General features: G+C 38.7%; 4 protein-coding genes across 9 annotated transcripts; 2 read left to right on the forward strand and 2 right to left on the reverse strand.

Annotated features, from left to right (window-relative positions):
• Positions 1-33,606: 33,606 nt before the first annotated feature.
• Positions 33,607-40,247, reverse strand: Cntf (ciliary neurotrophic factor). Its single transcript, XM_005331562.5, has 2 exons — positions 38,876-40,247; positions 33,607-37,673 (listed from the first exon to the last, which is right to left on the reverse strand). Exons 1-2 carry the CDS (start codon positions 38,987-38,989, stop codon positions 37,188-37,190), a joined length of 600 nt encoding a protein of 199 aa, XP_005331619.1. The 5' UTR covers positions 38,990-40,247; the 3' UTR covers positions 33,607-37,187.
• A 134-nt stretch (positions 40,248-40,381) lies between these two features.
• Zfp91 (ZFP91 zinc finger protein, atypical E3 ubiquitin ligase) lies at positions 40,382-71,310 on the reverse strand. 2 transcript variants are annotated; one of them, XM_078045978.1, is made up of 11 exons: positions 70,964-71,310; positions 64,905-64,933; positions 51,136-51,348; positions 50,874-50,910; positions 50,211-50,312; positions 49,559-49,693; positions 48,740-48,790; positions 48,257-48,335; positions 46,861-46,975; positions 44,527-44,626; positions 40,382-44,193 (listed from the first exon to the last, which is right to left on the reverse strand). In XM_078045978.1, the coding sequence occupies exons 1-11, from the start codon at positions 71,308-71,310 to the stop codon at positions 43,683-43,685; spliced, it is 1,719 nt and encodes a 572-aa protein (XP_077902104.1). In that variant the 3' UTR covers positions 40,382-43,682. The 2 variants fall into 2 exon arrangements, with proteins under 2 accessions (XP_077902104.1, XP_077902103.1); XM_078045977.1 differs by having other exon boundaries at positions 50,211-50,315.
• A 109-nt stretch (positions 71,311-71,419) lies between these two features.
• Lpxn (leupaxin) lies at positions 71,420-107,589 on the forward strand. 5 transcript variants are annotated; one of them, XM_040284299.2, is made up of 9 exons: positions 71,420-72,284; positions 79,182-79,319; positions 82,783-82,829; positions 92,096-92,195; positions 95,487-95,654; positions 96,536-96,709; positions 96,826-96,907; positions 106,321-106,469; positions 106,796-107,589. In XM_040284299.2, exons 1-9 carry the CDS (start codon positions 72,153-72,155, stop codon positions 107,063-107,065), a joined length of 1,260 nt encoding a protein of 419 aa, XP_040140233.2. In that variant the 5' UTR covers positions 71,420-72,152; the 3' UTR covers positions 107,066-107,589. The 5 variants fall into 5 exon arrangements, with proteins under 5 accessions (XP_040140233.2, XP_040140236.2, XP_005331622.2 ...); XM_005331565.5 differs by having other exon boundaries at positions 72,160-74,433; positions 79,182-79,339; XM_078045979.1 differs by having other exon boundaries at positions 72,160-74,433.
• A 17,752-nt stretch (positions 107,590-125,341) lies between these two features.
• Positions 125,342-126,275, forward strand: Or5b21 (olfactory receptor family 5 subfamily B member 21). The gene is given in 2 exon segments (XM_005331659.3): positions 125,342-125,863; positions 125,865-126,275. Coding segments are annotated over 2 exon segments (933 nt in total).
• Positions 126,276-144,179: the final 17,904 nt, after the last annotated feature.

Below are 144,179 nucleotides of genomic sequence, written 5' to 3' on the forward strand. Positions count from 1 at the left end.
GGTGCTGAGGATCAAACCCAGTGCCTCACGCATGCTAGGCAAGTGCTCTACCACTGAGCACATATATGAACATACAGTGAATCCCACCATCAGGTTCATCCACAAGACACTAACTTAAAAAAAAATAAATATAAGAGCAGAAAGCTCAGTAGAGTAGAGGGAAGGAATAGGGGAGGGAGGAGGGAAGGGAAAGGGACTGCATTAGAACAACTTATATTCTATGCTTTTATGGTTGTTTCAAAATGAATCCTAATGTTATGTATAACCAGAAGAAACCAATTAAAAATATTGTACAAAATTTTTGAAATGGGAGAAAACATTTGCAGATCACATATCTGATAATGGGCTAATATTCAGAATACATAAATAATCCCAACTACGGAACATCAAAAAAACTGAACAGCTAGATTAGAAATGGACAAAGGACTTGAATAGGTATTTCCTTAAAAAGTTATACAAACAACCAAAAGTGACATGTGAAGAAACTCAACACTAATCATGAGGGAAATGCAAGTCCAAACCTTGATGCATTACTATCTCACACTCTTTAGGATGGCTGCTGTCGGGAAAATGGAAAATAGAAGGCTTGGCGAGAATGTAGAGGAACTGGAGCACTGTGCAAGAATGTAGAATGTTGCAGTCATTCCAGAATGCGGTATGGAGGTTGCCCCCACAAAAAGTTAAAAAGAGAACTAGCATATGATCCAGCAATCCCTCTTCTAGGTATATGCCCCAAAGAATTGGAAGCAAGGTCTCACAGAGGTGTTTGTACTCCCAGGTCATGGCAACATTATTCACAGTAGCCAGACAGTGAACATGCCCATCAATGGAGAGCTGGCTACACAAACTATGTATATGAAGAGCAAAAGGGGGTGTTATTCACCCCTAAAATTGAAGGAAATTCTGACATATGCTACCATTTGAATGAGCCTTGAGGACTTCATGCTAACTGAAAGAGGCCACTCACAAAAAGTCAAATGCTGCATGATTCCACTTTTTGAGATATCTAGACTGGTCAAATTTATAGAGACGGAAAGTATACTTATTCTGCAAGATGAGGAGTGTTCTGGAGGTTGTTCGCACAACAAGATGAATGCATTTAACAATGCTGTACATTTAAAATTGGTTAAGATGATAATTTGCTGTTGTGTGTGTGTTTTACCACCATTTAAAGAGTTTTAAAATGCCAGAATACAGCAACTGGAATAAACAATACTCGGTGCAGTAGGTCTGTATGTCTACTCTCCTCCCCCCAATTAAAGCACTGCACTTCAGTTCTCAACCCCACCTGACTCTGACACTACTTCGGGGAGATGGCAGTCATCATAGCTGACATTTATAGTGGGTTTACCATGTGCTAAATATCCTTTTAAGTGTATATTCTTGTTTGATGCTTACAACAGCAAGTGCAATTGTGTTCCCCATTTTACAGATCGGGACACTGAGGCAAAGGAAGTTAAGTAAGCTACCTCTGGGCTCACAGCTGACAAGTGGCCATGCCAGGATTTCTATGTCGAGTCTGACTCCAGAGCTGACGTGGAACAATGACGCTAACTACAGAAGAGCGAGGGGCTCAGGCGCCACACATGTCTCCACTTCCTCCCCCAACCTTCTAAATCCAGTGGCTTCCTCATCCTAGACCCAAAGGAAGTCAAGTTCAACTGCAAAAATAACACAAATTCTCTTAACCTCACATCTTCCTCAACAGCTGAAATGAGTTCTTTCCTTTCATTGATCTTCCCACTCCACATCACTTTTCTCCAACTTTAATTATCCTAGACATGGAGGGTGACAGCGTACAGAGTACAAGATGTGAAGCCACACAAACCCAGATGTGACCACAATCCCATCATTTACTAACAACAAGTTCCTCGTTTCCTCTAAGCCCCAGTGTCATCGACTCTAACGTGAGAACACCAGGACCTTCCTCACCAGGCGGTTACGAAGATTAAATTGGATACCATCTTAAGTGTCTAGCAGTAGTTCATCTATAGTAGGGGTTGGTTAAATAATAATAAGTATTATTACATAAGAGATTGTTTATTCTTCAACCACTGGAAGCTTGGTGAGATGGAAATCAGAGGTAGAATTTTTCTGTGTCTCCAAATCTGATATTGGAACGTGAAGCCATCATGGAGACCAATTCCTACCAGCAGAACTGGGTTGTGTTCAAAGACAGTGATTTTCCTGTAACTCAAGCTGTTCAATGTGCTGGTGAATGTGCTGTAGATAGAATCCAATACTGGAAGCCTCCAGAGTCTACGGATTTATTTCCAGAATGTTCTCCTGCCCTTTTCCCATGTTCTGATCCTCTCCTTTGGGCTCCCATAGCATCTGGTGCCCCCTTTTCATGTAAACCGAGGACCCACTGAAGTGTGAGGTACTGGCGGACAGGTAGCCTAGTTTTAATCGTCCTCCTCTGGACAGGAAAGCAAGTAGGAATGACAGTTCTCTACCTGGAACCTGAGATATTTGTGCCAAAGCTGAATTGATAAGTTTTTCTGCTGGCCTAGATTCTCCAGTGTTCAAGTCTATCCTTCCTTTTTCTCTTTATGCAACCCATCCAGGCGATGACAGATGGCCTTGTTCATTATACTGACACCTTCCAAGCCTATTCTAAGAATCCAGGAGATTTACAAGAGGTCTTTGACAGATTCAGGATGCGGGAACCTTTGTAGATGGTTTGTGGGAAAGATGGATCCCGCGAAAGCATAACCCAAGGTAGAGGAGGGAACCCTGGGTCCAGCCTAGCTTGTGACTGACGCTGCTGTTGGAACTCTTATCTATGCACTCGGTGTCTGAGCAAGTCCTGTTCATCCTCCAAGCTTTAGCTGAGAGCTGTTTCTAAGAGAAGCTTCTTCCAGTCTTCTAGAAGCAGCTTGGGGAGCAAATGCTGTCGCAGATCCCACGTGGGCACCAGCTGAAGGCCGTCAGCAAACTTCACCTCTCAGTTTCTCTCTTGCAGGAGGATACATGAGCAGTGTGCCACACTGAAATGCAACTCTAAATGTTTTTAATGTGAATATTTTTTCTTCCCTTTGAATCATACTTTCAGGATGAGCTCCAGACCTGAAAACAACCAGGTTAAATTAGGAGAGTGTGAACAAAGTCATGGATCTTGCACAAGTAGCCAGATTGCTCTTCACAGGGACTTTGTCCAATAAATGAGTGCACTGGTTTCTTTGTTCCTTCCCTATCCTTTAGTTAGCCTTAGGCACAGAGCACCAGGTTGTGTGGTAAGCATGTGGTGCAGCTGAGGCAGGTAGAAGCTGAAGGGACACAAGGATCGCACCACTTGCAGATACGTCGGACATGCCAGACAGGAAGTGCTCTGATCAAGGAAGAGGAGACTTGTCCCATGTGCATATCATGTTGCAGCCAAACAGAGTCATTCCGTCTCCAAAACAGCTGGCAAAGCCATGTGCCTGTCTGCTGCTTAAAACTTCCTGGAGGAAGGAGCATTTCAGGGAGGCAGCTCTTATGTCTACACTGCCCTCTGCTGGTCATTGAGATGGATGCCGTGTAGCACTCCCACCCTCCAGAATAAAATCAGCTGCTCCCCACTAGGGGAGCCTTTCACCTTATGGTCACTACTTTTTTTTTTTTTTCCAAAATAGGCAGAAAGTATGATGGTGGGTAACAATTTAGTCCAAAAGCTGTACCATAAGCCAAAAAGGTTGAGTGGACTCCCCTCCACTTTTTAAACCCTGCGGTCAGACCTGCACATTTTCTCAATAGTTCTCTCTGTTTCCATTAGGTAAACCATCACTTGAGCAGCTGTCATGAGCAGAAGCTGCGATCCCCTTCCTGGGTGGTCAGGGCTACTCTCTGTAGGCAGCACATTTGATTTGCTTTAGGTAACTCTACAGCACAAATTCTTCTGGTCCTTAATGAAAAGGAATTTATGAATTTCCAGTCTCTCCTAAAAAAGGCCCATTGGCCATAAAACATTGAGTTGATGGAATGCTTTTCAGGAGGAGGCCAGGAAATAATAGGAGATTCCAGGAGGGAAGTTGAGGGTCTCTGTTTGACTTTGGTATGGAACAAAGTAGTTCCCACCTCCAACTGTGGAAGGGTAGATAGAGGGAGCTTCTTAAAGAGGTAGCTCTTGAAGGAGGCTTTGAAAATGGGTTTTTGGTAATCTGTTGCAGCATAGCAAGCCATCAAACAATTTGGTGGTCTACGGGCTGTGTGTGTAACTCAATGGTAGAGCACATGTTGAGCATGTACAAGATCCTGAGTTCAGTCTCTAGGGCCATAAAAACAAACCAGCAAATTTTGGCAGTCTAAAACAACAGTCCTTTATACCTCGCTCTTCCGTGATCTGAATGAACTCAGCTGTTGGCCATTTTTGATCCATGGCACATTGTCCAGGAGCTCAGCTGGGTCTGAATGTCCAGAATGACTTGTTTACATTGTCGTCTAGACTTACATGAGGTAAACATGAAGGCTGAGGCGAGGCAAGATGAGGGCAGAGTCGGGCTCTTCTTTTTTCCAGTCTTAGGATCTCTCGCTCTCCAGCAGAGTAACTGAATAGATCAGGTTCCCAGAAGTGTGAGCTTCCAGGTCTTCTTAGGTACAGAGATAGCTTCATGCCCGCCATTTTAAAGTAGTTAAAGTGAGTCACAGGACCAGGGCAGATTCACTGTGGGCCAGGTCTTCTCAGGAAAACAATTGGGATGGGTGGTTTGCTGGGGGATATCTTTGGAGACCAGATACAACACAAGTGACAAAAAGATGCTGAGATCTGAAAGAATGAACTGAGCAAAAAGCATGAATGAAAGCACAAAGCTGATAAAATACAAGAGAACAGCGTAGCTTATGTGGTTTGTAACAGAGCAGATGAGCAATTGACTTGAAGGTGAGACAAGCGTCAGACAGCTGGAGACCTTGAGCATGAGGCTCAGCAATTTGGATCTAATTTTATCCAATATTTAAACCTAGCTGAGCCACAGAATTTCCTAGGGACCGTTTGATGCCCTTTCCTGAACTATCACCAAGGCAAACTGTTGATGAGACAAGGAGAACCTGTCTCAGCAGACAGGTGGCAGTGTCTTGGAGGATCAGGTTAGAATTTGTGGAAATGGAAATTTGGTCTAAGGCAGTCTCTTCAGTGGAGAGAGGGAAGGTCTTGATATAAAGTGTGCAAAGGTCACAACACAACAGGCCAAGGCTGGTGGAAGAAGCAAGGTAAGGCAAGGAATTCACACAATCTTGCCATGGAGGCTTTTCATTGAAGATTTGATGGGTATTTGGGAAGCTTTTATGATGAATATCAAGCCATCTGTCAGCAAAGGTTCTCCTGGAATAGTAAAGTTTTGCTTCATTAAAAAAAATTTCTAAGATGCTTTACATTTAATTACAAAAGCCAAAATGCAGAGGGGAAAAGAGATATGGGAAGCAGCCACAGGAGAAAAACAGACAAAAGCCTGTTTCATGTTCTTAAATATTCGTTGAAACCATGGCTCAATCTCCTGTGACCCATCTCCAGGCACCACTTTGTCAGTTACAACTTTCTTGACTGTTAATCCCAACTAAGGCAGAAGCAACAGGACTTCTTCCTGTGCACTCCTGTCCTAAAGCTTTCTCCGTTTTTCCTTATCCTGCCCTTCTTTTGTATAGCAAGTGTAGGTTCCATGTAAATAATTTATATTTTCTTTCCAGAGATTTTTCTTATAAAAATGCTCTGGGTTTTTAGGTCTAGTGGGCTGATTTCCAACTGCTACCCAGCCTTGCCACTAGACATGCAGAGCTTATCCATGGACCTGGTTTGTGTTTGTGTGTGTGTGTGTGTGTGTGTGTGTGTGTGTGTGTGTGTGTGTTTACGTGCATTACTGGGGAATGAACTCAGAGGCACTGTACCACTAAGCCACATTCCCAGCCCTTTGTATTTTGAGACAGGATCTTGCTAAGTTGCCCAGGCTGCCCTTGAACTTGTAATCCTCCTGCTTCAGCCTCCTGAGTTGCTGGGATTTTGACCTTTTCTTGCTGGTATCTGTAATGGCTCACTAAACCCTTATATTTCAGAGATTCCTTAAGTCTGGAGAGTTTTGTTTCACATGGAGACAATGGAGTAATTATGTCATGTGAATGTGACACAAGTTCTGTGGGTTGTAGGTAGCTGGGTTCTCAGAACTCATTTTCTACAGCTCTGATTCAATGAAACTCAGAAATTCGATTTTTAATAGGTTTAACTGGAAATCAATACCATAAGCAAAACAAACCCTGAATTTTTTTTCCTGGGGCCATCAAGATCCCATTTGTCTTTCAGGCGGTACAGACACCTGCTGGGTGTTTACAACAATCTTCCAGGGAAGATGAGATATCAATTATGCATTTTGAGAACACAGTGATGAAGATCAGGGCTGTTTTAGTCAATTATTTTGCCAGGAGATTAATGCACTGGTTAGGTTAAGGCTCTCATAACCCAATTATTTCACCTCTGCATTTCTTGCACATGACCTTTCAGGGGCACCTCCTTCATATCCCCACCACAACAAGGGCTTTGTCTCTGTTTCTCCATCCCAGCTTTCCTCATTTTGATGGTTCTGGATCTTCTCAAAACCAAGGAACAGAGAATGTGCACGTCCATTATCAAGTGAGGCAGACCCCTGATGAATCCTTAAGGAAAAGTATCATAAAAAAGGCAGGGAGACCTCAGGCAGCAGGGGCTCCCAGGTGACTTTAGATGGAAGAGTGAGGGACCTGATAGGTTTTTAAATTCTTCCTTAATATATTTTTATTTTTAATTGACATGCAGTACTTGTAACTATTTTCGGGGTATCGTGTGACATTTCTATACCTGTACACAATGTATAATGATCAGGTGGGTAATTGGCATATCTGTCACCTCAGACATACAGCATTTCTTTGTTTTGGAAACATTCAAGATCTTCTCTACTAGCTGTTTTGAGATAATCACTTAATTGTTATAGCCATAGCTGTTTCTTTAAGTTTGTAGTTTCCTTGGTCTGGTGATACATTGGGGTAGAGTGCACACATAGGGAACATGAGTTATTTAGAAGTTAACTGAGAAATTCCTCAAGATCTCTTCTTGGATTCAAGATCCAGGGAGTTACTTTTTTTTTTTTCCTTCTTTAGCATTGAGGATTGAACTCTGGGCCTCAAACATGCTAGGTAAGCACCCTACTACTGAGTGGTATCCTCAGGACTGCCCCCTCACACACGCCCCTCTCCTTTTCTTTCTTTCTTTCTTTCTTTCTCTCTTCCTTCCTTCCTTCCTTCCTTCCTTCCTTCCTTCCTTCCTTCCTTCCTTCCTTCCTTCCTTCCATCCTTCCTTCCTTCATGTTGAGACAGGGTCTTACTGAATTACTAAGGCTGACCTCTAACTTGCAGATCCTCCTTCCTCAGTCTCCTGAGAAGCTGAGAGGGGTTGCCTTTGACACTGAACTATGAGTTTCCTAGACTAAAAGTCCCTCAAACTCCTCAGCCTGCTTGAGCTTTAATTGGTATAATCCTGAATAAATTAATTCCAGTTAAATTGTTCTTTGTTCCTTTTCTCCTCCTTACGTTCATAGGTGCCTACAAATGAAAAGCTCGAGAAGATGAAAACTTTTGTCCGAGGTCATAGACCCTCTAGAGGCAGGACTTATCCCAAACCCAGTTCTGCTGAGCTCTCCCAAACCCCACCTCTCGGCTTCTTCCTTCTTCCCCTTTTATGGGGTCCTGATTTTTAAAATATGCAGATGGTAATGCTGCAATTAGTAACATTGTCCTATCAAAATCATAATGTCTTTCTTCATAGAAATAGAAAAAGCAATCATAAAATTCATTTGGAAAAATAAGAGACCCAGAATAGCCTAAGCAGTCCTTAGCAAGAAGAGTGAAGGCATCACTGTACCAGACCTTAAACTATACTACAGAGCAATAGTCACAAAACAACATAGTATTGGCACCAAAACAGACTGGTAGATCAATGGTACAGAATAGCGGACACAGAGACTAACCCACATAAATACAGGTATCTCATACTAGACAAAGGCACCAAAAACAGACATTGGAGAAAAGATAGTCTCTTCAACAAATGGTGCTGGGAAAACTGGAAATCTATATGCAGCAAGATGAAATAAGAACCCTATCTCTCACCCTGCACAAAATTCAAATCAAGATGGATCCAAGGACCTAGGAGTTAAACCAGAGAACCTTCCTCTAATAGAGGAAAAAGTAGGCCCAAATCTTTATTGTTTCAGCTTAGGACCTGACTTCCTTAACACGACTCTTAAAGCACAAGAAAAGCAATCAAGAATCAACAAATGGGATGGATTCAAACTAAAAAGCTTCTTCTCAGCAAAGGAAACAACCAATAACATGAAGAGGGTGCCTACAAAATGGGAGAAAATCTTTACCACATGCACATGAGATAGAGCACTAATCTCCAGGATATATAAAGAACTCAAAAAACTCAACACCCAAAAAAGCCAATAACCCAATCAATGAATGGGCAAAGGAACTGAATAGACACTTCACAGAAGAAGAAATACATTTGATCAACAAATAAATGTATGAAAAAATATTCAACATTTCTAGCAATTTGAGAAAGGCAAATCAAAACTACTCTAAGATTTCATCTTACCCCAGTCAGAATGGCAATTATCAAGAATACAAACAACAATAAATTGTTAAGGTCTGTAGACAAGTCAAAATAACACCTGGTATTTTGCCAGAGAAATGTTAGAGTTCGTAAACAAGTTTGGATGGTGCCTGGCAAAATGCCAGAGGGAGTGGTTTGAGAAGTAACAAAAGCAAGCCATTAAGTGTGGAGATTCCTTATTGGTTGACTGATGTATCTAGTTTATGCTAATTAAGATAAGCTGTGCAAAATGTATAAATAGCTCTGTTGTCCTACAATAAATGGCTCCTATTCCTGCTGTATCAACGTACACAAGTTATTCGTCACTCCCCCGGCTATTTTGCTGCAGCCAGACTGCGGCAATAAATGTTGACAAACATGTGGGGAAAAAGGCACACTCGTATATTGCTGGTGGGACTGCAAATTGATGCAACCACTATGGAAAGCAGTGTGGAGATTCTTCAGAAAGCTTGGAATGAAAACACCATTTGATCCAGCTATCCCACTTCTTGATTTATACCCCCAAAGATTTAAAATCAGCATATTACAATGATGCAGCCACATCAATGTTTACAGCAACTCAATTCACAATAGCTAGGTTATGAAACCAACCTAGGTGCAGTTCAACAGATGAATGGATAAAGAAAATGTGGTACCTATACAAAATGGGATATTACTCTGCCATAAAGAAGAATGAAATTATGGCATTTTCCAGTAAATGGATGAAACTGGAGACTATAATGCTAAATGAAATGAGCCAATTCCCTAAAACCAAGGGACAAATGTTTTCTCTGATATGCAGATGCTGATCCATAATAGGGGAAGGGGCTAGGGGAGAATGGAGGAACTTTGGATTGGGCAGAAGAGACTGAGGGGAGGGAAGGGGGATGGGGTGGGAAAAATGGTGAAATGAGACAGACATTATTATCCTATGCACATGTAGATTGCACAAATCGTGTGACTTTGCATCATGTACAGCCAGAAGAAAGAGAAATCGTGTTCTATGGGTATACAATGAATTGAAATGCATTCTGCTGTCATGTATAACTAATTAGAAAAAAAAATTTAAAAAAAAGCATTGTGCTCCAAATGAAAGAGTTCCTTCCTTTGAGTATCATTTAAGATCACTTTGTATTATTATATTTTGTACATATAGAAATATGTACCAACAAATCCCACAATTATGTACAACTATGATGTACCAATTTAAAAAATACAGAAAAAAATAAAGGTTAAAATGTTTTTAAAAGACCACTTTGTATCCTTATTTAATCATTCACCTACTCCTTCCCAAGCAGGCGAGTATAAAATGAGGCCCCTACGTGCAGAGCAAATATCTAGCCAGTAACCTTAGGAAGACCCTCGGCACCCTTTGTTAGTTGTGATTGGTTGAAACTGCAACTCTTTCCCCTATCTGTCTGCCAGAATAAGTGTATTTGTGTCCCCCAGGGTGGTCAATTCAAATGAGCACAGCTCAAGAGAATAGGGCAGGGTGCAAGAGACAGGGACCTAGGTCCTTGCTACAGTCTATCTTTGTGTGATTTTGTGCACAGCATTTCCTTTCTCTGGGAATCAGTTTCTGATAAAGCACACATGGCCTGGTATCATTTGTGTCGAGCAGTGTGTGTACAAGTGTCTGGGTGCACGCCTGCACTTATAGAAATCTCTGGAAGGATGTACACCCACCTGTTCACAGAGGTTATCTCTGAGGAACATAGCTGGCTGGAGGGGATCTTTTTCACTTTATATAAACTCTTTACTCTTTTAAAAATGTTTTTATTAGTGCATTGTAGCTCTAAGGAATAGTGAGGTTCATTTTGACATAATCACACATGCATGGAATATAATTTGCTCCATTTCTGTCCCCAGTACTTACCCCCCACTTTTCCCCCACCCATCCCATTCCCCCTCCTCTACTCCACTGACTTCCCCCTTCTGTTTATTATTTTTTTTAATTGTGTATATTTATAGGTATCCACAGAGGTGGAACTCACCATGCTACACTGACACACACCCAGCATGATTTGGTCAACCCCCTTCTAATTTTCCACAGCAAGCACTTGTTGTAATTTTTAAAAGTTAGTAGCTGAAAGGTCTTGTTTGTGCCCTCATGAAAGGAAGTCATCCTTCTTCTCCAAGGTGGGTTGCTGAGGGCCACAGTGTCTGATTCTGCAGGCTGGCCTGCCTGTGTATTCCTTACGCTGCCTCAGAACAATTGGGGGATGTGAGTGCTGGGCACCAGTTGACCCGTCCTAACCTCTCGGCCTCAGCCAGTGCTGCCCAGGGCTGGTAACAAAACATCCTCACAGCTCCCCTCGCCCTCCTCCTGCCGGCATCTGATCCAAGTCAGCAAATGTTTAGCCACCATTCAGCCAAAACATGTTTATTTTCTCTTTCATCCACTGCGGAAGAAATGCCCACAATCCAGCCCTAGGTGCTGGGAAAGAGATCTAACCAAACATGATGAATTTCCAGACTCCTTTGGGTTTGTAATGCCCTGAGGTGCTTTTTCTTAGGGGCCTGGGCAGGATGTCAAAGAGCAGAGATAACCTCTGGGAACAGGTGGGTCGGGTGTACATCCTTCCATCCTGTCTCTCCATAGAAAGGAATTCGAGAAGGAGAAAAAACCTTTTTTCCACAGATAACAGCAAATAACTATCCCAAGTGACCTTAGGATAGTCCAATAAAACTATTGAATAAAGGAATTAAAATATCTACTTTTAAATAAAAATACAGATCAAAAGGAGCCTTTGGATTGAAAGAGCACCAGGCCCGGGGTTTAGACAAATCCCACTTTACTGAAAGAACACCCTGCTGTGTGCCAGGCATACCTCGGGGCATTCAGACCTGAAGAGGTTTGTATTGTTCTCACCCTGTACCCGGGAGGGAGGAGGGATTGTGGTAAAAGTCAGGAGAGTAGGAGGCTTCTTGTTAAATAATAGAGCCCAGATTCCAATCCAGGCTTCTCCCCAAATGTGGTGGGGAGTGAAGACCTCTGCTCCCACATAGGCTGCAACCAGACCTAGCCAGGAGTAACTCCATATGCCCTTTCCAAGAGCCCGTTATCTGCCAAAGCCCTGGGAGGGATAGAAAGCAAGATCCTGATAATGAAACAGCAGATAGAGATCAGGGAATGGAAACTGCCCTTGGTGATATCAAATGAACTTGGATTCAGATACTGTCTCTGTGGTGTTCAGGGACCTTGGGCACTTTGTCTTCCCTGGGTCTCGGTTCCTGAATGTATAAAACAAGAATGATGAGGGGTTAAAATGGCATCAAGCACTGAGACCAGGGTCTCGCTTAGAGCAGTTGTCAGTCTCAGGCAAAGGAAGAGCTCCCAGAGGGCTCCAGGGGGAAGGAACAGGAGGAAAATCCTTGGGCTCCGCACTGTGCACTGTAAGGTGTGTAACGTGGTGGAATGCATTCCTGGTGCCCCAGGGCTCTGGAGCATTAGCACAGCCACCCTCACTTCTTAGAGTAGCCCTGAGTCCCCTTCTGAAATACCTGCTGCAGGACCACAGGGAAATCAAGAGTGAGGGTAACCCCCAGCCCCCATGTCTCCCAGCCTAGCCCATCGGGGAGGAGAGGGGCCCAGACTTCCAGGTTTGGGACGTGGGCTTGTTCCTGGCCAGTTCATGGCCTGATCTTGAACATTACATTTGCCAATTGCAGTAGTATGACCCTGCTTACAGGCTACGGTAAGGAGCAAGTGGGAGACTGAAATATTAAGTGCTTCATAAATGTAGATGCTAGGTTGATGTCCTCCACAGACCTGAGTCCAGAGGGCCCATGGGCCATATGCCTGCCATCAGCCCTCCTTGGTACAATCCAAAGCCTGGAATCTGTCCCAGTTTCAACTCCCTGTGTGCTTCTGATAAGAGATGTCCTTGCTATTCTGTGCTCTGGAGAGCAGCCTGGGAGGGGCCTGCTCACTGAGGAGGGCGGAATCACCACCCTGTGGCTAAGCCTATCTTAGCTTCCAGGTCACAGATTTCGGCACCCCTGGCCACAGAGAAGCTAAGGGCAGATGCCAAAGCAAACCTCTCCTCTGTGGGAAGCCAACCTTATGGGTGACTGAGTTACACTCCCCAGCTGGGTGCTGAGGCGCTCAGTCACAGAAATGGGTGTGTCTTGCTACAGCCCCGTGGGTGAAGCTACGCTCACCTGTTCCTTTGTAATCTAACCCCTTGCCCTGTTTAGGATAGAATATTCCATGGAAGTGCCTTGAGTGTGTCTCCTTCTCTTACTGTGCCCTTGGGTGTGGCCTACCCAGGTGTCAGTCAACCTGCTGACAGTGGACATTATGAAGACAGACTCAGCCCCCTGAAACCTGACCCCTTGCCTCATTTGAATAGCTTCTCCTCAATAAAAGGGGTCAGCGCGTGCTCTCGCTCTCTCTTTCTGCAGACCCTTAAGGTCAGAGGAGCCGTCACAGCGACCCCAAAGAAAAAGGTATTTGTGTCTCTTGTGTGGTTATTTCGTGCAGCCCAGTTAGCCCAGTTTAACTAGAGTGACCCCTGAGCCTTTTAGTTGCGAGAACAGAAACCCGGCACTTCTCCAGCCATGTCCTTGTGCCTTGCTCATTTATAGGTCCTGCTCTCCACGGGGGGTGGCCAGATGAGGACAGGCTTCCAAGACTGAAAGCAGGTATGGAACTTGCAGGTGCTGAGGACATTGCCAGGAGGCAGCTGGAGCAACCTGCACAAAGTGAGGCTGGGCCAAAGGATGGTAGGTCCCTCCTTCCAAACCACGCACACGTGGTGTTGCAGACACACAGTGTGAATCATGGACACTGACGCAGAGCGCACTGATACTTACGCCATCACCTGGGCAGTCTCCATCCATGCGGAGTTCTTCCTCCTCAGCTTCAGTGGCAAGTTCTCTGCTGACTTCCAGAATGTTAAGGCAGACAACCTGGAGTCGTAGATGGTCACATGCAGGGTGCAGATCCACCCCAGCACATGTTCTGTGAAGTTCCATGAGAACCCTGACTTCCGGTCTGCCTTCCAGCAGCAAGTGCTGATGCTCAGTGACCACAAGACTGAGTACCTGGCAGAGATGCTTAAGCTCGGGCATGGTACACACATCCTCAGCCATGTGGAGGCAGGGCTACCGTGACACAGGAGACCGAGTGAGGTGGACAGTCAGGCCAGAGAGAAGAGCAAACTCACAGTGGCCTCCTTGGCTATGTTCTTTCAGGTAGTCGATCTTGGAAAAGAGGCTTCCTGCGGCAGGCAAAGAGCCAGTTCTTCCAGAACTACACCCAGAACACAGGAAGCTCCAAGACGCTCAGCCAGAGAACCCCTTCACAGGAGTGGCAAGAGGGCATTGGCAACAGACTGGTGGCCATTGGCAGACCAGAGCTGCTGGAGTCTGAGGCCAGGCAAAGTGGGAAGCCCTTATGACTTTACATTTAAGGTCATCCTCCAGGAGTGTGAGACCATGTTCAAGCAGACACTGAGCATCCTGCAGGCCTTGAACCTGCTCATTGACAACGCCTCGTGCCCAGAAAACTACAGAGTCAGTGCTCTGCGCAGCACACTCAGCACTGAGGGCCGGCAGTATGGCTGTCAGGGCTGGCTCTCCTTGCAGTGCGGCCAGACTGTGTGTGCCACCCAGGAGCAGTGTGGCATGGCACCCATGGGTTTTCTCCTTGAAGGGCTCTCTAGCCCCTGCAACCTGAACCTGCTCACCAGAACCTAGGATGGAACATCCCTCCTACCTGTACCTATTAATGTTCTCTGGTGACCCCCAGGTGTGTGTCAGTGGTGACCTACAACTAGATGTAGCTCAGGTATTCCCCTTTCGGGATTTCTTCAACTGTCTGGTAGCCAGACTCTTGGTGGGTTTCATGAGGGACCAGAACCCTGGACTCCTGAAGAATATTCTATGAAGAAAGTCTGATGAAACTCTACGAAGTGCCCAGTGGGGTCCAGTCAGCGTATCAGGCCTGCTTCAGTAGTGGCTGTTAGATTCTTTACTGCCTCAGGTGGGGTGCTGTTGAGCAACCATGTGGGAATGTTCCCATTTTTCCTAGCCCACCCTGGATCAACAGCATAGAACCCTCTATCCTAGTACACTCCAGTGGCCAGTGAGTGGGTCAGGGTGAGAATGCAAGGTTCTGACAACCAGCATCAGGCTAACATCAATGACCAACCTTGCTGGCCATCTCGAGCCAGGCTGGCTCAGAACTCAGCAGCAGAGTTATTACTGGGACCTGGGTGGGCACCCTCACAGGTGAGGGCTGTTGCTCTGGGGATAAGCTATGGTTTCAGGTCCTTCAAGAAGGGAAACTTCAGAGGACAGGGGAACTAGAGAGCCACTGAAACGGCCACCAAGCCCCAGGTTGATCAGAGGGCACAATGACAAGAATTGTCCAAACCTTTAAAACAACCAAATGTGACTTATACATCATTACTGTACTAATGAAAGGGTTAGCCCTCTCTGTTCTTTCTGCCATCTAGATGACAAGATACCCAACCACAGAATTGGCTCAATCCCTCCTCCAAATCAGCCATTACAAGCTCAAATCCTTTTTTAAAAAAAAATTTTTTTTGAGAGAGAGAGAATTTTTTAATATTTATTTCTTAGTTTTCGGCAGACACAACATCTTTGTTTGTATGTGGTGCTGAGGATCGAACCCAGGCCGCACGCACGCCAGGCAAGCGTGCTACTGCTTGAGCCACATCCCCAACCCAAGCTCAAATCCTTAACAGTCCCCTCGCTAACACCCTCCTGCTGAGAAGTACCAAGTGTGTCCCTACATTGGGCTGCCCTCCTTGTTAGGAAGGTACCAACTTTGTTCAGATACAGACGTATCACTGGTGGTCTTGGCATGAAAGGATGGATCAACAGAGAAGACAGAATTGTCACTGACCCTGGGACATCTGATTTAACTTGGAAATTGGAATACTTATTTTTTTTGCAATTGTTATAAAATTCAAGATATCATTGCCTTTTACCCAAATACTCAACGTTCTCTCTTATACTTGGTCTGAGTTGTTTTTCAAACAAGGCTTGATCTCTTTGTAGACTGTGAAATATATTGGGTTGTGGTCAACATCCTTTTAAAATGCTATAGGAAAAGAAAACAGTGCTTTGTATGAAATAAATGTAAGGATTGTTTTGTGAAACTTTCAGTTAAATATAAAGTTGATCATATAATATTGCTCATCTCCAATCATTATTGCTCACAAACCATGACATTTTTGTATGGTTTATATATATATATATATATATATATATATATATATATATATATATATATTTATATATGTATATAATATATGTATATTTTGTACATAGTATATATTACTATATATTATGTGCATATATATGTATATACATATATCTCACAGTGTTAAATATATTTAAAAGTATGGTCATTGATTTGTGAGCCACGTTTTTCAGTGGATGCTTCATGATACTTATGTTTGGAAATCTTGTTACTTTCCCCTAATCCTGTCTCACCTGCATCCACACAATTAGAAGATATTTGCCTTGAAAATTCTGTGTGGCTCAAGTAAGCCAGAGGACTCCTCTGACCGCAGGAAAGAATCTTGGGGCAGCAGTTCAGTTTTGTAAGGTTCCAGGAACATAGGCCTCATTACAATTTGACTCCAGAGTATGGGAACTTACTCCAAGAATAAAATAAAGGTGTAGAGTACACCCTCATCTTGGAACCACAGGGCAAGCAGAACCTAGTCCAACGGGGGCCCATTCTAGGAGCACAGGGAGGTATCCAAGATGCTGGTGGTGGAGGAAAGTGATCCCATAGGGTTGGCGGGAGCTCCCTGACCTTCTGGGTGACCCCAAGCATTGTCAATGTTTCAACTATTGTAGCAGCAAACTGAAACACATAAGAGAGGCTTCCTCAGGACACTGGTGATATCACACTAGCACCAATTCTGAATTCTGAGAGGAAAAGGCAATTGAAAGCCAAATAACTCTGGAACGTTTAGAACAATTTTATCTACTCATCTGATTGATACAAGCAGGTGTCCTCCTGACTCTTACTGGTCTTGAAGCAGGTCGCCATCACTTATAGATACTTTAATAAATTTTCACTTAACCTTAACACATCCTAAGGTGGATTAGTACAGTAATTCCTATTTTATTTAGGAATTATAGATACACGGTGTGGTACATATGCACAATAGAATATTACTCAGCATTAAAAGAGAATAAAATTATGGAATTTGCAAGTAAACGGATGGAGATGGAGAATATCGTGCTAAGCGAAGTAAGCCATTCCCCCAAAACCAAATGCCCGAATGTTGTCTCTGTTTAGTGGATGCTGATCCATCATGGGGGGAAGGCATGGGAAGAATGGAGGAACTCTGTTGGGGCAAAGGGGAGGAAGGGCAGGAGAGTGGGGGTGGGGCAGGAAAGATAGTGGAATGAGGTAGACATCATTACCCTGGGTACATGTATGACTACACATATGGTGTGACACTACATGGTGTACAAGCAGAGAAATGGAAAGTTGTGCTGTATTTGTGTACAATGAATCAAAGTGCATTCTGCTGTCATATTTACCTAATTAGAATTTTTTAAAAAAGAATAATAATGTGTCATGACCCCCTTGCCCGCAAGGAAGACGCGACTCAGGAATCTTCTTTCAGCAGTTTATTCAGGCCCTTGACATTCTTCTAATAATTCTTCTAATCCCCGGAATAATAATTGGATGCCCCTCCCAGCCTTAATAAAGCACCGCGAACCCCAATGCGAAGCTGCCACGTGGACCCTTCTCACAGGGTGCTAGAAAACGACACGCCAACTTTCTCTGATAAGGAGTTGACAATACGCCAACTCTCTCTGATAAGGAGTTGTCCTTCACAGACCACAGCGGAGCCATCGCCATCATGTAATGGCGACCACAGTCCGCAGGAACGGCTCACCACAGCTCCCCCTTTTTGTTTCACTAAGACAATACAGGCGAGAGTAGAGGTCCTATCCCACTGTGCAGAAGTGGCTGCATAGTATGGGCCAGCCCCAGGGGGCGCCTTCCCCAGATCTGACACCATATCAGCCAACACCTTTTTTCGTGGGGCGGGGCGGAGACACGTCAAACCCGCATGCAATAGGACATGCTCCCCTTGAGGTCCCTCTTCTCAATGGATCACTCAAGTGCAGTGCCTTGCCTCGCATCCTGTATCGTAACGATGGTGAGTAAGAGGGAATAGCTGAGGTTGAACTGTGGCTATGCAGAAGTACAACTACAAACAAGTTGGCAGCACCCTGAAAGAAAGGCACGGACTTTAAAGTGATAGATAAAGACCAGTGTGGAAACCCTTCTGCGTGCAATGGCAACAAGACCTGCAGAGTGCAAGGGCTTTCCAGCACTAAAAGAAAGACAAAAGAAGAACATGTCGTACCCAGTGCAATGTTAGAATAACTTGGGGTGCAACGACCATGTCAAAGGCACTAGTGTAGAGACCCATCTGCGTGCAATGGTAGCAAGACCGGCAGAGTGCAAGGGCTTTCTGACACTAAGAGAATAACGAGGAAAGACATGTCAATCCCAGTGCAATGTTATAATAACTTGGGGTGCAATGACCATGTCAAAGATTTACTGTTTAAGATGCGCAAGCCAGACTTGAGGTGAGTTGCCATTTTCTAAAGCTGCAAGAGCTTGTATGATCATAGCCTTATCTTGAGCACTACGAGCTTTAAGGCGACAGAGAAACCACAAACAGAGGAACATACCAAAACAACACAGTGCACCAAAAATGCCTACTCCCACCCACTCCTTAAAAAAGGAAAAAGCAGAAGATATCCAATTGGTGAATTGACCCAGAGTCACGGGATCGACACAGGTACTATTTAAGACAGCTATCTGGGTTAGTTGAGACTGGATCATGTCTTCCGCTTCCATGGACCAATTCCTGGCCAGATATCCACCAATGATGTGGGAAGCATTCCTGGAATCATTAAATCTGACAGAGGTTATACATAAATGTGCACGTTGGTCAATGCAGCCTAAAAGTACTAGGTCAGCCAATTTCTCTACCTGAGCTTGAAGAAAATCTATTCTTTGGTTGGCAGCTAAAATCCCTGACAAAATATGTTGATTAATCGCATTTTGCGATTTAAGTATAGTGGACGTTTGTTGAACAACTTGATTAATAGTGGCAGCAGTTTGTACTTGACTGGCCATGGCTACTCCGGCCGTAACTGCTGCAGCAGCAGATGCCGCCACGGCTGTCACTATAGCTGCTGTGATTCCAAAATCTCTGCGGACTCTAAGTAGCTCTACAATAGGAAATTTATCTGGATCCGCAGTGACTGGGATTGGGACAAAAGTTGGAATTTTCATAATCACTGCTACAGTCCAAGAACCATTCCAACACTCAGATAAGAAACAGGTAATATTAGAACAATCCAGCATCCCCGATGAGGTGTTATTAGCTAAAAGGAACAGGAACGGGGATTGGATACAGACCATTGCAGGAGGCAATGTGGCATAATGTAACAGAGAGTTGAACGAAACAGATGTAAGCCTATTACCTCGTTCACTCTCCTTAGTAGTGCCAGAAACATTAGCCAGCCAACTTTTGGCTCCTAGTAATTGAGCCAATGCAGAAATATCGGCTGAAGCCCCCTTCTCATTGGAAATGAGCCATTGAAACCAGGACCAACCTGTTCCTGTAGAGGAGTTGGCATTGTTGTTAAAGTTGTAAACATATCTCTTCAGAGGGGGGGGAAAGGAGAAACCTTTAGCAACTTGATGTTTCTCCCAAGAATGATCCTGACAAGGCGTAAATGTTGGGGGAAAACCAAAATTAGGGGTACAGTAAGGAGAGGCCTTGAAATGAGTGGCATTGCAAGTACTATTAGAAGAAGGAGGCATTGGGATTAATACCTCGGAGATAATAGCTAAAGTAGTTATGTTTAAAACAGAGCTAGTTGCGGGGGTCCCTGAGCCTGATTGCTTCCCTGAAACTACTTGGCTCAATACAGCACTGAGAATGCTCCCTGAGACTCGACTGGACCGCAATGGGTCCTCCTAGTTAGTCAAATTTTTGGTCTTAAGGCTAATACAATTAGAGTTCCCAAGGCTGAAACAAAAAACTCCTGTGAGATTAACTTGAGACTGATTAAAAATATTTTCCATGTCCCCTCTAGGAGAGGTACAAGGAGCAGACATCTCACATGAGGTAGAAAAAAGAGTGGGGAGGACACTAGAATTACTATGAACTGGCATTGGCATTGGCCATGCCCGTGCCACTGCCCACCACTGCATTGGTGCCATCTGTACCGTTGGCACCAGCATCAGAGCCAGAGCACTCATCAGAATGAAGCTCCTCATCATGGGACTGTTGTGGCACCTCCTGCTGCTGGTTAGTAGATCTCGAGACTCTTCTTGTCAGGCGTTCAGGGATCCACAGCGGCTCCGTGCGATCCTGGGGAAAAACACATACAGATCCTTGTGCCCATGTCAGCACGGGGTCAGGGCCGTTCCATTGGCCCATAAGAACATCCTTCCACTTAACATAGCCAGTCACAGAGGGCTGAGGGGACACATGTCTATCGGCCGCAGAGCGGCCATGAGTATCCAAATTCAAAAAATTAATGGTAAAAAGAGCTAAGGACAGGCGTTCTTTAGGAGTGTGGTCAACTCCTATTCCCCCTTTTTGTTTTTCTAAGGTTTCTTTTAAGGTGTGGTGGGCACGTTCAACAATGCCTTGCCCTTGAGGATTGTAAGGCAACCCATGAGCAAGGTGTACTCCCATAGTAGAACAAAAAGATGTAAACTGTCTGCCCGTATAAGCAGGTCCATTATCCGTCTCAAGGGATGCAGGTGCACCCCATGCTGCCCATGCCTCTAAGCAATGAGTAATGACATTACTTGCCTTTTCTCCCGATAAAGCAGAAGCATGAATAATTTCAGAGTATGTGTCAATAGAAACATGTACATATTTGAGGTTACCAAAGTCAGGCACGTGAGTTACGTCCATTTGCCAGACAACCAATGGCTTCAGTCCTCGTGGGTTTACACCATAAGTAGGAGGATGAAGAAATGTGACACAATGGGGACATTGTAATACTATCTGACGAGCATCCGCTCTTGAGATGGAAAAACGTCTGCGCAGTGTCATAGCATTGACATGAAAGTTGTGATGAAACAATTTAGCTTCTTCTAAGGAGGAGGCCAAGCATACCAACTGGCTTCTAGTTGCCGAGTCAGCACAGGCATTACCCTGTGATAACGGGCCAGGAAGAGAGGTGTGAGCCCGAATGTGCATTGGATAGAAAGGGGCAGTACGGCCACGGATAAGCTGTTGAAGCTGATTAAAGTAAGCAGATACAGTATGGGTGTCACTAATAGCTCCTATAGCCTCCAGAATTTTGAGCGCCTGCACCACATAGATGGAGTCTGAAATGAGATTGAAAGGAAAAGAACACTGTTTAAAAACTTCAATGACAATTTGTAGTTCTACCCATTGTGGATTTCCAGGAGCAAATTGATGCTGGACAGGGGGAGAGTCATTAATCACATAAGCTCCCATTCCAGACTTAGAGCCATCAGTAAAAATGTTAACAGCCCCCGGAATTGGAGTGGGTGAAGTCACTTTAGGGAAAATGATGGGATGTTCTTTAACAAAATGGAGTAATGGATGAGAAGGGTAATGATTATCAATATCCCCTTGAAACGAGCAACATAGAATGGCCCAGTTGTCTAGAGTAGCACACAAAACATTAATTTGAGCTTTAGAATAGGGTATGATAAGAGAAGAAGGTGCTTGTCCAAAAAATTGAATGCTCTGTTGAATCCCTCTAAGTGCTAATGCTGCAACAGCATCAGGATAGTATTCTAAAGATTTTCCTGGGGATACATGTGGGTGGATCCATAGTAAAGGCCCATCTTGCCACAGTACTCCAGTAGGCTGCCGCATAGAGGCAAGCACACATAACTGGAAAGGTTTATCACTCTGGAGCCTGCATAGAGTAGCATGTTGTATAGCTTCTTCTACTTTTATAAGGGCCGCTCTGGCCTCTTTAGTGAGGGTACGAGGGGAAGTAAGATCTGGATCACCCTTAAGAATAGAGTACAAAGGCTGGAGCACGATATTAGGAATATGTAAATAACCTCTTATCCAATTAATATCTCCCAACAGTTTTTGAAAATCATTTAGAGTTTGGAGATCTTGAGTTCTTATAGTAACTTTTTGTGGTTTTAATATGTCATATCCAATCGTCGCTCCCAAATACTGAATAGAATCCCGTTTGAACCTTTTCAGGTGCAATATGTAATCCATATTGAGCTAACAACTTCACCAGGTCTTTATAGGCCTCATTAACTGACTGTTGTAATTTGGCTGCCAATAATACATCATCCATATAATGAATAATCTTGATGGAAGGATATTTTTGTCTGAGAGGTGCGAGTGCCTTCCCTACATACATCTGACAAATCGTGGGACTGTTAGACATTCCCTGTGGTAAAACAACCCACTCAAACCTTTGATCTGGTTCCTCGTGATTACACGAGGGAAGGGTGAAGGCAAAACGCTGTGAGTCTTTAGGATGCAAAGGAATAGAAAAGAAACAGTAGCAAATCTCCCTTGTTCCAAAAGCATGTCTTTGTCCCAATGGGGGTGTCCTGCTGCATGATTTTGGGCGGCCTGCTCTGCTGCGCCCTCTAGCACAAAGGCTCTCCAGTCCAAATATTTGCCTGGGGAGACGCAAGCCCCAACGAGGCTAGCCCAATCAGAGGGAGTCATGCAGTATCTGGACAGATTCTCTACCTGAGTTAGTGTAAAAGCGGCATCAACCCCATAAGTGCGCACAGACTCCGCCAGGGTCTTTACAATTTTGAAATCCAAAAGCACATGAAATCTTCCCCTATTATCATCCTGAAAAACTGGATAAGCAAGACCCATCTCAGCATTAACAGCCCTCCATGTTTGGGCGTGGAAACTTCGTCCCGAAACACCCCCGCCATACGGAGGCGGATCGGGAGGCTGTCCGTTCTTGAGCCCTTGCTTATCTCTGTTCCCTGTACCTAAACTCCCTAGCTGCCGGGACAGCGTCTCCAGCTCCTCCTCTTCATTATCTTCTACCTCTGACCCACTTTCGCATGGGGGCGTGCGCAGCACACTGAGATCTGGATACAGTCTCCTCCCGTTCTCCACGCCCCGCACACTCCCCTCTTCCTGAGACACTTCGCTCTCTGTTGTTTCTGATTTTTCTTCATGCAATTGTTCTAAAACTTCTTGCCCTTTAACAAGCGCTTCCTGGCATCTGCCATCTGTAAGGCAACTACGGACCATCTTCCAGAGGGGTATCACCCCGCCCTCTAGCATGCCTTGCTCAGGAGCAAAATCAAGGTCTTTGCCTAATTTATCCCAGCTGGGTGTAGTGAGGCTGCCTGAAAATGCAAACCACGGTGCAGCTGTATCTACCCTCTGTAAAAATCTCTCTAAGGTACTGCGTTTCACCTTCAGTCCCTTGGAACGTAAAAGGCCATCTAGGGCCAGAAGAAGTGGACTTGAAGTCACGGCACCCATAACGCAACACAAGAAAACACAGAAAACAAAAGTGAAAGTACACAAAAACAAAACGAAAATACACAGAAAACAAAACGAAAATACAGAGTGCAATTGCTATGAGATGTAACGCCCTCTCTTTATTTACAGAGGAGCAGGTACCTTTTAACGCTCCCTCTTTATTTATAGAGGAGCCTCTGCTTTTTAACAGCGGGTCCCACCTTACCTGGGACTTACCGGCGCGCCTCCCTGACTGCTGAAAGTTCTGGTTCCTGGGTTTTTCTTTTTTTCTCCCGGGTTTCGGCACCACTTGTCACGACCCCCTTGCCCGCAAGGAAGACGCGACTCAGGAATCTTCTTTCAGCAGTTTATTCAGGCCCTTGACATTCTTCTAATAATTCTTCTAATCCCCGGAATAATAATTGGATGCCCCTCCCAGCCTTAATAAAGCACCGCGAACCCCAATGCGAAGCTGCCACGTGGACCCTTCTCACAGGGTGCTAGAAAACGACACGCCAACTTTCTCTGATAAGGAGTTGACAATACGCCAACTCTCTCTGATAAGGAGTTGTCCTTCACAGACCACAGCGGAGCCAGCGCCATCATGTAATGGCGACCACAGTCCGCAGGAACGGCTCACCACAATAATGGGGCTGGGGATGTGGCTCAAGCAGTAACACGCTCTCCTGGCATGCACGGGGCACTGAGTTCCATCCTCAACACCACATAAAATAAAATCAAGATGTTGTGTCCACTGAAAACTGGAAAATAAATATTAAAAAAAATTTTTAAAAGAATAATAATATTTAGTATTAAGTATTAAGTATTTACCTTCACAAAGATTATTTCCTTTAATTCTTTAAAAAATGACTTTTCCTGGGCACTTATTTTACCAAAGAGGAGGAAACCGAGGCTCGGAGAAGTTAAGTAGCTTTTATGGGATACTGTTGCTTAGCATGGCAGTACAACTGTTGGGCTTGGTCTGAATCATGTACATCAACTGATAATTGTACTTTAGTTTGGTCCTCTATAAAATGAAGTTAACGTGTCAAATTCCTAGACTACATGAGAACATTAAATAAGTTAATGGGTGAAAAGCCCTGTGGAACAGGGATTTTCTACATGTGAACCTCCAAATCTGTGATGCTGAGCTAATTCAAGAGTGGGACCCCAGATTTGGGCTCTAGTCTCAACACAGCAGTTTACTAGCTCTGTGACCACGAGCAAACTAGCTCACCTCTCTAAGAGTTAATCTCCTCTGTTAAGTTTATATCTGCAATGTTCTCCACAGGCCTGTGTGTTCAAGCCTTGGTCCCCAGGGTGGTGCTATTGGGTGGTGGTGAAAACTTTCACAGGTAGGTCCTAGTGAGAGGTATGTAGGTCATGGGGGGACTTTAAAGAGGATTGTGGGACCCCATCTTCCTTCTCTCTTTTGCTTCCTGGCCAGGAGGTATGCAGTTTTGTTCCACCACAAATACCCACCACAAACAATAAGGCCAACCAGTGATGGTCTGGAACCTCTAAACCTGAGCCAAAAATCAGTCTTTTCTCTTTATAAGCTGATAATCTCCAGTATTTGTTTTATTAGTGGAAAGGTGACTAATACCGTGGAGATAGTCATGAGACTGATGTGGGAAGATGGTGGCAACTCTTGAACAGGACACTGCAAGGAAACCCCTTTCGTAATGCCCGGCCTGTCATTTAGAGCTGTCATGGTCGTTCTGAGGATGGACGTGATGTGTGGAGGTGAGCAGCAGAGCTCTAGGTACCTCAAAAGACACAAAGGCGTCTAATCAAAGCTCACCGTTGAGGAGAGCAGATGAACACAAACTAGACACTGCTCATTGTGAAGACGTGATGTGGCTTCCAATAACACTCTCTGGAAAAGTGAATTCTGGGAGAGATCTTGGGAGGGATGGGAGGAGATTTCAGCTGGGCCTTGAAGAAGAACCAGGGAGGGGGGGAAAAATGGGCAACCGTTGTCATGAGGATTAAAAGAGCTGCTGTGCGCAAAGCAAGAAACTCAGTGTGAATGCTCAAGAGTGTCATTGTCAGCAGCTGAGACATGTAGCTGTCAGTGGCAGGAGCCGTCATGGTAGCAGATGAGGAGGAGGAGCAGTTGTGGCAAAGAAGAAAGGCAGTGAGATAGGAGAAAGTGGTGGGGGAGAGTTTCATAAGAAGTTGGCTGTGATCTGGATCTTGATTTGGTAGAGTTTGGATCTCAGGTGTCCCCCCAATGTCCGTGTGTTAATGGCTTGGTTTCCCATGGGGTACTCTTGGAGGGAGACTGTAGAGCCGAGGAGGTGGGCCAACTGGGAGACCCTGAGATCACTGGGGACATGGCTTTGAAGGGATGGTGGGATCCTGCTCCTTCCTCTTCTCTTTTGCTCCTAGCCACGAGGCGAGGGGTTTTTGCTCTGCTATGTGCACCTGTCATGATGCCACCAGATTTCCCAAAACAAAGGGCCCTGCTGATCATGGACTGAGACCTCAAAAACTGTGAGCCAGAACAGACCTCTTCTCTTTACAAGTTGATCTGCTTAGATAATTCATAATTAATGGAAAGATAACTAAAAATCCATGTGGAGAAGGAGATGGGGACACCAAGAGAATAAACGGAATAAAATTCCCTTCTCAGGAGATGCCACTCTGTCCAAGATGGGAGATGTCAAGTGGGTGCTTTCCTGATATATTTTAGGTAAAGTAAAGCTCTGGTGCGTCTCATCATCAGAAGCGTCTGCACTGGATGTGGACAAGGGGACCCTGTTAGTCCCCTTTAGGGAACTGACCTGACCCTCCGTGATTCTGCCTTATTTTTCCTTTCCTCCCGTCTTACTCTCTGAATGCTGATTTGAAGGGAGTCGTGGATCTACACCACAGGATGAGTCTGAACGGGTCAGCCTGGTGCTCGAGGCCCTTGGGGGTCATTCATGCCCCATTCCTTCCCCTGCTCCCGGTTCTCCATGGTCAATGCAGTGATTTTAAAAACCAGACTTCTCCTCTTCCAAACCACACCCCAAATTTACTCCCTTATTTTGTTTCCTGCCTAATTTATTCACTGTCCTATCTGGGAGAGGGTTCTCTTTGGTTCCTCCCTCTTTAAAACTCACTATTCTTCTCCTCAGTAGTCCCTGCCAAGTTCCCGGTCATATTTTCCAGAGCTGTTCTCACTTCTTCTTGCCTACTTTTGCTGTTTTAATTCAGATTCTCATCATCTGGATCTCTTGCTTCCACATTCTTGCCCAAAGCAACTTGAGTGCTCCTTTTAAAAAATACAGTATAGACTCCTTCATGTCACCTTCCTGCTTAAAACTTCGCAATGGTCTCTCTTGGCAGTGCCTTTTAGCCAACCATCACCAGGACGACGCCTGCACTCAAACACAGTTGGGTTTATTGGCCTGTTGCCATGAGGAGGCAGCACATCATGGCAGACTTTGGGGTCTCTCCATAAGTGTCAGGAGGGATTTATGATAGGATTTAGACTTGGGTTAGTTTGAGGAAGGATTCAATGAAGCCTATTTGCTCTGGGTTGGGTGCTGCCAGAAAGAATAGGGAATGTGGTAGCTAGAAAGTTTTCTGATTTTTTTTTTTTTAATCTAGGAGGCATTGCGCTTTGTTATCCAGTACTAACTACACATTGACTTTGGTCAGAGTTGGTTGTATATCTATTGTCTGTGCTCTGCAGTTAGGATAAATCCAGATCTCTTTCTATGCATAATTGTGCCACTAGTGAAAAGAAAAATAGCCCCTGACATCCAGAACTGGTCCGGTGTTGACAGCTGGACTGCAGTATTGTTACAAGCTGGGTTTGAGGCTCACAGCTCAGTGAGCCGCATCAATCTAAGTATTCTCAAAGAATAAAAACTTCAGACAGAGTTACCCTAAGACCTTGATAAAATGGAACAAAACAGCCTACTTTATAATTTGGTTAAGCACAGACAAAAACAAGGTCACTTACCACCCACCAAATATGCAGTTGTATAATTGCTGCCCCTTTTTCCTTTTTTTTTTTTTTTTTTTTTTTTAGGAACATGAGCCACATTTCTTTTGTTCCTGCACATGAAGCCATGAGGATTGACTCGGCCTGGGGATTCTTTTCCCTGCTCCTCACCTGCTACACAACTGCAACCAACCGCTTTATGGAACTTTCCCTCTTGGTCAGATTTACAGAGGCATGCCTATGCCCCAAGTTTTTCATTGGCATCAGACTCAATGGGGTTGACCTGGAGTTCTGCACAAAGGGTTTCCAGGTGGACATACAGTTGCACACAAGAACACAAAAAATGAGCTTGTTGCCTTCTGGAGGTTTGGGCAGTTTTGTGAGCAACATGTGCTCAGCCGTTCTGGACAAGGGCAGACTATTTAATGTCTCTTGTAAAGCAGTGTTGATGCCCCTGCACAGCCAGCAGCAATGCCTCTTACAGTGGGGGGCTATCGTGGAAGCCCAAACTTGAAGGCAACTGAGCTTCTGTCTTCATGTACAGGGAAAGAGCTGCACCCACTCTCTAGCAGCGACCAATCTGGAGTAAAGCTCTGCTCCCTTCGACCTCCCCCAAGTCACCCAGCCACAGCCTAAACCCTATAGAAGGGCTAAGCTGTCTCCCTGAGACAGCCCACAGCTCCCTATAATTTGCAGCCTTCCACTCTAAAACAAGTAAGAACTCAACTTTTTAATGCCAAGTGTGTTTCTCCTGGTCTCTTGCTGAAGGCCACTGGCCCTGCTTGTCTGCTGGCCTGGCTTCAGCCATCTCGGCCTTCATTCGTTTCCTTGAAGAGAGGAAGCTCCTTCCTGCCCCTGGGCTCTGCGCTTAATGGTTTCTTTCCTCTACTGAGGTCTATTTATGGCTGACTCAGCATCATGCACATCTCACAAGAAATGTAACCCCCTGAGTTATATTAAGCCCCAAGTTTTCAATTCTGCAAATATTTCAATGAAATTTACATGGGTGCATTGGAGTATGCTGGAAATAATAATCTAGAGCTTAGGTATGTGACTATATTAATTACAATTAATTCATAATTATAGTAATATTATAGTAATATAATTCTAGTTACATATTATATACTACATTTAAGGCTTTTTTCCCCTTTTTATTGGTTGTTTTTGTTTTTATTTTTTTTTGGTTGGGGGTTACTGGAGGTTGAACTCAAGGGCACTCAACTGCTGAGCCGCATCCCCAGCTCTATTGTGTATTTTATAAACTCAGGGTCTCACTGAGTTGCTTAGCACCTTGTTTTTGCTGAGGCTGGCTTTGAACTCAGGATCCTCCTGCCTCAGGCTCCTGAGCCCCTGGGATTGCAGGCGTGTGCCATGGCACTCGGCTTATTAGTTCTCTTTCGTTATATATGACAATAGGGTTCATTTCAACATAATTGTAAAGGTATGAAATATAATTTGCTCTAATTCAGTCCCCAGGACTTGCCCTTTTCCTCCCCTCCCCCCTCCCCTTGCTCCCTCCCCTTGCTCCCTCCCCTCTACTCTGCTGCTCTTTCTGCTATTTGCTCTTTTGTTTTTTTAGGTTAGTGTCTTGTGAATGTACATGACGGTGAGATTCACTGCAGGACTGAGATTCTCACATTTAGGATGATGGGACAAAAGTGGTTAGAGAAGGTCAAGGTGAGCTTTCTTGGGTGTGGGGCACAAACTCCTAAATGCCCTGGTTGTATCCCGTCTCCACCGGCTGTTCTGAGGCTCCTCCAAGCAGAACTCTATAGAAAATGAGCCCTCCCGAGTGGGCCCGCCCTTTCCTCTGGGTCTTCCCTGACCAGGACGTTGTGGGAAAGTTCCTGAGCAGCTCGTGACTGCTGGGTGGAGGGTCCAGGTCCCAGAAGACTGTCCCTCTCGGCGTCCCACTCTTTGCCTTCCTGGCTACTACTCTCAGTCGTTCTCCATCCCACTTTTGATTTTCTACTTCATTCTTTTCACTCTCCAAATCACACGACTGTGTGTGGCTTGGTTCTTTTTCCACCTGGATACAAATTTCAAAAGGCCAGGGACCATGTCATGCCCATCTCTGTATCCTGGTGCCTCCAGCATTTCTAGAAATATAAAACATAGCTTACCTTGAGCATTATCTAGCATCTTCTTTAAACCAGGAATGGAACCACCATTTGGCCCAGCTATCCCTCTCCTCTGTCTATACCCAAAGGACTTAAAAACAGCATGTTACAGGGACACAGCCACATCAATATTATAGCTGCACAATTCACAATAGCTAAACTGTGGAACCACCCTAAAAGCCCCTCTGTAGATGAATGGGTTAAAAAAAATGGGGAATATATACACAATGGAATTTTACTCAGCAATAAAAGAGAATAGAATCATGGCATTTGCAGATAAATGGGTGGCATTGGAGAAGATAATGCTAACTGAAGTTAGCTAATCCCCAAAAAACAAATGCCAAATGTTTTCTCTGATATAAGGTGACTGACCCATGGGAGGAATAGATAAACTCTAGCATCTTCTTAATGTTTCTTATGTTTTCTAAAACAGAGGGTTGATCCCAATACACCGCATCTTCAAATTCCTTTCAATGATCCTCTCCTTAACGTGTCCTGGCCCCCTCCTCCAGTCTTGTCTTCTACTGTCGCGCTCAAAGAACCCTGAGATTTGGTAATGCCAAATGGTCCCCAACATGCCCCATGCCTTCCAGTAGCCAAGCCCGGACTAGTCCTGCTGCTTCTAATTGCAAAGTTCTTGCCTGCCCCTCCCTAACCTGCACAATTTTAATCTGAACAATTCAGTCCGTGACTTCCAAACTGCCTCTTTGAAGAAGTGCTTTCTCTCTCCTTCTGTCCTTTGTGCCCCCACTGCTCTTTGTCATCCATATCAACTACAAACCAGAGTTGGTTGTGCACCTGTTGTTTTTCCAAGAGGCTGTGTTTCGAGTACATGTCTTTATTTGTAAAATAAGAATCTTCACACCGGCCTCACAGGGTTCTTGTGAGAAATATGTAATTAATACACATAAAGTAATTAGAACAATGCCTGGCACATAATAAATACTGTATGCATATTTGCTAGTATCATTTTCTTGCATTATCATTTTTCTTTTCTTTTCTTTTTTTATTAGTGCAAATTGGTAAAGAAAACATGATACACACACACACACATAAACACAACAGAGTTCTACTCAGCCATAAGGAAGAATGGCATTTGCTGGTAAATGGGTGGAACCAGAGAACATCATTCTAAGTGAAATAAGCCTGACTCAGATAGCCAAGGGTTGAATGTCTTCTCTCATATGTAGAAATTACAAATAAGTAAGGAATATAAAAAAAAAAGGAGAAAGTGGAAATGAGAACAGTAGAGGAGAAAGGGAATCAAAGGTGATAGAGGAGGAAAGAAAAAGAAAAGAAACTGTGGATGAAATTGACCACATTATGCCAATATCTGAAGGGTTATAGAAAATAATATTCCTACAAGACAGCTCCCTGGGAAAAATGGAGGGACAGTGTAACTCAGGAGGGGGGAAAGGAAATTACCCAAGCATTAAACCTCTTCTAGTACTTCTTTCCCAGTAATAATGGTCCCAGAGGGAAAAAGCAAACTTTCATCCCATCCCAGGTTCATCCCCAGCATCTCCACCAAAAATAAATTGTTGAGGGCCACAGACAAGTCAAGATGGCGCCTGGCACTTTGCCAGGAGGAGTGGTTTGAGAAGTAACGCCAGCCAGCCATTAAGATGATGGAGATTCCTTAATGGTTGACTGCTGTATCTAGTTTATGTTAATTAAGTTAAGCTGTGTGTAATTAGTTGGGTATATATACTTCTCTGTCCCATAATAAAGCGGCTCCCGCTGTATCAATCTTCACAAGTTGCTTGTCACCCCCCAGTTAGTTTGCCCAGCCAGACTGCGGCAAAAAATATTTACTCCTTCCCAACCACAATGGGTTGTGAAGGGAGGAGGTGAATACCAAAACACTGGGTCCTGGACTTTCACCCTTTCCCATTGCCAATGAGTCCCTGAAGGAGAAGAGCAAATAGTGAAGTCCTGGGTAACAATGAGCCCCCAGAGATAAGTGAACACCAGATTGTGAGCTTTTCCCAGTGACAATAAGTTTCAAACTTTTTACAACTCCCTTCCTGAGTTACTTTTTTAACCTGCAAAATTCAGTCGTGACTGTCCAAACTGCATGACCGCAGTCTCCAATGATTAATTCACCCTCATTGTAAACTATAAAGCCCAGACTCCTTCTGTAACCTGGGGACCATTTCCCATACCCAGAAAATGAGCTCTCCCAAGCCAGATGGATTGACTTCTCTGCAGAATAAAGGAAAGCTTGCTGATCCAAGGGTTGTTTCCCATCTCCTGCCTCCATCATTTGTGCACCGTGGGCTTATAATATCATTATTATTTATTTCTATATTCTTAGTATTGGCTCAAAGTAGGTGTCGATATGTATTTCTGATTAATTTGGTTAGAGTGAGGAAGGCAACTTCCAAAAGATTGAGCTTTAGAGTTTAGAATCAGATTGGGAATACTGGGCTTTTTGTCCAGTGACCTCTCAAGTTAATATTTTTATAACCCCAACCCTCTGCCACCTCAAGCTTTGGGAACAGGGGTCAGGAATTGTTAGGTAAGAAAAGAAACTAGTCCTAACCCTTTGCTTATTGGTGTGGCATAAAAGTTGATCTGAAGACCCTGCCTCAGCATATTATTATTATTATTTTACATCTTCCCTGGGGGCTTTCTTCAAATGACACATACCCTAGAAGGAATAGCATATTTAGCCTTTTCCTCAGAATGTGTCCCTCTTCTCCATCATACCAGGTGAGGTATGGGATATAGTACCACCAGTTTAGGATACAGGTGAGATTTGGGGATGCAAAAGAAGTTTGGGTCATGAGTTGCTAGAGCGCTGAAGGATTCCAAAGGGTTTGGAGCTCTGGAGTCTTAAAGATTCCAAAGACTCGTTAGAGGTAAGGTAGCAAGAAGGCATTGGATGCCAGAGAGCAAGGACATAAATAGAGATACAAGATGATTCCTGTGCAGTCAGTTTAAAGAAGCATGGGCGTGCAATTGGGGAACCACAGACTTATACTGCAATTCTCATTCTTCCACTTTCTAGCCAGAAAACCTGGGCAGATTTCCAACTTCTTTGGACTCTTTGTATTGTTTAATGAAGAAATTGAATTAAATGAAGTTTATTTTCCTTCCTGTATTAAGTGGAGGATGTTGAGTACATGGATGAATCTAGGTCTAAACACAGGGGTTTGCTTGTCTCTTTGGCTCTCTCGAGAGCCTGCCAGGCTTTTCCAGGACTTGTCTGACCCCACCTACTGTGAAAGCCATCTTCTGGATTCAGTGAACAGCCTGGGCCTCAACTTTCCAAGAAGGGGGATGATTCCTGGAGACTGTGAGACTGACCAAAGGCCAACAGGGAAAAGTCTAGGCTATGGCCAGGTCCATCCTGGGAAGCAAATGGCATTCTCTATTGAGCCCACTCCTCAATCCAGTCTAACCTGAATCCAGGTTACTTGAGACATGAAATAGACTTGACATTTGTGTGTCATTTATAAGTTGTTTCAGGTACTTAATTTGTCTGAACTATGTAACAACTGGGAAGCTAGTTATTTGTAATCATTTCCATTCCACGAATGAGGAAACTCAGACCTGTCCCAGTTTGGAAACTTACCTACTTTGTTACAGAGCAAGGTTTAACACAAGTCTGCACTGTCTTTATCTAAGGAAAACTGAATTCCCAAGACAGAGAATGGATTTTAGAGTCAGATGAGCTTGCTTCCTACGTGTCCCATGTCATAGGGTGAACTTTGAAGCCAGTATTAGAACTTCATTCTGTCAAACACTAGAGGAATGAACTTGGGCAAATTGATGCTCATTGTCATTTCCCTCATTTGGGGGAGGTAGCATCTCTAAGGATTAAATGGCACAGAGCTGCCTAATGTGATAAATAAATGCATGATCCTTTCATACTATCTTTTTTTAAAAATTTTTTTTAGTTGTAAATGTACACAATATCTTTATTTATTTTATGTGGTGCTGAGGATCAAACCCAGTGCCTCACACATGCTCAGTAAGCGTTGTATCACTGAGTTACAATCCCAGCCCTCATACCATCTTGACTATGTGGATAGAAATACAAAATCTCTCAGCAACTTTTCAAAATTTTTCCCTATGTGATTTTCCACAATTTCTACTTCTAAACTAACAAGACATGGGCTATGCAAGGGTTTTTTCTTTCAGTCAAAGATTAGACTGGGGATCATATATTTGAAATTAAACTTCATACAAGGAAATCCTCATTTGCAGGCTAGTTGATAGGACTACATTATCCAAAGGAAAAGCAGCATTGTCTGATGGTGTAGGGCCAATCAACCTTTTCTAGGTTGACTGGGCCTGGGAATTTTGCCCAGTGGCCTGGCATCATGGAGATTTACCCAGCACGCTTCATTGAGCCTGGCCCTGGCTGGGAGGATTACATTTCATCCAATGTTGAAATCACTTGAAATTCCCCTTGTTCATCCAAAGACACAGAAATAAAAGAAGCTACTCATGGTCTTGCTGAGAAGAGAACTTTATTGTTAGCCATTCTTGCATCTTTTATTTCCTATGTGCTAAAAATAGATTGACTTGAGATATATATTTTATGTCATGAATTACAAAGCAGACAGGTTTTTCACACCCCATACACATTTCATCAAATAGTCAAATTATCTTTTTGCTTGGTTTTTATCTGTAATCCTGAGTTCTATTAAAGTTTTTGTGCTGAGGTCAAGTTTTTTTTTTACCACTTTTCCCTTTTTTAACTGTCCAACATTCAGAGGATTCATTCTTAGGTCTGAGGCTTGAGGTGGAGGTTGAGATGAGGCGGGAGGCCAAATTATTCCTTTAAAAAAAAAAATGCCCTGCACTAAACACCACATTGGTATCATACGAACACACACACACACACACACACACACACACACACACACACACACATCAACTGAAATCAAGTCTAGATTCTACTCCCTCCCCTTCCTCTTCACCAATCCCTTCCCCATTCTGGTGGAGGTCTTTCTCTTCCTACATCTTTTACTCTTTTATAGAGAGAGAGACGATGCTTGGGTACCCAGTGAGGAGCTGGGGATTCTGAAGCAAAAGTCATTTCAAGCCACTTTTCAGATATGTCACCCTGAAATACTTGTTCTCTCCCTATCTGACCAGTGGTCACAATGAGTCATCCAATGGGCTTTCATCCATAGCAGCTCAAAATAACAGCAATGTCAGGGCTATGGCTTTCCACTTTTATTAAAACTCTCACTTCCCTTGTACCTGATTATCTTAAAACTAATGTTATTCAATGCTTGGCCATCAGGTTTGTGCTAATTTTGCAAGCCTTTCTCAAGTAACCTTTTTAATGTAAGAAAAATTTATCAGCTCTCATGCATGCGATTCCTTGATGGACTCAAGAAAACAATCTCTCCCTGCAGAGAGGACTTTCCGGTGGCTGTGGAAATACAGGCTTGGAGCTAAATTTAATGCAGATCATAACTATAACTCTATATAGTTATATCAATTGATTTCCCCAGATATTCTATCCACATAGAGATCTAAGAAACAAGGGAATAAAATCTAAAGAACAAAAATCTCTTTTGGATTGTGGATCCTTAAAACTTATATATTTCTGCAGCGTAGTTGTTCTCTCTTATCAGTATCATAAAACACACACCTAGAACAATGGACCAATGGCCCATTGCCAGTACCTTATTCAATTTGACTTATCCATTTCAGGTAAACACAATGCAATGCTTAACATTTAGATCTCATGAGTGTTTGCTTTTGTTACATGGCTAAGTACTCATTTTCCCTTTGTCTTTTTCTAAGGGGTTTCTCCATGCTTCTCTCTTCAGGCACTTAGAAGTTTCTTGAAGGAGAAACTAATACCCAGCTCTTAGCACAGTGCTGAGAAATGCACTTGGTAAAGACTTCCTGCTTCTGTGAGCTGACTGAAATATAGATAGGCTGCTATGTCCTCAGAGTTAAAGCTTGTACCTTTCCCAGACCTGCTGCCATTTCAAATCTGCCTCTTACACATAAATATTCCTCCAGAGGCCACTGAGCAGAGCTTAAACCAAGCTCTGCTGGTTTCTGACACTTCTGCAGATGTCCACTCTGTCACATCTGCTGACGATAAAAACACTTGGAAAAGGGTCACTTATTTTATATCGAGAAAGTTTACGATCAGTTATTCCCCCATAAAGAAATTTTATTCACACTTTTATTAAGCAAATGGATCATCTGCATAAATCTAAGAGCTTTACAAAGCAAGCAGATATATTATTAGTTGAAAATGCTGCTGGTAGGCAGAAGAAACCATTTCAATTAGGAAAAGCTTGAATGAAACAAACAACATGTATTGGGTAACTATGTATCTATACCCATATTACCAATGAAATAAAACCAAAATGCCTCTGCTGGCAGCCAGGGCCCCAATGTTTATTATTGCCCAAGTTTTTTTCTAGCAGCCAACTCTTCGGTTTCCTTCTTTATGATTTCTTCCTATTTGTACTCAGCCAGCCTCTGTGACACAACTCCTGTTTCCTCCTGGAAACTATTTCTGGCCTTCACTGATTTCCCCAATACTTAAACCCAGGGATTGTAATTCCAACCTACTATTGATCTTTTACACACACATACACCCATATTTCCATAAATGCATTCTAAGAAGGCAGAGACTTACTTCCCTTGAACTTTCACAACATTGACTTCATGGGATTTGGACATGAACCCACGTGGGGAAGGATACAAGTCAAGTCACCCATCCTCACCTCAAGTGACCTAATGGGAGCTGGGCCCTTCTGACTCATGGTTCACTTAAGAGTAAAGACACTTTGACTAATAAAATTGAGGTCCCCAATCTAAGATCTTGGGTTTTAATGACAAGTTAAATATTACCTATCACATATGTACCATTAGAACATGGGCCTTGCCTTTTCCATTCGTGTCCATACTTACTGGCTTTTCATCCCCTGGAGCCTTTGCTGTATATTGTTGCAGACTCTCTGGCATTCCCAGTGGGAAAAGCGGGCCTCACCCTCTCCTCATGACTAAGTTCAGAGAATGTGAAGTGACAGTCCTGTGACTTTTTAACTTGGGTAGAATTCCACCCATCATCTACAAATGCTTGGATCTATATCCCTGGATTGCTAATTATAGTGAATGTGAAGTAAGCTGGTATAGGCTGTGCCCAACCCAATATCCAAGAACATCAGCAGACACTTTCAACCAGGCTGTATTACTGCACATTTTCAACTGCTAAGGTTCAGAAGTCTTGTAGGCCTCATCTTTGAAATGGGATCTACGATCTCCAGCTTTTCTCTTCTTTGCCAAGCATGGGCAACGAATATTGCCTTTAACACTAAAAATTGCTGCTGACTTATGAGTGTGTGTAAGGGCTTCTTTAGTGTGGAGGATACTGTACATAGATGATTACACCTTCCAACCCTCCAAGACAGAAGGTCAGTGACAGTTTCATAATCAAGCCTCTAAAGTAAAAAGCACATCGGCTTTACAGTGAGGATCTGGGTTCAAACTTAGTATGTCACTTGGCACTGCATGACCTTAATGGTCTCTGTGAGCTTGTTTTTTCATCAGAGATGAATGACACCACCTTCCTCACGAGTTGCTGTACAGGTTATACATAACATATGTAAGACCTCTGGTTCACTGCCTTAATACAGCAGCGACTCCGTAAGTGTTGGCTATTATTATTTTTATTATCTAAGAGTATGAATGGCTGTACAGAGTCCATTCATTGGTTTAGTCTTCTCAGAAATCTTCCAGAACTAGAGTTTGAGATATTTCTCTCTTCCTATCTGTAATGTTGTTAAACAAGGGTAAAGGTTACTTAGTGGGTAGAATGGTTAGATCACTAAGGTGGAAGGATGCTGTCCCTGCTCCCATTTGTCTTACACCCACACCCACACCCCAAGCTATGTAAACCTCTCTACCCATTTGTCTGTGTCTCCAATCCTACTTGACAGAAATGCTTGTGGTCTTAAAAGGTTTTCAAAAACTGAAGATGGGAAAACGAGGCCCCAGAAAACTATGTATATTCCATCAGAACAGAGAGCAAGGAAGACAGAGAAGGCTAACTGCTACATCTTCTTGTCCTTAGCAACATATTGGCTCTCATGTGCTGGGATCCCCGTCTGATGGGAAGAAATGACACGAAGGTCATGGATAGACCTCACGGTCCACTGTGAAAGCTCTCGAAGCACCTTTAGGCCCCACAGCTTCTTCTCAAAGAGACCACCATCTCCAACAACTGGCATCCCGTCAGACTCATTTGGGGGGATTTTGTGCTCCAGGAGCACCATTAACTCCTCTAGCTGGTAGGTGAAGGCCGAAACTTGGAGCAGAATGGTATGTATGGCTTGATGGAAGTCACCTTGGGTTGGAGTAAAATGTACCTGCTGGTCTTCTAAAAGTCTGGCCAACATAACATGGAAGGTACGGTAAGCTTGGAGGTTCTCTTGGAGTCTCTCTGCCTCTGTTAGCTCACTCCACTGATCAGTGCTTGCTACTGGCACACCATCCACAGAGTCCAGGTTGACATTCTTGTTCAGGCCCTGATGCTTCACCTGCCCAAAGTCACAGGAAACATGGCATAATCTGCTGTGATCACCTCAACAATATTATTTAAAATCACATATAAAACCTCATTCACCTCATTGGTCAAGGATCCAAGTTGTAAAGAAAATAAAATGTCCAGAACAGAAATTCTACTCGGGATTCATAACTGGACTTTAGAAGATCCAATATGGAATATCTGCATTTTTCCTGGAAGAATATTTTGCTTTCATTAAGTTCTAATGGGTGAAATACACTACTAATTTAGAAGATTTTCCACTCTTTTCTAGAAACTGAAATATTTAATTATACTGGAGAGTTAAAGTATTTTAAACATACATGAAGACACTAGCCAAATCTAGGAAACTCTAAAGTAGCTATTTTAGAATTTCCTAATCTCTTTATTCCCACTGCCCACTCTGAATGTGAGATCAATTCTTAAAAAAAAAAAAAAAAGAGGAATTACATTTTTATTTTTTCAAAAGAAAAGGTAATCAGAGTCTAATTTCTAACTGACAAGGTTGTTCAAAGATAAACCAATTCTCAGAGAACTCAAAATCCAGAACTTTCCACAATGGTCTGGAGTATTTCCAAGGTAAGCCTAAGGTAGAGACTGATAGGGATCCCCTATATCAGCAAACCAGACCAGAACACCTTTAGAATTTTGACAATTTCACAAGTTTCCCAGGAGTCTTCCAGGGGTTTATTTTGATAGTTTATTTTTTCACTCAGATACTAGGACACTTTAGGTGTGTAGTACTGAAAAGTCGGTGGCTAATATTATATAGGTATTGTTTGGATTTTAAAATTTCTTCCATATTCATACTGTTCTTCCGCCTAATCATATAAACCTTTCATTTACACAGCTCAAAAATTTATAACAATGCCTGTGAAGTACACAAACTTAGAGGGCCCAAGGTTAATCTATTCTGGAAGAATTCAGAATACAGGCCAATTAGGAACAGCCTTCAAGACACAGAGCCAATCCTACCTACATCACCATATATATTTTCTCATTCAAGGAACATGACTTCGTAAGCATCATGGAGGAAGGCAGTAATAAGCTCACATGAGCTTAGAAAGGGCCATGTCAAATAATAGGCATCCAATACATGAAATGACTGTGATTAGGGCTTTCATAATTGGTTGTGGGTCTGGAATATGATGTTAAGGAGCTGGGTCAGAAGACATGATGGGAAAATAGACGACTTACATAAGATTCCATAAGGGCAGTCAGGTCTGAACGAATCTTCCTTGCTAGCCAGATGGAACGGCTACAGAGGTCCCGTCGGCGAGGGGTCCGTGGTGAATGCTCTGCAAAAGCCATCCCCTAACTGTCCCAAGAAACAAGTGAGCTGGGTTTGCTTCTGTCTACACTGGTCCAAATAAGAAATGTGACTCTCACAGACTAAATCCACTGGTCATTCTCTAATGGGATTGTGCACCCCCACCCCCTGCCTGACTCAGAGGTGGCAGCAAATTCCTGGCTGTGGATTTTTGTGCCTGTGGAATCAAAGGGCCCTTTTTAATCAGCCTTTTTTTTTTTTTTTCCCCTGCAGCGTCTGCCTCCATCTCTCTCCTCCACTCAGTACTTGGCACACTTGTTTTTATGTCATTGTTTTGCTTTATGTACTTAGCAACAAAGTCACTATCACGCTAATCCTCAGGACATCCCTACCTAATGTAATCTATTTTATATGATTAAAATCAAGCTCACTATATCATCCTCCTCCTTTATGCTCCCCATGTCTTTTTCTTTTCTTGGCCTGATGAAGTGGTCAAAAAATATTATTATTCATGTAGATGCCATTTATCAAATACCTACCAAGGATTAGACACTCTGCTAAAGGCTTTAAAACAACTTCATTGATCCTTAGAGTAATTCTGGGGTAAACACTAGCCGTCCTAAGAAACTAAGCTTTAAGACATTAAAGGCAGTCTCACTCAAGTGACAACACGCTTTTTCTTCTTCCCTGTCCCAGTCATACCACATGCTTAACAAAATAAGAGAATGTGCTGGGCTTTGAAATGAGGACAAAAGATTTAGAAGGTGCTTGGAGAGTATTGCATTTAACTCAGGATGATGCTAATTGGATAGTCTCAAAAGTTTCATCCCCAAATGGACTGATTAACTTTCACTATTTCATACCACAGATGCTAGCAATGAGTTGAAATGCACACTATTTCAGGAGCAAATTTACATAGATTAACAATATAAATAGAGATGTAATGGGGAAAATATGAGGCCAGCCAAGCTGTTATAGTGAGACTGTTTATACAGTATTATAGTTTTGTGTGTCAACCAAGAGTTAGGACTCCACACAGATACCAGATCTTGTGAAGCATTGGTGTAATATGCTATTAAGGACTTTTTGTTTTTTTTTAAATCATCATTAGAGTGATTTAATGATCTCACAGCAACCTTAATGTCCCCACTATTAGGTCAATATAGGGCTACTTTTTCTAGTGGAAAGCTCCTATCAAAGAAGTTTCTAAATTTGTTGATAACTGAAACACATGACATTCCAGCATTAAACATCAAGAGCTAAACTGAGTCAAATGTTAAGTGCCTGATTCTCAGAAAAAGCTATCAGTTGTGTACCAGAAAACAATGGTACACTGAATATGAAATGTGCCAAGAGCACTGTTTTCTCATTTAGCAGTAATTGTTTCACCCATAGGATAACTTAACTCAGTAGAACCAAGGAAGACAAATTGCTTCCAGGAGGACAACTTTTATTTTCTTCTTTACATACTTGTTGTGGGTATGCCTTACCTAGGTGAAGAGAAAACAAGGATCTGAAAAGCAAAGTATCCCTTTTATTATAATTTCTTTTTACACAACCTTTTCAACCTAGATTCAGGTATCTTAACTACCCATCTCTTTCATCAAAGGAGAAGGGTCCTGCACATTACAATAGGCAAAAAAGGCTTTCAGGAAATAAAATATTTTCAATTGATCCATTACAATTTTACAATTTTCTTGAGTACATTGGAAAGTGGGAAAGACAGGAGGAAAAATGGTACTGCAAACAATGAGACTGTAATAATCTTATTTAGGTTGGTAGTATATTTTATGATTTTTTTCCCTCCAAACAGGTACAAAGGAGGTTCAAGTGCTCTATGTGGATGCTTTCTATACCTAAATAATTTTCTTATTCCCAGTACTCCCAGCCAGTATCTAAACTGCCTGAAACATATTGAGATTGTTCAAAATAACCCTGGGCAATCACAAGCAAGGGAGAAGTACATCTTCTAGAAATACCGAATAGTGACATCTCAATGACATTATCAGAATTTAGAAATGCCAATTCAAGCTGGAGAACATGACGTGGTAAGTTATTAAAAAGGTGACAAAATCAGACTAATAAAGAGTATGAAATACAGATTTTCAAGATTAAAAGAGCTCCTTGGAAAGAATGAAATAAACAATGGCAGGGGGAGCAGAACATAAATGGGGCTTAGATAGTTTACTTATATAGACTCTTTACTATGCTAGCATTCCTTTCTCAAAAGGAAAAATATAAACTCCATGAAAAATATTTTAAAATTTATTGCAAACTGCTACAATAATTTATTGTCAGCAAATGGTAGCTGTGAAAGAGGACTCCCACCCCCAACAAAGGGGAAGGATAGGAGTTTCCAATTGGAACTAACTAGTTGCTTTTTATGGGGAGGGGAGTGTGATACAAAGGAGAACATATTCCCCCATCCCAGAGAAGTGCCTTTCCCCCCCTTAATGCAGTTTGCTTTTGTATAGGTGGCTAAAATATCTGATGACTAACCAGTGCAAGTGAAGTTCATGAAGACAAAGTCTAGGTGTGACAAAGACAAAAGGTAAGTGTGGGATATAGATGCTAGTTAGTGAAACAGTATAAAACGGAACTTTGTTGTAGACCCACTCAATCCATCTTAGTATTTTCAAATCTACTCAACATACCAAATTAAAACTGCAAACCCCTCCCCATGGGCAGGAAAGCATATTCTGCATCCCTTCTATCTTTTCTGTATCCCTTCTACTCTTATTCCATGTTCTACCCTCACATTGGAGAGATGGCAGATCTGCAACACTCTGAAACAATAGTGCATTTAAGACTATTTACTGTAGGTGTCTCACTCCCTATTCCCTGGCATCCCAACCACCGACACTAGTGGGTGTACAGTAAGCCTCTTTCAGAGATGACATTGTTACCCCCTTTGGAAAAAATAAATCAAAGAGAAAACTGACAAATTTGGTAGTTTTAGTGTTTGTGAAAAACAAGCTGTTCCTTATTTTGTTCTCAGCAAAACTTCATTCTTTCCAACAGCCATCACACATTTCTGACAATAAACAAATAAAGTAAGTTTTCAATTCTGGCTTCTGAGGTACATAGGATAGGAATTGCCCTTCTAAGACTCTAAAAATCAGTCAAAATAAAATAAGTTTTTAGTCTTTTGAGAGTTACAAGCTTGTACAAAAACGCCCATGTATAGTAATAAGCAATCCACACCCCATGAAAATCTATCTGAAGGGAAGTGGTAATTTCCAGAACTTCAGGTGAAAACCAAAGCCATTATCATATAGCCTAACTTTGTCTACTGAAGTCTTTTCTGAGGTGTTACTAAAAGAGAAACAAATCAGCAGTTTTCTTTGAATTATTTAGGACTCTTACACTTTGTTCTTTCTCTAACAGTGTCTAATAGGGAGCTGCCGCAAACCAATGATAAAGCAAAGCAAAAAAACAAAAACAACAAAAAAACAAACCAAAACAACCATCAGGCAAGAAGGGTGATATATAAAAGGAAATGATAGAGACAAAAGGGAATTCAAAGAAAAAAAAAAATCTCATATCTGTAATTCAGACCTGAACAACCATCCTCATCCCCTCAAAATTCCTTAAATCTCAATGCTCTTAAAATCTCAAGGAGCACACTGGTTACCACAAACCCATTATCCTTCCCTAAGAAGGCTTCCAAAAAAAGCACTAGGCTATTGTAGTGATTTTGTTAGTGCTGAGGACCAGCTTTCTTTAAAGGCCACTGGAGAGCTATGATTTTAGAGGCTGGCTGTGCTTTTCAACCCTATGCCTTGCCTTCAAAGTACCTCTTGTGGAAAGGATCCCATGTCAGAATAATCTAATCTCTCCCAGCCCCACAAAATATAGCAACGAAGACCCTCCCCCCCCAAAAAATCAGACTTTCCATTAATAAATAAGGAATCTCAGGTTCCACAACACAAAAACACACATGTTCAAAGTGCAAATTTCTGCCATTAGCCTGGGACTTTTCTCACTGTCTCACTAATACACAGCCCTATCTTACAGTCAAAAAGACTGTGTAGAGGGCAGCCCCCTCCCTCTTGGGAGCCTGCTTCCAAGCAAATAAGCACCATTAAGAGCCATATGAAGGTTTGGGAGGGGGAATGAGGTGCTGGGATCAAAGAGGAGGGAGGTGGTCCACATGTATCCTTCCTTTCCAAAACCCAGTAGGGAATGGAGAAAGAGGGGTGAGAAACATGTGCTGTTTTAACAGCACATCCTGTTAAGGGGCCCTAAAGTGCCAAGTCAAGCTGCCAGCCTCCAAAGATTAGAATTATATAGTATTTGAGGATAAGTGTGTTGCAGTGGGTAGAAGCCAGAACCATAGGGCAGCAGTGGAAGAGAAGATAGGATTGAAAGGACAGTAGTATACTATTGAGTCAAAAGCTGATCCAGAGCACATCAGAGTTACAGGTTGGAAAGGGGATCTGCCAATTGAGCAGAAGTCTGCTGCTGGCTGGAACTGAGTATGAGGATTAACCCTCACTTTTAGAGCTGCTGCTGCTTTTTGTCTACCTTTCTGTTAAAGGCAACATCAATTTTATAAGAGGGAGAACAGAGGGAGCTCTTGGGATGGGGTTTGTGTGTGCTGTGATCCACAATGGAAAGAGCAGGCCCTTCAGTTATTTTACTAGATTTTAAATGCTTTAAATTTTTTTTTGTCCTTTTTATCTTTTAAATACAAAGTCTGAACTGTCCCAGTGTCCAAAGTCTTCCTTTCCACTAAGGTCCAGTAGAGTCTGAATCTTCAATCAGAACCTCTGTGGTAGCACCGAGAATATCCGAGTTCATGACCAGCCCTTCAGTGCCCCCACTGCTGCCACTTCCCACAAAGATCTTTCCATCAGCCATCAGGCTCACCCGTTCTGTCCCACTGCAGTACGACTTTGACATTCCTTCAGCTTCTAGCAGCAGGCACTCTCCAGAAGTTGAATTTCCCAAGGGCTCAGGAAGAAGAGGAAGACCCTGACCATCTGCAGGTTGTGTCAGGGACTCTGGGTTAGTGCCCAGGATATCTGTGCTGGTGATGAGGGCGCCTGCATTGGCAGCCAGAGCTTCTGCAATCAGCACCTCAGGGTGGCTTTTTGCTTTGTGTGCCACTACGCTGTCCTTCTTCTCAAATTTTTTGCCACAGATATTGCAAGAAAACTGGTAGAAGGAGTCTGCATCATGCTTCTTCATGTGCCAATTAAGGGATGCCTTTTGTCGACAAGTAAATCCACAGATCTCACATCTAAGGGGAGTGGAAGATAAAATGTGCGATTAAAAGAAACGAAGTTCTTACTTAAAAGTTAGGTGAGAATTTAGAGCATATATCAAATAATCAGTAACATACACTGCTAGTGAAGGATGTGGAAACAACTAGGTGAAAATACAATTTTTTTCTTTTGTTTACTTGAAAAACAAGTAAAACGAAGAAAAAGGTCACTAAGTAGCTGCCCTAAACAACTCCCACTCTTTAATTTGACAAAAGCTAATAAAAGTGGCAGGAGAGATGTTGGTAAGAGAAAATACTCATATGGAGTGTACGCACTTCTCATCCAGATGTTTGCCAGTAAATACTCACTGTAATGGCTTCTCGCCAGTGTGAATCATCCTGTGCACTGCCAGATTGTGGGAACTCTTGAAGGCCCGAGCACAATACTCACAGATATAATCCCTTTGATCTAAGAAGCAAAAAAATGTGGTTAGCTTTCCATTTAGACACCCTATTAATATTTCCACTAGTTCAAAACAAATGAGCAGGTGTTCAGGTAGGTCAATTTAGAGTAAAACTGATACTATTTTCAATGTTAAACACTTTGAGTAAATAAACATTTAAAAAGAAATATCCTATTTGGATATTTTAGTCCATATATTCAGTAATTTAAGAATAAAAAATAAAAAAATCACAGAAATGAGAGCTGAAATCCTAATCTCAACTTTAAATGCCACTCCCCCCATAAAAAAATAAAATTGATCCATATCTCAATAGTAATTATATCTGTTTCAGTTAAAAAAATGTTACCACAATTTAAATTTCTCTCAAACATATGCAAAAAAGTACTCGTATTTCTAGTCCTTATTCTCCCCTATACCTTTTGCAGCATTTAACTACCTCTGTTACTGCATAACTCCCCCCAACATTTTTGATACATCTGGTAATGTGGTATGAAACTGATGGGACAAAAGAACACTGCACTTATTTCTCTACTACTTAATTAGGCAGCCAATGGACAAACAGGTGCTAAATATATATTTGCTGAATTAATGTTCACTATATTTTCTGATCCATTTAAAATTACTGGATATAGTCACAGTGAAAATATGAACATAAGTTAAATGGTGAACTATAGACAATTAAATCCAATACTACTTCCCAAATAGTTTAAAACCTTCTTTTCTCAGGTTTAAACATGCATAGGGAACACCTAGGAATTTTATTAAACACACATACATGCTGATTCACCATGTCTGAGGCAAGACCTGAGATTCTGTATGGCTAACAAAAACCCAAGTAATGCCAATGTTGTTTGGTTTGTGTTCCACCACTGTATAGCAGGGTCTAAAAATGCAGAGTTCTAAAACAGTGACAGGGCTGGGGTGTAGAACAGTGGCAGAGTGCTTTCACAGCATGTGCAAGGGCCTGGGTTCAATCCCTAGCACTGAATGGAAGAAAAACGAAAAACAAAACAAAAAACCCCCAAACCCTAACATAATGACAACTCTTAGCCTCAATAAAGTCTTGTCCAATTGTTCTGCTCCATAACAGCATGGCAAATCTGGGTAGGGAATCCATTTTTAAAATAATTTATACTAGAAAAGGGAGTTCATATATACTAATTTGGAAAGGGAAGAGTGACACATTAAAATTGTATTAATTAAATATAAACATTTGGAACAGAATGAACTAGTAACAGCTTTTCTTTTCTTGGATATAACAATATTAACAGGGACAGAGGGGGCAGAAAAATCACATTTAAGATACAAAGTAAGAATACTATTTTCTTTCAAGAAACACGGTATGAAGCAAAAGATAGTAGATTTTAGAGTGATCAAGACCCAAATTAAATTCCAATGTTTCAAAAATGTCTATCATGTGCCAGGCTCTGTGCAGTGACCTGAACTTTATATGTGATCTCATTTCATCCTGACAGTAGTTCTGTGATACTGGTATCTTAATTTATAGTTAGGGAAACTGAGGAGTGGTAATATGTCTAAGTCATGCATACAGAACAAATTTTAAAAAGTATGCTAGTCAGTATAATTTGGGGAGGACTTATTTCTACAAAAATTTCTAGCCTTATCCTCCCAAAACAAAAAGGTTAGCATGTAATAAAGTATCTGAGAATTACCACATTATTATTATATGCCACCAATATCTGACTCAAATTACATTATAAGCTTCACTTCATTGAGACTGTCAATGGCTATAAATGAATGGAATGAATCTATTCTATAATATATATTTGCACTCAGCTTCTGTTTTTGAGTTGACAATTCCAACAAGAGTTTGCATGCAAATCCCAAAATCTAGCTTTTTAAATTTCAATAAGTCCCAGAAGATATTTATGATTAACCATAATTATAAGCCAGCCTCTTTTACTGTTTAGGCTTTCTCTCCAATATTCCCCACTTTTAACCCTGCAAACAGTTACTACAAATATCTGGAAAAAAATTTTAAAATCCCATTTCTACTAAAAAAGGATCATTATCTTAGTTGTTAAGTTCTCAAAGATGTCAACAGACAAAAGTTCAAAAGCCCTAGTTCGATCACACTTTGTAAAATTTGTTTTATTATCAAACCTTTCTTCCATGCTTGACTGCAGATTCTTTTAAGGAAAATTTTATCACTATTCCATTTGCCAACCTAAAGTTGAGTTCACCTCGCTACTTGATAAAATCTTGTTTTAAAAATTACCAGTATGATGTTTGGCATGTCGCAGAAGTTGTTTCTGGAGCCTAAAGAGTCGTCCACAGGAGGGATGGGGACATACATATTTCTTCTTCAGCAAATGCTGGTATTTAATGTGATGCTAAAACATTAAAAGAAAAGTTAAAAGGAATAGAAAAAAAATTAAAGTTTTTTAAATGCTCTTTTCTCAACTAGGTTGAAAGTGCTGAAGGTAAACCAAATATTTTGTATATGGATAGTGAAGAAGTATAGTAAAGTGGTTAAAAACATAGGCTATGAATTATATAGACCTGGGTTCCAATCTGGACCTGTCATTCACAAGCAGAGTAATCTTAGGAGATGTACTCACATATTTAAATTCCAGCTCTCATTTGAACAATGGAGACAATAATTATAATTTTGTTGTGAGAATAATGGGATCACATATTTTACAGAGTTTAATGCAGCAAACATACCTTCCAATAATAGCTATCATTACAGAACCACAATCCAAAATAGGCCCAGTCTTATGCCACACTTGCTGCTAAACATCGAATATGTATCTAAGCAGTATTTCACTTTCATATTTTCTCTAGACCTAAATATAAGCTGTCCCACTACTCAATTTTTAAACAACTATTCACTGAAGAAAAACAAAACTAAAATTTTTTATTCATTTTGCACAGTCTCTAAGAAATCACTGGTTTGACATGCTTTTTTTGATACACATTAAAATAAAATCTGTTATTGTGAGTCTTGGTGTGCTGTTACAATCAACTTTTCTATCACAAGTTTGGGAAATCCTGTAATATTTGATAATTCCAAGAAAATCCTTCTATTTGGGCCCAAGTACTATGTTGTCTTAAAAAAAAAAAAAAACAAAAAAACCCCACACAATGGGTTAAAGGTTATTGCATTTGCCTTATGCATTCTAATTCTGAGGACCCATATTTACCCTATTTTTCTCTTGTCTATATTCCCTCTGCATCTACTCCCTCTATTCCCACTGTCTTGACTTCTCATTTGGACTTAAATCCCTGCTTTGAATTAAAGTGAAGACTTTTCAAGCTTTTGAGAGGGGTCTCTCCAATGAAATGATTAGCTGCTTGAGGCCAGCTGATGTTTTGGGAACATAATCCTCAATATTAGGAGACAGGGTCCAATGGGAAATGTTCAAACGCTCTGCCCTCATAAATGGATTGAAGCTATTAATGTGAAAAAAAGGACTGTTTGCCCTTCTACCTTTTACTATGGAATGACACACAACCAAGGCCATACTCAGCCTTTGTAACTAGGAGCCAATAGTTTCTGTTCATTATAAATTACCCAGTCTCAGGTTATTTTGTTTTGAGTAGTACTATGAACTAAGAACGATTAAATAATTTTATTACTTAAGGCTGTCTTACGTAACAACTTCACTGACCTGCAAATAGCGAGGGTGAGCAAGAACAGTTCCACATCCTTCCATCTCACAACGGACATATTGAATTGGAGGTTTTTTCCTATTATCACAGTACAGGAGAAAGATCAAGAACAGAAAAGATTCATCATGTACTATTAAAAATAACTATCTTACAGTATGAAGGATTATAACCTCTTTATTAGTATACAACTTGCAAAGAATTTGTGTTTGAAGTAACCCCAAATTGCCAAATGTTTCATAGTTTAAAATCAGCACAAATAAACTAGCAACCCCTCAAGAAGTAAAGGAAGTACTAAGAATTTCAGAAACTTCAACATTCTGCAATGAAAATAAAACAGGATCTATATCATGGATGTTAATGAAACTACTTCAGTGAAAATATTAAGTCATCCCTGCAGGATTATTATGAGAGCTAAATAATTATTAGTAAAGTACCTAGCACCAGAAACAAGGTACACAGGAACAGGAGTAGAAATTCCTCACCTCCTTTTGGGTAAACGTGGACTTTTGTCATCTTTTCGCCTTCTTCCTCTCCTATAATTAAAGAAAGAGTAACTGACCACATATTCTAGACTGAAATTTATAGTGGTGAAGGATGGCCGAAGGCATACACCTAAGCCTATGACATGAGGACAAAGAGCAGGTTGCCAACACAAAGGATAAGACAGAATACATATAAGATCAAAGATGTATCTAGTAAATTAGCAACATTTTACTTTGAAGTGATTTTATTTTCAAAATCAGTCTGTATCACAGATTAGACACACACCTTCCATAAACTATGCATTACTACAGAATCACATGTCATGATCCATTAGAACGAAAATTCATCACTTATATTAATCAAATTTAAAAAATAGATTTAAAAAGTTTATTATCTTAAAATCCTACAAATGGAAACTAAATTTCCCTTGCAATATAACAAAAAATGAAATGTGGTTGCTAACACAGAAAAATTTTATAGCATCGAGGTTATTACATTTGGCTTATTTGCTCTACTTTGAAGGACCCATATTTGCCCTATTTTTCCCTGTTGTTTCTATTCCCTCTGCATCCATAAAGCCAGTGTCTCAGCTTCTTATTTAGACTTAAATTATTGCTTTGAATTAAAGTGAAGATTTTTCAAACTTTTATGAAAGGTCTCTCCAATGAAACTTCTCCAAAGAAACTATCAGCTACTTGAGGCTAGATATTTTTAAATTAAAAAAAAAAATGTATATTTTGAAGTATGTACATGCTTTATTCCACTAGTGGCTTCAAAATTTGTTAGACTTCTATTTTTAATAAAATTTGCCAACTCACTTCCTAGGAGGTTCCTCATCTTCCCTAATTTCATTCTCTTCTTCTTTCACCTCCACTTCTACTTCCACTTTAATTTCCTTCTTTTCTTTCTCTTCTTTCACCTTCCCTGATTTTCTCCGTGGCTTTGGGGTTTCCCTGAAAACACAAATGCAATTCAAAATTACATTCTGCAAAGAACCTTTTCAAAGGTTAAGGCACAGAATCATTGTTAAAATCCTTAGCTCACAAACTGCAATTTCCTATGAAATCCAAAAGTTCCTCAAATGCACAGTAATGATGTTATGCTTGAAGTTCATGGGGAAAATCCCTAGGCTAAAGAAACCTAAAAAAATCAATTTTCCTTTTAGTTGTATAGACAATTTGGATAAGATCAAATTAAAATTCTGTAAATGCAAATCAGAACTATAGGAGTGAAAAAATGTCAGATTTACAAAACAAGTGGGGAATATTAATTACTCAGTTAAAATTATTTTTATACCTATTTAGTTAGGCAACAAAACAAAATAAAAACATACAACAGTGTTTTCTCATTCATTCATTTGAACCCAGGGCCTCGCACTTGCTAGGCAATAACTCTATCACTGAGCTACAACCCCCTGGCCCCCGCATTTTTCACTGACATGTCTAGAATAAAATAAAATCTAAGACATGCCTTTCTAAGTGAGGTTTGTAGGTCTCATCTCTTGGATCATCTTTAAATGGTATTTCTTCTTCACTGATTAGCATCTCTTCTTCCTCCTCCTCTTCCTCATCACTACTAAAAATAAGCAAACAGAAATGAGAAATTCTGGTTATAATGATCATGACTAACTATTCTGTATTGGTAATTTATTTTAGAGGTAAATAAAAATTCACATTAAGTTATCTAAAATTTTTTTCCTTACAAGTTAGTTGGACTGTAATCTACTACTGTTCCCTAATAATAAGGCAAACCATACAAATCCTAGATACACTATCACTTTATTAAATAAAGATAAAGTGACAATTGTTTGATGGCACTAAGAACTTAAAAACAAAACAAAACTGACTTTATATTTTTAAAACAGTGGTCAAAACACCCACATTTCATATTAGTGCCTAGCATGGAGTAAGCCTAACCATAGAAGACACTTAAGACACAGATTCTGAACTGCACAACGAAAAATTACATGGTTTAAGCTCAAATTAAGATCAACATTAAATCTAAATATGACATCAAAACAAGTTAATTTATCTTAGAACTCAAAGTAAAAAACAACTTCCAAAACATTAAATTAACCGTGTTCTATGTACCCACAGGTTTAAATAAGAAATATAAAAACATTTTTTTTTTTACCTAATGCCACCAGGAGACTGATGTTCTTCTGCAACTTCTAGAAAAATAAAAGTAAAAATACAATCTGTATATTAATATTTCTCTATGCAGACAAAAGATTTAAGTCAAACAACTGTATGAGGTAATTATAGAAAACTAATTATCTAAAAGAAATTCTCCTTAACCCTGTCCTTAAAAGTTTTAATTTTTAGATAAATGTTCAACATTACAATTAAGATTTTAAAAAATTGGGGTATTAAGTATTCATATTCTATTAATGTACCATAATCAAGCTGATCTGTAATTGGTTCTGACTTGCAGATGAGCTGCAATGACCCAGTCTTGGAGCGAGAACTTCGAGTGTTTTCTGTATCTCGAAGGCGAGAGATAGATGTCCTGCTACTACTGCGCCAGCCCCGGCTAGGTCTAGATGCAGCAACGGAAACTTCCTGAGGGAGAGCAGACTCGTTTTCTTCCTCTTTCTCTTCCTTAGGATCTAGAACCAAAGGTGAGCCATTCTTTTTCAGTTTATGGTTAACCAATAACCATCTCTATATATCTACTAATTATAAACAGAACTGTAATCAGGAGAAATTAAATGTTTTCTAAAGGAAAAAAACAAAACACCCAGGTTATTACTGAAATATTAGAAACAAGATGAGGATACTAGATAAAACCTCTCCTTGACATCATTAACATGTTGCAAAGCAGTAATTTTATATGCTATGAAGTATGTAAAATACTCTGAAGTAATTTGATTCATGGAATTCTAGCCATTAGCTCTAAGTTAAGAGAGATTAGATTAAGAGGCAACCAAAAGAAAGAACCACAGTTCTAGATGTTTTAACAACCAATGTTGCAAGGAATTTCTTAAAAACAATGCCTTGCCTTTCCTTGACTCTAATCAAGAGTTTTACTTAGAACTGCACTATGAATTTGAATTGATCCATAGAGCAATCCCACAGCAAAGTCCAGCTCCAGTGTTGTTTTGTTTCAGATGTCCTGTGAGATACTGCACACAGATACACACACAGTCTGTTGTTAGTCTATATTTCATCACATTTTAAGGGTAAATGAAGTGATACTCTCCTGAACAACAAGTAATAAAAGGTCAACATTAGAAATTGACTTTCATTTTTGGGAGTGCCTAGACCTAGATAAAGGTAGCACATATTGAGGTCACAAGATGATAACGAAAGCAAAATCTGGCTGTCAAATAAATGAGCGACAAAAAAAGCTCTATCTACTCACAACAAGCAAGAAACAAAATGACAAGGCAATACCCAATTTTTTGCTTCTTTTCAACCATCATGCTCATAATGATCAAATACTTAACACAATATACTGGTAAGGTTGTGAAAACACTATAATACATAGATGTTAGTGTGAGTAATAGCAAAGCAAACCCTATTTATTTTATTTTAAGGTCTAACAATAATAGCCCTCTGTGCATAAGTACTTTGTACTCTGACCCACTGAGGCAACAGCCTACCTTCTGATCCTAGGAAGTCTCCTACAGCTTGGCCTCTGAATTTATGGTTCTACCGTCACAATCACTGTTCTTTCATTTCACCCTATTTTTGTCCTTTTCTGGAGAACAAAATTCTCAAAAATTCTTTTCAGTCTCTCCTGTGTAACTCATGGGGTCCCAGTCATCAAACCAGAGGGTTCTCCAATCTTTCCTTGATTACTGCATCTTATACTGGGAACTGCGGAGATGGTAGGTTGGGTCCATAAGTTATCTATATGGATAGACTAAAACCATTCTAAAGTATTGAGTGGTTATTTGTTTTGTTTTTGTGCTGGTTCCCTTTTTGCTAAGCAATTCATTCCTCTATTTCTCTTTTCATATCTTAGTATAAGCAGCAAGGAGAATTCAGGTTGATCTACATTTAGCTTGGAAATCTCAGGTATAATATCCAAGTTCATTCCTTACAAGCTCTACTTACACCCAATGATAGAGCACAATTCAGCCCTGAAGTTCTCTGCAACTTTATAACAAAGATTGCCTCTTCTCCACTGTTCAACATGTTTATCATTTCCTTCCAAGGCTTCTGCATATTGCCTCTAATACTATTCCTGTCAACTATTACTTCAAGGCAACTGAACACTTCAGAATACTATCAGCCACTAAACATTACCTAATCCCTAAACTACACTCACATTTTTGGGTATTTTGTTATATCATGTTTGCAGTATGTTAATTTTCCTAGTGCTGCCATAAAAAATTACCACGAAGACCTATTTATCTGAAAAGACCCCATTCTCAAGTGATGATCTGACAATGACAGTTACCTGAGTTAGGACTTTAGGGGGAGGTAATTCAATTAATAATACTAATATTAATATTAGACAAAATATACTTTAATTTAAAAACTATTACATGATACAAACATACTATATATTGACAAGTGTTTTAATCATTTAGAAGATAAAAAAACAACTGAAGGGAAAAACATGATACAGACAGTTCTCAAATTAAGATGGTACAACTTCCAATTCTTTGACTTTATTATAGTACAAAAGTGATAAAACATTCAGTTTTAAATTTTGATCTTTCCTGGGCTAACAGTAAAATATTTTCTTTCAATGATAGGAAGCAACAGTAAGCCAAAGCACCTAGTCAGCTTTGAAAGGGCAAAGTATACTCCATAGAGTATACTGGGTTGCTAGCCTATGATGTTTGGTATGTTTAATTCATAGAAACAGAAAAGGGGAAATGACTGCTTTTAAAAGGGTATCAGTCTTATTTGGTCTTAATGAAAATGCTCTGAACGGGACAGATGGTTATACAATACTACAAATGTGTTAAATGTCACTAAATTGCATGCTTTAAAATGATTAATTTTTTAAGTCTTTATTAAGTGATTTCCATCTCAATACATATACATACAGAGTCAGGTCTGACAATATATTAGCATAAACAATTATGACCAAATAGGAAAAGAGCCAAAAACAAATTTGTCTTGTTTAAAGATGATTTCTAGTAATTTCTCACAATAGCAGTTAACCCTGAGGAGATATCATAATATATAAATAGCAAGAAGAGAAAAAAGCCACAGTAGTTGAGGTGAAGAAAGACATCAGGCCAGTCAATCTATGAGCAATATGTAGTAACACTGAATACACTTATATTCTTAAAAAAGAAGACCAAGTAAGAGTAGGTAATATGATGAATTGAGACAATGAGAAACTGATACTACCAGAAGGACCATTTTAAAAAAATTCTTCAAGGTAGTAAAATATGATACAAGAGATTCTCAGTTTTATAGCCAAAGACAACACTAAGCAACCTAATGCATCAAATTCCAAGTGATGATAGCTACCTGGTTGTGATAAAATACCTCAAATTAGAAGGATCATCTTAATATGATCTGGTCTTTTGACCCACAGGTTGCCATCTTTTGCTAACTGAAGCTTACAAAAGTTAAATAAAACTAATATTTAATTGAATCAAACAGGGTGTGTTTGATTGACATACTGGGGAACAAACTAAAAGTTCCTCTCATCTCTATTGAGAGTATTCTGGGAAACTAGCAAATCTTAGTAATGCCAGAAGTATTTTTTTTCAATTTATCTAAATTTAGTTACCATAACTCTCAAATAATTAGTAATCTTTACAGATGAGGAGAGCAAGTAACTACAAGGAAATCACATATTAAATTAAAGGAGCTCACATATTAAATTTTGAAACTTGGACTTGAACCCAGGAGTATCTATCTCAGTCCAAAGTCTATAACCTTCTACTATGCCACACCTAATCATATAAAAGAAGAATGGAGAACATCAGTGCAAGAGCTCAATTTAGATTTGGCTCATTTCCATTCAGTCTTGGGTACAAGTGCCAAGAGAGGAACCCATTTATAAAATATACTGACTTAAAAGACCCACTCAAATTATTCCATCAGAATAAAATTTTAAATCTAAAACTGCAAGTAGTATTTTATTGTTTCAGAACCAGAGAAATTTACTATGTGTGATTACAAACAGGAAAAAAGTTTGCAGATCTAACTTAAAGAAAATGATTTTTACACCCAAACTTGGTTGATTCAGTTATAAATCAACAAATGTTTATATAAGACACATACTCACACATACATATATATGTTAATATGCAAATTAGATTTTTGTTTTTCTAATTATCTCTCATTGTTTACTATCTGAAGCAGATATTAGTCCCTGGAGCACTGATAAAAAAGGAAGTAAAGGATAACAAATATTACTGAACTTTCACAAAATTTCTACAGATATTAAAAATTTAGGATCAACCCTAAAATCACAAAGTCATACTACTAACTTTCAAAGTACAGGCATTAGGTGAATTAGTTTAGGTCTGAGAAAGTGGAAAGATGTTTTTCTCTGAACCCACAGCTCTTAAAAACAGTGTTATTTAACTTAATGGTCTCTTTAGCTAACAATTAGGTCAACACTTAAGTTTAAAAAAAGATGTTGGCGCCCTAAGAGAAAGAATAAAGAAGTACTTAGCTGGAAGATATAAGCAGAAAGGAAAAACAGTGCATATAATATACCGAACTAAGAAATCAAAGTTAAGACCTAAATGTTTGGAGAAGGGGAAACATGGCACAAACTGTCATCATTTATAACTCTGTTCAGAAAGTCTAATTAAGAAGGTCCCTGAAGGGTTTTGTTCTTTATCCTATAGCCATGAAAAGAGTTTAAGAAAGTAAGGAGGTAGCATGATTAGATTTGAATTTTTAATGTTTAGTCTGACCGAAGACTAGACAGGAAGAGGATAGACGTCTTAAGATCAGTTAAAAGCCTACTGAAATAGAGGTCACAAATAATAGCTTTAGAAAGTGTAGTAACATTGGTGATGGCAATAATTAGAGACATGAGAAATAGGTGATGCTAGACAGAGCTAAGAAATGAAAAGTGAGTTGAGGAGGATTGTGTAAGGGTACTGAAAGTTAACTGTACTCCTCACGCACTGGTTTTAAAAATCAAAACTGTGAACCAATACATAGTGAAAATACAGTACATAAGCAAATTCACTTAAAATGGATGGATCTAGCACTTCGACTAGTTGTTAATTAGTTAATAATAACTTTAATAAGTCCTTAACATTACCATGTGATCAGTCAGTCAGTCTTACCGCACACTAAATTCTCAAAACACCTCATGAGGTAGTTATTTTTTTCTCATTATAGAAAAGTAAAATGAAGCATGGAAAAGTTAAATTTTCCCAAGATCACTGATGTCCTTTCTAATGCCATGTTTACTAATCAACTTTCTAATCAGTTTCATGGCAAAGCATGGGACTTTCAGTGATATTAAAATTTGATGAGGAACTAAATATGAAGTTAGAGAATTTTAGTGATGAAATATAAGATTCAAGGGGACATAAGCAGAGGATGAATAGTCACTTTTGCAGTGGTGCTTGCCCTTTCATAAAGAGTGGCATGTAATAAGGAAGCTAGTATAGCCTACTAAAAGATGAGGCCATGTGGCAGAGAACCCACAACTAGCAACAATTTCTATATAAGTTAACAAGCCCATTCAGTTCAATTGCCCAATTAGCCCAGAAAAGTAGCAGAGTCACAAAGAGATAAACTGTTGTTTTATGACACTAAATTTATGATGTTTGTTTGGTAGCAAAAACGAAGACACACCAAATCTTTAAGTTTTCTTTGGTCTCAATGTCTTCACGTATCAAAGGAAAGTTTATAGGAAATGATCACTAAAAATCATATCCAATTCAAACATTAATCCACTCCTTAAATTTCAAGATTTAAGACACAAACCAAATAACAACAAAAACAGATTTAATGAGAATGAATATCATTCACATAGGTTTGATGGAATAAAATGATTATCAGAATTAATCAAGGTTTTAAAGGGTGTTTAGGGGGCTTCCAGTTAAACAGAACAAACTGAATACACACTTTTGTTTCTGCTTTCTCCTAAAACACTGCTAAAATGACAGAAAAGGAATTGGGACTAAAAATTGCAAAGTCAAAGGAACACAAGGAGACAATATCAGCTGTGTGATTTCAACAAAGATTTAGAAGAACAAATCCAGGGTGAGTGCTTAGTGATTTTTAAGATCAAATAAATGCTGTGAAAAAGAAACAAGCAAATACATCTTAAACAACCTCAGAAAGGTTAAGGAACTGTTGAGTCATATTTAGATATCTACATATATAAATATCTATAATATATATATGTGGGGAAGAATCAAAAGAGGCAGAAGAGTTAGAAAAGTTTCTTAAAGTAAATTTAACATCTAGACTTCTTCATCCCCTGCTGCCTTTTGAGAGGAGTTTTACCATTTAGGAGGGGTTAAAATAAACAGAGCTCTGGCATTAACAGTTCCAGTTGAGGGCAGAAGTGAAATACAGTCAGAGAAAAAAGGTAGTTAAATGGAAGCAAAAGTTAGGATCATAGAGGATCTGTCTCATTCATTCCCCACCAATTCTACCTAGAAAAGAGATACAAGAATCTCTATAAAGAAAATGAACTGCTTCATGAAAAACCATCCCTGAATAGAAAAGGGGGGGGGGGAGTCTGACACATACATACAGCATTTCCAATTAGCATTTTAGCACTCTTCCAAACACCAAAAGAACATCAAGGAACACTAGTGTAGTACTGCAAAATACATACCACACTGGTCCTTATCCTTGTCTCCTTGCATATAACTTCTAAACTCCTTGGAATGTCTGGAATTATACCTCTCTATATGGTAATAAACTGACTAGTACTAGCCCTTAAGTAGACTCAGTATGGGACTGATCACAGGAAAGAATAGGATATGATGAGTTTGGGCCTTTTCAGCCTCATTCCACCAACCTCCCAGGAGGGGGCAAGGGCTGAAGTTAAGTTGATCATTAAAGGCCAATGGCATAGCCAGCTGTGCCTACATAACAAAACTTCCATAAAAAACCCAAAGGGCTGAGTTCAAGGAGCTTACAGATGGCTAAAAATGTGGAGGGTCTCGAGGGTATGCACCCAGAAGGTATAGATGCCCCTCACTCCTTTCAACATTCCTTGCCCTATGCATCTCTTCTTCTGCATCCTGTCATTTCCTTTATAATCAAAGGGAAGTGTTTCCCTGAGTTCTATGAGCCACTCTAGCAATCCAGCTAAATCCAAGGAAGGGGCTGTGGAAACTCCATTTCACAGTGGTCAGAAGCACAGGTAAAACAACCCGGGGCCTGAGAAACTAAACCTTTTACCTGTGGGATCTAATGCTATCTCCAGGTAGTTAATATTAGAATTAATTCAATGTCAAACCTGAATTCAATTTACAGAACTCTACAGAACTGACTGCTTGGTTTGTGGTGAAACCATCACCACAGATCTAGTGTCAGAAATGATCGGTGCTGTCGCATAAAGAAGAAAATCAGTTTCTTATCTCTATTAACCTCAGAACCAGAAACTTGAGGAAAATCTCTAGTAAGAAAAACTAAACAGGGGCTGGGGATTAACTCAGTGGTAGAGTGCTTTCCTAGCATATCCAAGACCCCGGGTTCAATTCCCAGCACCATATACATATACAAGACAAACTAAATGAATGGGGGAAAAAAAAACTTTGAAGAAATACAGGAAAAAAACAAATGTATAAATGCATCCTTCAATGGGAGGCTAGGACATCATTAGAAAATGTCTTATGATTATTTCATGTTGCTGTAACAGAATACCTCAGACTGGTAATTATTAAAGAACTTTATTTTTCACAGTTCTGGAGGCTAGGAAGTCTAATATGAGGATGTCAGACCTTGCAAGAGCCTTCTTCCTGTATAACATACTGCAAGGCATCACATGGTAAGAGCAAGAGGGGAGCAAGAGAGAGCAAAGGAAAGCAAATTTGCTTTTATAACAAAGCCACTCGAGTGATAAAGGCTCTAATCCATTCAGAAGGGCACTGATCTCATGACCTAATTATACCCTACCTGACTTTTTCCAATACCACCACATTGACAAAAATTTCAACATGAGTCTTGGAGGAGACATTCAAACCACAGCAGAAGAGCACACTACTTAAAAACAAAAAACACAACAAACAAACAAAAAACCCTCTTGGAAATCTAAAAATATATAAGAGCAAAAAATAAAACCTGGAAGATTTGAAATTAAGCTGGAAAAAAATCTCAAATTTTGAGAAAGCAGGACAAAAACAGAAAAGGTTAACAAATACCAAACATATAATTAAGTAAAGGAAACAAATTTATCAAAAAGTGATGATAAAATTTGTCAAAAATTTAAGAATATGAATTTAATGGCTAAGTGTATCAATATGCTAGGCTGCAGTACCCAGCTGTTTGGTCAAACACAAGATAGATCAAAGGCCTTAAAAACAGAGACTGATATTTCATGAAGAAATTTAAGACTGCAACAGACTGTTTCCACCCCTCTGGATTTTATTCTCAAAAGGAAATACCAACTATGACTTGAATTTCTCATCTGCTGGTTAGTCTGATTTTAAAAATTTGCTTTTAGTTGACAAAAATCATGTCTACTTATAGGTGAGGTGAACATTTTTAATTTTGTGTTGCTTCAGCATCCACTTTGCAGATTTAGCTTTACCAGAGACAGGGCTTTCAGTTACCAGTTTTAAATCATACCCAAGTGGCCTGAGTAGTCAGAAATAAGAGCTCTCCTGCTTAGCAGTCCAGGCTCCCCCCTTCAAGCATTTACCCATGAAATTAAAGTGACTCACACCCATTCCTCAATATTTACTGCTGACTGCTATGTTCTCTTCTTTCTTCCTCCCTGCCTGTGCTAAATTCTATGTGTGCTCTCCAGGTGTGCCCCACTCCTGACGTGGTCTTACCAAACTTTAGCCTTGAGTTGTATCCCTGAAGTCATGCCTGCCATCAGATCTGTGAAAGGACAAGGCCACCCTGCAAGAGACTTATGTCAATAGATCCTATGCTGGTGCTCTTCTGTCCTGGCCTTCAGTGGCTAGCTGATAAAATGATGGAGAAACTTGGAAGAGTTTCATTCCAAACAATCAGGTACAATGTGGTATCTGGATTGTGTATAAAGATTCAATCAAACTAATTAAAACATTTGTCACCTCAACTTGATAATATTTATATATATTTAATTTTCGTAAAGATGAGAAAGGGGTCTAGTTTCATTCTTCTGCATGTGGCTGGGCAATTTTCCCAGCATAATCTATTGCAGAGTATGTCATTTCTCCAAGATGTGTTCTTAATAGCATTTCCTATTGTTACACTATTATCAATACCACTGTAAAGTGTACTATTTTTTAATTCTGTAATTTCAATTTTCTAATTTTTCTTGCAGATAAACTAAAAAAAAAATAGATTTTTTAAAAGAATACATTTATCTTATATCTCATGGGATGGCAAAAGCTTTGTAGAAATTGCCTGCAGCATTTTGGAATACTGTCCAAGACCACCTTGACATAAAAAGTCTAGACTGATAAAGACCAATGAAGAGAGGAAACATGCAAATAAAAAATATTAAATGGTTGTTCTGTAAGTCACTAAATGTTTAGATGTTTTTAAAAATACAGCAATAGACAATACCAAAATTTACAAAAGATTACAGTAAATAAAATAACAGGGTTTAGAAACTCACAAAGCAGCAAAATTACACACAAATCAACAAATAGATTACAAGTTGGGAGTTTAGAATCAAAGAAGCTAGCCAGGCTTAATGAAATAGGGAGGCAGAAGACAGGCACAGTTTTGCTCTAAGACAATTAAATGCAGATGCTAAAGGGGCCTTTGCCTGAATGTAGTGAGATTAATCTGGCTAGTTTTAATTCAGGAGTTTGATCTCCCTTGGATATAGAGGCATTAAATCAGTTGATTCCTTTTTGTGAGAGTGTCTTGTCCATTCAGATCCTCTTAGAATGAAGACAATGTTATGTCCTCATGTGTAGGTGAGTTTTTCTTAGGGGTTTTGGATTCTGAAAGTCTGGGTATGAATTTACCCACCTAGGACATTAGTTTTCCCTTTCTTCCATCAAAGCATGCTGCTACAACTCTCAAGAGGTGTTTACCAGAAAAGGTATCTTAGTATAATTATTATATATAGCAGAATAAAGATAAATGTGTCAGAAGTTGAATTGTAATGGGCAACTTGTTATTTTTGTGAAAGACCCATTTATCTGACAAAATGTCCTATAAGTGAAATAAGATGATAAGTCTTTCTAAGCCTCTATCATAATCTGCATGTATTGTGTGTCTTTACTTCTAAGGATTTACAAGAGCAGAAGAAATATAGGAGATCTGGAAGTTTGAACTAGAAAATAGACTAAATGATCTGGGCCATTCCCTAACAAGGAACAAGATGTTTGAGTTCATTCTCATACTAAGAAATAATATGGCTCTTGCTTATGATAAAGGGCTTGTAAGGAAGGAAAAATAAAATGCCTACGTAGGGCTAGGGTTGTAGCTCAGTAGTAGAGTGCTTATAAGCATGTGTGAAGCCCTGGGTTTAATCCTCAGCACCACATAAAGATAAATAAAGGTATTGTATCCACTTACCAAAAAAAAAAAAAAAAAAAAAAAGAAAAGGAAAAAAGCCTACTTAATGTACTATCAGAGCTCTGAGGCTTGAGTAGTATCAATACCAGAGTCAGAAACTTCAGTTTCTAAAATCTATCTATACTACTCTGTATATGTCTATCATTAGCCCACTTTGCTTGTTTTCTATAATAAGAAACTCCATTTTGAATTAATAATTTTGAATTATTAATACTGATGAATTAATATTAAGCAGTATTAAGAGAAACCAGGAGAAGAGATTTTTTTTTCTTTTAAGCTCACTTTAGAATACAATTTAATATGTAAAAGAGAATGCGTCAACTAAAAGTAATAGCACATTTAAGGGTTGGGATTGGGTTTATACATGCCCTTTTTCACCAAAGAATTTCCTTCCACAGTTCTTTTATGTTCAAAACTGACAGCATTTTATTATAGTTAGTAAAACAAGGTGATTAAGAATACTGAAAATTATTCAAGAATTATGAAAACCATGTCCTGAGTATACTGCACATCTTATTCTGTATAGAAACTCAAATGGTAAAAATTGCCAAAGTGAGATTTCCTTGCTGGAATGATAAAAAAACTAGAGTGCCTGTTCTATGAATTGAGGAATAATACAAATATTGTTTTAACAATACTGAAAATGAGATGCATCTTTAAAGGATAGAAGAAACAATATTATGTTGTGAAGTTGCATGTCTACAAAAGAAAACAATGTGATACAGGAGACTGATTTTAAAGGACAAGAAATTAATAAAGTGTATTTCAACACAGTAGAAATAAAAAACCATTGAAAGTAAAATTATGGGGCTGGGGATGTGGCTCAAGTGGTAGTACGCTATCCTGGCATGCGTGCAGCCCAGGTTCGATCCTAAGCACCACATACAAACAAAGATGTTATGTCCGCCGAGAACTAATAAATAAATAAATATTAAAAAAAAGAAAGAAAGTAAAATTATGAAAAAAAGTACTGAATACCAATTGATTCTAATTTTTTAAAAAATCAAGTAGCCAGGCATGCTGGTGAATCCCTATGATCCTAGCTATTTGGGAGGCTAAGGTGGGAAGATCCAAGTTCAAAGCTGGCTTTGGCAACTTAGGGAGACTGATCGAAATAAAAAATGAAAAGGGATGAGGATGTAGCTCAGTGGTAAAGAGCCCCATGGTTCAAACCCCAGGAGGAGGAAGAGTGGCGGTGGTCATAGGGGCAGGGATTGGAGAGATCAAAATCTATAAATTAGACTAATTTAATCTAAAACAAATATCTGAGGATATGATAAAAGGCAGAGGGAATAAAAAGAAAAACAAGCTAATGTTTTGGTAATAATTACACATATTTGCTGAATACAATAAACTAGGTGCCAAAGAGTTAAGAGTTAAACACGTCAAAGGTTCTTCTTTTCAATTCAAGGAAAGCATATCTTTCTGGTTGTTCGGAGCAAATACGAGTAAAAACAATCATAAAAATATCATAATATTAATAAAAGAGTCATAACATCTAAAAAATTACAAAACGTTTTCAAAAAGTTTCTTTGAAATACAAATGAATAAAAATTCAGCAGACTGAATATGAAGACTCTGCCAGGGTCTACAGGTAACTTTTTGACATTCAAGAAAGAATTGAGGTGAACCGTAAATATCAAATAGTACAGGAAAGAGTGAGTACTAGAATCTTCCTGACTTTTTCACTAATCTCTCCTATAATGTTAGATACAGGTCTTCGGGTTGAGCAGCTACTCTTAACAGGTGAATTAATGAAGACATGGAGATGGGAGTTTGAGAATACACAGACACCAATCATTTAACTAGTGGATTAAAGTGAGATGAGATTTTTGAGACGGAATTACCCAGAATAAAGTTGTAATCTTTCCACAGCTGCAAAACTAAATAGCATTCCAACTTCTGGTTTAATATTATCTACACAAAGATCATTTACCCCCAAAAGGGGGTTCAAAATTTCTATATAAATTGTCCTCAAGTCAACCCAAAGTAATTTCTATAGACACATAAAGTAACTATAGCTCTGATGAAGGCAGGTGTTTTTTTTAAATAAGAACTGCTCTGGTACTTGATTATGGTCTGTCTCCTCATATATATATATATATTTTTTACATCATAGAAATCTATAAAATGATCTCTGAACATAAGACCTTCCATTCTAGGCAGATATAACTACTGTTTTCACTTAACTGAGCAGACAAAATAATCATCCAAAGCTTTCTACACAAAACTTTGCCTAGTATGTAATATTTCTTGCCTGAACACACACACACACATACACACACACGCGCGCGCGCATGGAAATAAATAAATAAGCAGGCTGTTAAGTGGACCTTAAAAAACTAACTGGTAGCTAGGTATCGTGACACATACCTATAATCCCAGGTACTCAGGAGATTATTCTACTTTCTACCAGGAGTATCCCAAATGTGAAATCAGCCTTAGCAACTTAGCAAGACTGTCTCAAAATAAAAAATAAAATGTGCTGGGTGTGTAGCTCAGTGTAAAAGTGTCTCTGGGTTTAACCCCCAATATCACATAGAAAAACAAAAACAAAACCACTGGTCAACTCTCAACTATTAAGTAGACTCCAGGTATTGGAAACTGGCTGTTAGTCAAAGCATATACAATAATTGAAATACAAATTAGAATATACTGTTCCAGTTTTAAGAAGGATCCCACATATTTGAGTTTAACATTAAACAACACAACCAACAACTAGAAAAGGAAAATGTAATCAATGGGCTACTGGCTCAATCAAGTGGCAGTAGTTATAATAATTCAACCTACAAAGCCAGAATAAAATCTCTTAAATAAAAGTATTTAGAAAGAAAAAAGTGAACATCAGCTTTCCTTCATAAGTCAGACAAACAGAAAACTAGATTCAATAAACATTTAATTGGCTAAAACATTACATAGAAACGACCTAATAACTTCATTTAATTATTCACCAGGCTGAAATCTTAGAACATTTTCTTTCTGTATTCTTCAAACTGCAATCAAAATTTTAGTCTCTACCAGTATAGACACTGCCTACACTTTATTCTATATACTATGTATTACTTCTTTATTCATTACTTCATTAAAAAAAGGCTAAATAGCTTTAAAAATTATAATAAACTGTCATCAAATTATGGTTCCTGGGCTGGGGCTGTAGCTCAGTGGCAGAGCGCTTGCCTAGCATGTGTGAGGCACTGGGTTCTATCCTTAGCACTGCATAAAAAACTAAACAAATAAAGGCATGTTGTGCACCTACAACTAAAAAAAAAAAAAAAAAAAAAAATTGTGGTTCTTCATTGTTGAGTTTCTAAATACTTTCAAGATATTTTACTATCTAAATCTGATTGATGACATCTGAATAGGCTCTATCAACTTCACTAATGTTTTACTGAACAAAAGTTCCTTTTATATGGGAATCTTTTTGAATTAGGCTTATTCTACTTTCTACCAGAAAGTAGAATAAGCCTAATTTCTTTTTCTTTGAATTAGGCTTATTCTACTTTCTACCAGATTATAACACAGTGTCATTCATACATATACAAGAGAGGTAAAAATGACCAAGTCTTACCTTTATCAGTTGTTATTTTTTCTACGCATCTGAAAGAAATAAGAATCAAACATTAAATGAGCAATCTTGCACATTTCCTGAAAACATACATATTTATCTCTTTTAGGTTCATCTCCAGAGAGATACAGAAAACATCTAAAGCAGTTCTGGACAAGAGTAAAATACGACTAACTTTCAACAGTGATGGAAATATTCTGCATCTGCATTGTCCAATACAACAGTTGTATAGGTCTACTGAACACTTAAACAGTGTGACTAAGGAACTGAATTTTTAATTTTAATTAATGTAAACAGTTTGAAGTGGCTATAATACCTGACAGAACAGAATTAAAGTATTACTCAAAACATATTTTAGTTTTAATTATAAACATTAATACAAGGAAAATATTTCTAATTTTGTTCTATTAAGTGTTATAGAAAACAATGGATGTCCTTATTTTATACAAATGCTTGATATGACTTAACATTTGGGGAGAGGATCTAAAATACTTTTGCAGGTGGGGTGGGGGTCGGTATAGCAAGCATTGCAAAACTCTCAATAACTTCTGGATCTAGGTGCTAAATATTGGCATTCCGTTTTTCTCTACTTTGTGTAGATCTGATAATTTTTATAATAAAAAGGTTGGAAACTTTAAAAGACCCTAAAATTACTGTTAAATCAAAATCTAATTTCAAAAGCAACAGAAGAACTTTACAAATATAATTTGCACTTTTCAAATTAGATGCAGTAGTACAAAGTGTCATAAGCTTACAGATAAAAAAAAAATTCCTATGTTTTTTAACTTGAAAAAATTTCTGTCATATATATATGACTCATGGATATAGCATGGTGAACTCCTCCATACCCATTACCCAAATTCAAAAGAGGCTTTGGATCTTTACCATAAAGGTGCCATATAGCATCTCTGAACAATACAAAGGTTTTTCATTTTTCTTTTTTTTCAAGTAAACCTAATACAATTGAAGATCCTTTTATTTTACAGATAACACAGAAGCCACAAAATAATACATAAGACTGCCCTCTTTAGAAATAATAGTTACCAGGTTTTGTTCCATATATTTTTGAAAGATTATAACTTTCTTTTATATTATAAATGTGCAATTAATAAGATAACCATCAATCTTCTTATCTTTAAATGAAAATAACAATAGAAGCTAAATTTCTGAAAAATTTTTGAAATGGTTCAATGTTTTTACCACCATACTGATTGCTCTAGGATCCTGGATCACTCAAGATTCCAGTCTTGTACAATTGAACCCTTCTGGAAACAATGCTCTAAGCTTTTTCAAGTCAGGATATTATCGCCTCTTCTCATATCCATAGCCCTCAAAAGAGAAATAGCAAAAACATAAGGAAAAAAATGCCACCTAAAAATTTCTTACTTTCATCAATTCCTCCCCTAAAAGGACAACAAAATAGAATTCTTTTTATGGTACCGGGGACTGAACTCAGGGGCACCCAACCACTGAGCCACATCCCCAGCCCTATTTTGTATTTTATTTAGAGACAGGGTCTCACTGAGTTTCTTAGTACATTGCTTCACTGAGGCTGGCTTTGAATGGATCCTCCTGCCTCAGCCTTCCAAGCCCTTGGGATTACAGGCGTGTGCCAGCATAGCCAGCAGCAAAATAGAATTCTATATACCACAAATTAAAAGCAATGCCTTTCCTTCAGCTGCAACTTTTATCTGAACCTGAAAGATGACCATTAAAAATACTCCAGTTTTAGCTGAACTTATAAAGGTTTAAAATGTATGTTAATAAAGTTTAAAAATCTGAAACACACAAGATATGCATATATTGTACAGCAGAATGAAAAGCTATTTTATATATTAATAATCTCATTGTTTTCACATTAGTAAAAAGCAAGGTCTTTTCTAACATTAAAGCGGGGGGAAAAATCACATCCAAAATTACTAAAATAATGTTACCATGTTCCTTATATAATTATTTAAAAGATTAAATGAGAATATATAAACTGAGAATCTTTTTTTAAATATATAGATTTTTTAGTTGTAGTTGGGCACAATACCTTTATTTTATTTATTTTGTTTTATGTGGTGCCTTGAATATGCTAGGTGAGCGCTCTACTGCTGAGCCCTAGGCCCAGCCCAAGAATCGTATGTATATAATTTTACTGGCTAAAATACAGCAAATGATGAGTCTAACTATTAAGTAATAAGAATGCATAAACTTTGCTAAAATTCAGTATATCTTTCCTTACAACTAGCTGTTTAGACTTTATAATGACTATCATTTAAATTTCCTGCCGTTCTCTTGAATAAATTCACTAAAAATTTCTTTATTCCCCTTCATTTATAAACATTTCCTACTCTCCCTGTTAACTCCTAAACATTTCAATGTGAATAAACAAATTATAAATTCAGCCAGGAGTGGTTGTGCATGCCTGTAATACCAGAGGCTCAGTAGGCTGAGGCAGGAGGATTCCAAGTTCAAGATCAGCTTCAGCAACTTAGTGAGTCCCTAAGCTACTCGGCAAAATCCTGTCTCCAGATAAAAAATAAAAAAGGCTGAGGATATATGTATATTAAAGTTTATGAAACTATAACCTAATTATCACCCAACCATAAAGCTCATTTTATAAGTTCATAAAATATCAATTACAGAAGCAGATCTGAAGACCCTGAGTGACTTGCCCAGGGCCACTTAGCACTATAAAGCTGGGACCTGAACTTTTCTGATGTTTAAACCCAATGCTTTTTTTTTTCTTAAACTACTAAATAATTTACCTATGATAGGAACAGAAGTTTGGTTAATTCAAATTTACTGAGCTTTTAAACTATGGTGCACTTTGCTTCATTTTATTTGAGAAAAATAAATATGGGTTAAAACAGTTGCTTAGGATTTTGCAGCTTAAAAAGCTAGGATACGGAAAAAGAACTTGAATGGAATACGCAATTAATAGGGATTAAATTTTTAACCTCTCCTTTAAAAACTATCATAATGTTATTTGGAAAACAGATGAATCAGGTTATAATTAAGTAAGCAGAAACTCAATACTCAAAAGGACTAAGAAAAAAATTAGCTTAAAAATATGCTTTGTGAATGAAATTCTAGAAACCATGCACACATGTTTAACAAATCTTCACTGATCAAGGCATCTTTCCCTTTCATTGCAAGTTCCTTGAAGACAAGGGTTGTGTGTAATCCCTTTTTGCTATCAGCTCAGAACAGTATCAGGCCCAGTTAATGCCCAAGGAGGGGTGACAAGCTGAATTTCTTTGAGACTCCTTTGATTCCCAGAAACCAAGGAATAAATAAAAAGGTATAAATGCTATCATTAAAGCTTTTTATTTTAACAATCTAATAAAATTGTATAATTTTAAGTACACAGTCAAAAGATAATTCTGATGCTATAAAAGAATACCATTACTTTCACTATCTTTTATAATATTAGATGAGAGGGAGGAACACTTAGATGACATGAAGAACACCAGTATGAACCACTCATTACGAACCACTCATACCTATACCATATCACCAGTACTCAATACATCGTTTTATTTAGTACTTACTATATGCCAGGAAACATATGAAGGTCTTCATATGATATATTTAATTCCTACAAACTCACATCATAGGAGTATCCCCCATACCATATTTCACCACATAATCACCTTGATTTTTTAGCACAAAAATTGGTTTATAACTTTCATCATGCAATCATTACTTTGTATAATTCTGTTGCTCACACCGCTAAAAATGTAAATAGAACAATGTATTCACCAGTGGTATAAGGATGTCTTCTTATGCACTGCAAATTGTAAGCCTAGAATTCTCAGTACATGTAAATTGTCAGTGAATTTCATTTTTTAAAAAAAGTGGTCATGTGGTATTTTATTGAAATAACTTTAAATATATAGAAAAATAAGGAGAATCAACATCTTGCATAATGTCTTCTCCTTAAGGCATGTAATAGCAAGTCCCTAAACACTATGCTTATACATAAAAATATCCTTCAATGTCACTGAAACAAATGTGGTCTCATAGGAATGTTATCAATGAGAAACTATCTTATATAGTGGTAAAAGAGAAATGTGTTTTGTTAAGAATTGTAATGCAAGAAAAAAAATGATAAGAGAGCTCATGTATAATGGCATAATTTGGTGTGAACATACTTTATATACAGAGTTATGAAAAATTGTGCTATGAATGGATAATTATGATTGTAATGCATTCCACTATTGTCATGTATGTAAGAAATAAAAAAACACAAAATAGGGAAGAAAAAGTAGTACTGATATGCTTGTCAGTGTATTTCTGAAAACAGATTTTGATTATAACACTGCAGTACCATCAGTAAGCACACCTTTCCTGAGGCACTGAGGACTTCACATCAGATAAAAAAAACCAATGATAACCCAGCAAGATCTGACTCAGATTAAATTTCCTAAATTCATATTTTGCAACACTGTAATAAATTTTCTTGAGTAAAGTTTCTTTTGTAATATTTTGTTTCTAATGCATGAATTAATAACAAGTAATGTGTTAACTTGTTTTAAACAAATATATTCTCTAAACTGTCACAAAGAAATGTACACAAATTTGAGCTACTTAATTTTAACATATATTCACAAGTATTCTGTGCATCCTAATCTTGCACCAAAGTTATTTAGTAATAAGTGAATTTTAAGTAATACCAGCACTTAAAAAAAATCTGTATAATGGTCATACCCCACCTTTTTGCAAAAAAATTTGCATGAAATCTGCCACAATTATATAGTGAAATACAGTACCTGAGGCACAGGTTAAAAAAAAAGGAATTTATATCAAAATAAGATTAATAATACCTATCTTTTGAAACTTACAAGAAATTTAGAATAGAACTTTAAAATTTTTATGAACACGAAATGCATCTACAGCAATTAGAATTCCAACTGCAGCTGAAAAATTTCTAGATACAAATTTTTATTGTCCACAGAACTGTAATTTATACAATAAATTCTCTAAGTTACATTAACTTAAATGGCATTCAGAACTTTGAAAGCACTTCTCTACCAAAATGATACCTCTGAATTCTATTCCTTTTCCTGAGGTTTCTAACACAAGGATGCCAGGTCACAAGTTTCTTTTAGGCTTTAAATGTACTGGGTGTAGTGCAAGTCAAACCATGCCACTCTCTCCACTGGAGGAATGGAAACTTAAAACTGACACTGCTTTCAATTTTCTTTGCTTTTACTAGTTTTTTTTTTTCACTTGGTCTAAGGACACAAATGACGTTCTCAGCAATAAATTCAATAGCTAATGTGATTAGCTTTGTAATTTAAAATTTTGTGTGTTCAAGTGTTCTTAATATGTAAAGATTATATTTAAATTACTTTTTATGCTCCAGGCCATTTGTTTGTGGTTCTTCTATTACCTTTAGGTATTAATTCCTTCCAGACTCTCTCTTAAGAATGAAGCACACATTCCTATTAAAATACATGCATAACTAAAGAAAAAACATGCTACTTGGTAAAAACAAAAATCAAGTATTCACCTAGTTATACAAAATACTCTATGCGTCTTTGCCCTGACGAGAAGTATCAAATTCTTACAAAAAAAAATGAAAAATGAATTTGTCAATTTAGGAGAGTAAAAACATAAATATACTATTAGAATTGGTTCTTGGGCTAATTAATTTGGGGGGGGGGCATTCTTGAAGGCAAGGAACCTGCTGTTGATTTCCTAATGGGGATGTGATGTAATACTGGAAAGCAGCCGAAGGGAAAGCGATAGGCTGACAAAGGGGGTGGCAGATGCCAGAGAGGGACATGCCTGCGGGCGGCAGGGAAGAGGTGGGGTCATCAGGGAGCAAAAGAGAGCACCGTACAAAGAGTGATTTCAGGGAGCGGGAAAGTGGCCAGACAGATAGAGAACACCAGGGTGCAGGGAAGCGATAGACCGCAAATCGGGAAACGGCGTGACATCTGGCGTGCAGAGCCGGCAGGGGGCAGAGCAGACAGGGTGTCACGTGGAGTGGGCGCTACGGGAGCCGAGAGGGTTGCGTGCAGACAGAGGGGGGTCTTTACCACCGCCTGAAATGCTGCGGTACTCACACGAGTCGCGGACTCTTCTTGCCCTGAACTGGAGACGGGGTCTTCGCGGCCTGGGACTGCTGCCCTGGGGCGTCGAGAGGCCTGGCGCTGGGGCTGCTCCTCCGCCGGCGGGGATACTCGGCCTTCCTCCGGCGGGACACAGCGGCGGCGGCGGCGGCCGCAGCGGCTCGGCCTCGGTCCCGACCTCCCCTCAGCACGCGGCTGCTCGTGGTCCCCGCAGGCGCCGCCGCCGCCACCTCAAGGGGCCGTTGTTGGGGCTCCTCTGGAGCCGCCTTGGCCGCCGCCGCCTCTCCCCCTTCCTGGTCCTGCTGCTCCGGGGGTCTCGGCTCTTCCGTCTCCCCCGGCATCGGGGCTCGTCCGTCCCCCACCCCCTCGTTCCAGGCGGTGGAGGCGGAGGCGGCGGCGGCCGCGACGCTGCTCCCCCCGCCCCCCTCGCCTCCCGGAGCGTCCGGCTCACTCTCACCCTGAGCTCCTTTCCCCCCTCCCCTCCGCCCGCTCCGAGGGTGCCCCCCCGCCCCCTGCCACTCAAGACCCGCTACCGCTGACGGCACGCGCGCGCGCCCGCCACAAACGCTCAGCGGACCAATCGGAGAAGAGGATCGGCCTCCCTGCCCGTACTCCCGCGGTCCCTGACACAGCGACGTACTAAGTTCCCGCCTCCAACCCCTGCCTCAGCCAATCAGGAAACAGCTCTGAGGGAGCGCGCGAGGTTTCCTTCCCCGCGCACCCGTTCTCACCGTTAAACGGCTGCGTCTCGCGACAATCACAAAGTGACCTTTTCCCCCCTCCGGAGTTCAATGCGCGCTAGGGACAGTGGGAGGGGTAGACCTAGGGAGGGAGGCGGGTGGTTAGAAAAAGTACCTCTTTCTCCGCCTTGCGCGCGCCCCGGACTAGCTGCGCGCGCACCTGCTTCCCTAAGGAGCCGCAAGTGCCACAAGGGCTGTTTCTAAGCTTCCTTAAACCAGAAAAGTAGCTTGGGCGTTCTGCCGCCTCCACCCCTACCCCACTTCCCTGTCTCTGTCCTTTCTGTCCCCAACGCCGCCAGGTCTTGCGGGGAGAAGGGGGAAATTTTTTTGAGCTGTCGCTTCTCCTTTAAGAAAAAAAGCCCCGTCGGCTGCCGGATGAAAGTCTCCGAAAAAATGGCGGCGGTAGGTCGGAGGCGGAGTAACGTGGGCCCGCCTCTTGACGCATGCGCATGGATAATTTGGCCAAGGGCATCTTGGGAAATGAAGTCGTACTCACACTACGCTTCAAGAAAAATGATAGGAAACCAGAGGCCGAGAGGATGCTGGGAGTTTTTGACCAAGTCACGACGGGAAAGGTAGTTTGCTTTTTCCGGAGGCAACGTTTCCGGGTTAGGCCGCGACGCCTGCCTACATCCGGGCTCAGCTGCTGAGCCAGTTGCTGGAAGGCATGCCCGGAAGGCTATCTCCCAGTTCTTGGTGCTTTCTTGGCGTTAGCGTAGCTTTTCCGGAGTGGCCATATCATAATCCTTATTTACTTTGGTTTGTTCAAATGACGTTTATCATGGGGCCGGCTAGCGTTCATTTTATATTATTCGTCTTGTCTTCCTGTGTCAGACCCGCTCTCCTGCCAGCCCTTGGAGGTCAGGGAGCGAATCGGCGTCCATCGGGTCTGCAGGGGTCTAGCAATGCCCCACTCAGTTCAGTTTTAATAAAATGTGTGGAATTCATTATAAAGTGACTTTGCTGCCAGATGTTGAGGCGTCAAGGAGCTGGCGTCACTGCCTGGCTTGGCTGTGGTCCCTGAGCTGGAGAGAGACGAGAAGGGACATTAGCGTGACTTTAGTGACCTCGGAGAAGCTAAACTCCCCACCCTGAAGTTTGAGGTTTATAAACGTTACTGCTGCACAGGAAGCACGGTCGGGACTGCAGCTTTGTCAGAAGTTATTTTTCTGCTCGCTAGCGTGTGCAAGCAAATTGTTTTCCTGATGCGTCAAAAGGGAGTTTCCATTGATGATCTTCAAGTTGTAGTCATTAATGCCGTGGTCCACTCCCATTCCTTCCCTTAATCCCTAATAATCAAGGAACGATTTGCAAGAATAGTTCTTTACCTCTGGAAAATAAAGTATCCTAGGTTAAAATCCTGAAAAGGAGGAAGATGGAAAGAAGATCTGGGGATTCAATTCCAAATTTCTCGTTAATCATTAAATTGAACTGCAGATAACTGCTGAAGTACATTTTTTCTTTCCAGTATTTTACTTACCACTTAAGATTAGGCAAATGTTTTATATTCGCTACTGAGTGTTTTGCACTTTGATAGAGCTAATGTCATTTCCAGTTGTAAAAACGTTTGGCATAGTGTTATTGGGGGATTTTTCAGTATTTGCAGTGAGCAGACTTTTAAAACAGCACTGACATCCAATGGCTGCATAAAGTAATACAGAGAAATATCTGTTTTCCAAAAAAAAAAAAAAAACAGTGGAATGATTCCTTAAACAAGCAAGCAAAAGACCACTGTGTTTTAGAAGAAAGATCATGGGCTTTGACCTAAAATGTGGATTATTGTAAGTAGAAATGCTACCTAGTGTGTTATAAATTACGATTCCTTGAACCTATTTCACTGCTAAAAACTGGGTAAAATGTATTTTAAGAGGCAATTATTACAGTTCCTTACTGCCTGATGGTAGGCCTTTAGTAAATGTTTTATTTCACTCAATTGAATAAAATAACAGTGATAAAAAAATTAATCACAGTGTCAGTTAAAAAAAACAAAAACTGCTACAGGGTAATGTCACAAGGGGAGAATTGTGTTTAATTCAAATGTCCACACAGTCTAGTACCTTGTATCTTAAACCTTCCAGTTTTATTTTTCATTACTTCATAGATGTTTGCATTTTGGACCACTGAATAAGCCAGTGGCCAAGAATCCAACTTCTGCCCTGCTTTTAAAGGACTTACAAACTATACAGGAAAGCAAGTAAATTTAATTTATGAATAATTTAGTAAAGAACTTGGTGTTGGTTAATGCTGATTGAAATTTTAAGGTGGCTGTGGTCCCTCTATGATCCCTCAGCTTCACAGAAAAAAAAAACAAAAAAGAGCAGTTTCTTAGTCACATAAGTTAACTATCTACACTTGGGGAAAAAACTCCACAAGTGTATACCTGCCATTCCCATTAGTTCAAGATGAATTTTGGCACATAGCAGGTGTTAAATTAGTTTTGAATCTTTATCACCCTGACCAATGAATTACCAAAACTCAAACCTTCCAACCTGCTTCCTATATCGGTCCCATTTTAAAAACTGTGACCTACAAGAAAAGAAGAAATTCACCAAATCAAAAGAGAGGAAGTGTTAAGCAAATACAGGAACCAAAAAAAGTTGTAGAGGCTGCTTTAGACAGTCTCATTTAGTTCCTTTGTGGTCCTCTTCTTCACCACATGCCAAAGCAGTTCTTCACAACCTGTGAGACCAGAGCATCTTGGGTGTGGAACAATGGAAGAGCTGGGTGAGTGAGGAGTGTCTTGGAGGAGAAACGGAGAGGATGAAGACTTGGCCACCATCTCCATGTATGGTGGGGTGTATTTGCAGTCAGACAGGGAATAGTGCTGGAAGATTTTTTTCCCATCTATCCTCAATCCAGACAAGAGTGAGCATGAGGAATTATGACTGGGGCAACAGTAAGTTTACAGTTTGCAGTGGCACAATATGCAGAGAGATTAGTGCTTACTACAGTGTGAACTCTGGGACAAGTACTTCTGGACAGATTTGTGACCGAAATTGTCAGTTTTTATTGTGGGCTTTTCCCTTTTGGGGACTGCTGGAGATCACAGGGTGACTACACAGCTAGACAACTGCAGAGATGTGATTTGTGGAAAAACCATGTGAAAGGAAGAAAATGGGGGGAGATGGTGTTATGAGGAAGAGAAATGAGGTAGAAGTACAAGAAAAAAGGATCCGCAGAGGTTGGAGAAAGGCCAGAGTGGTTTTATTTGTTCTATGGCATAGTATTAAATCAAGAAGACATAGTACTGTAACTACAGTGATTTTGTTGGTAAGCTTTTTATTCAGAGGAATCCAGAAGGAGTAGATTACTGTGGCCTGAAAAAATAATACCTCCTTCTTACACTTTGAGGCAAGTAAGAAAAACGGGCAGTGGAACTAATTTCAAGCTTTGGAGTAATGCAAAGTTTTTCATTCTTGGTACTCATTCAGTAGGCTTTGCCAACCTTTTTTTTGGTGGGGGTCTCCTAATATTGAGCCACGAACTTGTACCAAGGTTTCAAGCTGTATTAATTCTTCAGTGTTCAGGATTTATGTGTGTTCACAGATATGTCAAGAGTGCAAACAACAATCATAAATGAGATATCTTGTACAATTTCTTTAAGAAAATGTTGGTTGGAGTGTGATTTCAGAGCTGGAGAAAGAGGAAGGAACAAGGACAAATAACAGGAGGGGAGAAATGTTAATGAAAAGAAAAAAGTTGATGTTTAATAAATATTGAACTGTTTCGAAGTAAAGTCTATTTTGATACTGGAGATTGACTTTTTTTAAAAAAATTCTAGTACTGGGGATTGAAGCTGGAACTCTCTACTATTGAGCTACATCCTCAGCCTTAAAAAAAATTTTTTTTTTAAAGCAGAATCTGGATAAATTGCTGAGACTGTCCTTAAACTTAGGATCCTCCTGGCCTCAGCCTCCCAAGCCATTAGAATTACAGGCCTACTACACCACACCTGATAGGAGGTAGCATATTTTGAACCTGGGATAGAATACAAATTCTTATGAATTGTGAGTGTTGGGAGAATTTGCATTTCTGCCTGAGTCCCATCAGGTTTTCTTTTTTTTAAAGGGTACCAAATTTCATTAAGATAATCAAAGAAAACTAGTACTTATTCAGTGACATTGGCTTAAACTAGATGATATTGTAAATCATATTAGTATTTGCAGCAATCCTCTGAAATAGATATTATCTACTTTTTTTTCAGGTAAAAAACCATAATAACTTGTTCAGTGTTACTCCCAGGAGCATCTGATATCAAAACCAATTAAGCTGCAAGGTGTTCTCCTGTACTAAAATTGTGTTAGTTCAGGTATTCTGGTCAATGAAGTAACCCCATTAAGAAATTGTGTAGTTTTGCATTTACTGAGCAGGATGGATGTTAAAGAAATCTTTTTGAGAAATGTAGAAAGTACCAAGTACCCTGGAAGCTAACATGTACAGATTATCCAGTGGGCTATTGATGGCTGTACCCCATCAGTTTCTTCAAACTATCATCAGCTCCATAGTTACCCCAAGACTGTTTCCCTACCGCTTCAGCAAAGGAATACCGTTGAGAATAGTGTGACTTAGGTGAGCAAATCTTTCCTCTCTGCAGTACTGCCTTAGAGGTTAGGAGTTTGTAGCCCCATAGGTTTTACCTAAATCCTCATTACACGAGGATGGTAGATAAAAAGAACCAGGAGTATTATGGATCATTTCAACCTTGGGAGACCCCCAAGATCCCTCACTGCATTCCTTCCATATAAATGTAGGTACTGATTTCCATGGTGAAGCACTAGGGAGAGGACTAAAGGGTTTTTAGTCTAGTAACTCCCCACACCCAATAATCTCATCTGTCATACTGAAATGAGTCATCTTCAGATTACAGAATCTGGCAAAAGGCAGAAACTCTTCAGGAAACAGGAAGAGAAAGCCTTGTTAACTCATGACTCAGGAGAGTTTTCATGACTTTTGTTAGCTGATGCTTCCATGCGCTTCACAGTATGGTCTCCCGCTTCCTGCAATTTTTACTGTAAATGCGTTTTATTAATCTAGGAAGAACTTTGACTTCTGGTTGTAGCAAAGCTTAGTAGAAAATTAAAAAGAGGCTATATTTTAATATAATAAACAATTGCAATTCTGAAATTTAGTATTGAGTCTGGCTAATGAAATTCTGAGACAAAAAGTTTTACTTCTCTTTCTTAATTTTCTTTTTCTTTGTTCTTTAAAACCTTTCATTATAGGCTGGGCATGGGCCTGTAATTCCAGGAGGCTGAAGCAGGAGGATGTCAAGTTGGGTGCCAACCTTAGCAACTTAGCAAGACCATGTTTCAAAATAAAAACCAAAAAGGGGTGGGAGTTGAGCTCAATGATAAAGCACCACTGGTACTAGACACACACACACACACATACATACACACACACACACATACATACACAGACAAATAAAAACCAAAAATCTTGCATTATAATAAGGGAATTTTTAAATATGCAAAGGTAGAACATACATAATCAATTTTTATATACACCTATATATATATGTATATATATACCTCTCTATATATCCACCTATTCCTTCCATCTCTGTATCATTTTAAAGCTACTTCTCAGATTTGCTAATGTAAGGGTATATTTATACCATAAGACCAGTATTACACTCACAACAGACTTAATAGTGATTTCTCTCAATATCATGAAATATCATTATCACACCTAAAATTAACAGAAATCACTTAATATTTTCAAAACTATCACACCTAGAATAAACTAACTGTATTTATTGGCTATTCAGTGTTCAAAGGTGTATAAAAGTTTAGTGTTTTAAAGTGTACTTAATGATTAAATAGGTATCATATATTGAAGTTAGTTATGAATCCCTTAAGTCTTCTTTTTTAATTAATTTTTTTTTTTTTTTTGGTACTGGGAATTTGAACTCAGGGGTACTTGGCCACTGAGCCACATCCCCGGCGCTATTTTGTATTTTACTTAGTGATAAGGTCTCGCTGAGTTGCTTTATATCTTGCTTTTGCTGAGGCTGGCTTTGAACTTGCGATCCTCCTACCAGCTTCCCAAGCCGCTTGGATTACAGGTGTGTGCCACTGAGCCTGGCCCTTAAGTCTTTTTAATCTCTAGATATTCCTGCTATTTTTCCCATTACTTTATTTTTGAAGGGTAATTTGACCAGAAGAGTTGATGTCATTTTTCTTATTTATAAAATGGTGCATGAATGTCAAAATTTTGTGGTATGCACGATTGAGAAAGTTCCACAGAATTTTTTGTAAAATACGATTAGATCTTTTCTTATGCCTTTAAGAAATATCCGTACTCTGCAAATCTGACATAAATGAAAATCAGTGTTTATTAGTTTGAATGAACTGTGAAGTCCATTTTCTTTATTTGAGAACTTCAGAGCTAGGAAGGTTCTTAGAAATAATATAATTCATTGCTTTACAAACTTTAACTTGTGGTTAAAAAATCCACTAGTAATCCACTAATGAGTCTTGATGCACAATTTGAAAAATATTGTTCTATCCAGCTACTTCTTTATGTAGATGAGGAAACAGCTTCAGAGACAATGTCTTGCTCAAGAAGACCTGGAGAATCCATGTGAGAAGTGGGGACTGTGACCTCCAACTTTGTTTGGGGGCTGGGAATCAGATAGCCCAGATTCAAGTCCTGGTTCTGCACCTATGCTGGTTATTTTGTCTCTTTCAATCTTAAAACTAAGGACAATAATTTCATCTGCCTCAAAATGTTATGACAATTAAATGAAATGTGTAAACTTCTGAGCACTGTGGCTGGTGTGTGTTAATTTTTATTAATTATTATTAATTTCATTACAACAGAAAAGTGCTAGTATAATGATTATAAAGTTTTCCCAAGAAAACTACAAGAGAAACAAGTCCCAACTATTTGAATTGCAACATCTTGATTTTGCAATATCTGTCTTCTCTTCAACTTCTGATTCTCTCCACACCCTAAAAGAATACTTACACTTTGTTTTGAGAATTTTTTATTTGCTTGGAATCATTCTTGAAATTTAAAACAACAACAGCAAAAAAATCACCAGGGTTAAGAATGTGTTACCTCCCTGGTATTTTTTAAGATGTTTATAAAATTGCTTATATTTTTCTGATAAGAAACATATTTAGGATCTATCTTTATATTTAGGATTATCTTTTCCTAGTTGAGGATCTTTGTGGGTGGTCTGCCCTAAAGAATGAATAAAATGAATACTTGCAATATAAGAAGTCAGAGTATAGAGTGAGACTATGATATTGAATGCAACCATAGGAAATAAGAAGCCAGAATATAAGGAGGCATTAACTATCTCCTGGTATAACAGGTCACAGTGTAAGTGAAATAAGGAGGAAGGGAAGGTGTTTGAAAATAACTTTATCCAAGAGAAGAAGGAGATGAATGGGGATACTGGTTAAAGAGAAAATAATTCTGGAGACTTATTCTATGTTATAATTTTCTTATTTCTTATATAGATGCTTTATTGGAGGAATTGGAACGCTCCACCCTCCAGGACAATGATGAATATTCTAACCCAGCTCCTCCTTCCTTGGATCAGCATTCCAAGAAAGAGAGTAACCTTGCTGAGGCTTCAGAGATCCTGCCCCATCAGGGTAACACAAATCCCTCCTCGGTAACTTTTCGTTTATTCTAGTACCTTGAATGTTCAAGTTGCTGGCTCTTAAAGCTAAGAACTCAAGAACAAGCAGTCAGGGACAGCTGACTTCTCTGATCTTAGGTGGTAGCAGGAAAATTTGTGAGGTCTTTCTCCCTGTTGGCCACTTTGTATACCTGTTCATGCCCTGCCATTGTCCATGTGGTTATATGTGACATGCACAGAGCCACCTCAGAGTCAGTAAGAAACATGGGAAGTTGTGGCTTAATGTTATACAATGATGTTTAGGAAATAGAAGTGAAGCATTCTTGTCATAGAGTATTGTGTAATCTGAATATTCTTTCTAGTGCAGATTATTTATTTGCTTCTGTCAAGCTCTAAGGATTTGTTTTATTGTTTGGCAACACTTTTTTAACTTTACAACAAAGCCTTTTAGAAGTTAGCTTAAATGAAGCCAAAACTTATGGTTTTGTTTGCTCAAAGAAGCTGTTAATAAATGTGTGACTTACACAAAATATTTGTCAACATTTACCAAATCCACGATGGGAGCAAGTAGAGATATCATTGTCCTTTTGAAAACCAAAAGGCACAAATCTGGTGGAGAAGAATTGGCATCTACTTCAAAAGTTAAGACAAATTTAGACAATTAAACATGCAGCTGCTCTAGGAGGTGTGTTTACGTGTCAGTGTGAAGCACACATCAAATAACTCTTCTAAATCAAGTTTGCTCATTTCCATTCCAAGTTTTCTTGTGCTTGTACTTGAAGTGGTGATGATTAAAGAGTTGTTTCCCTTTAAAAACCGTCAAATAATGTCAGTTTTATATCAATATTATCAGATGTCTCCACTAGAAAATTTGTTAATTACAAAAATGTTTTGGTTGTATTTCATCCAATTCAAAGAATTGGATTATGTGGAAGTTCATAGTTTAGTTTTTTTAAAAAAGGAAACATTTGATGTTGCTAAGGTTATCATAAGTTTAATTGAAAAATTTGACACTGAAGATAAAATATTGTTTTTTGTGGTGATAATATAAATACAAATGTTGGTGAAGCACAGCTTGTGGTAAGCTTGTGGTAAAAAACAATGTTCTTACTAACTTAAAACCTATGGAACAGAAATGTACTCAGAATTACTTTTGATGTGCACAAAACTCACGACTGCATCCAAACAAAATTCAAAGTGTACCAATCAATATGGAAACCAAAATTTTTCAAATTTACAAATATTAGTATATATACATGGAGTTTATAAGTAACTGATGTAGAAAACATGTGACAGAAGCTGATACTGAATATAATGACACAATTTTACATGGCTGTATATATTTCCTCGCTTTCTTGCCTGTCATCCTTCGATTTGGAAATGTCTCAGTTCATGAAGTAACCCAGATTTAGCCTGCGTTATGCTCAACTCAGGGAGATCCTATTTCAAAATGAAAAAAAAAAAAAAATAGAAAAGGCTAAAGATGTGGCTCGGTATTTAAGTGCCTCTGGGTTCAATCCCTGATATTCCTCCACTCCCCCAAAAGTAAGAGTTTGAAATCTTAAATTATTCAGTGAATATAGCATTAAAATTCTGCTTTTGAAGCTTTTAGGGAGTAATGAGTTTGAAAAAGATGCAGCTTAGATTTCTTGCTACAAAAGCTGAGAATTGAACAAATCTAAAGATGAGAGTTCAATGGTTTAATTACTAATTTGAAAATTGTGCTTCTGAAAAAATCAGATTTTGATCCCTGTTTTAATTGAATAAATTTATATACTCCACCAAATGAAATAAAATTGTCAAAGTATATCAAAATTTTGGCTTATAAGAATATTATTGAAGAAAGGTGCTCTGAAAGAGAAGCAGAAAGGCAGCACCTGTGAAAATATTGTCCCAAAAAGATTTACACATTTCAGCATAAAAAATAGAATTGAGAATATTTTCCATTTAGCAGAATTTGCTCTGAATGTACAAATTTACAGTAAAGGTCTCTTCAAACCAGTTAAAAACATTATGGTCTACAAGCAGGCATAAATTAAAACTATCAGCAATTCAAATACATTAACCATAAAAATCAGCCTTGAAGGAGATTTCAATTTTGTGAAAACGATAGCACCATATTGAAAGGAATATATTTTCCAAAAAAATTTTATATCACAATGTCAGAGACAACAATGCTAAGAAACTGATTAAGGTTTGTGACCATATATCAAGAATAATTAATTTACTTGTGCTATTTAAATGTTCAGATGAGTTTTTTAAACTTGCCCTGTTTGTAAATATAGTCATTTAAAATATTTTAGAAATTTTTATTTAGAAAATGAGTATTGAGTAGAATTATTTTGTAGGTTCACCAATATAATAAAAATTAAATTTTTGATAAAAATACATATTTCAAAAATTATATGTGAATTGTTTTTAGAACTCCCCTTTGCCCTCAAAAGTGTCCCACTTTGAACAGTAGGTTAAATTGCCACTCTGTATGCATGATCTTGCCCCTTTTTCCCTGGCGCCCACTCCTCAGGCCACAAGACGCTCCAGAGTGTTTTTTATAGTCATTGCTTCCACATGAATCATGTTACCACTAATAATGTGTATTTTCCTCATCTTAGTTCTTGCTCAAGCACCTCTTCTCAGTGATTACTTGATTAATATAGTTATAACTGCAATCTCTCCCCTACTTTGCATCTTGCACCCCCTGATTAACTTTACTTATTAATTTGTTATTTATCAGTTTCTTACCACCAGAAGCAGGGCATTCAGTTTTATGTGATTGTTATGTTTTGTTTTTTGACCTGTTATATCCTCTGTCTTGGTACATGACAGGTACTCAGTATTTATTTAGTGAATCACCATGGATTCACACATATTTCTTTTCCAATGTCAAGTTTGATTGTGTTGTAGCTTATACTCTCGGCACCATCCTGAGTGGTTAAATAAAGGGGCTTTACTCTTGCCCTTCTGTTTGTTTTATGGTTCCTATGTGAGGAGGGTGTACTTCTCTATTTCATTGCTTTTCAGGCAGGGAGGGACTGCTAGTATTTGTTCTCATGCCAACTACTCTATAAAGTTTGGCCTTTCTCTACAGGAGGGTTGGTAATTCCTGTGACTTAAGAAAGGAGATCTCAGTGATTTACTCTGATATCTCAGAACTATCAGTCCACTTTAATTTTTTTTGGGGGGGATACTGGGGATTGAACTCAGGATCACTCAACCACTGAGCCACACCCCCAGCCCTATTTTGTATTTTATTTAGAGACAGGGTCTCACTGAATTGCTGAGTGCCTCGCCATTGCTGAAGCTGGTTTTGAACTCAGTGATCCTCCTGCCTCAACCTCCCGAGCTGCTAGGATTAAAGGCGTGTATGAGCCCCCTTTAGAGGCAAAAAACATCCTGTAACTCCTAATGTTGATAACAACCAATATTTTAACAACAGAAATCATTCTTTGCTCTTCTTTGTCACTTATATATTTTAGGTGCAGCTTGTGTATACTACAAGTATCCAGGAGTCCAATGTCTACAGGTGGGTTTCTGTTTTTACTAAATATGTAAAAAATTAACGATATTAGATAATAACTTTGATTTGTCAGTCTTTGAGCAGTTGGTTTATAAGTGTCAATGGTTATCACTCCTCTACGCTCCTCCTTTTTCTCTTTGAGCAGATGTAGAACTCTGCTCACCTGACTTGGCAGATTCTTCAGGTGCCTGGCTTCCAGACAGGCTGTCCAGGATTGTGGGCTCTGCTATTTCCTTTGCCATCTGAAAAAGTCTAAATAGTCCCAGTCACCACAGATGTTTTAGCTTGTCTAGTCCAGATATGTGCTGTAGTTCACATAATAGAAAACATACCCAAGAAACATAAGGAAGATTCCAACAACATCAGATAGTGGGGCTCCATGGCAGACTTGAATATATACTTCTTTCTTTAATGTTTCTTCCAATTTCATTTAGCTGGTGAAAGTTTCTTTTAGTGAAAGAGTCATACTGAAACAGATTCACTTACTAAATCCTTTCTCCTGACACAAGCAGAATTGGTAGTCTGAAAATTTTTAAAGGCCATTTTTTGTTGTTGTTGTTTTTCTCTCTTCAGTCATAGCTTGTAGTTTTTAACATCAGACAACTGTCTGGGAAACAGTTCAAAGGGCTTACAATATTAGATAGTAGAAATACTTGCATGTTCTACTACACTATTTTGGTTTCAGAATCACAATCAGTAATACATTCACACAAGGCAAAGACAGCAGAAGGACTCAATATAAGAAGTCTTTAATAAAACTCTTCACTTGAGGGCATTTTCTACTTTGGTGGGGGTGAGGCCAGTTTATTAATATATGTTTTGCCAGTTAGTTCTAGTTCCAGAAAATTGTGGGATGAGCTGTTCCCCTGACCTTCCCCTCCCTGCCCCAGTTAAAAAAAAAAAAAAAAAAATGAAGCAAAACAGTAAGAAAGTAGTGCCTGGTACACAAAAAGTTCTTAGTAAAATACTCGGTTTCTTAAATCCATGAAGGCAGGTAGAAATACAAATGAACAAATACATAACATGAAAACCAGCTCGAGCAACACCAGTACTAACTTATCAACACCCCTTGCTCTGCATAGAATTCTTGGCCCATTCCCCCTCATTTCTTCCATATTACAGGGAGCTGACTCTGCAGTTCAGGCTTTCTTGTTAGCTCTTCCTGTGACCAATATGAGGCACTCTGGAGAGATTGGGGGGTACAAAGGAGGAAATCCAGGGCATTTCTCCCAGCTGCTGTCTTTCCACAGTATATCTGTCATCAGCTACATTTTTATGGCTTCAGCTGGAGCATGACAGATCTGCTGTGGTTCCAGCTCATTGACCTGGGCCCTTGCATTCTGGCAGCTTTTCCTCTTTTCTTTATCCTTTTGGTTTAAGGCTGTGATGAATTCCTGCTGTGGCTAATCTCATTGTCTTCTTTTGCTTCTTGGCTGTCCCATCACCTGTGTAATCAAGTTTCTGATTAAATTCCTTTTGTTTACTCACTGTGGTTTCTGTTTTCCTGACTGGACTTTGGTACATTCCCTGTTCTGAATGATACTTGCTATGTAGGCATGTGTGGGAGAGTTACATAAAATCCACTTGTAAATATTTTATAGACTTTTGTGAATCCCAGAGGCAGTATAATTCAGAGCCCAGAATGTTAGCATGCGTAGATAGAATGTTAGACTCAGAATCTTGATCTCTGCATGTTTCCACCATTTACTCTGGGTTGCTTCAGTGAACTGAACCTTGTTTTCAATATAACTTGAAAAAAATGTTCAATACCAGCTGTGAATATAGTAATGAAATAAATTTCTAACAGTTGTACATCAGTAGTAATATGAGCAATAATTAGAATTGTATGTTTTACATGAACAAAAATAATAATTTTGATAATAAAAGGGAGCAGCAATTCATAAAAATGGAACAGAAGAATAAATGGGAAAAACTCCAACACAATGAAACTCCTTCCTTAAGAAGTCCAGATTCTTTTAAATGTATGTCGTGTGATTTGTGTTAATAAGATCTCTGAGTAATGAAATAAGTAATTTCTGGTGACATAGTCATTTTTGGTGACTTTTACTATCTTTAAAAATTCAGGGGACAATTCAAAGACTTGAGGTTCCTTTTTTTCTAGGAACATTTCCCTCAGTGGGCACTTTAAGAGTTGAATGATTACAACTCTTCAAGGTCTTATTTCTTTTTTTCTTAATTTATTCTAATTTGTTATACATGATGGTAGAATGCAATTCATTTCATATTACCCATATAGAGCACAATTTTTTAAGTCACTGATTGTATACAAAGTATTTTCACAACATTCATGTCATACATGTACTTAGGGTACTGATGTCTTAACTCATTCCACCATCATTCCTACCCCCTTGCAAGGTCTCATTTCTTATTTAGAATATTATGTGGTTGATTCATTTATTATTAGGGTATTATGGCAGTGATCTATTTCTTTGTATATGCTGCAGTAGGACTTCAGTTAAAAACCAGTGGGATTCTTTGAATAAGTACAAGTGATTAAGAATGGGCAGATCCTGATAAGAAACTACAATTATTCTATGCTTGGACACAGAGCCGCAGGATGTGCTTCCCAGGAGCATGTCTGTGGTGGCAAGTACTAAGGGATTATGACTGAAAGTTTTGAGGAAGAGCTCTGTATCAAGAACTGAATCAGTCACTTATATACCTGATGATTCCTTCCTAGATTTAAAAACAAAAATAAAACATTAGCATCTGGCAGAGGACCTTACAGTACTTAAAAGACAAATTTTTTTGTTTTAAGAATGGAAGATATTAATTTTCCTCTCATATTTTCCTTGTTAAATACTGAAAAATAACTAAGCCAGAGTTGGAACATGAACTCAAATGAGTCCTTTTTTCTTAAGAGAGAAGGGTAACATTTTCCTTCTATGCTTTTCTTGGCTGGCACATATATAATAATAAGTAAAGCAGTAAGGCTATGTTTTCACTCTTGAAATAGTTTTAGTGAAAGAATATTTTCTCTTGTTTATGGTTTTACTCCTTTCTCTCTCTCTCTCTCTCTCTCTCTCTCTCTCTCTCTCTCTCTCTCTCTCTCTCATTAGTGTTGATTTGATGACTTATTAGTTAAGTTCTCTTGGTTAAGGTTTATTAAGAACTGATTCCAGAGCCAGTTATCTGTGATACCTTTTGACCCAGTTTTTCCACTTCCTAAAATTAACTTTATGAAATTAATTGCAAATGGGTGTGAGTATTTATTTAACAGTATTGATTATATTAGCAAAAATGAGAAATCTATGTGCCTAACAATAAACTTGGTTTGATAAATTATAGCACATTATATATTTGGAAATCATATAGCCTTTAAGCATTATTTTGGAAGATAGAGAACACAAACTTTGCAGCCTGCAGTCCCAAATTCTTATTTTTCACCTGTATTTTGTTGAGAAAAAATTTTATCTTCTTGTCAGTCTCAGTTTTTCTCCTCTGGGATGACAGTGCCTAGCAATTAAGGTTGTTGTAAAAATTTAAAGAGAACAATGTTCTCTTTATTAAGAGTCAGTCATACTATTAGTACACAATAAATGCTAGCTGTTGTTATAGTTACAAAACATGGATAAATACGTGCATAATGTATGAATAGAATACCACTTAAATTGTCTAAAATTAGACAAAATTATAAAAAATTGCAATGATAGCTGCTAAAATGTACAAAATAATTGTCTCCTCAGAGGGGGTATATGTATGGTTTAAATTTTTTTTTTATATTTCTTTTTAAGTTTTCTACATTGAAACAAAATTTAAATAAGGATCTCCATACTGTGACTGTATTTATTTTACTGAAGATTGTTTAAACAATCATTATATATGAGAGTGTATGTGTCTGTCTGTCTGTGTCTAGGTAACAAATGAGATACACCTGTGAGTTTCACTACAGCTGGCCCCATCTTCCACGCCTATCACTTCATCTGTTGGCCATGTTCATTACTATTTTTCTAGTATAGATGACCCTTGTTTTGTTTTGAAAATACAACTTAAGATACAAAAATATTTCATAAACTCATATGTGTAAAAAGTCAGTGGATTCCAAAATATAAAGGTTAAAAAGTCAGATACCCCTCTTCCCCTTAGAGTCTTTCTTCCACCAACTAATTACTAGCTTCATGGGTAAATGCTGGGAGGTATACCTCTTTACAGACTTTTGTGCAAATATTCACACTTACTATATGTACTTCAAATTTATATGAATGAGGCACGCACGGTGATGCATGCCTGTAATCCCAGTGGCTTGGGAGGCTGAGGCAGGAGAATCGAAAGTTCAAAGCCAGCCTCAGCAAAAATGAGGCGCTAAGCGACTCAGTGAGACCCTGTCTCTAAATAAAATACAAAATAGGGCTGGGATGTGGCTCAGTGGTTGAGTGCCCTTGAGTTCAATCCCTGGTATCTGCCCTCCAACAAAAAATCATCAACCCAAATTTATATGAATGGGAGGATACTTTTCATATTGTTCTGGGCTTTGCTTTTATAATTTAACAATATATCTTAGAAATCCTTTTTAGTTCATATAAAGCTATGTCTGCATTTTTTTGGTGGCAATATGTTATTCTGTAGCATGAATAAACCAAAATTTGGCTATAGCTCCATTTAGTTTATTTTCAGTTTTCTCAAAAAAACCTTATTGTAATAAATTTTTTGAACATATATCTTCATTTATATATGTATGTGTATTGCTCTTATATCTTTTTATATATATACATATATATATATATAGTATATATATCCACCTCTATCTGTCTGTCTATCCAATTTTTTTTTCTGTAGAATAGCGTCTTAGAAGTGAAATTGCTGAATTGAAACTTATATCTATTTGAAGAATTGATAGATGTTGCTTTGATAAGGTAAACCTATATAATTCATGGTATATATAAAAGCATATGTGTATGTATAATCCTGACTTTCCAACACTGCATGTTATTAAGGTTTTATAATTTTGACTAACAGATATAAATTTGTATTTCACTGCCTTAAATTGCTTATTTAAAGATTAATGAGATTAAGCATATTTTTACATACTGATAAACATTTATTTGAGTTTCTTTTTCTGAAACCTGCCTGTTTAAAGCCTTTTGTTCAGATTTCTGTTAGTTGGTGTTCTTATTATCAATTTATAGAAGTTTTACAAATTTTCAAATATTATGTATATTTTAAATATTTACATGTATTTTTTTAAGATTGGCATTATCAGTATTTTTTATTTTTTGACTTCACTCCAAAGTTTATGCCTCTCTTAGAAAAGATTTCATCAACCCTAAATGACAAAAAAAAAAATTCTTCATTTTATGGTACTATTTTTAGGCTAAGATATCTTTTGTATCTTGTTGGGCATGGTGGCACACGCCTGTAAACAACCAGCAGTTTGGGAGGCTGAGGCAGGAGGATTGCAGGTTTAAAGCCAGCCTCAGCAACTTAGTGAGGCCCTCAGCTACTTAGCAAGACCTGTCTTAAAATAAAAAATAAAGAAGACTAGGGATGTGGCTTAGTGGCTGAGTGCCTGTGGGTTCAATCTTCAGAACCCCCCCCAAAAAAATGTATTTTTAATTTGTCTCACATTTACTCAGCTTTAGGGTGTGTGGGGGGTCTAAATTTATTATGCTCCAAATACCTTGTTATTCCTGAGTCCAATAGCCTATTTCTGATTATTTGAAATACCACATTTATCATATAGATGTAAGATCCTGTTTCTGGGTTTTACAGTCTTCTCCTTCATATTTATTTATTTCTTAATAAATATCACACACATTTAATTACTGTCACTTTATTTATTCATTTATTGAGCGACCAAAAGATCTTTATTGCAGTGGTGTCTGATTTAACAGGGAAGGAAGAGAAAAAGAGAGAGAAAGAGAGAGAGCAGGGAAAGAGAAGAAAGAGAGAGGGAGAGAGCAAAATGAGATAGAGAGAAAGAGAGAGAGAGAGAGAGAGAGAGAGAGAGAGAGAAATTACTGTTACTTTATAAGATGTTACATTTATTGGAATAAATTTTCCTTCTTCAACTCATTTTTTTTTTAACTTTCCTTGGGTTAGTTCTAGCCCTGAGTTTTAGCATCTGTTTCATAGCTTGAATAATTCTATTAGGGTTTTATTTGAATTAATTAATTGAAGGAAAGTGACATCATAGCATGCATTTCTGCTTGTGTGGGTATTTTTAAAAAATAATTGTTATAGTGAATATTTAAAGCTCGTTATGCATGTTGATGCTGTGGGTACGTATAGATAGTAAAATGATTACTTTAATGATGCAAATTAACATACCCATCATCTTATGATTATTCTTAAATTTTTGTGGCAAGAGCAGATAAAATTTATTCATTTAGTAGGAATCCCAAATACAGTACCTATAGCACTCATGTTGTACATTAGTTCACTAGACTTGTTTGGGTTACACATCAATTTTGTAATCTCTGACCTAATTTCCTCATTTCCTGTCCCCTACCTCACTCATGACAGCACTTGTTTTATTTTGTTTCTATATATTTGAGTTTTTTTCAGTTTCCACATATAAGTGAGATCATGCAATGTTTTCTTTTTGTGTCTGTCTTATTTCACTTAGCATAATGTCCTCCAGATTCATCCACATTGTGGCAAGTGGCAAGAACTCCATCTTTTCTAAGGATGAATTATATTCCAGTACATATCTATTTGTATGTATGTACATAGGTAGGTAGATTCTTATCTACCTACCTATCTATTTCATTTTAAATGTTTATCAACAGACACTTTGGTTGTTTCCATATCTTGGGTATTCTGAATAGTGCTGTAAAGAACATGGGAGTGCAGATATCTTTATCAGGTGGTGATTTCATTTCCTTTGTGTATCTGCTTAGAAAAGGGATTGCTGGATCATATGCCAGCAATTTTTAATGGTTCTGTTTTAACCTCCCCACTCTTTTTCTCCATGACTGTACCAATCTACATCCTTACCATTTTCCCCAATATTTATCTTTGATGTTTTGATAATAGGCATCCTCCAGGTATGAGATAGCATTTCGTAGTAACTTGGATTTGCAATTTCCTGATGTTTAAGATGTTGAGCACCTTTTCACATACTTTTTGGTCATTTGTATGTCTTCTTTGGAGAAATGTCTATTCAGATCCTTTGCTCATTTTTTAATCTTATATGTGGGTCTTCTTTTATGTCTTCCAGTGTTTTTCTTCATAGAAATCTTATATTTTTGTTAGATTTATTTTTTAATATTTTGTAATTTTGTCTTGGATTATGGATCCTATTTAATTTTCTAATTGCTTAATGTTGGTTGATAGTAAATTCATTCTTTCATTTTATTCTTGTATATAGTAATGGTTCTGGTGTTTTGTCTTCATTCTGATAGCTGTTCAATCACTTTTTTTTTTTTACGTTCTCTAGGTCAGTGATCATATTACCTATCTTAAAAGAAAATAAAAGTGAGAGTTCTTTGCTTTTTTTCTTCAAATACTGTTTTATTTTTAATATATTTGGTAATGCATTCTGAAATAATATTGAAAATAAGAAATAATGGTAATATTGGTGTTCTGCTTATCTCTTAATTAAAATGTGTTTTGTATTTGATGAGTAAATATGGAGGCTAGTATATATTTCTTATAAATACATTTGATCAGGTTAAGGACTTTTTCTTTTTTTCCTTAATCTTCAACAATAGGAATGATCATTAAATTTGATTTCTACTGCTTTTTCTATCGACATGTTTAGAAAGCTTTTCTCTTATTTGTTAGCATAATGAATTTTGTTATTCCCTTTCCCTAATCTTGAACCCTTCAGGATGATTGACATAAACACTACTTAGCCATGATTGTTTAAAAAACATTTCTTTTGTTTGTTTCTTATACTAGGGATTGAACCCAGTGGGGCCTAACCACTGAGCAACATCCCCAGTCCTTTTTATTTTTTATTTTGAGACAGAGTCTCACTAAGTTGCTCAGAGCTTCACTAAGGTGCAGAGACTGGCTTTAAACTTGTGATCCTCCTGCAGCTTCCTGAACTGCAGGGATAATAGGCATGTGTCACCAAAGCAAGCTCTGCTATTGTCTTTAAGATTCCTCTCTCACACACAATGCTCTTTCTTTGTCTAATTTTAGTATCAAGTTTCTGTAATATTCATAGAATTAATTGGGTCATTTTCCATATTTTTCTTTATACTTGGAAGTTTTGTACAATATTTTCTAAAAGCTATCAGTTTTTTTTTCCTTGTTTGTTTTCTGCTTCATTAATTTAGGCTTTAACTCCTGCTTAAGTATTTTAGGAGTCTTTTTTTAGAGCCTTGAGTTTAAAATTTTATTTGTGATCTCTCTTATTTTTCAGTATTTGACTTAACTACATTCATATATTTTTCTTTCAGTGACACTTTGTTTTCAGCTCCAAGGGGGTGTGTGTGTGTGTGTGTGTGTTTTCTCATTGCTATTTGAACATTCAGTTTTAATTATTTTTTAATCATAATAATTATATAGAAGTACTCTTCTGTTTCTTAAGTAGATAATTTTTGCTTAATTTGTACTTGAGCCTTATTTTTATTCCTCATACTTGGTTAATCTTACTAATGATTATGCAGTTACTTAAATAGCTCCTATATTCTATTTTTAGGCTAATGTTTTATTTGTTCCCAATTATCTAAATATGGAATCACCATGATGTACATTATCTCAATTTTCCATACCAAGGATTTGCAAAATTTTTCTGCAAAGAACCAGGAATTAACATGTGAGGTTTTTGTGGACTAAAGGTATCTGTAGCAACTACTCAGCCTTGCAGAGAACATCTGTAGGCAGCATTGGTTGGACATGGTCAGAATTAGCCCATGGACCTTAGCTTGTTAATGCCTACTTTATATTCTTATTTATTTATTTTTAAAATTTTTTTGTTGTTGGACAGTACCTGAGGGGGAGATATAGTACATTATAATTTTTAAAAAGAATATGATTAAAATTAAAAATGTATGGCTATGGTTTTAAAGATTTATTTAGTGGCTTCTTGGTACATCATAGTTTGGGGAAAATACCCTCTCAGTTACATGTTAAGCCCTTTCCTTTACACACTTGAAAACATCAGTTTTTGAGATGACCAGGGACAAAAAGCATAGAGACCTTGTTCAGATTTTTAATCTAAGAGCTATTTTTTGATTATTTTATTTCTGATTTTAGATTTACACCTAAGGGGTTAATAGTTAAAAGTGCATTTTGTGTGTGACTTAACATTTATTTGAATTTTGATAAGTTTATATGATTTTTTTTCTCTTTCTTAATAGTGAAGTTCAAGAGCCAAAGGAATCACCACCACTTCCTAAAACTTCAGCAGCTGCTCAGCTGGATGAACTCATGGCCCATTTGAGTGAAATGCAGGCCAAGGTGGGTGCAATCTGGATGAGCTAAGTTCCTTAAAGATAAAGGAGGCCCAGAAAAGCACAATTCTTTGAGGAATTTAATTCTGCCTTCCTAGACTAAATTCAATTCATGGAGAAACTCAACTTTGCACTATGTGTTATTTGGAAACAAATGATAATATGGTGCAGGCTTTGATATCAAGGAGCTTGGAATATGCTTGGTAAAATGAAGCATAAGCCTTTATAGAGTAAAAGGTGGTTTGCCAAAATATGTAGAGCAAACTTTAGGGATTTAGTGAGGCTACTCTGATTTTACTGGAGAGGTGGGGATGGGACTTGGGGCTGACTCTGAAGAAGGGGTGGGGTTTGAGCATAAAGAGGTGAAATGAGCAGTACTTTTATTTGCAACAAGCCCTGAGGGCATATGTATCTAAGAACTGTTAGGGAGACCTGACTGAGCAGGACAGAAGAGGCCAATGAGAAAAGGCAGGGGAGATCAAAGTAGGAAGATAAAGAATCCCAAGCCCATATTGAGATAAAACCTACCACCTTATTTTTTTGCCTATAGAACATAAATAACAAGCTCACATGTCCTGGAAGAGAATGGAAATCAAATAAATGGACTTAAGAATTTATTAAAGGAATATAATATAGAATTCGTAACACAGAGGATTCAACCACTCTAAATCTGGTTGGAGAGTTGATATACATTCAAGACATAACTATGAAAACAATTTAAGGCATTAAAAATGTGTGTGATTGGAGAGGTCAGGGACCTTATCTCTGTGACTGACCTGGGGACTCATAGTGCCCAGCACATTGCTATGCCTGGCACATAGTGAGTAACACATATTTATTAGAGAGACAAATGAATGAACATTCCAAGCAAAATTTCTTTAATAAGTTAATGTTCTTTGATTAGCTAATATCTGTAGTCAATCTGGGTAAACTGGCTCATTATGCTGTATATCTGAAAATGCTAGAAAAAATTCACATTATGATATTGTGTTTTGTGATTGATTTGGCATGTTTCTTGTTATATTTAAATTTAAATTTAAAATATTTGTTTTTAGTTAAACCTTACATTCACATTGTACAAAAATCAAAAGTACAAACAAGTTTACATTAAACTATTTTCCTGTTATCTTTGTCTCTCCAGTCATCCAGTATCCTACTTTTTATTTATCTAAAAGTATTCTAGAATATACACACAAGAGGTAGATACAGATGTAGATACAGCTATACTGTGGTTTTTTAATTTAGTTATTTTTTATTCTTAATATTGGTCACCCTTTCAGGGCCTTCAGATGTTAGCCTTACTTACCTCTTGAACATTAACTAGCATTATGTAATAGAGGAAAAAGGAAATTAGCATTATTATTGGTGAAATAATATGAGGTTATTCCAGGCAGCAAAATAGAATAAGTAGAGGTCTGAAGGTAGAGAGTAACCATCAAGATCAGAAGACCATAGGAGCCTGCTGGCATTGAACAAAGAGGCCTTTTGCTGCATAATAAAAGGTAGACTGGAAAGGTAAAGTGAAGGCAATAGATGAGAGGCTTTGCATGTCCTTCTGATCAGTGCACATTTGATGTGGAGGCAAGGGAGCCATAGTAGCTTCTGATCAGCTAAGCATTAGATAGAAGGTAGTGGTAGCCCAATTGGAAGGGAATAGGACAATGCAGAATGAGGAATTAGTGGTGAGAGACAAGTTAAATATCCATTTTTTTTTAAATTTGAGAATCTCCCGTTGCTTGCCTTATAATAACTAACTTGGAATTTTGCTTTAAAAAAATCCAGTCTATTGGCATGTCTTATCTGACCATTTCTCCATTCTCTAACACTGGCCTAAGTCAATATGTAATAGTCTCTGCTTTCCTATGGCTTATGGACACTTAGTTCTGCAATGAACCATTACAGGGGTATTGTCAGTCAGATTCTTTCACTCTGATACTTGCAATCCTTCAGTGGCTCCAATCACCTTGGAATAAACCCTAAGTCTTTACCATGAGGGCCCCATGTGATCTTAGCCTTTCTGTCCATCATCTTGTCCTCAATCTCAGTCCCTCAACTCTAGGCACCTGGGGCCTTTTGTCTTTTCTTTTAATGTATCGGGAGCTGAGGATGTAGCTCAGTGGTAGAGAGCACTTGCCTAGCATGTGTAAGGCCCTGGGTTCTAGCCCAGCACTTCAAAGTCTTTTAATATGCCAAACTGTTTCCTTCCTCAGTGCTTTCTCTCCCTCTGGAATGCTTTCCCACAGCTGTTTATATTTCTGGGTCCCTAAGTACCACACAAATAATGTGCTCAAATATCATTTTTTCAGTGATATTTAGTCTTCTCTGATTATCCCATTAAATCAGTTTTTCCTCACCATCTCATCCTCCATCTATAGCTTTACCTGACATTACAACATGTTTGTTTGTTTACTGTGTACCAAAGAATGTAAATCAATAAGGCTAGAAACTTGGTTTGTCTTGTACATTGATTTATTCCGAGTGCTGAAGGCACAAACTAGGTATTCAACCAAGATTGTAGAATACATAAATAAAATGAAGACCGGACTAATTGTCAACTTAGGTCATTATAAGAGTTAGAGAAGATATCATATTCATGTACTCAATTTTCTACAGTCAGAAAAGATTTACAAATAGAAGAAGGTTGGTCAGTTTTCATTTGGCTTTAGAAATTTAGAATAAAAGGGAAGTGAAAATATTTCTCTTGGTATTAAAATGTTGGATTCCTCCAGATCTTAGAGGAAAGTTAAGGGAAGACCAAGAAATCTATTGGTAGAGGTGAGCATCCTGGGTTGTGTAGAAAATATCAAGAAAGTTATTTTAATCAGCTTCTTCCTCTGCTGTGACTAAAAAAAAAAAAAGACCTGATATGAACAATTTTTAGAGGTAAAGTTTATTTACAGGCTTAATGTTTCAGAGGTCTTAGTCCATACAGAGCTGGTTCCATTCTCCAGAGTTCCAGGTGAAACAGAACATCATGGCAGAAGAGTGTGGTGGAGGGAAGTGGCTCACATGATGATCAGAAAACAAAAAGAGACTCCACTTGATAGATACAAAATATATACCCCAAAGGCATGCCCTGGTGACCCATCTCCTTCAGCCACAACCTACCCACCTTCAGTTACCACTGAGTTAATCCCAAAGGGGATTTGTTCACTGGTTGGGTTAAGGCTCTCATAATCCAATCATTTCTCTAAGCTTTTTGCATTGTTTTACACATGAGCTGTTGAGGGACATCTCACATACAGACTATAACAAAAGTACTTGAAAGTTAACTCTATTTGTGGTTTCCTTGTACCAGGTTGTGATGAAGGCAGATGCCAACAAGAAACAGTTACCAGACAAGCAGGATCACAAGGCTTCCCTGGATTCAATGCTTGGGGGTTTGGAGCAGGAATTGCAGGACCTTGGGATTGCCACCGTGCCCAAGGGCCACTGTGCTTCCTGCCAGAAACCGATTGCTGGGAAGGTGGGATGAGCTAAGACTGGTCCTATAGCATTTGTATATGTGTGTTTGTCTCTCTGCCCTGCCAAAGAAAGTACTTTTTACTTATATCCTAAGACTTTTAAGTAATCATTAATAATTACTGATCACTTGTAGTGCTCTGTTAACAGAGCTAAGTGCTTTATAAGTATTTCCTCATTTAATGGTCCCACCAGCCATTATTTAATGGTCCCCCCAGTTCCCTTTGTAAAGACAAGGAAGTTGAGAGCTGAGAGGCATCAATTGACCTGCCCACAGTCTAGTAAGAGACAGAGGTGAGGTTTGAAACCAGGAGAATCTGATGCCTGAGGTTGAGTTCTTAACCATTTTTCTCTATCATCTTTATTGATGGAACCTATCTCACCGCTCCCTTTGTTCAAACATTTCGGCTCTAAATTGATTAGTTTTCAGCTGAATGTATCTTCAAATCATAGCCACAAAGTCCTGCTCTGAATCATCCTTCACCACATCCATGTAGATGGCTTCCGACCGGAACTCTGTAGGGCATGGGATGAAGTACACAGCAGAAGAGTTAAAACTCAGTCGGCCCTTTCCTCTTCCAAGGATCCCTTCCATGTGAAAACTGGAGTTATCTCTTGTCTATCACCTGTGTGCTCTATGTTTTTCTACTGTTTTCTGAGGTAGTAGAATGAAAAGGAACATGTACCCATGTTTATCAGAGTGATCAGTCAGGAAAGTGGACACCCTTTTACTATTCATTAAACCTGACAAGAGACCACCTCAAGTGTGCTATAAGTCCAGGGGTTGTTGTCTACATGGAATGCAGTGGCCTGCAGAGTTGTGCAACCTCAGTCCTTAAAAGTAGTCTGCTGGGCTTCCATTTCCGGCTCTATGTCATCCCCTAGATGATCCATGCCCTAGGACAGTCATGGCATCCAGAGCACTTTGTCTGTACTCACTGCAAAGAAGAGATTGGCTCCAGTCCCTTCTTCGAGCGGAGTGGCTTGGCCTACTGCCTCAAAGACTACCACCACCTTTTTTCTCCACGCTGTGCCTACTGCGCTGCTCCTATTGTGGATGTAAGTAAATCTCTCTCCTCTCAGGTTTCATGTAGGTTTTAATCACTCTTTAGAACCCAGATAATGTTTGACAGGTCTGCAGTCTTCTAATGTCTCTCTCTGTGTTCCTTTTTTAGAAAGTGCTAACAGCAATGAACCAGACATGGCACCCAGAGCACTTCTTCTGCTCTCACTGTGGAGAGGTGTTTGGTACTGAAGGTAGGACTGGGAGGCTGCATCTGAAACTCCAGGGGCTGGTGTAAGGAGGAGTCCAGCAGTGCTTTTCCTTGGAGCCTATTTTCCACTGCTGCAGCAGTCCTAGTTTCTACCAGTACCATCTAAGTGCCCTTTGTTAGCTTCCCATTGTTGTGACAAAATCCTGAGAAAAATCATCTTAAGGGAGAAGAGGATTATTTTATGTCATCGATTCAGATTCATACGTGGTCACTTGATTCCATTGTTTTGGGGCTTGTGATGAGGCAGAACAGGGAGTACATGATAGAGCAAAGCTGCTCACAACATGGTGGCCAGGAAGTAGGGAGAGGGAAAGAGGGGGGGGAGGGAGGGGGAAGGGAGAGAGAGGAGAGGAGAGGAACAAAAGTACCCTTTTTTGGTGGGAGGGGTACCAGAGATTGAATTTAGGGGCACTCAACCACTGAGCCACTTCCCCAGCCCTATTTTGTATTTTATTAGAGACAGGGTCTCACTGAATTGCTTAACGGCTCACTATATTGCTGAGGCTGGCTTTGAACTTGAAATCCTCCTGCCTCCTCCTCCTGAGCCACTGGGATTCCAGGTGTGTGCCACTGCACCCAGCCAAAATGTACCTTTTAAGGGCATACCTCCGGTGACCTACTTCCTCCAACTAGGCCCCACATCCTAAAGTTTCCACCACCTCCCAAAGCCCATTAAGTTATGAATCCATAAATAGATTAATCCATTCATGAGGTCAGAGCTTTAATAATCCAACCACCTCTCAAAGGCTCCACCTTTAAACACTGCTGCAAGGGGACCAAGCCTTTAGCATGAACCTTTGGGTACAATTCAGATCTAAACCATAACATACTCATTTTGGTACTAGATGACATCCCTACCTCTTAAAATTTTTGATAATTGATTTTTTAATCAAAGTGATACAAATGCATAGTTTAAAAAGTCAAATGTTACTTCATGATTATTATGGCTTAACTCTTAAATGTACTCCACAGGCTCAATTTTTAAATGTTTTTTTGAACAACTGTGACTCATACATAGAATTTGAAAATTTCTTTATTTGTCATAGAATTTGAAAATTTCTTTATTTGTCACTTTCCATCCTTTTAGAATTAACTTAGAGAGGAAAGTTCTCATCTCTTCCTAAATAAAAACTTGGTCAATTACATGTCTTTTCTGATCACCTTAATAAATAGTTTTAGGTATAACATCAGTTTAAAACAAAACAAAAAAGTCCTGGGCTGGGGTTGTAGCTCAGTGGGCATAAGGCACTGGGTTCGATCCTCAGCACCACATGAAAATAAATAATAAAATAAAGGCATCGTGTCTATAAAAAAATAAAAAATTAAGTCTTTAGGTAATTTAGTCTCACAGTGTCTGATTTAGTAGTAAATGAGCAGTAGTAAAGCTTCCAGATTTAAAGTTGCTCTTTTTTCCTGGAAGGGCCTTAAACCTGGCCTTTCACCTCTCCTGAACTGCCTTTGCCCCTACCACCCTCACTCTAATTGAAGCCAATTAGGGTTGAAATGTGAAAGACGGGAACAGAAGGCAGGCAAGTCCTACCTCATAAAGTATTGTTATTAAATTGAGTTTTTGCTCTGGGTCTGTGTAATGTTTAACTCTCCTTCTATGGATTAAATACAGGTCCCGGAGTGAACTCTTTTGATGGCCCACTGCGTGTATTGTTGGCTACTTTGTCCTTGTCATATTTCTTTGAGGACTGGTTCCTTAGAGATTCTTTTTTCATAGTCTTTTTCATTGTTCCCTTCTGGTGTTTCCTTAGAAATTATTAAAATGGTTTTATATCATTTCTTTCACTCAATTTTTCATGTAAGACCTTGGAAAACCTGCCCTTTTCTCCATCAGCCAATGGAATTGTACATCATTTGCAGCTACTTTTCTATATTCAGCTGCTGTCGGCTCTGTCAGCCATGCTCTCCCCTATGGACATTTTGCAGGGGTGAGTCAGATACCATCAACTGTGTCTCACTAACAACAGGACACACATATTCAGCTCTCTGAGTAGTCCTATTGAAGTCCCTCCTCTCTTTCTTTCTTTCTTCTAGTACTGGGGTTGAACCAAGGATACGTAATCAGTAAGCCACATTCCCAATCCTTTTAATTTTTTATTTAGAGACAAGTCTCACTAAGTTGCTTTGGGCCTCACTAAGTGACTGAGGCTAGCCTTGAACTTGTGATCCTCTTGCCTCAGCCTCCCAAGCAACTAGGATTACAGATGTGTGTCACCATACCTAGCTTGAGAGTAGTTTTATTTCATTTTTACCTAGTTGTAGATGAAAACACTGAACTTCAGGAAAGTAAAGTTATTTTCTTAAAGTCATGGTTGAGGAGATAGAACTCAAACTCAGGTCTCATTTCTGCAAATTCCATGTTTTCTCTACAACATAACTTTCCCTTGTCGGTGCAGTTATTGGATCCCTTTACTTTTGTAGTACCAATGTGATGTGCTTTATTTGACAATAGACCAATGGAATAGACACAATCCACTAGCAAAGCCCTTTGTGGTAATTTGTTCACTGGAGGTTGCTCAGTGCATTTCACACAAATCATTAGGTATTTTGTTTCAAGATTGCCCTTCGGTGAAGCATCACTTTTCATTGAGGCTTGTCACAGTAAATTTACATTGTAGTGGTAGCCATAGAAGTTGAGAGTTAGTTGAGTAGGATAATCAGCAAGTGAATACTGCCTACAGATAACTGTGATATGGAAGTTTCCTAGAAGCAGAACAGCAGGATGTAGACATATTTTAGATAGAGAGGTAAGTTAGTTACCAAAGAAAAATGTCCAGTACATAGGATAACCAGAACATAACATAACACAGGTGGCTAGTTTCATTGTTCTTGACTTTGGCCTCTTATAAATAGACAAGACTGATTGAGTCATTTATGACTTTAAAGAAGCACATATCTATACTTAAAACGTATTTATTAATGGAGACACTTGACAGAAAGGACCATTTATTAATCAGAAGCTCCTGTTAAGTAGTATTTGCATTTCTATGCCTGACTTTCTTGTAGATGGGTATCCTACCATATGGTCAGTCCATTAATTAGGTGACATCCTGCCTTTTACCCCAAGTCACATAGTCACACATAGAGTTTCAGTAATGACAGGTTAACCACAGAGTCTCTTGGGAAATTAATTCATCTGCATTTTTTTCTTCAGTTCAAAGAATTCCTCTTTAAGGCTCAAGTTTCTAAGCACATTGGGCCTTAGCATCCTCAGCATCCTCCTGAGGGACTAGGTCCTCAGTGCCTACCTGTCTTTCATTTTAGTTGTTCATTATCCAGGCCATGCAGGTGCTCCCTAATTTCCCCTGTGGCTAAAGTCTCACCATAGTATAAACACCCTCCCTCTCTCTGTGACACTTTTAATTGCCAGTGTTTCACATTCGTCCTCCAGAGGTAATTGGCCCCAGAGAGAGCTTCTGGGAAAATAAGTGCGGAAACTTGCCCAATTTATTGGATTACTAAATGCAGGAGCATCACAGCAAGTTTGGCTGATTACTTTTGATTCCTCTCCCAAGAGTCACCCAAGTTGAAACAGTAGCTGTTACTTCCATGCTCTCTTAACTCTTGAGACCAACTGCCCTGTAAATGCCTAGAGGAGGGTCATTCCTAGCTTAGCTGGCATGTCTTACAGTTTTCCCATGTAGTACCTACTTATAGGCAAGCTCAATTTTGTGTCCTTTGCTTTATGCACATCAGCATCACCTAGGGACTTATTAAGAATGCAAAATCTGGGGCCCCATTCCATACCTATTGAGCAAAAAAAATGGGGGCAGGATGAAGAGAACCCAGGAATCTAATTTAGCAAGTTCTTAGATGAGTGATGCATGCAAAAGTTTAAGAAAAACTCTGCCACATAAAATCAAGAAAGATGGCCGTGGGTGTTTGTTTAGATAGTAGAATTTTCTGTATTCATTTGCTCTAGAACAGACTCTAGAAATATTTTGGGGGGTTGAAGGGAGGAAAGTAAAGTGAGCTCCTTTGTGTCTCAAGCATTTAGAGGGCGGAACATAGAGTAGCCTATACAATTACTAGTTTGGATTCTTGGATCTGTATGCCTCAGAGTTCTGATAAATTGTCTGTTTTTTTTTTTTTTTAAAGCAGACATGGCTTTAACAGAGCAAACCATGTCAAAAAGTAACAATAACTAAGGGAGAAACAACAGCTACATAATTTGAGTCACAATCTCAAGCTGTACCTATTGTTATTTTGTGATCTGTCCATTACCATACCATCATGGTAGATTTCTGGAAATATTTCTTGGGTAGGTGCTATATGGTCCACTGTGTATGCTTTACTTGCCTGTTATTTTAGTGAGATACAAACAGAGTGCTTATATTTATAAAACTACTGGGTTATGATATTTGGGCTCAGCTGATAACTGTTAATTCGTTCCCATGGAGAGATCAATGTCAGGATGAGTTTAAGTTAGGAGTATGATATTGAAATTGGGCCTTTATTTGAATCTCAGCTTCTCTACTGAGTAGTTATGAGTAACTTCTTTAAGCTTCCTTTTTCTTTTTCATTTGGGGTTAAAGATGGGGTTAAAACTCACTTCAAAGGATTGCTGGAAAGGATCTAATTTTAATTTAGTACTATAGTTAAGAGTCTTGGGCTGGGGATGTGGCTCAAGCGGTAGCGCGCTCGCCTGACATGCGTGCGGCCCGGGTTCGATCCTCAGCACCACATACCAACAAAGATGTTGTGTCTGCCGAGAACTAAAAAATAAATATTTTTTAAAAAAAGAGTCTTCAGCAGAAACAGTGGATTGCTGATTATTTTTATTTTAGGTGCCCCCCCCCAGTAAGTACTAAGGAGAATTCCTTACAGAAAAGTTCCCTATTTATATATATTCTAGTCAGTGCTGAACTGAAGCATTCCAACTACAACAAATTTCTGGAGCTGATGATCTCATCTTTGCTCTTCTATTATTAGTCTCATGTCTATTATTCAAAAATATTCACTAAGCAACTACTATGTATGTGTCAGGGACTATTGTGGGTCCTAGGGATAAGTAACAGAAAAGAAAGTTCCTACTGTCATGGTAAATGCATTCTAGTCAAAGAGATGAGTAATAATCAAACTAGCCAACTGATTAGGTAGTGTTCGAGATAGGGTGGTTGGGTCAATTATTCTCTGAAGCAGAATCCTGAGTTAAGTGAAGGACTAAGCCACCTGGTTCTCTAAGAGAAGTGAATTTTAAAGCTAAGAGAATGTTGACTGGGGGTATAGCTTAGTGGTAGAGCATTTGGTTAGCACTCATGAGCCCCGAGTTCATATTCCCAGCTCCACAAACGTGCTTGCATGTGCGTGCACATGTAAAGGGAATGATCACTTGAACAGGTGCTTGAAGATCAAGTGTTTGAAGATGGATTAGTGTATTCTATTATTCTTATTTTAAATGTAAAGACAATATAAAGACCTCACAGAAAATTTCAGATGTAACTTATTCTGTTAAATAAGCAACATAAATTTTTTCTTACAAATATTTTACATTTATTCAGATTTATGGATTCTTAAGTTATAGTGTGCCTTGTCATGAGCCAGCCATGGGCTGTGTGTGTAAGCCGTGAGCATTTGAGCACATGAAGATGTTGCTTCTCTGACTGGGCTGTGCCATATATGTGTCCTTTTCTCTTGCTCTGTCTTTGATCCCACACAGCACCTGAGATGGGTATGACCTTCTAAGATGTCAGTCAATCTGCTAACCACAGGACATCACCAAGCAACCCCCTAAAACCCAATCCCTTGCCTTATTTGGGTTGAACTTTCTCAAATGTCTTTCCCCAAAGTAAAGAGGATGGTTTCAGGCATGCTCTCTCTTTTATTTTTATTATTTATTTATTTATTTATTTTTGCCAGCCTCCCTTGCCTCCCTTGTGGGAGCTGGGGCAGAGAAGCTGTCACTGAATCCCAAGAAAAAGATACTTTCTCTGTCTGTGTGATTATTTAATGCCATCCCAGTCCTCTTCATTTAATGCCTCCTCCAGTCCCCTTCATCTAGCCCTCCAGTCTGCTATTTTGATGGAATTCCCCCTCTCATGCCTTTTCCCTTTCTCTTTCTCTCTCTTCCCTAACCCTTATTTTGGACCAGCTTCCACATATCAGAGAAAACGTTCAACCTTTGGCTTTCTGAGTCTGGCTTATATCACTTAGCATGGTCTGCTCTAGTTCCATCCACTTGCCTTAAAATGACATAATTTCATTCTTCTTTATGGCTGAATAATACTCCATTGTGTATAAGTTTTCTTTATTCATTCATCTGTGTAAGGGAACCTTGGTTAATTTCATAGCTTGGCTATTGTGAATTGTGCCAACATTTAATGTGGCTATATCCCTAGAGTATACTGATTTTAGTTCTTTTGGATATATACCAGGGCGTAGAATAGCCAGATGATATGGTGGTTGCATTCCTAGTTTTTTGAGAAATCTCCATACTGCTTTTCAGAGTGGTTAGACTAATTTGCAGTCCTACCAACAATGTATCAGTGTACCTTTTTCCCCACATCGTTGCCAAAACTTATTATGTATTCATGATAATTGCCATTCTGAGGTGAGATGAAATCTCAATGTTATTTTGATTTGCATTTTCCTGATTGCTAGAGATGTTGAACATTTTTTTCATGTACTTGTTGGCCAGTTGTATTTCTTCTTTTGAGAAATGTCTGTTTAGTTCTTTTGTCCATTTATTAATTGGGTTATTTGAATTTTTTGGTGTTTTGTGTATTTTTTATATATACTGAGTATTAATGCCCTATCTGAGGAGCAGATGGCAAAGATTTTCTCCCTTGTAGTCTTGTTAAGGAAGTTTATTCCTTTGCCAATGTATTGGAGAGGTGGATCTACATTTTCTTCTAGCAGTTTCAGGGTTTCTGGTCTAATTCCTAGGTCTTTGATTCACTTTGAGTTTACTTTTGTGCAGAGTGAGAAAGAGAGAAGTTAAGTTTCATCCTTTTGCATATGGATTTTAGTTTTCTCAGCACCATTTGTTGAAAAGGCTATCTTTTCTCCAATGAATGTTTTTGGCACCTGTGTCTAGTATCAGATAATTAGGTTATCTGATATCTGTGGGGTTTTCTCTGTGTCTTCTATTCTATTCCGTTGGTCTTCATATCTGGTGCCCAGACCATGCTGTTTTTGTTACTATAGCTCTGCAGTATATTTTGAGGTCTGATATTGTGATGCCTCCAGCATTACTCTTTTTGCTCAGGTTGCTTTGACTATTCTGAGACTCTTATTTTTCCAAATGAGTTTTAGGATTGCTTTTTGTAGTTCTGTGAACAATGTTATTGGTATTTTGATGGAAATTGCATTGAACCTGTATAATGATTTTGGTGGTATGGCCATATTAATAATATTGATATTTTATTAATATTAATTCTGCCTACCTAAGAACATGGGAGGTCTTTCTGTCTTCTAAGGTGTTCTTCAATTTCTTTCTTCAGTGTTCTATAGTTTTCATTGTAGAGGTCCTTGACATCCTTCCTTAGATTAATTCCCAATTTTTTTTTTTAGGTCATTGTGAATAGAATAGTTTTCCTAATTTCTTTTTCAACAAGTTCATTATTGGAATATAAGAAAGTGATTGATTTATGTGTGTTGATTTTCTTTTCTCACCTGATCTGGCTAGAGTTTCAAGGACTATGTTGACTAGATATGAAAGTAGGTATCCTTTTCTTGTTCCTGTTTCAAGAGGAAATGCTTTCAGTTTTTCTCCATTCAGTATGATATTGGCTTTGGGTTTGTCACATATAGCTTTTAAATTGTTGAGCTAAGTTCCTCTTATCCCTAGTTTCTGTATTGCTTTAAACATAAATGAGTATTGCATTTTATCAAAAAGCATTTTTTTGCACCTGTTGAGATAATCAGGTGATTATTGTCCATAAGTGTATTTATGTGGTGAATTTAATTTATTGATTTGTGTATGTTGAACCAACCTTGTATCCCTTTAAAGAAACCCACTTGATCATGATACAGTATCTTCATAAAGCAGCATGGGATGTTTGATATACATAGTAAAAATGCCTAGCAAGTTAACCTATTTATTCTCCTGCATAGTTACCCCTTTCTTTGTATGTGGTAAAAACATTTTTAAAAATCTACTCTATTAGCAAAATTTCAGTGTGCATAATAGCAATTTAATATTTCTTTGTAGTTCATTATTTTAATGTACATCCACTAGGACTATACGGTCAAAATACTGTTTTAAAGTCATTTGAATGAATCATTTTCTTTTCTTTGGTCATATTATCTGCTGTGTATACATTTAATTTGTTTCAACTTGACTCACTTTTTAGGGATATTTTTCACTTTTTCAAAGCAATTTTTTTTTTTTTCGGTACTGGGGATTGAACTCAGGGTGTTCTACCCCTGAGCTACATTCTGAGCCCTTTTAATTTTTTGAGACAGGGTATCACTAGGTTACTGAGGCTGGTTTCAAACTTGTAATGCTTCAGCCTCAGCTTCCAGAATCTCTGGCATTATAGGTCTGTGCCACAATACCTGGCAATTTTTCACTTTTCAATTTGATACAATAATCCAAATCATATGTACATTTAGGAGCTTCTTTATATTAGCCTTGTTTTTCTAGGATATAATTAGCAAATATTTCTCTTCACATTGTTCTTTCTCTTAGACATTGTTTTGATGTTTTTCCAACATTCGTAAGTCTCATTCATGTATTTTTATGTTACTAAATATATTTATCTTTAGCCTGCTTTTCAAATATTTGAGCCTATTTCCAAATTAAAGAAAAACCAATCCACTTTAAGTATTTGTGTGGTTTGAATTATTATATTGAGATCTTGCATTCATTTAAAAATTATTATTTTGTAGTATTTTATCTTAAAATATTAAGCACTTTTTTAAATGTCATTTTATATTTTGGGGATATAATGGAGACAAGATCAACAATATCTTGTTTCTCTGAGAGCTAATGTTTAGTGAGGGATGGCAGATGCTTTCAGATAATGGTAAATGTCTTAAGAACAATGAAAAAAGATGAAGTGATAAAGAGAAACTGAAGACATTCCTTCCTGATAAGATGACATTTGAGTTGATTCCTGAGTGGTAAGAAGAAGTCAACTGTATCACATCTGGGGCAAAACTGTTCAGAGTGAAGGATACTCAGGACAAAGGCAGTGAGGAGAAACAGCCCTTAACAAACTTGTTAAATGCTTCCTGTGATCCAAGCACAACTCTCAAACACTTTATCTGCATTGTCTTGTTTATTTTTTCGGGAGCCCTTTGAAGATATTTGTAATTACCCTGTTTTGATATGAGGGGACACTGAGATTGGGAGAGGTTAGATCATTGACTTCATCTCTGTTTCTGACCTAGCTTTCAGGGCTCAAATTTACAACTGTGAATCTTTGATTTTTATCTCTGCAGGCTTTCATGAGAAGGACAAGAAGCCATATTGCAGAAAAGATTTCTTAGCAATGTTTTCACCCAAGTGTGGTGGTTGCAACCGCCCAGTGTTGGAAAACTACCTTTCAGCTATGGACAATGTCTGGCACCCAGAATGCTTTGTGTGCGGGGTCTGTATTTTCCATTGTCTTTTGGATTTAGGTGAAATCTAGGGTTCTCTTCTCTCAGAAGAGCTACAACTTGTAAAAGGTTCATGGTCTTAGTTGAGGAATTCATGTGGGCTTCCTGAAGGATAAGTAAATCACAGCATTTGCTGTGAGCCATTTGCATCTATTTTGCAAGTGGGGCAATCTAAACTCCATTTGTAAATGACCTGGAGTTAAATTACCACAATTAGGAGATAACTTGACAGGAATTTCAAATCTGAATATTTTACTTTGCTGATATTTCACCTCTTGACACATGCATTCCTTTTCTGCCCCTTTTCTACCTCTAGGACTGCTTCAGCACTTTTTCTACTGGCTCCTTCTTTGAACTGGATGGACGTCCATTCTGTGAGCTCCACTATCATCACCGCCGAGGAACCCTCTGCCATGGATGCGGGCAGCCCATCACTGGTCGCTGCGTCAGTGCCATGGGTCATAAATTCCACCCTGAGCACTTTGTGTGTGCATTCTGCCTGACACAGTTGTCAAAGGGCATCTTCAGGGAGCAGAATGACAAGACCTATTGTCAATCCTGCTTCAATAAGCTCTTCTCACTCTGATCTCAACCAATCTACAACTTTGTCAAATGGCCTAGAAAATGTAAACCAAGATGAGAGAGTATATTTGCTGTTACTGACCTTTTGCTTAAATAGGCTTATAGAGAATGTAAATGTGATGAGTAAATAAGGGGACATCGAGACATTACATGATTAGACTTAGAAATTTTATTTTAGGATTCTAGTTTTATATCTTTTTAATCCAGAACTTGGATTTAGACCTACGTCTTACTATTAAGTCCCTCTGCAGATATATTTTCTGCATGCACCTTTTGTTCTACCTCTTGTTTTCTCTTTCTAATTTCTACCTCTCCTGGTGGCCCTGCTCTCCCTTGGCCTTCAGATATGTCCTGCTCCAAGCTTCCTTGTTTCCCTGAATAATCACTGCTGTGTCATTGTCCTTGCTGTTAGGAATCATGATACCACTCTTTAATTCTTTGCCTCCCTTCAATGTATTTCTCTTTTTCATGGGGAAATAGATTTTAACTGACATCCTTGATAAATAAAATGGCTTGTGGTTTTGATGACTCATTGTCTTATTTATTTGGTAGATAAACTTTCTGCTTCCTGTGTTATATATGAGGCCTCATTTAGTGTCACTATCATGCCCAGCACTTTATACGTTTTTAAAGAATCTGATTTTCTTACATCCTATCCGTTTCCTTATAAAAGCCTCTCAAGGGATCATCCTTCTTTAAAACATTGAATAAGGTATGTTCTATATCTTAACGTAGTCCTCAAAATAATTGTATAATCGTTATGACAGAAAAATCATTTTTAGAATCCTGGAATCTGAAATAGTTTACTAATGAAGACTTCTTTACTGGAGGTATTTAAAAAAATAGGGACGAATTTGTCATCTTTAGATTGGTATGGGAATAGCATTTCTTGGATAACTTAAATGGAAATGATTTTTGCCAAGATTTATCTCCTCTGCTAGAATGTATAATAAGGGAGTTTTTGAGAGAAAAGGAAGTAGTGACAGTTACTTCTATAAAATAGGAACTTTGAACGTGTGTAAGGCATGTGGGAGGGCCACACAGATATGCAGCCATCTGCCTTCTAGCCTGTTCCACTGTCTGAACGCACCAGACTAAGCAAAGAATACTTTCCACTTCGAAGCACCCTCTTCACAAGTCTTCATTATGATGTCATGTGCACATGCAGGTGTTCATGGTCACGTTGGCAATTTGTCAAGGGAAACTTGGGTTTTAGCCTTGAGATGCAATGTTCAGGTGCTTAAAGTTTTGGTTTTATTATATATTTTTCTAAGAATTAGATACTTTGAGATTCTTTTAGAATTTAAATATTTAAGAATATCATAGAAAAGCTGGAGCTCACTAGGACACAAGAACATTTTCTTCTTGAAACTAAAACAAAGTGGTTTATATTTGTTCAAAAAGATACTGCAACAAGGACAAATGGTTTAGTAACAGGGAGACCATTCATAAGTAAAAAGTTTTTCCTTAAAAAAAAAAGGGCTGAGGCTTTAGCTCTCTGGTAAAAGCTCTCTCTCTTGCCTCGCATGTGTGAGGCACTGTGTTCAAACCCCAGCAACACATAAAAATAAATAAAGATACTCTGTGTTCATATACAACTAAATAAATATTTTTAAAAACACAGAAATACTATTATTCAAGCTGGTCACCTACTCATTTACTCTTGAATCTGAGTAATTTCTAGGTGTTTGAAAAATAAAATCCACCCTCCCGGGATAGTACTTTTCCACCAGTGAGGAGAGAGAGTGAGTGAGAGAGAAATAAATATGCCTTAAGCTCAGAACTGTATTATCAGAGAAGTTCCTCAATTAGTTTGGCCAATTATTCTTTGAAGTAAAGGTGATATCCAAGATGATACTGTGATAAGAGACATCCATTGCTTTTTTTCATACAAGTTCTATCATGTCCTTCCATTACAGTTATTGGATGGTTGCCAGACACATGCTCCTGTTTCCATGACCAGTGGAGGGAGAAAACATACTTTTTTAAACTTTTGTGAGAAAAAGTTCTGAAATTTGTCCTAACTAAACAAATTTAGGTCACATTCCCATTACTGTTTTTTTTTTTTTCCTGGAGAAATGGATTGTGCAGCTTGGTTTAAACCAAACTGGACCCTTCCCAGAATTCGAGGATATATTAAGTGTCCTGGAAACCCAAGGGCTCTGGGGAAGGGAAGAGATAGGAATATTTAAAAATCTAGGTATTGGTAAGGAGGAAGTAGGTAATGAGTCTTTAATTCATATGTTCAAAAGCAAAAATATTAAAGAGTTTCTGAGTTTCAACATAAGACAGAAGGTAAGAAGTAGGTGTTGCCAGTGCCTTGAAGAAACATGTCTTGAGTAACTTTTCAGAATTCAAAAGCAGAGGAGAGCTAGGAATAATGTCATCATGAGAACCATGTGTGGTGCTGGTCTCCTTTAGGAACATGGCATTAAAAAGCATCAAAAGCATCTTCAGTTTGGGAATCTGAAAAGAGAACTTCCTGATGAAATAAAGTAGAGAAAGGGAAACTCATTTCTTTAGAAGCAAGCATCTTAGTCATAAGCAGACCTTCAAAAAGAGAAGTGGCAGTAGCCACTAAAATAGGAAACTGGAAAGTGACTGCCTGCCCTCAAGATACAGCAGAGGTTTTCCCCATGCAGAACTTGCCATCAATGTAGTGCTGAAGTATTAGGGAAAGCAGTCATTAGAATTCACAGGATGAAGAAAGAAAGAATTCTCAGCTTAAAGCCAGTGCTTGGGTTGGGCTTGCTGCAACTTTAGACCTTTGCCAGAAGACTGTAATATCTCAAATGTATTCAGTAGGAACAGAGACAATTTGTGTAGGGGGTTCTTCACTCCAGATGCATAGTGCCTCAATGAACATCCTGTGGGAAGATAATTTCTGCCTAAGTTTAGAGACCATGGATTCTGGACCATTGCATAGATTTCCTGGCATCCTGGTGAGGTAAATCCATCTTATCTTCCTATTTCAAATATCACCAAAACTTAACAAATGCTGTGTTCTGGGAGGAACATTTATTACCTGGGATAACTACCCCAGTTCCCATAAGAAATCGCTCAGATCACAGGTGCTGATAGAAAGACTCTAGCTGAGAATGAGCCGAACAAGACATCAAAGAAGACTCTCTTTAAGCCTTAACTCAAGAGAACTTGATTTTAGATTTGAATGCTTTTTTATTTCAACAGGCTGTGGTAAGTAATGGGAATGGACATAAGTAGGGATGTCCAATAGAGTGGGAATAAATTTCTTAGTTTTCTGTGCCCTTGGCCCTCTAGTCTAGTTTTTCCACAAGAAACTGCATTTTCCATGTTTTGTGCCTGTGTTTAGGAAGAGCTGACTTTACTTTCAGCTCCTGAAATGGACATAGTCCTGTGTCTAACCAATGTCTGATGACCTTGTTCTCCTGGACTAAGGTAAGTTATTGGATCAAGTATAAACACATGACCTTAGCAAAGTCAATTGTATCGTTCCCTAGCCCCTTTGCAGGATATATTTGGAAAGGAGCATCTTATTTGTTGAAATAATAGCTGTGAATAAAAACCCATTGCTGCTTAGAAATATCTTTGTTGTTATCAATGGGGAGCCTGCCTAAGAAAGAAGCCAACACAGAGTTTCCTCTGAGTAAGACTAAGTAATGAAGAGTCTATGTTTTCCTTCTTCTTCTCCTTTCTCCTCTTCCTCCTCTTTCTCTTCCTTCTCTCCCTCCCTCCCTCTATTTCTTTCTTTTTTTCCTTCATTGTATGGTACTAGGGATTAAACCCAGGCCTCCACACATACTAGCCAATGTTCTACCACTGAGCTACATCCCTATCCCCATGATTTCTCTTTTAAGATGCCCACTCAATTCTACCATATCAACAACCTAACCTTAGACTGGGAAATTATGTGAGCAAATAAGTTTTTTTCTTTGTTTAAACTGATTTTAAGTTGAGGTTCTGTTTCAAATTTTTTGAGTAAGCAAGATGGACATATTCTCTCTTTTATCAGTTTAAAGTGTAGTGAAAGAATGAATAAATAGATGAACAAATAAACTCAATGTGAGCACAAAAACTACATTGCATGTCATCTTAAAAACTAGTGGGTTAGGGGCTGGGGCTGGGGCTGAGAGGTAGCACACTTGCCTGGCATGTGTGAGGCACTGAGTTCGATTCTCAGCACCATAAATAAATAAATAAATAAAGGTCCACCAACAACTAAAAAATATTAAAAAAACATAAAAAAACCTAGTGGGTTAAAATAATAAATTTTACCCTACAGCAGTGAAACATAACTGTATTTTAAGGTTAAGACACCCTGTGGGTAGTTCATATATTTAGAATAAGATAAATGTATTCTTGAAATTGATGTTCCTGTCTAATATCTGGATAAAGGTGAGATGAATAATGTATGACTGGAAAATTAGAAAATAATAAGAGAAACAGATTTACATTTATACTGTGTCTTAGTTTGCATGGATTCCATAACAAAAATACCATAGACTGAGTGTCCTGGACAATGAAAATTTATTTTCTCATAGATCTGGAAATTAGAAGCTCCAGATGAAGGACTGGTGGAATTGGTTTCTAGTGAGGGCTCTCTTGACTTAAATATATATGGGGAACTGACAATACTAATTGGGAAAAATTATGGAGGAGTAAAAAAAAAAAAACATCTTTGCCAACATCCTCAAATCACTGGAAATCACCATGTACTTTGAATATGTGCTAAGTCATTCATTTTCAAAGTTTTATGATGTTCCCAGCTTTAGGAAGCTTATTGTATTTCATCTAGAGTAGTGTTGGTAGAGGAGATAAAGGGAGAGAATGGGCAGTAATTATTTCTATTTCTCTATGAAAAAGTGATCAATTACATGAGCAGAACAAGGTCACTTGTAAAGCTGGAATTGTAACCATAATTTGCTAATTCTTGCTGTAGATGCTTTCCTTGGGCTCTGTATCAACAGTACAAAGTGCCTCCAAGAGATGTGGACCATGAGGTGAATTTTTACAGGATAAGGAAGGGCACTAATATATCCAGGTAACCCATTTCTCTAGGCTATTATGTTTGGGATATAGTGCCAAGAACAGGGGTCTTGGCATTAGACAAACTGATAGTCAAATATTGATTTTACCATTTACAAATGGTTTAAAGCTTGGCTAAGCCACTTATCTTCTCCAAACTTCAGTTTTATAATATGCTAAATGAGGGTAATACTTTCCATGTGGGTTTGCTGTGAGGATTAACTGAGATAATAAGCGAGAAAAGGCTTTGTAAACTGCCAAGTACCATACATAAAAGGCATTAACAAAATAGTCTAAGAGATAAATGAAGACATCAACACAGCATCTATCTCTAGCATTTCCATGGAGACTGTGAATTCATAGCAGGCTTTTAGTTGTTTTTGTATGATTTTAGTAGTCTTTTTTAAGGTTCAGGATGAAAGCTTGACGAAATTGAAAATGCTGGGAGATTAAAGAGAAGAGCTTAAGTTTGAGCTCATAATCTTCCTTTGCAGGAACATATTGACAAAGTAATGCTCAAGAGTGAATGATTTCCGTGGCATAAGGCATCCATCCAGTGAGCTGCTTTCCTTAGGTAGAAAACAGCTAACCCAGGTCAAGGAAGCATAATCATGGCAGAAGAATCCATGAACCTTCTAATGTCAAGGTTTACACTGCTTGCCACCAGTCTAACCCGAATACAAGGGAAATTACAAGGAAAAGCTTTATGGTCACTATTACTTAAAAGAGTAGCAAAGATTCGTGTCTATATTCTTCCTGATCACATGAATCTCAAATGGGAAAATTATGGTCTTTGGTGTGTGGCTCATTTAAAACTGATGCATTTGGAGAAAGGGCCTTTGCTAATGTACAACAACTATTCATGTCAAAAACACCGGCAAAATGAGGCTTAGAAGGAACTTGCCTCAATATTATAAAGCCTATATGTAACAAACCCATAGCCAACATCATACTGAATGGAGAAAAACTGAAAGCTTTTCCCTCTAAAATAAGAAATAAGATAAGGATGCCCACTCTCACCACTTCTATTTAGTATAGTTCTAGAAACTCTAGCTAGAGCAATCAGACAAGAGAAGGAAATTAAAGGGATACAAATTACAAAAGAAGTCAATCACTGTTTACTGCTGACATGATCCTGTATCTAGAGAACCTCAAAATTTCACCAGATGTCTTCTAAAGCTGATAAATGAATTTACCAAAATAGCAGGATACAAAATCAACATTGATAAATTAATAGTTTCTCTATACTCCAACAGTGATTCAACTGAGAAAGAAATCAGTAAAACTATCCCTTTCACAAGAATCTTAAAAAAATGATAAACAATGGGAAGGATGGTAGAATGAGACAGACATTTTTACCCTTTATACATGTATAATTACACTACTGGAGTGACTCTGCACCATGTACAGCCAGAGGAATGAGAAGTTGTGCTCCATTTGTGTACAATATATCAAAAATTCATTCTACTGTAAAATGAACAAGAATAAAATAGACACTAGTATTGCTCTATGTATATACGTGTCTGTATAACCAATGTGATTCTGCAACCTGTACACACAGAAAAATGAGAAATTATACCCCATTTGATTCAAATGTATGATATGTCAAGATCATTGTATTGTCATGTGCAACTAATAAAAAAATAAAAAAGTATTTATATAAAAAATGATAAACAACAACATAAATAAAACCTTGAGAATTAATCTAACCAAGGAGATGGAAGATCTCTACTATGATAACTGATAGCCAAAGCAATTCTATACAAGAAAAGTGATGCAGGAGACATCATAATACCTGATCTCAAATTACACTATAGAGCTATCCTGGCAAAAACAGTATGGTACTAGCGTAGAATAGACTAAAATAGTTCAGTATGTAGACTAGTAGAATAGAATAGAAGACACAGATATAAGCCCAATTTTTTTTACATCCATTTAGTAGTTACCAAAGTTGTTGGAAATATATGTTGGAGAAAAGGCAGCTCTTTAAATAAATGGTTCTGGGAAAACTGGAGGTCAACATACAGAAGAATAAATTTAGGTGCCTATCTTTCACCCTGTACAAAAGTCAAATCAAAATCAACCAAAAACTTAGAAATTAGACCAGAAACCTTGCAACTAGTAGAAGAAAACATAGGGTCAATAATCATATAGGTGCAGGCATTGACTTCCTCAACAAGACCCCTAAAATGCAAGAAATAAAACAAAAAAACAATAAGCAAGGGGCTGGGGATGTGGCTCAAGTGATAGCGCACTCGCCTGACATGCATGGGGCACTGGGTTTGATCCTCAGCACCACATAAAAATAAAATAAAGATGTTGTGTCCACCAAAAACTAAAAAATAAATATTAAAAATTCTCTCTCTCTTAAAAAAAACAACAATAAGCAAGATGCCATCAAATTAAAAAGCTTCTACCCTTCAAAGGAAATAATTAAAAGAGTGAAGAGACAGCCTGTGGGAGAAAATCTTTGCCAGCTACTCCTCCAACAGAGGAATAATATCCAGAATATATAAAGAATTCAAAATACTCCATGGCAAAAATAAAAACAAAAATGCAAAAACCAAAACAAACAGCTCGATTAATAGATGGGCAAAAGAACTAAACAAACTTCAAATGGCCAAGAAATCATGAAAAAATGTTCAGCATTTCTAGCAATTAGGGAAATGCTAATCAAAACTACACCAAGATTTCATCTCATATCAGAATGGCAGTTATCAAGAACATGAATAACAATAAATGCTGGTGAGGGTATAGGGAAAAAGGTACTCTTACATTGTTGGTGGGACTGCAGATTAGTGTAAACACTCTGAAAAGCACTCTTAAAAAATGTTCTTTTTAAGGGGTGGTACCACTGTATGACCCACTCCTCAGTATTTATCCAAAAGATCTAAAATCTGCATATAATAGTGATACAACCACCTCAGTATTTATAGCAGCACAAATCACAATAGCCAAATTGTGGAATTAACCCAGATGCCTGTCAATTGATGAATGGATAAAGAAAATGTGATATACATACACAATGGAATTTTACTTGACCATAAAGAAAAATGAAGTCATGGTATGTGCTAGCAAATGGATGAAAATGGAGAAAATCATGCTAAGGGGAATAAACCAGACTCTGAAAACCAAGGGCTGAATGTTTTCTCTCATGTGGAAGCTAGAGCAAAGCAAGGGAAAGAAGGCAGTTGGAAAAGGGATTAGATATCATAAGGATACAGGGAAGATCAGTGGAATAGGAGTCAGAGAACTAGAATGAGGGAGAAAGGAAGGGGGAAAGTGGAATGAATGTAACATGGTCTGTTATATCCATATATATGGTACCAATGGGAATTTCACCTTTATGTATATGTAGAAGAAAGAAAGTACAGGAGACAGAACAGGAGGAAGGAAATGAGAGTTGAATAAAATTCCTTGCAAGTATGATTTTGTCAAAATGAACCCTAATACCATGTATAATTATAATTCTCCAATTTTTAAGAAAATCATGCAATTTGAGTTGCCATTGAGCAGTGGGAGGATCTGTATTCTGTGGGTCTTGACCTCAGGTGTAAGTTTCTTTCCCAGCTCCACTGCTTACTAATTCTGTCTTCTCAGAAATATCGAGTTTTTAGAACATTTGTTCATTCACTCAGGTAACATGAACACTTTTTGGAGGTGCTATGTGAAAATAAAAGTGGGTTGGAAGATAGCTCTAAGGATGATCATAGCTGAGAAGTACATTTCGAATGTGATCAAAATAAAAGTGCTGGAGAGATGGAGATATTGGAGATTTAAGAGATTGAAGATAAAGTAAGTAAAGCAGGCTCTTGAGGGATTAGATGGAGACAGGAGCCCAGATGACCGGGCTATCTTTAGGAACTAGGAGGGCCCATCTTCTCTATGGTTACATATGCAAACATGCTTTCCTATGAGTTACAATGCTGGTTTCCTTGTCCAAAGTGGGGGAACAATCTGTTTGAAGACACCACTTTAAACTGTTTTTTTTTTTTTTTTTTTTTAACTAACAAATAGCTCTCAGGGTTTATCAATCTACAAATTCATGATTTCCAACTTTGGTTCCTAATGAGAACATGCAGTACTATTTTAAACTACTGTACCCGGTGATCTGAATGTTAGTTTGCTGAGTTTAAAACAAATTTTTCTGAAGTGGGCTCCTTAACTGATATCTGTGCCACATTCAGTTTACTAAATGGAGAATCAGGTGTGATTTGCAGAATTCGTAGTTTGTACAATCTGTAGATCTAGGTACTCTTCTAGGTCTCAGGGGGAACTTTAGACCAATAAGGAATTATCTCTGTCTTCAAAGAATTTGCAGCCTAGAAGAGGTCACACAGTCAGTACCTAATTCTAGCTTGTGCATACAGGATGATTTCTTCCCAGGAGGCAGAAATCACAGTAGTGCATAGTATGGTAGGTAGGAAAGTAGAAGCGGGAGAAGCTGAAGTTTTAGGCTCTGGGAAAGAAAACAAAAGAAGAAACAATGTACAGATTTAAATAATGCAGGGCAATTTGGCAAAGTATTATAAATAGAAAGACACACATAGAGTTTCATAACCTCAAAGGAAAAACCCCCACAGTGGAGGTGGTTTTCATTTGAACCTAGAAGTGAAAGAGATAAAAGAAAGAGATAAAACTGGGGCATTCCACCCTGAGGGAACTGCGGGAAGGAAGGGGAAGGGAAGCATGCATGGTATGGTGGGTGGAGAAAGCAGATAATCTATTGAGGATCCTGTTTGTCCTTCAGGGTCTCCTTGGATAGAAAGTAGGTAGTTATCAAGAGGAACAAAACCTGAAAAAGCTGTTTGGGGCTAGATTGCTTTGACTATTAGGCTGGGGAGATTGGACATTATTTTGTAGGCAACAAACAATGATTTCATTATGGGGACTGACGGGAGAATGGGAGGGAGCAGCAGCTGTAACTGTACAGGAGCTAAGGCTACCTGGTCGTGCTCAGTAATCCCATTCAACTTAAAAATACAAATTTGAAGACAAAGTTTTCATGAATTTGAAGATAGTAACCACAGGGTATTAAATTTCAAGTGTGGGATGTTTCTGAGCACAGGGTCTTGAGTGATTATAATCACAAGGGGTTTGTCCCTCTGTGAAACCAGAGCTGACATTACATTTAAGAATATTTTCACTGTGTGTGTGTGTGTGTGTGTGTTTTGGAGGAGGGTGGAAATAGCTCAGGCTCTGACACAGTGGACTGAGGACAGAGTGGGAGGTAACGTGGACCATTTGTAATCATCTTGATAGTAGAAGGAAGTATACTGGTATAGCAACAAGGGTATGTTAGGATGGTTGACATTTTTTTTTGAGAATTTTTTTGGAGAAGGGATGTTTTGGGAATTGTAAAAAAAAAAAACCTTAGCATGTTTTTAGACAATGGGATAAGAGTGAGCAAGAGGGTGAAAGGGACAGAGAGTAAGTGCTGTATAATAATAGAAAAGTGTATATAGGTGAAGTGCTACAGAGGGAAGAAGCACTCTACAGAAAGGAGCACAGGAAGTTCTGAGATGGGAAGTTGGAAGAAGACAGGATGGATTCAGGTGGAAAGCCTGAAGTGGAGCTAACTTTAGACAGTGCTCATTTTAGTTAATGGAGAGGAGGATGCCAGAATACAGATACCTGAATAGGACCAAGGAGTCCACAGATACCCAGGAAATTCTGGAGAAGACGATGGACAGAAAGAAGTACGTCTTTGTTGGAGCCACAGTTTCAGTTGCACTGCTGATCAGTTGTGCATTTAGCAAAATATTAGATATTTACAATGACAAAGCTCAGGATTCCAGTTCTTCACACCTAGTATCTTTATGAATTCTCTTAAGAATCCATAGTGGGGGAGGAATGGAGAAGTTGAGTAACTTGTATGTGCCCTCGAGGCACTAGGAGGGAGCAGGGATTTGAACTATGCCTGGCATTATGGCTTCAGGACTGTAGGTGTCCCCTCTGGCCTATGGTGCCCTGTGTACCTTAACTTCTAGGTGATCGGTAAGGTCCTAAGTGTGTAGCGTACTATGTGGCATGAAATTAAGTGTTTAGCCATACAGGTAGCTTTTTGATTCTTTCTGTAATTCTAAGGCACGTTTCCTTTAAGACCTTTCTAAGTAGCACTACAAGATGTCTTTCTTTTTGCCAGCCCCACCACTGGGAACAGCTCATTGCATGAAAAACCCGAGATGACCTCAAGGTGGCAGCATTAACTCAAAGATGGATGGACAGAATCTGTCACCTGGTTTTGAAGTAATCCAAAAGTCAGAATAACTGGCTCTTCCCTTCCCTTTCCCCCTAAAACTCAAAGATCTAACTGTTTGGAGGTTAAGAGTCAAATCAGCTTCCTGGAATTGAGAACTTTCTTTAGGAGGAAAAAGTATGAGGATACATCATTTCACACCACAGGGCACTGATGAGCTGTAAACAGATTAATGACAATTTACCTAAATTGTACATTCAGTAAGGGGCAGATTCTCACATGCCAAAGCCCAGGGCCATTGTACTTCACAGTATTAATAGACTTCAGTTTACGCTGTTTAATTTTTTAGAATATTAAGTACTAATAAAGGAGTGTACCAATCACCTCTCTCTCTTTCTTTTCTTTCTGTAAGTTTTGTGTTAGCCACATTAGATATCATGGAGGAAATCTAAGTCTTTGGAGTTGCACACATGAGTCAGGACACTACAAAATCCTAGGAGTGGTCCAAAAACATTCCCTTGGGCTCCTCATCGCCTAGCTTGACTCCTACTTGATCACTTCTCATTTCTTCTTTTATCCAAAAATTCAGCTTATTCTAGCAGCAAATTTTTGCAAGAGAATATTTTCACAAGAGAAAAGAAAAAAGTTGGTAAATAGGTTTCACGTTTTGCAACTGACCATACTGAAACACACACTTGTGTAGAAGCTAGGAGAAGGGGGACACTTTTCTAGAAGCTGAGAGCATCTTGCTTTTCTACATAGACTCCTAAAAGGAGCAGGAGAGCACAGTGTGAAAGTGTAGGGACTCTGGGACACATGGACTTGCCCACATTCTTACTTTTCGGAACCGCCAGCTGCTTCAGTCTTTTTGGTGTGTTCCCTTCAGCAATCCTACAGCTAGCCATCTTCCCTAAAAGCCCTGGTTCCTTTCACTGGAGAACAACATTAGAAAAAGATCTATGTGCTTGGTATAGACCAAAGTTTTCACACCTGTAAAATTGGAAAGATAATCCACTTTTCATGGAGTTGTGTAAAATTTCACACCAAGTGAGTTATGCATACATATGAGGACTTGAAATGTAGGAGGCATCCCATGAATATTAGTCAAGTAGATTAACAATTTTTTTTAAGTAAATAAGATTCTTTGCTTCTTGTAAGCTCCATGTTTAAACTCATTGAAAACCAAGTTGGTTGAAAAACAGTTTTCCCAAAAGTGTTATGATTCACAGAGCACTTTGAACTCAAAGTTCTGTAGTCAGAGAAAGGTTTAGGCAAAATGGAGATTTTGATAAACATTTTTGTTCATGAAGTTTTAAAAATTCCTCCCCATGTTGTCTTAGAGGAAGAGCCAACTTCCAGTGTAGGAAATCTTCGTTGGGCTGAGTGCAGAGTACGTATTCCCGCACACTCTTTTGAGGATATATACGTATTTTTAATATCTTTATTTTATTTTTATGTGGTGCTGAGGATCGAACCCAGTGCCTCTCTCATGCGAGGTGAGCGCTGAGCCACAACCCCAGTCCTTGAGGATATTTCTGATGGGAATTTCTCATCAATAATCATAGCCTGTGACCAAAAGAACTGGGGCTCCCCTTTATCCCTTGAGGAGTCTTTGAGGATCCCTCGTTTCACAGTAATGTTCCCTCAGGAAAGGTTGTTTTGACTATTGGTTTGCATGTCATTGAGCCCTAGATTGGAGTGGAGACCTTCGGGAACTTCTCTCCTGAGGATCCTAAATCTACACAGGCACCAGCTTCTGGTTGTTCTCAGACCTCTCACACAGCTGGGTGGGACTCAGGGTCTCAAGCAAACTGCAACAGCAGCTGATGTGCATTTACACCGTTACCACGTCTCCTCAGGAAATCTTTTGAACTTCAAATCCAAGCTCCTCAGAACCCAACCAGCTTTTCTTTCTTTCTTTCTTTCTTTTTTTTGTCAGACTTCAGTTGTTGAAGGTAATTCTGAATTCAGATCTAATAATTCCCGAGGACATAGGTATGTTTTCCGTTTTTTCAAAAGCAGCACTCTTCACATTGTAGGTAGAAGTAATGTTTTTTTTCTGGGAGAAAAGGGATGACAATTAGGTACAAGACTCTCAATTCTATTTTTGCTAAGCTCCTCTGCCTTGTGTCACAAGAACAGAGACAGAAGGAGCTTACTATGTAAACACATTCACTTAGACATCGAGATATTGTTGTTAATAAGTTAGTTTGTACTGAGCACTTACCATAGGCTACGCAGTGGCTGGATTCTCTCTTACTTTATCTTACTTCATCCTCCTGGACAGGGGGGAAATTGACTTGTTTATAATCCAAAGCAAGAAAACATTAAAGATCTAACTCCACTGCTGAAATTCTACTCCATTAATTCACTTAACAGGTATTTAAGTCCACTGTGTGCCAGCAACCCGTCTAGGCAGTGATGATAACAGACAAAGCAGTGACAAAGAACACAGCCCTTGTCTCTTCCTTCCTGGAGTTTGGTCATTCTGTTGAAAATCTTTGGAACTTGTCAAATGGGGTGTGATGACTGGGAGCGATTCTTCAACCCCCTTTACAACCAATTTTTTTTAAAAAATATATTTTTAGATATTGATGGAACTTTATTTTATTCATTTATTTATATGTGATTCTGAGAATCAAACCCAGTGCCTTAACCCATGCTAGGCAAGTGCTCTACCACTGAGCCCCAGCCCCAGCCCAATAAGCAATTTTGAATGAGACTTTTTATTCTAAACTATCTGGATGGCTTAGACTCCTCCTTTCTAATGATAATAATCTCTTAAATTATAAATGCTTTTTCAGTTTTAAATACACTTTCCTTAGATTTTTTTTCCAATGATTTTTTTCTTTCAAGAATTCTTTTGATATTTATTTGAGGTTCAATGAAAAAAGCCTGGTCTCTATAGAACTTGGGTTGGAGGATACAGAGCAGCGACACTAGTATTTGGATGTGGTGGTGGGTATAAGAGGCCTTTCCTCTCTCCTTTAGGGATGGTGCTGGGTATAAGAGGCCTTTCCTTTCTCCTCCGAATATAAAATTTTTCTTGTTACTCTGGATCTGGTCAGGTTTATTAACAGAAACTATAATGCATCAAGGAAAGAGTTGCTCATAAAGAGAATCCAGAAAGAACTTTGGGTATTAATTCATATTAGATAAAGATGGCAGTCTGGTACAGTTCAATATGGGGAACATGTTGTATTACTCAGATGGTCAGTAATATTTTCTCTTTCCTTCCTTCCTTCCTTCCTTCCTTCCTTCCTTCCTTCCTTCCTTCCTTCCTTCCTTCCTTCCTTCTTTCCTTCCTTTCATGATTGCTTAAGTCCTTGAGGTGTTTTTGAAAAAAAAAATTGGAATTTACTTCAAGTCAGCTACATTTCATTCTTGGAATTTTTTCCATGTTTTTAAATCTTATCATGTGTCAGGGAAAAGAGGTTGGTTGTGATATGAAAGGGTTGATGTTTCCTTAGTCAAAGAATCACAATAGTTTGCCAGAAGTTATTTCTTCCTGGACTCCCCCTACAAATGAGTGGAAAGATCTGGCTGGAGCTTTAGACCTTGAAGTATTCACTTCATCTTTCAATGTCTCAGATTCTTCACATCCATATCTCTATCTATCTATCTATCTATCTATCTATCTATCTATCTATCTATTCAATCATATAATTATTGAATGAAGATGTGAACACAAATGTTTTAGAAACTCTAGAACTTCTTTAATCACACACATACACACACACACACACACACACACACACACACACACACACTCTAAAACTTGGTTCTCAACCAAGGGAAATGTTACCCCTCGGGAAACATTTGGGACATTTTGTAATGTCTGAAGACATTTTGGTTATTACAAATTGGTGGCAGTGGGTGGTGTTTCTAGAATCTGGTGGCTAATGGCCAGAGAAACTGCTCAATATTTTATAATACACAGGACGGCTCCTCTGCACCCAAGAATTATCCAGTACATCATGACCATAGTGCTGATGTTGAGAAATCTGGTCCTGGAAAAGTGTACAGATTTATAATGATGTAGTTTTGTGATCTAGAGGACACTACATATGTAAGATCAGGACACTGCCTAGCACAGGTGACAAAATATTGTACCTGTCAAAAAGTTAAAAGGGCTGGATAGATGTAATGGACAGCTTACTGGCGGATGGAAATCTATAAAGTGAAAGAATGATGAAAACATGATATTCTAAGAAGTTGTTTGAAGGAGGAAAAAAAGGAGGCACAAGAAGACACCTGCAGGGGTCCTACGGTAGGGTAGCATTCCTCACAAAGGTGAAAGGGAGGGTGCGGAGTATTATCAGGGTCTCTGTCTCAGTGCCTCCCAGGCTGGCTGAGCTAGGTCTTGTGAAACCAGCCACACGGCTTGCATGATTGTCCAAACAGGACAAGCTGGATTATCCTCTTCTTCATGTGTTATAGAAAATCTTTCCTCACCAATCTGATCGTAGCTGTCCTCCAAGACCAGCTGAGGCCAAGCAGAACCAAAGCACTTTTTTCCCCTTCTATTCCATTTTCTCCCTTACTTTCCTCTCTTCCCTTTTCTAAGCTCGCTCCTGCCCATTCTGCTACCAGGGGCAGGGAAAGCTTGTGAACAACTCAGGATGAGAAAAAACAATGGGGTGTGGGGGGGAGAAATGCTCTAAAATTAGCATATAAGCCTTTCCCCAAGCCCTGCTGTCTCCAAACAAACTGTTCTTTCTGGATATTTTTCATTCCATAAGTCTAAGCTAATATTTTGGCAGGAAGTGTGCACCCAGCTAGACAAGAGAACAATAGCCTGTTTGATATGAGATTAAATAGTCTGAAAAAATATTTCAATACTTTGCCATTGATGGTCTATTTAATTCAGCAAATATTTATTTATGTGCCTAAGGGGTAGGCTGTGTGATCCCAGAAGAGATGAATACAGGAGTGCAGAGCATGCTGAGGAGCTGGGTGGTTGCCCATCTAATTGTGTAATAATCAGATAAAATCAAGAGCTCTGAGGGTTCAGGGAAGGGAGGACTTAAATGTAAGCAGGATCAACTACGAAGGCTTCTGATACAAGGTGGATATGTATACACACATATATATATATATATGAATTCATATATACATATATTTATATTTATTAAATGGGTATTTATGTAGTAAGTGTATATTACTACATAACAGCAATATATTGTATAGTAGTTTAGTTTCAACTGAGGGAATAAACTCAGTTTTTTGTTTGTTTGTTTTTTGGCACCGGGGATTGAACTTTAACCACCGAGCCAGATCCTCAGCCCTTTTTTATATTTTATTAGAGTCTCACTGAGTAGCTTAGGGCCTTGATAAGTTGCTGAGGCTGGCAATGAACTCATGATCCTCCTGCCTCAGCCTCCTGAGTCACTAGGATGATAGGTATGTGCCAATGTGCCCAGCTACACTCAGTTTTAATTGAGGAATAAACTCACAAAGATCGTAAACAAAACCTTAAAATCTCTGGATTTAGTATCAAACACTCCAGGGTTTTTGTTTTGTTGTGTGTTAGAGTCTGTAAACAAGTCAAGATGGCGCCTGGCATTTTGCAGAGGGAGTGGTTTGTGAAGTAACACCAGCAAGCCATTAAGTGTGGAGATTCCTTATTGGTTGACTGCTGTATCCAGTTTATGTTAATTAAGATAAGTTGTGTGTAATGTATATATACCCCTCCTGTCCTACAATAAATGGCTCCCACTCCTGCTGTATCATTCTACACAAGTTCCTCGTCACCCCCTGGTTATTTTGCTGCAGCCGGACTGCGGCAGTTGTGTTTTTTTAATTTTTTTTTTTAGTGTTGAGGATTGAATTTGGGCTCTCGACCACTGAGTTACATTTCCAGCCCTTTTTATTTTGTGATAGGATCTTATTAATTTGCACAGGCTGTTTTTGATCTTGTGATTCTCCTACCTCAGGCTCCCAAGTAGGTGGGATTGAAGGTGAATGCCACTATGCTTGGGAAGTGTTTTAATTCTACCTCCAACACTTATTCACTTATGTGAATTTGATTATTATTCACTTAACTATTATTATTATTTGTAGTATAATCACTGTGATTATTAGTGATTATTTTTGTTGTTGTTACATAATAATATCACTCCATGGAGTTCCAAAGAAAAGATTCTCAATTTCAGGAGAAGATAGTAGTTGGGAAAAGGAAACTAGTTATAAAATAGACTGTCAACAGAAAATAGACTAAAGTAAAGAAGGAAAAGTACTATGTTTACATGTTTTCAATCATGGAGCATTGTTTATAAAGATAAAGTATAAATTACAAATTAAAGGTGGAAGATTATCATAAATAGTTATTTTTCCTTGTGTAAATTGTGGAAAATAATAAATTTCTTCCCAAGGTGTTGGAATGAGGGTTAAATGGGTTAAATGCAGGCAGAGACCTTGGAGCAGTATCTGTCATACAGATATTAAGACTTCTATAATTAATACTATCAATCATAAGACGCAGAAAATTTCAGAGACTCTTTAGTGAATCTATACTTTGAAGTGGAATGAGAAAGACACAGAACAGTGGACTTCTACTTCATAGTTTTCTCTTTTGGATTTTAAAAAACTCAGTAAAATTTTAAGTACTATGCTGTCAGACACATCCAAATCATAATTTGTATTTTTATCATGTGAGTATGTAGAAGAATTCAACCTTCGAGTTCATGGACTTTGGATTGAGAAACATAAAAGGATAAACTGATTTTGACTTTTACTTCTTAGATAAACTTTCCCAATAGTAAACTCACCTAATCTCAATTTTCTTATCTATGAAGCAGGCAGAATAGCACTTATCTCACTGGATTAAACACTATAGTAAAATAGACCGATCTAGCGTGTATCTTACTTGAGTACATTCTCAGTATATATTAGTTTTTCTTTTTGCGATGCTGGGGATCAAACCCAGCACGCCAGGCAAGCAATCTACCCCTGAGCTACATCCCCAGCCCAGTTTTCTATTTTTATATTGTTCTATCATCCTTTCCTATAATTTTATTTGAGTTTCCTTGCCTTTTTTTTTTTCTTTAATCACCAAGTGAATTCAAGCTGACTTCAATGGAGAACAACACAGAAGTGACAGAGTTCATCCTCTTAGGATTAACAGATGACCCCAAGCTTCAGGTGCTGCTCCTCTTGGTATTTTTATCCATCTACCTCATCACTCTGGTTGGGAATGGAGGTATGATGGTGATCATCCTCTTAGACTCCCGTCTCCACACTCCCATGTACTTCTTCCTCAGTAACCTCTCCTTTGTAGATCTGAGTTACTCATCAGCTGTGGCTCCCAAGATGGTGGCTGCAATACACACAGGGAACAAGGTCATCTCCTATAATGGATGCGCCGCTCAGTTCTTCTTCTTTGTGGGTTTTGCCACTGTAGAGTGCTACCTCCTGGCCTCCATGGCCTATGACGGCTATGCAGCAGTGTGTAGGCCTCTTCAATACACCACCACCATGACAGCGGGTGTGTGCACACTCTTGACTCTTGGTTCCTACGTCTGTGGCTTCCTCAATGCCTCCATCCACACAGCAGACACCTTCAGTCTCTCCTTCTGTGGGCCTCGTGAAATTAATCATTTTTTTCTGCGACAAGCCCCCGCTCCTGGCTCTCGGGTGCTCTGACACACACACCAGCCAGTTGGATGTCTTAATTGTTGTGGGTTTCAATGTCCTGTTCACCCTGCTGGTCATCCTCGTCTCTTACCTCTTCATCTACGTGGCCATTCGAAACATGCGTTCTTCTGAAGGACGGAAGAAGGCCTTCTCCACCTGTGCTTCCCACCTCACCGCGGTCTCCATCTTCTACGGCACCATCATCTTCATGTACTTACAGCCCACCTCTGACCAGTTCATGGACACAGACAAAGTCGCCTCTGTGTTCTACTCTGTAGTGATTCCCATGTTGAACCCCTTGATCTACAGCCTGAGGAACAAAGAAGTGAAAAGGGCACTCTGGAAAATATTCAGCAAAATGGATCCCCAGTCTTGAAGTGTGAGCAGGAAGAAGTCAGGAAACTAAGGGATAAACCGTCTCTCAGACCCAAATGCCTTCATGGCTTTTGAGGTCTGGGCGATTTCAGTTCTTTCTTCCCCAAGAACAGTGGTAATTTCCTCAATGAAGAGAAGTTGTAAAAAGCAGCACCTCAAAATGTCTCGTTCAGGAAGATAACCTTAGGTTTAGAGAACAACTACATGGGACATTCAGACCCTTCCTCGTTAGCTTCTTGATGTGGTTTAAAGCAGAAGATTAAAGGCTATAGCTGAATGTACTGAATTTCATCTCCCTATTTTTAACTGTAAGATAATTTCCATTCACTATTAAATTTGGAATAAGGGTCATATTTGTAATATTTGTCAACAACAATGCACAGTATTGTGTTTTGAAATTCTTTGGCCTATGTATTTGAAAGTTAGTTTCTTTTTTTAAATTAATGATTATTTCAATTATATATATTTATGGATTATCATGTGATAATTTAATACACTTAAACAATATGTAAAGATCAAATTAGGATAATTAGCACTTCCATTTCCTTAAACTATTTTTTTGGTAAAATTTCTGATTAATATGTAATTGTTTAATGTGGACAAAAGATGCTTCAGTGATTATGTTATTTATTTATTTTTATGGTACCAGGGGTTGAACCCAGAGACACTGTATCCCCACACCTTTGTAATTTTTCATTTTGAGATAGGGTTTTCCTAAGTTTCTAAAACTGACCTCAAAATTATGGTCCTCCTGCCTCAGCCTCCTGAGTTACTAGGATTACAGTTATGTGCCCCGCTTCAGTGGCTTTAAGGTTTCAGCAAAGGTGGCAATTTCAAGGAGAGGGCACTGGACCAAAAAAGACAGATGATCTGGGGTTAAATCCTTCCACACTTCAGCCCCACTTACATTTCCACTCTCTCACTGGTTCTGTGCCACTCTATCCTACATCTCCTTCAACTGAAGTTCTGAGGTCACTCTGGTAAATCACTATTATTATATTATATCATTATGTTATTATATAATAATAATTATTATTATTTAAAAACAAACTGCCTTTTATATGGAAGGATGAAGCAGTTTCAGTAGATGGATTACTTATAATTTAACCTGAAGAAACATACCTTTCTTCAGAGAACTTGTGCTCTGTTCTACGCATTTGGTTTCAGTCTAGCTTAATTACCAAAGCTCGAAAAAGATTTGGAGAATAAAAGCAGTTTTTCCAAGGGCTGTGAAAGAAGATATTTGTCTTCTGAATTAAATTATTACATTTCTCATTACCTTTAAGTTCGATAAGTCTATTATGGATACACATAATAGTTTTCTAGGCCCTCTTTGCTTTTACTTATTATTTTAAGTAATTCATCTCACTTTTGGATTCCTGTTGCCTTCTGATGCTCTGTAATTAGGTGCTATCAGAATGTTAAAAAATCTGCCCGGAAAAACAATCTGCCTGGAAACTTACTTCTTAAGATGGGTAATGTGATAATGCACAGTGCTAGTCCACCTTTAGGTCTTGTTTCATGTGCTAAATGGTGTGAGCAAATGTGTGTGTGTGGGTAGAGAGTGATTCATTTTGCTTCTCACATATCAACTGCTTGATGGTGTTTTTAGCTATAATTAATCTAAGTCTCCATGCAGTTCAGGACTTCAATGCAAAAAGAAAAACAAAAACTCTCCCAAAGCAAACAAATTAATTTTTTAGTTTAAATGTGAAGTCCAGAAATCGTCCTTGTCTAAATCAGCTGGCTTAGAAGATCAACTTAGTTTTGAGACTCTCGGACACTGTCATTCACAGAGCAGACTCTTTCTGAGGAGGGTAAATCATAGGTTGAGTAGAGAAAGGAACAAAGAAGGACTTTTGGAACAGGAGGCCAACCTGTAGGAAAAGTTTTCCCTGACACATGGCCACCATCACCTGGAAAGATCAGGAGCTTCCGACTCCATGGTCCGGACAACCTGTAGCTGCCTCGTCTCTCCTGCCTCCCCTCTTCTTTAGCAGGTAGCCTCATGCAGCAGCACACAGAAGAACAGCCTCTAAAGACCAGGATGTTCTGTACATAGGTGTCCTTCCAGGACTTAGGGGAGGTTCCATGGCTCCTGAGTGCTAGAGTTGGAGATGAGCTGGGAGCAGCTCCCCAAGCACCAAGTGCATTCCACTCCATTCAGCAGTGTCCCCCACTGGATGTGGTTGACATTTCCTCCTCTTCCTGTTCTCCCCTCTCTGTTTTCTCTTTCCCTTCTTCTCTTCCTCCTTTTCGTCCTCATCTTCTCTTCATTCTTCCATGCTTAGCCCAAGCAAAAACTTTCCTCATAGCTAAGCCTCTAGATCTGGATGAAAGACAGAGGTTTGGAATACGTATGTCATAACTGTTACAGGACACAGGAAGGTAAGTTGCTGGGTGTGTTTCTTTATGCCCTACATTGCAGGTTAGACCGAAAGGTGTGCATCTTCTAGGAGTTAAAGACCTGATGCCTACATAGGTCTATTTTCTGTTGAAATCACCTCAGAAAAGGACAGTATTCGAGTGCAAGTGGGTATACAACAATATTAGTTTTAGTATCAAGAGCTGGACCAAGATCCTTATTCTTCTCAACAGTTGTCTGGCCTCCGAGACGTCATTAAGCCTCTCTGCACCCAACACACAGGGTAAACTGTGACGATAGCATGAAATGAGCATGTGAACATGCCCATCATGAGGAACCTGTGTTTAGCACAGCCGAGAGCCCTATGCTCGCCCTCCACTGAGCTGACCTTGCACTTCCCCCTTTGACTCCTCAGGTCCCTCACTCCCACCACCCCATCTAAGCCCAAGTCTTTACTTTCAACCCTTGTTCAACCTCCTCTCCTTGAATCTCGCAGTTCACTAGGACATGAGAATGTTTTCTTCTTGAAACTAAACCAAAGTGGTTTATATTTGCTCAAAAAGATATTGCAACAAGGACAAATGGTTTAGTAACAGGGAAACCATTCATAAGTAAAAAGTTTTTCCTAAAAAAAAAGGGCTAAGGCTGTAGCTCTCTGGTATAGTGCTTGCCTCACATGTGTGAGGCACTGTGTTCAAACCCCAGCACCACATAAAAATAAATAAAGATACTCTGTGTTCATATACAGCTAAATAAATGTTTTTTAAAAACCAGAAATACTATTATTCAAGCTGGTCACCTACTCATTTACTCTTGAATCTGAGTAATTTCTAGGTGTTTGAAAAATAAAATCCACCCTCCCAGGATAGTACTTTTCCACCAGTGAGGAGAGAGAGTGAGCGGACTCATTTCAGGCTGGCATGACATGCGTGCTCATTTACAGAAGCTCTCAGAAAGAGATGTCTTGTCACTAGCAAGGTGTCGGTGGGCAGAGCACACATTACAGTGGGGAGCTTTCCACTTCCACAGGGGAGATCTGTCAAATGAGACTGGATGCCCACGTGGTGGTTAACAAACTCTCCCTCTCCCTGCAGGAATGAAGGAGAGGAGTGTGAGAAAGACCTGCCACTCCAGGCCATGCTACAAGGTACTTCCTATTTGAAACATCCAAAGCAGACGGTGAAAACCCATACATCCGGGCAATTACATATATCAAGTTGGATTATTCTTTTGAAAAATAATATGAGACTCTGTGCATTAGATGGCTTGTTTGGCTTTTGGTATAAGGAGTGAAAAAATTAAAACGTTAGAATTCCTTGACAATTGATGCTGAAATTGCAGAGTCATGGACTCCTTAATCCTTGTAGAACCTTTAAAAATAATCCAAATAGTACAATTACTATGTGTCAATTAAAAAGAAAATTAATGAAAATAAACAAAACAACCTAAATCAACTCTCACATTTTACAATTAAAAGCCTGAGCCCCACAGTTTAACGTGCTTGTTAAACTCACAGAGAAGCAAATCTTGCTTGACTCTTTTTGATACTCTGTATTCTGTGCAGTATTGATGAGTCAAAAGACATCCTTATTTTTTTTTGCACATTTTTTGGGTGCATTATATTTATACTCAGTGGTGTGATTTGTTATTAGGTATTCATACATACACACAATATAACATTATAATCTGATCAAAATAATTCCCCAGTCCTTTCCTGTCTATCCCCTCCTCCTACCCCTTGGTCTTTTTTCCTCTATTCTGCTAATTTTTTTTTTTTAATTTTCACTTTTCCGCTTTTTCTTCTTCTCTAGTTTTCATAGTTTCCACTATGAAAGTAAACATGAAAGAACTCTTGACCTTTTGACTTTGGTTTATTTCACTTAACATAATGTCCTAAAGTTCCACCCATTTTCCTGCAAATGACATAATTTCATTTTTTAAGGCTGTATAAAACCCCATTGCACATATATACTACATTTTCTTTATCCATTCATGTATTCATGGAACCTAGGCTGGTTCCATAGTTCAGCTATTGTGAATTGTATACTGCTATATACGTGACTAGGCATGTATCACTGTAGTATGCTAATTTTTAAAAATGTCTAAGTTTTTCATTTGTTCACCATACAATCGGTTTGGGGGTTTCAGTTTTGCAGTTGAGGAAACCAAAGCTTTGAGAAATTACTTACCTGACTACTGTTAAAAAGAGGAGTGAAGATTTGTACCTCTTTGTCTTCCCTACCTAATCTGCTGAGAAAAGAAAAGCAGCCATCTATTTGGTGAATTTCAAAAGAGGTCTTATTTGATGTTCAAATCGCTTACTGTCTTTCGAGATGAGTCCCTATCAAGTGGAAAGTGCTCTGGAGAACACAAAGAAATGTCAGAGTCTAAGATGTAATTCCCACTTCAGCAAAACAAAGCTTCCTGAATATGTTTTGGCTGATGGAATGCACTTTGAGGTTAATGACTCAAGTGTTCAATAACCTCGCCAGCAGGAATTTTCCCTGTACTCCACAGAACAGGAATGGATGAGGGCATATTTGTGCTCAGTCTCCGTGGTTGGAGTTGGCTCTTTGAATGCTGCAGCCCACAGAAAGGGCCAAGCTCCAGCCACTCTTCACTGGCACAAGCTGCAATAAAGGCGTGGTGTGAGGTCTGTGGGGAAACCAAATGATATACAATCGTGCCTCCTTCAAGAGCAGCTTATAAATAATGCAGTGGGACAAGGCACCTATTTCTAGATAGATAACAGTTCACAGCATTTGTGTCCATTGTCAAGTGAGTAATACAGAGAATAATAACTAGAGCTCTTTAAGGATAAAAAAGAAATATCTGGGGCTGAGGTTGTGGCTCAGTGGTAGAGCGCTTGCCTCGTATGTGTGAGGCCCTGGGTTTGATCAGCACCACATACGAATAAATAAATAAAAATATTGTGTCCATCTACAACTAAAAAAAAAAAAAAAAGAAAGAAAGAAAAAGACAAAGAAACATCTGAACAGGGCAGGTTCCTAGGAGGAGGCAAGACTTGAGCCACAGAATTCCAAGATAAGAGACAGCTTCTCTGTTTCATATAACCTCTTGTCTCAGAGCCAATTTCTTCACCATCAGAGCGAACATCAAAGCCCCAGGCCTACCTTTCTCAAGCTCTTCTGAGAATCGAATGAAATAACTGGCAGGAAAGTATTTGCAAAATTGCTACCCTATCTTAACTACAGTAGTGCTGTTGGTAGTGCAACTATAAGCAGAGCTGAACGGGGTGTTCTTAAGCAAACACTGGAACTTGGGTATGGAAATGGGATTGGACAGGAACTTGAAAGAAAGTAGACCATTCAGATTAAGTGAGTGAACCACTAATTCCTCAATCCATTACTTCTACAGGTGATTGAGACTTGTTCCCATGAGACTAGATGCAAAGCCTGAGAATAAAAACATCCCCACAGAGACACATACTTCCATAGAGGAATTTCTGTAGGATCCTACCACTGAGCTTGCCAGCTCCAAGCCCAAGGATCTCACTCCCTGTTCATGATGTAGAATTTCTCAGTTGCCACTCTATATTTCACAAGGGTGTGTGTGTGTGTGTGTGTGTGTGTGTGTGTGTATGAGAGAAGATATTTTTAATATATTAAACCAGCAAAAGTTTAGTGCACATATGTACACAAACACCCATAGTACATGCACATATACTGAATATTTATATATATGTACATATATTTATTTAAAAATGCATCACAGTAAAAATTTTCTAGAAGGTATACCATACATAACTCCTATATTCAAAAAGTTCATATAAATTTCTGCTACACGTGTTTCTATACATATCTCTCAGTTCAAAAATTACATGCAACAGAGTTCCTATATTCAAGAAGTTTATAGTATAAATGAAAGGTGGAGATAAGACTTGTACATAAGTAACTTTAATTATATATATAGTAAATTACATAAACCCCAAAGAAAGATACATATAATATGGTGAGTAATGAAAGATGAATCTCAGGGTGGGAGGAAATTAAAGAAGAGAGTATTTTGTTTTAGACAAAAAATGATAGAGCAAAATGGGAAGGAAGCCAGGCAGCTGCATTAGCAGAGAGTGTTACATAACATCTGTGAAAAGAAGCGCTAGAAAATAAGTTTGGAATGACGTGATGGAGCCTGACTGTAGCAGGTATTCTCTTTCAGATTAAAGTTTTCAAATTTAAGCCACAGATTTAAATTAAAGAAATCGTGGATATCATGCAGACAGATATCAGAGCTAAAGGGAGGATCCCAACTACTGTGGGAGAATATTTAGAAGAGTTGCCTATGCACCTGTGTTAAAATGAAGCACTTGTTCCCGTCAGGGAAACTGGTCAGCTTATGTGTGATCACGCATCCATCTAAAAACTTATTCAAGGACCTGGTCTAGCAGCAGACATTGGTCATTATTTTGTGCATCCAGGATTCACTTTCCTTCTTAAAAACATTCTGACTTTCTTGGGGACTGATCTCAAACTCTATGGGTTGGTGGGAGAAGAGCTCTCAAGTTCGTCTTGCCAAGGCAAGGGGAACCTCCCTACCCTGCCCTCTGGAGAGAGCTTCCGATAGGGAAATACGTGGAGGCAGGTAGACTGGCAGACACCCGTTCTGCACTCAGGTCATGAAAGTTATCACTTCCCTAAACTTGAATCTGAAAGGTCGTGCCAGGACAGCATGGAGGACTGGAGCTCATGTCCTCCAATCTGGATTCTGTCCAGATCCTTCCAGACAGAAGACAGTTTCTTTGCTGCTGACTTCTGTTCCTTAGCCCCACTGAAATGCTCTTGTTTCCTGCCATTTTCCAGTTTCCCTTTGATTCTATGAACCTCTTAGTATCCTTTCAATCACCTCCTCCCCCTCCCCCTTTTAAAGTAATGGGAGTTGATTTTTTTAATAAAACAAGACCAATGTCTCTAGCATGTAAGAAGTAGTCTCCCAGACACTCTACAGTGGACAAGAGATAAGTCATTAACCTCGTGAGACTGAAAAAGCAGAAATGTACAATGTTAAAGACGAGGGCAAAAAAAGCCCTGGATAATACCAGAGAAGTCTATAATAATCACAGGTGGAAAATCAGCAGGAAAATAAATAATGCAGAGAAAGTATCACCATAAAATTTAACTTAGCAGAAAATGAATTAATTATAAAGACATCCATTTTGTAGTCCTTTTTTTTTTCTTTCTTTTTTTTTTTTTGCTAACAGTTATATCAAAGATTCACACTTGTTTCATAAATGGTGAAAGAGACCTTTGGGCTATGTTTGTTCTACCATCATATGCTACCAAAGAAGTAGCATGGGGGGAGGAAGTGGTCTCCTAAAGTTTCCTGTCCAGGAAGTGGCTGAGCCAGATTTTGAACTGCATTCTGCCATTGCACATTGCCTCACATAACACAGCTGCTCTGGCGGGTAGCCACAACCCCTTCCGTGCTTGTGAGCACCCATTTGGTTTGCTTCTCACTGGATGTTTTCAATACCGACACCTTTGTTCCCTGTTCAGATTATGGCCACTTTCTATCTGAGTCATATGTGAGTGTAGCCAAAGCAAGAGGACGGTCATGTCTGGGAGCCCATAAGTTGCTTTTCAAGCTGATGCCAGCGGCCTCTTCTCTGTAGATTCCCAGTTGATTGTTATATCTTCACATAACATGGTGAGCCTCCTGGCTCTCACGGTCAAACTCCTTCCAGGAATTGCCACCTCTTCCAGGCTGAGATCCCTTCCTCAGGTTACTGGCATCCAGGACTGGTCATGAAGGGGTACAGAGATCTGGCTCTGTAGTCCTGTTTAGTTGAGACAGCCGAAGGGCTGTCCTAGCTCCCCAGGTCCCTGGAAGGTTGGCTGTGTCTTTGTTGCAATTGCACCTCAGCTGGACTTCTGCTCCTGTCTGCGGCTGCTGCTAGTATCACAGGTGCTGATCCTGAGCGCGCACACCCTGGGAAGCCAACTTGGATCACAGCCTTGGGGTCTCTTTCAGCCAATCTGTGAGGTTTCCTCCCTCACACCCAGTTCTATGAGAACATCTGATGTTCAAATAATTTTGTTTTAGCTGGAAGCGGTGGCACACGCCTGTAATCCCAGCAGCTCAGGTGGCTGAGACAGGAAGATGGTGAGTTCAAAGCCAGCCCCAGCAACAGTGAGGTGCTAAGCAATTCAGTGAGACCCTGTCTCTAAATAAAATACAAAATAGGGCTGGGGATGTGGCTCAGTGGTTGAGTGCCCCTGAGTTCAATTCCTGGTACAAAATAAATAAATAAATAAATAAATAAATAAATAAATAAATAAATAAATAAATTTTGTTTTACCTCTTTAGGTTTTGTGATTTGTGCTTCTAACTATTTCAGAGATACAATTCTCAATCTCCAGGCTTGTTTTTTGAAGTAAGAAGGTTTTGAGGTTAGTGTGCTCAAAATTGCCATTTCCTGTAAAGAACTCTAGAGACCACCCTATCCCTAACCATTTCCTGAGGGTTGCTTGTGTGCTGTGATCTCAGCTAAGCCTCTCACTTTTGTTGTTTCTCACAATCACCCTGTTGTCGTTTATTATCCTACCTTTATATTTGGTAAAACCAAGGCTCAGAGATATGAAGTGACTGACAGACGACCAAAGAGCTGGAGAAATGTCTCCAACTTCTACTAAATGATAACCTGTGATTTGTGAATCGAATTTCCCATTTTACAGAGAGTGAAGCTGAGACAGACCCATAGGTGTGAAGTGGTAGAACCAGGCTTCCAGTCCACTCTTTGGTTGACTCTGGAAGGCTCCGACTTTATCCTGACCTCCCTATCATCACCTGGTTTTCAGAGGAAGAAACTGAGGCAAAACAATAAGAACCTTGCGGCTGTCCCCATACCACGTAGCCCAAGTGACAGCACTGAGTCTGACCTTAACTTTTCTGTGTTCCACTCCCCAGCATCAGCTAGCTCTCCTGCTCAGCAGGACCAGAGTCTGTCTGGAGGACTCCTGCTGCCTTATCCAAGCGCGGCTGGTGGAGCAGCATTCTCACTTAGATTGTAACACTCGCCACATATAAGACTGAGAATGTAGGCCACCTGCCCATGTGATTGTATTTCATAACTTAGAGCTAAAAATAGCGCTCAGCTTGCTGGCCCTGTGTAGAACATATTGAAAGCTCATATTCAAATTCTCTCGCTTCTTGGATTAGTGTTAAGAGGATGGCTTCCCAGGCTTCTTTCTCCCACTTCTATCTCACCCAGCAGGGAATGGATTATGCTTGTCCACGGTGCTTTCCACAGGAATAACTGAGCTCTTATTTTTAAAGACAGATTTCACAATGTTACACAATTTGTTGCACCTTCAGCATTCATTTTGGAAAGCAGGGGAGTGAAGTGCTTATGGGGTGTAGGCTGTACAGCCAGACAGTGAGATAAGGCTGGGATCCTGGGCAAGACGTGAGACCTTGGTCTTAATCTCCTCATCCGTGAAATGGGGGCAAAAGCATATACCTGTTTCGTGGGAGTGTTGTGAGGATTAAACCAAGTAGCTCATGGTCATTGTTTAGTGTTTTGTAAACATAGAGAGATGGGGAACAAATAGTGTAACTAAAATCCCAAATCAACGACTATAAAAAGTCACCGCCACCTAGCGTGACCAGCTTGTCTTGGTTTCCCCGGAACTTTCTGGTTTCAGCACTAAGAGTCTCACATCCAGGACCCTTCTTAATCCTGGACTAATTGGAATATTTAATGATTACTTTACTCACTATCAGTGAAACAAACAAAAGGTTCTGTGTTATTCACTTGTTCAAGAATTATTTGTTGATAATTATTATATTTCAGAAACTTTGACAGTATTTTAAGGTAAACATGGAAAACAAAACAAACAAACAAACAAAAAACAAGCCACGTGACCTTTTGGAGCATTCCAGTGAATGAAAGGGCATCATGAAAATGGACAAATTATATATGAGCTCTCCTGAAAGTTGGCATGAAATGTTAAAAGAATATAAGTAATTGTGAGATGCAATGCTTCCAGGGAATTTCATGGATTATACTCATCTGTCTAATATTGGATATTTTCCCAAGCATTAGCATTATGGGGAGTAAGTTAGGTTACTTAGGAAAAAGCATTCCTATTGCTTTATAATGGAACTTCTCAGTATTTTTAATAGATTGATGGGCATGTGACTCCCCAGGAGGGGAGTATTTTAAGATTATTTTCAAATTTTAAATATTTCCTGGCAACAAACTTATTTTGAGACCAATATTTCACAGGGTTTTTATGGAAAGAAAATCTAAGTGATACCTGGCATTGGATATAGAAAGTTCAGATCAGGGAGAAAAGTGTCAAACCCCAATTTCTCATAAATGGAGAAGCCATGTTTCAATTAGGAAGGCCAAAGCTGTTGTCTTAATTTTTCTTTTTTTGCTCATGAACCTCCTCTTAGAATGATGAACACATGAATGCACAGAAGACAAGAAGCTTCAGTCCAGAAGCTTGAACTTTTCAGAGCATAGTGGAGAGATGCTAAGTCTTCTTAGGAATTGAGAAAATCACATTCTCTGAGTGAATTTTGAGCCTTCATATGAGCAGAGATGGATAAAGTCAACCAAGACTGAAATAAATTTTGATGCAAGAAAGAAATATCCAACACTCTGTAATTCTGTGGATTGGCATGGGATAAGAATAGCACAGAATGCATGAAAGCAATAGTTGGATGAAATAATGGTAATCACTTCTATGTGTTGAGTGTTTTCTATAACATGTGTTATCTTACTTAATCATGGTAGTTTAGGCTGTGGCTCCTGAAATCAGACTCCAAGATTTCAGATATGATTCTATCATTTACCAGTGGTACAATTCTGGGGAAACTACTAAAATTCCTCTCTTATAATTTCCATATTTAAAGTGGCAATCATAATAGTATCTTTTTCATGAAGCTTATTGAAGTCTCATGACCTAATTGTTATAGACCATTTGCTAATTCATAGTAAAGCTTAGTACACACTAGCAAATGTTTTTAGTGTTTTAGTTGATGGGTATTATCATATCATTTTTTTTTTCACTGAGGAGTTAACTGAGGACAGCAATGATCTGTAATAGACTTAATCTAGCAACGTCATTTACTCCCAGAGATTACCATAGTTTATGAGGGAGGAGGAATTGGAAACCAGTGTCATACATTTCAGCCTAGTTTTTAATGTCCTTGGTCTCATTCTAAATTATTTTTGTCTGAATCATCACTTATATTTATACCTTTGTGTATCACACCAGGCTTGGTGAGTTCTCTCCTTGGCTGTGAGGTGTTTTAAACATGTCTCAACAGAGATGTTAGCAAGAGGTTCAGAACCTTAAGATGCTCTCTTCTGATTTAGGAGGCGTTCTCCTATTTCCAGGACCTGCTGCTGAAGTCATTCTTCATAGGCTTAAAGTCCCCCTGATCTGTCCTCATCCTACCCAACAGCAGGAGTGAAAGGAGAGGGAAGAGGAGAGAGAGAGAGAGAAAGCAAACTTAAGCATAAATGTTCGGTCATTGTCTTTTAGGTCCGAAGTAAACATCTTTATTTCTTTCTTCTTTAACATGAGATCTATACTCCTAATGTATTTTTAGGTGTCCAATTCAGTATTGTTAACACTAGGCACAGCGTACATAGCAGATCTCTAGAACTTATCCAACTTGCATAACTGAAACTTCATTTCTGTTGGGCAACTCCACCACCACTCTGCTTTCCCTTCTAAGGGTCTGACCATGATAGACATCTCATGCATGTGGGACCCAGTGGTCTTTGGCCTCCTGTGCCTGGCTGATTTGACTCAGCATAACCTCCTCTGGGTCCATTCTCGTTGTTGTATGTGGTAGAATTTCTTCCTTCGTAAAGACTGAGTAACATTTCTTACAGGTTGCAGCTTTCTGTAATCTGTCCTCTATCCCACCTACAAGACAGGAGGGAAAGATTGAGAATGAGAATGAGAATGAGAGAGAGAAAGAAAGAGGTAGACAAACAAGAAGACCGGTAGGGAAGACAGAGGGAGAGAAAGGCAGGGGGAGTTCTGAAACAGAAACACTCTGTAATTCTGCAACTATTTGGTAAGTCAGAAGTGAATAATTTATATATTTTTAAGTAAAACAGAAAAATACCCTAAAAAAACCCATGGAATGTCTATAATTATTTGCTCACCAGTGTTTGTTCATTCAGGGAGTGTTTTTGTCAGTCCACATCCAAGAAAACTCTTTTAAAGAACACTTCAGATTATAAGTGAAGCACAGCCTTCACTGTGGGGGTGGGGTGGGGTGGCACTAGCTTGACTATTCTAGGCAGGCCCTTCATGTTATAGTTAGATAGGAAGAATGAGTTCTGCTGCTCTATTGCACAGCAGGATGACTATAGTTAACAATAATTCATTGTATGTCTCAAAATAGAAGACACGATTTTAAATGTACTGAGTATAAAAATGATAAAAATTTAAGGTGGATATCATAATTACCCTAATTTGATCATTACACAGTATATTCTTAAGTCAAAATATCACATTGTACCTTATAAATGTGTACCATTACTATATAAAAATAATAAAGACAATATATTCCCCCCAAACTTCTGATGTTCATTGATTGAATGATTGACAGGTATGTTCTTTCAATATACATGTGTGGAGCACCTAATATGTGCTAGACCCTAGCATGCATATTGACTATCCTATGATTGACATCATTGATGAATTGATATGTGAAGGTTAAATTTTATGTAGTTCACTGAAGTCATGCTGCTTTTTCTGTTTGTGCCTCTTTATTTCTGTTGTGCTTCTTTCTCTGGTCCTCCATGTCACAGGAGGTTCAATTCATGAACCACATTATCTAGACTCTTTTTTTTGTGGCCCCTTGATGTATTTGGCCAGCAGGTGATAAAAAGGAAGGAGGAAAGAGATGCTGAAGTATTTATACCCTAAACTCCCTGCCTATGGGTCTGAGGATTCAAGTAGCTCTTAAATTTTCAGCCCTGCTAGGCTGCCTCTCTCCCATAGTTACTTCTTGCTGCATGGAAAAAAAAGTTACTTCTATATAAATATAATAAAATCACTTTATACAAAGTCATATTGATTTAAACTTCATTATCTCATATATAAATTTACCTAGATTGCAACTGGAAGATTGTCCAATGGCATGTAATTCAAATTATACAATATATATTTTCACTTCTTATCATACAAGAATCAGAATATTCGTTTCACTTTTCCAAATCTTCCCAATACAATTGCATGTCCTTCAAGGCTTACACACCATTTACTTCTTAAAGAAAAGGAAAAACAGGAGAAGGAGTCTCACATTGGCCAATCATTTTCTCTGGCCAAGCATTATTTTTGGTGCTTTATAATTGTAGCACATACTAGTGTCTACCTCTGAGCTGCATTCCCAGACCTTTATTTGAGGCTTGATTTTTCCAAGTTGCCAAGGCTGGCCTTGAACTTGTGATCCTTCTGCTTTAGCCCCCAAGTAGCTGGGATTATAAACATGCTTTATATTTTTTGTTTTATTTAATTTTCATAAAATACTTATTAAGCTTATGCTATAATTTCTATTATTTTAAGATGGAAACTAAAATTTAAAGGTGCCACACAACTTTCTAAATATCTGATAGAGGTATATTTGTTATTGAAACTTGCTGGCTGGCTTGAAAGTTTATGTTCCATGAAAACTGTGTTCCCTGAACCATACTCTTCCATTTCTTCTGAATGGTACTTGCCAGCTGAGCCTGTAAGTCCTTGATGTTAAGAAACAATCAAATTAACTTCTGCAATGCTAGCATCTAGCTGGATGAAGAAGGGGCTAAGTGTTGGAATGAGGGTACGAGTTACTTACCACTCTAGGAAACTTCAGCTCCTATTTGAGACGTTTTGGAGCACTCCTGTAGCCAGGTCTACGAATGTCTGCCAAGGCAAAGATGTGTGGCTGTTTCCAATGACACATTTCTGTAGTGTAAACAAAATCTAAACTTATAAAAATTCCTGAGAGATGAAAGAAAACCCTCCAAAATTTGCGATTGGCCTTTACTTTTGGACAGAATGGATAAATTCTATTCCATGGAATATCTTGGGGAACTGAGTGGATCTTGTGTTAGGGAATTTCTTTCATGTTCACTGTCAGATTTATATTAAGCCAACTTAGTTTCATTTGAGAATAAAACACTTGTTTCACTTCGTAATTTTTTCCATTTTTTTTTGAGAGAACTGCTTTCTGCCTAAAGAATTATGTGGTGTGGGCACTCAGGTACTTATTGAGTGTCAGGCACTGTTTGTGGGGATGAAGAACACAGGGTCATAAAGTGCAGCTAGTCATGCTCCACAGTTGATGGCCTTCTTTGGTCTCTGCCCCTCTATCTTATTATTTAACTACATTTCACCTTAATGTTACTTCCCAACCCTGCCTCAATTCCTTCTGTGGCAAAGACATTAGCTCTAATATATTTAGGCATATGCATTTCCTTGAAAATGATAAGAGTTATTTTATAAATAAACTTTAAACTTACATAGGTGGTAAGCTATCGATCTCATTCTTTTTATAACATGTTCACTTACTGATTTGCTTTAGGGAACTATCCATGTACTGTACTGAATTCTACTGAATTGCTTCAGACTACAGCACAGACTTTCTTTTTTCTTTCCTTCCTTCCTTCCTTCCTTCCTTCCTTCCTTCCTTCCTTCCTTCCTTCCTTCCTTCCTTCCTTCCTTCCTTTCCTCCTTTCTTTTTTCATTCCTTTCTTCTTTTAACAGTTTTACCAATATCTTAGATGCTTCAAAATTCATGCATCAAAATGTAAAACCCAGTAGATTTTATTATATTTACAACGTAATGCAACCAGTACCACTATCTAAATCTGTCACCTGAAAGGAGGCTTATTGGTGGCAGTAACTTTCCATTCTTCCCCATATAAACCCTGAAAATCACAAATCCACTTTCTGTTTTTATGCTATAATGTCTGAAAGCCCTTTATTTCTTTTTTATAACTGGATAATATTCAAATACATAAATGTACCTCAATTTGGGTATACTTTCATCAATTGATGGACATTTGGTTTTTTTGCACTTTTGGCTCTGATGTTTCTATACACATTTGTGTATAAGTTTGTGTTATGGGCAAGTATTTTAATTCTTTTTGCCATATACATAGGAGTTATACTCAGAAATGAATGAGGTCTCCAATATTACAAATCTTCAACTGGTTATTATCTGTCTCTTTGACTTTAGTAAAGTGATTTCTCATCAGAGTGAGTTTTAAAATTAGGAAGTTTAAGTTCTCCAATTATTTCTTTTTCAAGATTGTTTTGGCGATTTTGGATTCCTTGAATGTCTTTATGAATTTTAAGATTAGTTTGCAATTTTATTTTTAAAGAAAAGCAGCTAGGATTTTTCTAGGGGTTGTTCCTTCCCCCTTTTCCCTCAGTACCTCCCTCTCTTTGTTCCTTGTTTGATAAATTGCTGAGGCTAACTTTGAACTTGTAATTCTCCTGCGTCAGTCTCCCAAGTTGCTGTGAGCTACCTTGTCCAGCTTTCTCTCAGGGATTTTGTATTACATTCTAGACTCTGTCAATTTCCTTCTCAGTTCTCTGTCATTTTCAGCCTTGTTTTTTTTTGAAAAGAGAGAGAGAGCAGGTTCTTGCTGTTTGACTTTATGTCTTAGGAACTTGTTTTAATCTCCCAGACATTTTGTGATGAATTTAGTTTATGTTAAGAAAAGACATAGTGGTATTTAAGAACAAGTTTTTGTTAAATAGAGGCCATAAAGCAAGAAGCTATTCATTTATTAGTTTAAAATATTTATGCATAATATATGTATGTTATAAATCTTTCTAATATCTCAAGTTATGAAGTAGAATAAGATCATTTTGACAAGTAGAGAAAAATGGAGCCCTGGGTTTGAAAGAGGTTCTGGGAAAGTCATTGAGATCTTAGGGTCATCATCATAGGTCAAGACACATGTTGGGGAAAGCCTAGTTGCTAACAAAAATGCTTTGCTGTTTTCAAGGTAGGTCTGCCTGAAGCATGCTTCAGATCTAGAAAAACAAAAACAAAAACAACACAAAATCCAAAACTTTAAATATAACCTGCTCCATTCAGTGAGAGTAATACTTAAGGAAATTTATTTTTTATTTAGTTTTCATTAGAAGAGATGGCTCCAGCCAGATAAAAGGAAGATCTCTAGCCAAAGAACAATGGGCGATCAATAAATGAATGGAAAGTTTGAAAAGATGAAATAGAAGACCAAGTGCCAATTATGATTGACAGGTGTCAGTCTTGGGGTGGCTATATTTGAAATAGCTCCTTGAGAACTTTATTTAGGACCCTGCACACACAATTTTTTTCAAGTCTATGAGGATTCCCACAAGAAGACCTCATTCCCACCAATAGTGTAAAAGGGTTCCCTTTGCTTCATATCCTGACTAGCACTTTCTGTGTTTTGAATTTTTGTTTAGCCATTCTAACAGTTGTAAGATATTTCATTGTGATTTTAATTTGCATTTCCCTGATGATTAGTGATTTTGAACATTTTTCACATGCTGATTGGCCTTCTGTATGTCTTCTTTGGAAAGATGTCTATTCAAGTCCTATGCCCAGTTTTAAATCGGTTTATTTATTTATTTTTTGCAATTGAGTTGTATGAATTTCTTGTAAGTTTTTGGATATGAACCCATTACCAGATATATGGCTTGCAAATATTTTCTCCCATTCCATAGGTGGTCTTTTCATTTTGTTGATTGTTTTGTTTGCCAGGTTGACACTTTTAGTTTGACACAGTTGCACTTGTTTTGACTTTAGTTTTCGGTGTCATAGCAAAAACATCATCAAGGGGGGATGGGAATAGGAAAGAAAGTAGAATGAATTGGACATAATTTTCCTATCAATACACCACCAGTGAAACTCCACATCATGTACAACCACAAGACTGGGATCCTAATTAGAGTAAGTTATGCTTTATGTGTAACAGGTCTAATGTGTGTGTAATATGTATAATATGTGTGATATGTCAAAATACACTCCACTGTCATACATATCTAAAAAAACTAAATAAAATAAAATAAAAAGTTAACAGAAATTCATCATTCAAGAAATCTATATAAAGGAGATTTCCCCCGAGTTTTAGGATTTTTGTTTTAAATTTCAGATCTTTAAATCTTTGGTTGGTTTGAGTTTTTTCTTGTGAGTGGTGTAAGAGAAGAAGTGGTCGCATATGTGTATCCAGTTTTCCCAGCACTGTGTATTAAAGAGTCTATCCTTTATTGTGTGTTCTTGGTGCCCATGCCAACTATGGATTGTCTGAGAAGAGGCCTATATTTGGGCTATTTGTTCGGTTTGTTTGGCTGATATGCACATTTTCATGTTAACATCATACTGTGTTGGCACCTAAAGCTTTGTAACACATAGCCATACATCAGTTAATGCTGGAGATACATTCTGAGAAATGCAACAGGCAATTAATTCACAGACGGTACTTACACAATGTCAGTGTCCAGGATTTTCACCTACTTGTTTAAACACATTTCCAGGTATTTTTATTGTGTTTCATGCTATTTT

The sequence above is a fragment of the Ictidomys tridecemlineatus genome, chromosome 4 (assembly GCF_052094955.1).
Source record: "Ictidomys tridecemlineatus isolate mIctTri1 chromosome 4, mIctTri1.hap1, whole genome shotgun sequence".
NCBI lineage: Eukaryota > Metazoa > Chordata > Mammalia > Rodentia > Sciuridae > Ictidomys > Ictidomys tridecemlineatus.

Coding starts and splice junctions, on each gene's coding strand:
- Cntf (XM_005331562.5), bottom strand. CDS start 38,989: ATGGCTTTTGCAGAGCATTCACCACGGACCCCTCGCCGACGGGACCTC. Junction 37,674..38,875: donor CTGCCCTTATGGAATCTTAT/GTAAGTCGTCTA, acceptor GACTTTGGGCAG/GTGAAGCATCAGGGCCTGAA.
- Zfp91 (XM_078045977.1), bottom strand. CDS start 71,310: ATGCCGGGGGAGACGGAAGAGCCGAGACCCCCGGAGCAGCAGGACCAG. Junction 64,934..70,963: donor AAGAAGAGTCCGCGACTCGT/GTGAGTACCGCA, acceptor TATTTCTTTCAG/ATGCGTAGAAAAAATAACAA. Junction 44,627..46,860: donor ACATGCCAAACATCATACTG/GTAATTTTTAAA, acceptor TTTGCTTCTTAG/ATCAAAGGGATTATATCTGT.
- Lpxn (XM_040284299.2), top strand. CDS start 72,153: ATGCGCATGGATAATTTGGCCAAGGGCATCTTGGGAAATGAAGTCGTA. Junction 72,285..79,181: donor ACCAAGTCACGACGGGAAAG/GTAGTTTGCTTT, acceptor TTTCTTATATAG/ATGCTTTATTGGAGGAATTG. Junction 95,655..96,535: donor AGAAACCGATTGCTGGGAAG/GTGGGATGAGCT, acceptor GTCATCCCCTAG/ATGATCCATGCCCTAGGACA.